Consider the following 144,179-nt stretch of genomic DNA (forward strand, 5'->3'; position numbering starts at 1 on the left):
CCATCCACAATACGAGTCCCAATAACATCCACAATACCATCCACAATACCATCCACAATACCTGCCCCAATACCAGCCACAATACGAGTCCCATTACCATCCATAATACCATCCACAATACCATCCACAATACCATCCACTATACCAGCCCCTATACCAGCCCCTATACCAGCCCCTATACCAGCCCCTATACCATCCACAATACGAGTCCCAATAACATCCACAATACCATCCACAATACCAGCCCCAATACCATCCACAATACCATCCCCAATACCATCCACAATACCATCCACAATACGAGTCCCAATACCATCCCCAATACCAGCCCCAATACCATCCCCAATACCATCCACAATACCTGCCCCAATACCATCCACAATACCAGCCACAATACGAGTTCCATTACCATCCATAATACCAGCCCCAATACCATCCACAATACCATCCACAGTATGAGTCCCAATATCATCCACAATACCAGCCCCAATACCAGCCCCAATACCATCCACAATACCATCCCCATTACCATATACAATACCAGCCCCAATATCATCCCCAATACCAGCCCCAATACCATCCCCAATACCAGCCCCAATACCAGCCCCAATACCATCCACAATACCAGCCCCAATACCATCCACAATACCAGCCCCAATACCAGCCACAATACGAGTCCCATTACCATCCATAATACCAACCCCAATACCATCCACAATACCATCCACAGTATGAGTCCCAATATCATCCACAATACCAGCCCCAATACCAGCCCCAATACCATCCACAATACCATCCACAATACCAGTCCCAGTTCCATCCACAATACCATCCACAATACCATCCACAATACCATCCCCAATACCATCCCCAATACCATCCACAATACCATCCACAATACCAGCCCAATACCGTCCGCAATACCATCCGCTATACAAGCCCCAATTCCAGCCCCAATTCCAGCCCCAATTCCAGCCCCAATTCCAGCCCCAATTCCATCCACAATACCATCCACAATACCATCCACAATACCATCCACAATACCAGCCCCAATACCAGCCCGAATACAAGCCTCAATACCATCCACAATGCCATCCACAATACCATCCCCAATACCATCCACAATGCCAGCCCCAATACCAGCCCAAATACCATCCATAATACCAGCCCCAATACCATCCACAATACCATCCTCATTACCAGCCCCAATACCATCCACAATACCATCCTTGTAGTGGCTTCCTTTCCTCTTTACCATAGCCACTGCCCAAGCCTGAAGCGGGGTTGTTTGGTACGCATACAGTCCACACTCAAGGTTTCCAAAAAGCCAAACATTCAATGTGATCCAGGGATATGGTGCAACAAAAATGTTTATTCTTCTTATATCTAACAGGAAAATGAATATCCAATCAACTTAAAACATAGGTTACTTGATATGGAAAATACACAATATGACCTGTCTGTATGTCTGTATGTCTGTATGGTCAAAAAACTATACCGCTCCCGCGTCTAGCAAGGACTCCTCCCCCCAAAGGCCCAACTTCCTGCTTTTATCCTAACACACTTACTGCAGTACAATGAATGGGCAAGAGGGGGGGGGGACAAAACTAAGTTACACTAACAACAAATGAATACATCTCAAACAGGTAAATATAAATCATAAAGGTACGTACCTAATATTTCATCATATACATTCATATTTACACAAATATACATGGAGCTCTGAATGTTCTGTCTTTTATACAAATATGTCCAAATAGGCTCTAACATACCGGCCCCTAATTGTTGACTGCACTGAATGGACAACAATTACTTAATATTCAAACGTAGAGCCAATACACAAAACATTCTATACCAGAGCACTATTACAGTTCATAGCTATATACAAATATACAAGGTGCCATATAGGAAAATAGTCCGTAGATCTCAGTCTGAGTTGAAGTGTTCAGGTGTTCAACTTCCAAAAATGTCAAGAGTATGACGTCCAAAAAATGTATGACTACGACATCAAAGAATGTAAGAGTACAACATCAACGAATCAGAGGTGCACGTGATTCAAAGATGGAGCACTGTGTATGTGTGTGTGTGTGTGTGTGTGTGTGTGTGTGTGTGTGTGTGTGTGTGTGTGTGTCTCACTACGCTGCCTCCAGGAGCAGACAGAGTTTATTGATAGGTCTCTGTAAGATATTGGTCTTGGTCTTAACCAAGACGCTCCGGACAAGACCTTTGGCCCCTGGCAAAGCCTCCACCACACGCCCCATTAGCCAAGAGTTCCTAGGGGCGGTGTCGTCGACGATGACCACAAGGTCACCAGGACTGAAGTTTCTCTTAGTTTTGTTCCACTTGTTCCGTTCCTGCATAAGTGGAAGATACTCCCTGATCCATCTCTTCCAGAAGAGGTCAGTAATATATTGTACTTGCTTCCATCTCCTTCGTGAGTATAGGTCGCTTCTCTGGAATAGTCCTGGTGGCAGGACTGGCTTTGCTTTCAGATGAAGCAGATGGTTCGGAGTCAGGGGTTCTAGATCATTAGGGTCATTTGTTACAGTTGTGATTGGTCTGTCGTTCATGATTGCCTCAACTTCACACAAGGCTGTCTGCAAAGCCTCATCATCCAGTACTTGCTCTTTAAGGACTGAATAGAGGATCTTTTTTACTAGTCTGATCAACCTCTCCCATACCCCGCCATGGTGGGCTCCAGAGGGAGGATTGAATGACCATGTCACTCCTTCCTTCAGTAATTCATTTTGAATCTTGTTGTGATCCAGCTCTTTCAGAGCTTCTCCGAGCTCTCTGTGTGTTCCAACAAAGTTGGTGCCATTGTCTGTTCTGATACTTGTGACTGGGCCCCTTCGACAGATGAACCTGCGCAGGGCATTGATGCAGGAATCAGTATCCAGATAACTAGCAACTTCTAGATGGACAGCTCGACTCACAAGGCAAGTAAAGATCACACCATACCGCTTCACATGAACGCGGCCTCGCTTCACCTCTATGGGGCCGAAGTAATCTATGCCCACATGGGTGAAAGGCGGCAAATCAGGTGACACCCGATCTTGTGGAAGGTCGGCCATCTTCTGTTCTCCAGCTCTAGCTTGCATCCGCCTGCAGAAGACACAGCTCTTAAGGATCTTCCTTGCTAAGGAGTTGGCACAGGGTATCCAATATCGCTGGCGAAGTCTAGAAAGCATGTGCCCTCTCCCAGAGTGGCCAACCTGCTCATGGATGTGGAGTAAGAACAGTCTGGAGATGTAGGAGTCTTTGGGTAGGATCATAGGATTCTTTAGTTCCGTAGGCATAGCAGCTTTGCTTAACCTTCCTCCCACTCTCAGAATGCCATTGTCAACAATTGGATCAAGCTTACAGATTGAGCCATTTCTCTTGGCACATTGTTTTCCTTTCACAACTAGTGCAATTTCTTGTTTATAGTGCTGTAGTTGCTCAAATCGAATGATGGCCTTTTCTGCTTCATCTAGGTCATCCACAGACAGACTTTCTTTTCCAAATGTCAGTTTGAACTTGTCAATTTGTTCCTTCAGTGAGTTTGTCAGACTCTGATCTGAACCTGGATCAGTTTGTGTGAGAACTTTCCTTTTCTGGCTTAACTGTATAAGAAGTCTCTTCAGTTTCAGCATCCAGGCAACTGCTTTCTTCAAGCTGTTCCATGTTGAATAGTACTCGATCAGTTTGCTGGTCGGACTCTTTTCTTCCACACATGTACTGTTTACGATGACGTCTTTTCTCACCTCTGGATCATCTGAAGGGATGGAGCCAAGCTCCTCGGGGACTTCTGGCCATTGTGTTTCTGTTTTCTCCAGGAATTCTGGTCCTTTGCGCCATCTCTTTGAGTTCAGGAAAATTTCAACATGTAATCCTCTTGAAGCATCATCGGCTGGGTTGTGTTTGGAGTTCAAATACCTCCACTGTTTTGCTTTCGATAGGTCACGGATCATAGCAACCCTATTAGCCACAAAGGTATGGAATCTCTTGGTATCGTTGCGGATGTATTTTAGCACAGACTGGCTGTCTGTCCAGAAAGTTGACTCCTCAAGTTCAATCTGGAGCTCCAACCTTAACATCCTGTCCACTCTCACTGCCAATGTTGCTGCAGCAAGTTCCAGCCTGGGGATCGTCATCTGCTTGAGTGGAGTGACCCTTGATTTCCCCAGTATGAATGCAATGTGGACCTTTTCCATACCGTTTGTGAACCTAAGGTAGCTTGCCGTGCCATAACCTTGCTCACTTGCGTCACCGAAGTGATGCAGCTGTGCGGTCTTGACTTGACCAAAGTTCTCAGGCATCATACACCTGTCTATCTGGAATCTAGAAAGCTGGTCTAGCTCTGAGAGCCATCTCTTCCATGAAATAGAGTGTTCTTCGGGGATGACTTCGTCCCATCCACACTTTAGCTTGCAGAGCACTTGAAGAATTTGCTTTGCCTTTAATACGAATGGTGCGAGGAAACCTAATGGATCATAAACAGAGCTGACAGTAGAGAGAATACCTCTTCTTGTAAGGGGTCTGTTCTTGACAATGACTCGGAAGGTAAACACATCTCTTTCAATGTTCCATCGGATTCCAAGTGCCCTTTCAACAGGCAGCTTTTCTCTGTCCAGGTCCAGTTCTTTTATCTGCTTGGCTTTGTGTTCATCAGGGATAGAAGTCAGCACAGCACGGCTGTTGCCGACCCACTTGGTCAATTTGAACCCACCCTGAGAGCACACATCCCTGAGGTTTTTTTGTGAGAGCTATGGCTTGTTCTTCTGTGGCCACTGACTTGAGGCAGTCATCAACGTAGAAGTTGGACTTCACTGTTTGAATCACCTCTTCATCGTACCTCTCACAGTTGTCTTCTGCAGTCTTTCGTAGTGCAAAATTTGCACAACTTGGAGAGGATATAGCACCGAAAAGATGTACTGTCATTCTGTACTCCTCCAATCTTTTGTTAGTGTCACCACCGGCCACCATAGGAATCGCAGGAAGTCCAAGTCATCTTCGTGGACACGTACTTGATGGAACATTCCTTCGATGTCTGCCATCATGGCAATGTGCTCTTGCCGAAATCTTAGCAAGACTCCTATAAGCGTGTTTGCCAGGTCAGGGCCTTGAAGGAGTTCACTGTTAAGAGATGTACCTTTATAGGATGATGAACAGTCAAACACCACTCGTATTGTTCCTTTGCGCTTATGGTGAACGCCATGGTGTGGTATGTACCATACCTTGCCTTTCTCTCTGAGAAGCCGTTCTTGTGGTACCTTCTCGGCATAACCTTTTGTTATCATCTCTTCCATGAAGCCTTTGTACTCTGCAGCGTAACCTTCATCCTTCTTAAACTTCCTTATGATATTTAGAGCCCGCTGCTTTGCCATGTCACGATTGTTCGGCAGGACTACCTGTTTGTTGCGAAAGGGCAACGGTAAGTAATAGTGATGGTCTTTGAGGGTTATGGAGCTTGATACTATCTCCATAAACTTACGATCCTCAGCTGACATCTCACTCTTCTCTTCATACTCTCTCTCAGGGAAGTCATGGTTGTATTGATTTACAAGAAGAACCCCCAGGTCGGCCATTGAGATACGATTGGCCATCACCGTAGGACATCCAGATTCTTCTGCCATGGTACAATTGTTAAGAGGACCGTTCATCACCCATCCAAAGATGGTTTTCACTGCATACGGTCCGTTGCCTTGGCTATTTATGATTTGCCAGGGTTCCATTGCCTTTGGAGCATTTACGCCAATGAGGAGTTCGACGTCGGCATCAATTTCCTTCAACTGAACCCCTTTCAGGTATGGCCACCTTTTGAGATCTTTCTGAGTGGGAATGTTCTCTCTTGTCACTGGGATCTTATTTTGGGTGTAGACCTTTGGTAATGCAAGAAATGTGTTGCCTTCCACGTTGCCAATCTCTAATCCAGATATCTCAAAGCTCTTGGTAGGACTCTCCTGCCCCATTGTGCGTAGCAGAATTTCAGTCTCACTGCATTTAGCATTCAGCTGCCTCATGAGTCTCTCCGTACAAAATGTTGCCGAGCTACCAGAATCGAGAAACGCATAGGTTAACACAGACTTGCTTCCATTTGCCACCTTTACTTGAACTGGCACAATTGCAAGTGCACAATCTGTACCGGCCCCGGTATCGTCACCAGCTTCCAGTGAGACAATAGCACTGCTGACAGTCTCCTCCCGCTTTACTGCTACACCACTCATATCTGCCTTTTGAGATCTAAATCTCTCTCTTCCTTCAATGTGCAGGATAGTGGGGTGCTTTCTTTGACAGCTCTGACAGGTCATCCTTCTTTTACATTCTTTGCTTAAGTGTCCTCTCATCAAACAGCCAAAACAAAGGCCTTTTGATCTCAGAAACTCAACCTTGGATTCGTGTGGCTGTGCCTTCACCTGTTGGCAGTCAACCAATAAATGCTCTCCAGCACAAAATACGCATGAGGTACTGGGAGCGTCAGAAGGATAGGTGCCTGGTCTCCTTACTTTTAATGTTTGTTCTTTTAGAGGTTTTTCAGAGTCACAATCTGCCACTACAGCTACTGCAGTGGCAAAGCTGCTTCCCCTACTCTTGGACTTGAACTGCTGTTTAAAGTCAGCTTCTGTTCTGGTTTTTAAAAACTTTTTGTTGAACAGGGGATCTTGAATATCTCCATACAACGGATCCTGCAGTATTTTGGCCTGTTTTTCCATGAACGTCACAAGGTCACTGAACTGGGCCCTCAGGTGTCTTCTCTCTAAAATATCACATGCCGTAGACCTCCATTTTTCCCTTAGTTTGTAGGGAAGTTTTGACATGATCAACTTTATGTTGGAGGGAAGATTAAGCTCTTCCATGTTCTGTAGGTCTTGCATAGCATTACAGCAACCTCTAAGATAGAGTGCATAGCCACCCAGTCCCTTTCCATCATCCGGTTTGATGTTTGTCCAGTTCCAAGCTTTTTCCATGTAAGCAGTGGTGACTTTGATTTCATTGCCAAAGTGTTCCTTTAACAACCTCTTAGCCTCTGCATAGCCTCTTCTGGCTTCCATATGCAGACAACTACGTACCAGATCCTTGGGCTGACCAGTGGTGTACTGTTCCAGGTAATAGAGCCTATCCTGGTGACTGCTCGTCTTATCTTCTATACCATGTTCAAATGCACGCATGAATGGCCTAAAGTTTAGAGGATCACCGTCAAACATAGGTATCTCCCTAACAGGGAGTGTGGCCTGTTTGTGCTGTAGTACAAGGAGGTCAGCAATTTCATTCTGCCTTTGCATGACAGTAGAGAGGTTATCATGGCTGGCATTATCGCTGATACCTGCAGTGTTGATTCTGTGTTGATTGCTAGACCTTGCTGTTGGCTGCTGAAGGGTGTGGTTCATGACTGTATTCTGAATAGGTTTTGATGGCTTTGTTGTCGGTTGTTGTAAAACCCTTTGTAGTGGGGTATTTGGAACTGCACCTAATGCAGCAAACTCAACAGGTGATGTTTCAGGTTCCACATAGACCTCAGGTACCTGGTTCTCAAAATAAGAGTTCATTCCATCTTCTTGGCTTAGTAAATGGGCTGCCACAGCATGGGATTGAGAAGTTGACTCAACACTCTCCAGGACCTTCAGTTTGGCATTATATGCTGCTATGTCCGTTTCCAGTGCCATTTTCTCCATCCTAACATTCAGTTGAGCTCTCTCCAGTTCCAGTGCATGCTTGTCCTGTAATGATGCTTGGCGAGCTAGTAGAGCTGCTCGTTCTGCCTCAGCTTTTAGGCGTGCAGACGACACTGAGGAAGCCGTCTTAGAATACTTTGTTTTACTTGATGTTTTTGACACATTGGAAATGCTGTCGTGTGGTTCAATGAGCGTTTGTGGCTCAACTTCAGCTTTTTTCCATATTTCCACCTCTTTCAGGAAATGTTCATAAGTTCTCATTCTTGGTTGATAATAGTTCATGCTCTCCTGTTCTTGTTCCTCCTCTGTGACCAGCTCTAGCACAGATTCATGAGCATTCTTAAAGTCATTGAGAACAGCATCAAATGCTTCAAGACTCTCATTCACAGTTTCAATGTTTCCTCCATCAACAAGAAGGACTTTTATTTCATTCATTTTGCGTGTACACGCTCCAAGTTTGCCTCTCCGGGCTGCATATAGTGAATTTAAATGATCCTCTGCCCTCTCTAGTGGAGTCTTATTTGGGATTTCATCCTCCATCATTCACTTTTAGTTCACTCAATTTACAATGACACAGTTGTTGGTTTGATTGTTAAACGTAATGCCCCTTTAGACCTCCTTTAATGCTTTAAAACACAGTCATCCATTTCAGCATATTGACCCATTTTGAATTGAACATGTGCAAGTTCGGCATTTTAGTTGCGTTTTAAACATTTCATCCCTTTATACGTTTTGTCCCTTTAATGAAGTTTGAACACGCAGTATCATTCGTTGCGTGGATGCATTGCATTTCCACGTTAGGCCAAATATTAGACATATGATTAGGTTACATTGTGCATAGGATCTCAGTGTTTCCCAAACTTAAACATCTTAATTGTTTTCACAGCGCTGTGTTTTGAATTCCATTCCCAAGTTTATCAAACATTCCAATTATAAGCACATTTGCGCTTCCATAATATGCATGATCAAACGATCGCATTGAACAGGGCAGCTCATTCATTCGCAGTGGTTACTCACGGCTGGCGAATTCTAGGAGTTCAAGTCCTTCCAAGCGAGCTGTCCTTATGGTACGAATGCAATTACAAATAGAATAATATCCAGTGTGTGTCCAAAACCGGAGATTTCCTTCCGATAGGATTGCTTCACGGAGTTTTTTGACTTGATTGTAGTGGCTTCCTTTCCTCTTTACCATAGCCACTGCCCAAGCCTGAAGAGGGGTTGTTTGGTACGCATTCAGTCCACACTCAAGGTTTCCAAAAAGCCAAACATTCAATGTGATCCAGGGATATGGTGCAACAAAAATGTTTATTCTTCTTATATCTAACAGGAAAATGAATATCCAATCAACTTAAAACATAGGTTACTTGATATGGAAAATACACAATATGACCTGTCTGTATGGTCAAAAAACTATACCGCTCCCGCGTCTAGCAAGGACTCCTCCCCCCAAAGGCCCAACTTCCTGCTTTTATCCTAACACACTTACTGCAGTACAATGAATGGGCAAGAGGGGGGGGGGACAAAACTAAGTTACACTAACAACAAATGAATACATCTCAAACAGGTAAATATAAATCATAAAGGTACGTACCTAATTTTTCATCATATACATTCATATTTACACAAATATACATGGAGCTCTGAATGTTCTGTCTTTTATACAAATATGTCCAAATAGGCTCTAACAATCCTCATTACCAGCCCCAATACCATCCACAATACCATCCACAATACCAGCCCCAATACCATCCACAATACCATCCACAATATAATCCACAACACAAGTCCCAATACCAGCCCCAATACCAGCCACAATACCATCCACAATACCATCCACAATACCATCCACAATACCATCCACAATAGCATCCACAATACCAGCCCCAATACCAGTCCCAATACCATCCACAATACCATCCACAATACAAGCCCCAATACCCTCCACAATACCAGTCCCAATACCAGTCCCAATACCATCCACAATACAAGCCCCAATACAAGCCCCAATACCAGTCCCAATACCAGTCCCAAACCAGTCGCAATACCATCCACATTACCAGCCCCAATACCATCCACAATACTATACACAATACCAGCCCCAATACCATCCACAATACCATCCACAATACCATCCACAATACCTTCCACAATACAAGCCCCAATACCAGTCCCAATACCAGTCCCAAACCAGTCCCAATACCATCCACATTACCAGCCCCAATACCATCCACAATACTATACACAACACCAGCCCCAATACCATCCACAATACCATCCACAATACAAGCCCCAATACCAGCCCCACTACCAGCCCCAATACCAGCCCCAATTCCATCCACAATACCAGCCCCAATACCATCCACAATACCATCCCCAATACCATCCACAATACCATCCACAATACCAGCCCCAATACCATCCCCAATACCATCCACAATACCAGCCCCAATACCATCCACAATACCATCCACAATACCATCCACAATACCAGCCCCAATACCATCCACAATACCATCCACAACACCATCCACAATACCAGCCCCAATACCAGCCCCAATACCAGCCCCTATACCAGCCCCAATACCATCCACAATACCATCCACAATACCATCCACAATACCTTCCACAATACAAGCCCCAATACCAGTCCCAATACCAGTCCCAAACCAGTCCCAATACCATCCACATTACCAGCCCCAATACCATCCACAATACTATACACAATACCAGCCCCAATACCATCCACAATACCATCCACAATACCATCCACAATACCATCCACAATACCATCCACAATACAAGCCCCAATACCAGCCCCAATACCAGCCCCAATACCAGCCCCAATACCAGCCCCAATACCATCCACAATACCATCCCCAATACCATCCACAATACCATCCACAATACCATCCACAATACCATCCACAATACCATCGACAATACCATCCACAATACAAGCCCCAATACCAGCCCCAATACCAGCCCCAATACCAGCCCCAATTCCATCCACAATTCCATCAAAAATACCAGCCCCAATACCATCCACAATACCATCCACAATACCAGCCACAATACCATCCCCAATACCATCCCCAATACCATCCCCAATACCATCCACAATACCATCCACAATACCAGCCCCAATACCATCCACAATACCATCCACAACACCATCCACAATACCAGCCCCAATACCAGCCCCAATACCATCCACAATACCATCCACAATACCATCCACAATACCATCCACAATACCAGTCCCAATACCAGTCCCAATACCATCCACAATACCATCCACAATACAAGCCCCAATACCCTCCACAATACCATCCACAATACCAGTCCCAATACCAGTCCCAATACCAGTCCCAATACAAGCCCCAATACAAGCCCCAATACCAGTCCCAATACCATCCACATTACCGTCCACAATATAATCCACAACACAAGTCCCAATACCAGCCCCAATACCAGCCACAATACCATCCACAATACCATCCACAATACCATCCACAATACCATCCCCAATACCATCCCCAATACCATCCCCAATACCAGTCCCAATACCAGTCCCAATACCATCCACAATACTATCCACAATACAAGCCCTAATACCCTCCACAATACCATCCACAATACCATCCACAATACCAGTCCCAATACCAGTCCCAATAACATCCACAATACAAGCCCCAATACCAGTCCCAATACCAGTCCCAATACCAGTCCCAAACCAGTCCCAATACCATCCACATTACCAGCCTCAATACCATCCACAATACTACACACAATACCAGCCCCAATACCATCCACAATACCATCCACAATACCATCCACAATACAAGCCCCAATACCAGCCCCAATACCAGCCCCAATTCCATCCACAATACCATCCACAATACCAGCCCCAATACCATCCACAATACCATCCCCAATACCATCCACAATACCATCCACAATACCAGCCCCAATACCATCCCCAATACCATCCACAATACCAGCCCCAATACCATCCACAATACCATCCACAATACCAGCCCCAATACCATCCACAATACCATCCACAATACCAGCCCCTATACCAGCCCCTATACCAGCCCCTATACCAGCCCCAATACCATCCACAATACCATCCACAATACGAGTCCCAATACCATCCACAATACCAGCCCCAATACCATCCACAATACGAGTCCCAATACCATCCCCAATACCATCCACAATACCATCCCCAATACCATCCCCAATACCATCCCCAATACCATCCCCAATACCATCCACAATACCTGCCACAATACCATCCCCAATACCATCCCCAATACCATCCCCAATACCATCCACAATACCTGCCACAATACGAGTCCCAATACCATCCCCAATACCAGCCCCAATACCATCCACAATACCATCCACAATACCATCCCCAATACCATCCACAATACCTGCCCCAATACCATCCACAATACCTGCCCCAATACCATCCACAATACCAGCCACAATACGAGTCCCATTACCATCCATAATACCAGCCCCAATACCATCCACAATACCATCCACAGTATGAGTCCCAATATCATCCACAATACCAGCCCCAATACCAGCCCCAATACCATCTACAATACCAGCCCCAATACCAGCTCCAATACCAGCCCCAGTACAATCCACAATACCAGCCCCAATACCAGCCCCAATACCAGCCCCAATACCATCCCCAATACCATCCCCAATACCATCCCCAATACCAGCCCCAATACCAGCCCCAATACCAGCCCCAATACCAGCCCCAATTCCAGCCCCAATTCCAGCCCCAATTCCAGCCCCAATTCCAGTCCCAATACCATCCACAATACCATCCACAATACCATTCCCAATACCAGCCCCAATACCAGCCCCATCACCATCCACAATACCAGCCCCAATGCCATCCACAATACCATCCACAATACCAGTCCAAATACCATCTACAATACCATCCACAATACCAGTCCCAATACCATCCACAATACCAGCCCCAATACCATTCACAATTCCAGTCCCAATACCATCCACAATACCAGCCCCAATACCATCCACAATACCAGTCCCAAATACCATCCACAATACCATCCACAATACCAGCCCCAATACAAGCCCCTATACCAGCCCCAATACCATCCACAATACCATCCACAATACGAGTCCCAATACTATCCACAATACCAGCCCCAATACCATCCACAATACCAGTCCCAATACCATCCACAATACCATCCACAATACCATCCACAATACCATCCACAATACCAGCCCCTATACCATCCACAATACCAGCCCCAATACCATCCACAATACCAGCCCCAATACCATTCACAATACCAGTCCCAATACCATCCACAATACCATCCACAATACCATCCGCAATACCATCCACAACGCCAGCCGCAATGCCAGCCTCAATGCCAGCCTCAATGCCAGCCTCAATGCCATCCCCAGTCCAACATAAGACCAGCAACTGATCCTGTTTCTATAGAAACCCAATTTAAACCTTAGGGTCATCCATCCTTGACTGTAACAGAGGTTGTGTGTGTGTGGGTGTGCGTGTGTGTGTATTGATGGCCAAGAAAGTATCTTTGATTTACCTTGAAGGTTCTGTGTTTTCGGCTGAGTAAGAGAAACACTGACTCCACTTAAATCAAACTAAGTTCTTCTCCAACTCATATCGATGCATTCTGGGTAAATATTTGTCATATTGATTTTCTCCCTGATCCTCCTCTGAAGGCAACAGACGTTTAGTATTCATAGGGGTATCTGATAACAGTGCTTAGTATGGTAATAATGCTATCGCAAAGTGTGTGTGTGTTATAATGTTGTCTCTACCTGAATTTTAAAGACTGGCTCGTTCAAATTACACAGACTTATTTGTGTCAATGACATTGTCATGGAAATTCGCACTAAGGACTCTCTAAACTCAATGTAAATTAATCAATCTTTATTATCACGGCCGGAGAGGTTCACAGACTCAATCGAAGCTTGATGAAAACTCTGAAAAGGGCGTTCCCTCTCAGTCCTTATATACTGCTACACAAACAAGTCATATGAGCATGATTTACATAATTCATAATTCATTATTCATGTTGGTTCCTGCATGTGACCAACAAGGATTCTTCTCTCAAAGCTGGGACCTTGAAACTGAGATCATCCTTTCGGTTTTCAGAACAATGTTCTGGGCATACTACCAACTGGTCTGGTCTGAGGAGGTCACAGTCATCTGCACGAACCAAGATAGAGTGAGAGAAGATGCTGTTTACAATTCAATGCTATCGCTTCAGACAACATTTTCCCTCACATTCCTTCCTTTTATCACTCTGTGATAATTATTGTAACATGTTAAGGTAATCATTAGATTATAGCTTAAGCAATCAAAGGAGGTTCTATACTTCTATTAAAGTAAGCGAAATCAACACATAAAACCATACACTTTATCCTTTCAAACCCTTAGTTCTGAGTTGTACAATCTAACTAGTAAGTCATACAGTTACACACATGCTTCATTACACAATTTCATTTATGGAAATACTATCATCATAATAATGCTAAAATCTACAGGCAAGCTTATACTTCTATCAACGGGAGTGAATCTATCCAAAAATACACACATACAGTATACACAAGGTATCTGTAGACCAAGAGGTAAATAAATCTCTCAAGGTTTAATCATTGTTTCCATAGCTCTTACCACAATCGGGTTGCATTGACCTGTTCTGTACTAACTGTCCCTGGGACATCAACTAGTCAAAATATCAAACCTGTTGTTTAACAAATCTGCTAGGGCCTTCAAAAAGTTGGTGCTGACTTATCATTTCAATATTCAGTACCAAAAACATTTACTTGGATCTACTTCAATTTTGGACAGGTTTCCACATAATGGAAAAAGACGATTGTTTTAGATGACATTACCTTCTTATTTAAATCACTGTAATATTTCAACTATAGAATTGAGAAATAATAATTGGAAATTGTAAAAAACTGTCTTATTCGATTATTGGTACCTCTCTCCCAAATTTTCCCACTGTGTTGCTTACAGCCTGAGTTCAGTGAGTACCACTCACTTTCACTGGCAGCTTATCTATTGGTCCATAGGAAGCTTATCTTAACCCAAACACCAGATGACAGCCTCTAATATAATATCAGTCCCAAGGCTCAATCCCTCTGTTTGTCATGTGACCTTGTATTGAAACCTTTATTTCTTCAAATTACTAAGATGTTGCATTATTAGAGTGCTATCTGAAAGCCACTGAAATTACCATTCACATACTGTCAACACTCATTCAATTTGCGGTCTAAGGGTCTAAGGCACTGCATCACAGTGCTAGAAGCGTCATTACAGACCTGGGTTCGATCCCAGGCTGTGTCGCAACCAGCTGAAACCAGGAGACCTGTGAGGCAGCGCACAATTGGCCCAGCATCATCCGGGTTAGGGGAGGGTTTGGCTGGCCGGGATGTCCTTGCACCATTGCGCTCTAGCAACTCCTTGTGGAGGGCCAGGTGCATGCACACTGACTTCAGTTGTACAGTGTTTCCTCCAATACATTGGTGCGGCTGGCTTCCGGGTTAAGTGAACAGTGTGTCAAGAAGCAGTGCGGCTTGACAGGGTCATGTTTCGGAGGATGCATGGCTCTCGACCTTCACCTTTCCTGAGTCCGTACTGGAGTTGCAGCGATGGGACAAGACTGTAACTACCAATTGGGGAGAAAAAATGGTAAGAAACATTTGACATCAACTGATAGATCATGAGTGCCATGAATCTTTCCATTTTACTGGCTTTGTTACTTTCACTAGTCTCCATACTGGTTTCCTTCAACTAGGACCCCTCTACTCTTCCCAAAAAGAAAAATACTCTCATTCACTACTGCTAGTACACACGGATCACACTCAAACAATGTTCTGCTTTTACCCCTATTGTAAGGTTTTAAAACAAACAAAACAAACATAATAACTTTCTCCTTATTGGAAGGCATTGTTTGCATTTTAGTCTACCCTAACAATGTTACTCTTTTTATTACCAATTTCTGTTGGATATTCACTTTCTGCTTTGCACTCATTAAATGTCTATTATTTTGAGATTCATGTGTATTGCGCGGAAATTATAAAATACATTGGCCAATTCAGAAGGGGCGAGAGAAACTTTGGAAGGACCTTCCTTTTTAACCCTTTCATGCGTGAGTTCCAAATATCTCTAACGTTCGCCCCAGTGTGAATTTGTTTATGCACGTGATGTTAGAACGTTCTCTCCATTCCAGAATATGATTGTTACGTAACAGTACATTTAATCCGCGCTGCCCTCAAACCAAAGTACGCAGCCTGTTTTTATTTATTGGCTGTTTTCAATTAGTCAATTTCTAATTATTTTCTAAGAACAGTTTGAATTGAGGTGTGCTCCACCTCATTCGTTCATATAAAAGTTGACATTTTTACTTTTGTGGACCCGGACACAATTCCCCAATTGTTTGTGCAGTTCAAGTCCGCAGACATTTGCTCATCTCCCATCCTGCACACACGTATTCACATTTTCCGTCTGTTACCTTCATCGCAGTCAAAGTTGTTTTTGTTACCAATAATAACTTTGTAAATGTGTGCGTTTCTATCAAAGTAAGTACCTTATTACATTATAATAGTTCAAATCAAATCTATTTGTCACATACACATGGTTAGCAGGTGTTAATGCAAGTATACGAAATGCTTGTGCTTCTAGTTCCAACCATGCAGTAATATCTAACAAGTAATCTACCAATTCCACAACTACCTTGTACACACAAGTGTAAAGGAATGAATACGAATATGTACATAAAAATATATTAATGAGTGATGGCCGAACAGCATAGGCAAGATGTAGTAGATGGTTTGGAGTACAGTAAATACATATGAGATTAGTATTGTAGGGTATGAAAACATATAAAGCAGCATTGTTTAAGGTGGCTAGTGATACATTACATCGGGATGGCAAGATGCAGTAGATGGTATAGAGTACAGTACTGTAACGCCCTGGCCATAGAGAGGGGTTTTTTGTTCTTTATTTTGGTTAGGCCAGGGTGTTACATTGGGTGGGCGTTCTATGTTCATTTTCTATGTTGTCTGTTTCATTGATTTTGGCCGTGTGGCTTCCAATCAGGCACAGCTGTTGTTGGTTGTTGCTGATTGGGAGTCACACATAAGTGCCTGTTTTTCCGTTGGGGTTTTGTGGGTAATTGTTTCTGTTACGTACTGCACCTGACAGGACTGTTTTGGCTGTCGGTTTTCTTGTCTTTTGTATCGTGTTCTTACATTAATTAAATAACTATGATGAACACTAACTCCGCTGCATATTGATCCACTTTCTGAGACGATGACTTCTCTGTTTCGTCTGACGACGAAGACAGCCGTTACAAGTATATACATATGAGATGAGTAATGTAGGTTATGAAAACATTATATAAAGTGGCATTGTTTAAAGTGGCTAGTGATACATCTAATTACATCAAGATGCAGTAGATGGTATGGCGTACAGTATATACATATGAGATGAATAATGTAGGTTATGTAAACATTATCTAATATAAATAATATAAAGTGGCAAGTGATAAATTGATTACATCAATTTTCCCATTATTAAAGTGGCTTGAGTTGAGTCAGTACATTGGCAGCAGCTCTCAAAGCCACTCAATGTTAGTGATGACTGTTTAACAGTCTGATGGCCTTGAGCTAGAAGCTGTTTTTCAGTCTCTCGGTTCCAGCTTTGATGCACCTGTACTGACCTCGCCTTCTGGATGTTAGCGGGGTGAACAGGCAGTGGCTCGGGTGGTTGCTGTCCTTGATGATCTTTTTGGCCTTCCTGTGACATCGGGTGGTGTAGGTGTCCTGGAGGGCAGGTAGTTTGCACCAGGTGATGCGTTGAGCAGACCTCACTACCCTCTGGAGAGCCTTCCGGTTATGGGTGGAGCAGCTGCCGTACCAGGCGGTGATACAGCCCGACAGGATGCTCTCGATTGTGCATCTGTAAAAGTTTGTGAGTGTTTTTGGTGACAAGCCAAATTTCTTCAGCCTCCTGAGGTTGAGGAGGCGCTGCTGCGCCTTCTTCACCACACTGTCTGTGTGGGTGGACCATTTCAGTTTGTCCGTGATGTGTACATCGAGGAACTTAAAACTCTCCACCCTCTCCACTACTGTCCCATCAATGTAGATAGGGGGCTGCTCTCTCTGCTGTTTCCTGAAGTCCACAATCATCTCTTTTGTTTTGTTGACATTGAGCGCAAGGTTATTTTCCTGACACCACACTCCGAGTGCCCTCACCTCCTCCCTGTAGGCCGTCTCGTCGTTATTGGTAATCAAGCCTACCACTGTAGTGTCGTCTGCAAACTTGATGATTGAGTTGGATGCGTGCATGGCCACGCAGTCGTGGGTGAACAGGGAGTACAGAAGAGGGCTGAGAACGTACCCTTGTGGGGACCCAGTGTTGAGGATCAGTGGGGTGGAGATGTTGTTACCTACCCTCACCACCTGGGGGCAGCCCGTCAGGAAGTCCAGGACCCAGTTGCACAGGGCGGGGTCGAGACCCAGGGTGTTGAGCTTAATGACGAGTTTGGAGGGTACTATGGTGTTAAATGCTGAGCTGTAATTGATGAACAGCATTCTTACATAGGTATTCCTCTTGTCCAGATGGGTTAGGGCAGTATGCAGTGTGATGGCATTTGCGTCGTCTGTGGACCTATTGGGTCGGTAAGCAAATTGGAGTGGGTCTAGGGTGTCAGGTAGGGTGGAGGTGATATGATCCTTGACTAGTCTCTCAAAGGACTTCATTTACATTTACATTTACGTCATTTAGCAGACGCTCTTATCCAGAGAGACTTTCAAATTGGTGCATTCACCTTATGATATCCAGTGGAACAACCACTTTACAATAGTACATCTATATCTTTTTTGGGGGTGGGGGGGGGGGGGGTAGAAGGAACACTTTATCCTATCCCAGGTATTCCTTAAAGAGGTGGGGTTTCAGGTGTCTCCGGAAGGTGGTGATTGACTCCGCTGTCCTGGCGTCGTGAGGGAGCTTGTTCCACCATTGGGGTGCCAGAGCAGCGAACAGTTTTGACTGGGCTGAGCGGGAACTGTGGATGAGGTGGATGAACGCAGTGCCCTTCTTTGGGTGCAGGGACTGATCAGAGCCTGAAGGTACGGAGGTGCCGTTCCCCTCACAGCTCCGTAGGCAAGCACCATGGTCTTGTAGCAGATGCGAGCTTCAACTGGAAGCCAGTGGAGTGTGCAGAGGAGTGGGGTGACATGCGAGAACTTGGGAAGGTTGAACACCAGACGGGCTGCGGCGTTCTGGATGAGTTGTAAGGGTTTAATGGCACAGGCAGGGAGCCCCACCAGCAGTGAGTTGCAGTAATCCAGACGGGAGATGACAAGTGCCTGGATTAGGACCTGCGCCGCTTCCTGTGTAAGGCAGGGTCGTACTCTGCGAATGTTGTAGAGCATGAACCTACAGGATCGGGTCACCGCCTTGATGTTAGCTGAGAACAACAGGGTGTTGTCCAGGGTCACGCCAAGGCTCTTAGCACTCTGGGAGGAGGACACAATGGAGTTGTCAACCATGATGGCGAGATCATGGAATGGGCAGTCCTTCCCCGGGAGGAAGAACAGCTCCGTCTTGCCGAGGTTCAACTTGAAGTGATGATCCGTCATCCACACTGATATGTCTGCCAGACATGCAGAGATGCGATTCGCCACCTGGTTATCAGAAGGGGGAAAGGAGAAGATTAATTGTGTGTCGTCTGCGTAGCAATGATAGGAGAGACCATGTGAGGATATGACAGAGCCAAGTGACTTGGTGTATAGCGAGAATAGGAGAGGGCCTAGAACTGAGCCCTGGGGGACACCAGTGGTGAGAGCACGTGGTGCGGAGACGGATTCTCGCCACGCCACCTGGTAGGACCGACCTGTCAGGTAGGACGCAATCCAGGTAGGACGCAATCCAACTTCTTGATGGCTCAGGGGAGAAAGAGAGAATGTCCACTTGGGAGAGATGAGGATTCCAGTGCCACCACCCCACTGACCAGATGCTCTCGGGGTATGCGAGAACACATGGTCAGACGAGGAGAGAGCAGTAGGAGTAGCAGTGTTTTCTGTGGTAATCCATGTTTCCGTCAGCGCCAAGAAGTTGAGGGACTGGAGTGTAGCATAGGCTGAGATGAACTCTGCCTTGTTGGCCACAGACCGGCAGTTCCAGAGGCTGCCGGAGACCTGGAACTCCACGTGGGTAGTGCGCGCTGGGACCACCAGGTTAGAGTGGCAGCGGCCACGCGGTGTGAAGCGTTTGTGTGGCCTGTGCAGAGAGGAGAGAACAGGGATAGGCAGACAGATGGTTGACAGGCTACAGGAGAGGCTACGCTAATGCAAAGGAGATTAGAATGAACACTCAATGACACTCAATGACACTCAAATATAACTTTCCAACTTCCACTTTAGAAATGATAATTTATGTAAACTACAGTGGTTCAATGTTACCAGGAATAGGCTCAAGCTTAGTTTATTCAGCTAGATAACTTGGTACAGTATTTTTTCAGCTTCTTCCAGTGCACCGTGTCCTATGACGCCGTAGCTAACTAGCATGCTAGCATCCAATAACACACGGTTAGCACCAATACTTGGTTACAACAAACTACCAATGGATCATTTGTGTCCGTGTCTGGTCCCTTTCATAACGCAGAAGTGATTAAACGTTGGCTAGCTAACACAAAGTCAGTCCTGCTAGCTACACAAGTGGACTACACATCTCGAATGTTCAGAAAGTTGAGCTTACGTTGCAACAATCTTGTTGACTAAAATGATACAGTACTGCTCGCTGGTAGAGTTGGCTAGCCAGCAATGGCTGCGTTGCTGACTTTGTTTCAAAATGTAGCTGGCTAGCTAACCTCGATAGCTACTCTGTACGACACCTTTATCTATGATACAAAGACAACTATGTAGCTAGCTAACATACACTAATCAAATTGTTCCGTTGTAATGTATTTAGTTTCTACTGTACTGCTGTAGCACTCACTTCCATGATGACGGAAGTGAGTGCTACAGGGTGGTAGTCATTTAGCTCAGTTACCTTAGCTTTCTTGGGAACAGGAACAAAGGTGGCCCTCTTGAAGCATGTGGGGACAGCAGACTGGGAAAAGGATTGATTGAATATGTCTGTAAACACACCAGCCAGCTGGTCTGCGCATGCTCTGAGGACGTGGCCGGGGATGCCGTCTGGGCCTGCAGCCTTGCGAGGGTTAACACGTTTAAATGTTTTACTCACGTTGGCTGCAGTGAAGGAGAGCCCGCAGGTTTTGGTAGCGGGCCGTGTTAGTGGCACTGTATTGTCCTCAAAGTGAGCAAAACACTTGTTTAGTCTTTCTGGGAGCAAGGCATCGTGATCCGCGACGGGGCTGATTTTTCTTTTGTAGTCCGTGATTGACTGTAGACCCTGCCACATACCTCTCGTGTCTGAGCCGTTGAATTGCGACTCCACTTTGTCTCTGTACTGACGCTGAGCTTGTTTGATTGCCTTGCGGAGGGAATAGCTGCACTGTTTATATTCGGTCATGTTTCCGGTCACTTTGCCCTGATTATAAGCAGTGGTTCGCACGTTCAGTTTTGCGCGAATGCTGCCATCAATCCACGGTTTCTGGTTGGGGAATGTTTTAATAGACGCTGTTGGTACGACATCACCAATGCACTCATAATGAACTCGCACACCGAGTCAGCTCCAGCCTATAATGGCACCAGCAGTCCAGTCTATGATGGGATTGTGTCGCTGGAGCCAAGAGAATCCCAATGTCATGGGAACCTGAGGAGACTTAATCAGCATAAATTAGATTGCCTCGCTTTGGTTCCGTGCTCAGACGGCAGGGTAGCGTCCATAAAACTCTCATCGGACCCAGAGTTGATGAGTACCCAGAGAGTTTTAAACTGGTTCCCTCACAGAAAAATAGCATGGAAAGGTGTGCGAGTAAGTGGAGAGGAAAAAAGAACTCGGGTAACGTCGGATTCACTCGGACATGCAGACTTCGGTGGTCTCCAGGAGGCGAGGTGGGAATCGAGGGTGAACGAGGGCAACAGGGCATAGATTCCCTCTCCCTCCTACATTCTCGAAGCCGCCCATCGATCCGGATGGTCAAGGCTATGAGGGGTTCAAGGTTCATGGGCAGCTCCCGGGCTGCAAGCTCATCTTTGACCACCTCTGACAATCCGTGAAAGAACATGTCGAACAATGCTTCCGGGTTCCAGGCACTCTCTGTCGCCAACGTGCAAAAATCCACCACATAGTCTGCCACACTACGGGAGTCTTGACGTAGCTGGAGCAGCTTACGAGCAGCCAACAGAGAATTAAACACCTTCCAAACTTCTGCCACAAACTCCTCTAGACTGAGACAGACAGCGGGCTGTTGTTCCCACACCACTGTAGCACAGGCGAGTGCCCTCCCGGACATCAGCGTTTTGATGTACGCTATCCTCGAGCGGTCGAAGGGGAACGAAGAATGCTGCAGCTCGAAAATGAGGGAGCACTGGGAGAGAAAAGCCTGGCAGGTTCCGGAATCTCCAGCCTAGTGATCCGGAGGAAGTAAGCAAGGTTCTCGGGACACTGGGGTAGGCTGGGAGATTACGGGTGTGACCCGCTGCCCAGTCGGGAATCTGCAGAATTGCTCCAGCAAAGTCTCGAACGCCTGGTCATGGCATTCTGCCAGGGTCTGAAAGAGCTGCAAAACCTGGACCCGTACAAATCAGCTGGGTTAGACAATCTGGACCCTCTCTTTCTAAAACTATCCACTGACATTGTTGCAACCCCCAGTCTGTTCAACCTCTCTTTCGTATCGTCTGAGATCCCTAAAGATTGGAAAGCTGCCGCGGTCTTCCCCGTCTTCAAAGGGGGTGACACCCTAGACCCAAACTGTTACAGACCTATTTCCATCCTGCCCTGTCTATGCAGTATTCGAAAGCCAAGTTAACTTCTCTAGGGCCAGTGGGACGATTTCATCCCACCTACGTAACAGCCAGTGAAATCCCGTGGCGCGTTATTCAAATACCTTAGAAATGCTATTACTTCAATTTCTCAAACATATGACTATTTTACACCATTTTAAAGACAAGACTCTCGTTAATCTAACCACACTGTCCGATTTCAAAAAGGCTTTACAACGAAAGCAAAACATTAGATTATGTCAGCAGAGTACCCAGCCAGAAATAATCAGACACCCATTTTTCAAGCTAGCATATAATGTCACAAAAACCCAGAAGACAGCTAAATGCAGCACTAACCTTTGATGATCTTCATCAGATGACAACCCTAGGACATTATGTTATACAATACATGCATGTTTTGTTCAATCAAGTTCATATTTATATCAAAAACCAGCTTTTTACATTAGCATGTGACGTTCAGAACTAGCATACTTCCCCCGCAAACTTCCGGTGAATTTACTAAAAATGTACTAAATTACTCACGATAAACGTTCACAAAAAGCATAACAATTTTTTAAAGAATTATAGATATGCACTCGATATGTCCGATTTTAAAATAGCTTTTCGGTGAAAGCACATTTTGCAATAATCTAAGTAGATAGCCCGGCATCACAGGGCTAGCTATTTAGACACCCAGCAAGTTTAGCCTTCACCAAACTCCGATTTACTATTAGAAAAGTTTGATTACCTTTGGTGTTCTTCGTCAGAATGCACTCCCAGGACTTCTACTTCAATAACAAATGTTGGTTTGGTCCCAAATAATCCATAGTTATATCCAAACAGCGGTGTTTTGTTCGTGCGATCAAGACACTATCTGAAAGGGTAAAGAAGGGTGACGAGCACGGCGCATTTCGTGAAAAAAAAAATCTAAATATTCCATTACCGTACTTCGAAGCATGTCAACCGCTGTTTAAAATCAATTTTTATGCCATTTTACTCGTAAAAAAGCGATAATATTCCGACCGGGAATCTGCGTTTAGGTAAAAAGACGAAAGAAAATAAAGCACGGGGTCGACTCGTGCACGCGCCTAAGCCCATTGTCCTCTGATCGGCCACTTGCCAAAAGCGATAATGTGTTTCAGCCTGGGGCTGCCTCGATATCATTCAGCTTTTTCCCGGGCTCTGAGAGCCTATGGGAGCCGTAGGAAGTGTCACGTTACAGCAAAGATCCTCAGTCTTCAATAAACAGAGACAAGAAGAACAAGATCTTGTCAGAAAGGGCACTTCCTGTAAGGAATCTTCTCAGGTTTTTGCCTGCCATATGAGTTCTGTTATACTCACAGACACCATTCAAACAGTTTTAGAAACTTTAGGGTGTTTTCTATCCAAAGCCAATAATTATATGCATATTCTAGTTACTGGGCAGGAGTAGTAACCAGATTAAATCGGGTACGTTTTTTATCCGGCCATGTCAATACTGCCCCCTACCCCCAACAGGTTAATAAACAGATCACTGACCATTTTGAATCCCACCGTACCTTCTCCGCTGTGCAATCCGGTTTCCGAGCCGGTCACGCTCAAGGTACTAAATGATATCATAACCGCCATCGATAAAAGACAGTACTGTGCAGCCGTCTTCATCGACCTGGCCAAGGCTTTCAACTCTGTCAATCACCGTATTCTTATCGGCAGACTCAATAGCCTTGGTTTTTCTAACGACTGCCTCGCCTGGTTCACCAACTACTTTGCAGACAGAGTTCAGTGTGTCAAATCGGAGGACATGTTGTCGGGACCTCTGGCAGTCTCTATGGGGGTACCACAGGATTCAATTCTCGGGCCGACTCTTTTCTCTGTATACATCAGTGATGTCGCTCTTGCTGCGGGCGATTCCCTGATCCACCTCTACGCAAACGACACCATTCTGTATACTTCTGGCCCTTCCTTGGACACTGTGCTAACTATCCTCCAAACGAGCTTCAATGCCATACAACACTCCTTCCGTGGCCCCCAACTGCTCTTAAACACTAGTAAAACCAAATGCATGCTTTTCAACCGGTCGCTGCCCGCACCCGCCCGCCCGACTAGCATCACCACCCTGGACGTTCCGACCTAGAATATGTGGACTACTACAAATACCTAGGTGTCTGGCTAGACTATAAACTCTCCTTCCAGACAAATATCAAACATCTCCAATCCAAAATCAAATCTAGAATCGGCTTTCTATTTTGAAACAAAGCCTCCTTCACTCACGCTGCCAAACTTACCCTAGTAAAACTGACTATCCTACCGATCCTCGACTTCGGCGATGTCATCTACAAAATAGCATCCAATACTCTACTCAGCAAATTGTATGCAGTCTATCACAGTGCCATCCGTTTTGTTACCAAATCACCTTATACCACCCACCACTGCGACCTGTATGCTCTAGTCGGCTGGCCCTCGCTACATATTCGTCGCCAGACCCACTGGCTCCAGGTCATCTATAAGACTATGCTTGGTAAAGCTCCACCTTATCTCAGTTCACTGGTCACGATAACAACACTCACCCGTCGCACACGTTCCAGCAGGTATATCTCACTGATCATCCCCAAAGCCAACACCTCATTTGGCCGCCTTTCATTCCAGTTCTCTGCTGCCAGTGATTGGAACGAATTGCAAAAATCGCTGAAGTTGGAGACTTTTATTTCCCTCACCAACTTTAAAACCTCTTACATCTAGACGTTCCGCTAGCGGAACACCTGCTCCAATATCCAATGATAGGCGTGGCGCGAAATACAAAGTCCTCGAAAATCCGAAAACTTAAATTTTTCAAACATATGACTATTTTACACCATTTTAAAGACAAGACTCTCCTTTATCTAACCACACTGTCCGATTTCAAAAAGGCTTTACAGCGAAAGCAAAACATTAGATTATGTCAGCAGAGTACCCAGCCAGAAATAATCAGACACCCATTTTTCAAGCTAGCATATATTGTCAAAAAAACAAAACCACAGCTAAATGCAGCACTAACCTTTGATGATCTTCATCAGATGACACTCCTAGGACATTATGTTATACAATACATGCATGTTTTGTTCAATCAAGTTCATATTTATATCAAAAAACAGCTTTTTACATTAGCATGTGACGTTCAGAACTAGCATTCCCACCTAACACTTCCGGTGAATTTACTAAATTACTCACGATAAACGTTCACAAAAAACATAACAATTATTTTAAGAATTATAGATACAGAACTCCTTTATGCAATCGCGGTGTCCGATTTTAAAATAGCTTTTCGGTGAAAGCACATTTTGCAATATTCTGAGTAGATAGCCCGGTCATCATGGCTAGCTATTTTGACACCCACCAAGTTTGGTACTCACCAAACTCAGATTTACTATAAGAAAAATTGGATTACCTTTGCTGTTCTTCGTCAGAATGCACTCCCAGGACTTCTACTTCAATAACAAATGTTGGTTTGGTTCCAAATAATCCATAGTTATATCCAAATAGCGGCATTTTGTTGTGCGTTCAAGACACTATCCGAAGGGTAAAGAAGGGTGACGCGCCCGGCGCGTTTTGTGACAAAAAAAATCTAAATATTCCATTACCGTACTTCGAAGCATGTCAAACGCTGTTTAAAATCAATTTTTATGCCATTTTTCTCGTAAAAAAGCGATAATATTCCGACCGGGAAACCCTGTTTTCGTTCAAAGACTGAAAATAAAAACATGGAGTCTTCTCGTGCACGCGCACCACAGTCTCATTGTTCTCAGATCGACCACTATCCAAATGCGCTACTGTTTTTCAGCCATGGCCTGCAAAGTCATCATTCAACGTTCTGGCGCCTTCTGAGAGCCTATGGGAGCGTTAGAAAATGTCACGTTACAGCAGAGATCCCCTGTTTTGGATAGAGATGATCAAGAAGGCCAAGAAATAGTCAGAAAGGGCGCTTCCTGTTTGGAATCTTCTCAGGTTTTTGCCTGCCAAATGAGTTCTGTTATACTCACAGACACCTTTCAAACAGTTTTAGAAACGTTGGAGTGTTTTCTATCCAAAGCTAATAATTATATGCATATTCTAGTTTCTGGGCAGGAGTAATAATCAGATTAAATCGGGTACGTTTTTTATCCGGCCGTGAATATACTGCCCACTATCCATAACAATTTAAACATCAGCTATCTGAGCAGCTAACCGATCGCTGCAGCTGTACATAGCCCATCTGTACATTGCCCACCCTATCTACCTACCTCATCCCCTTTCTGTTTTTATTTTATTTACTTTTCTGCTCTTTTTGCACACCAGTATGTCTACATGCACATCTTCATATGCTCATTTATCACTCCAGTGTTAATCTGCTAAATTGTAATTATTTGCTCCTATGGCCTATTTATTGCCTACCTCCTCATGCCTTTTGCACACACTGTATATAGACTCTTTTTTCTACTGTATCATTGACTTGTTTATTGTGTTATTGGCTTGTTTGTTTACTCCATGTGTAACTGTGTTGTTGTCTGTGTCAAACTGCTTTGCTTTATCTTGGCCAGGTCGCAGTTGTAAATGAGAACTTGTTCTCAACTTGCCTACCTGGTTAAATAAAGGTGAAATAAAAATAAATAAAAAATAAAAGTATGGAGTCCCTCCATAAGACATTGCAGTAACCCCTTGTGTCGTCCAATGGTGGCTCCTTGCATGGAGACGACATTGTGGAGCTGGTCTGTGTCTGCTGGGTTGGTCATGGCCAGTTCGTACTATCATGTTTTAGGAAGGACCCAGATGCAGACAGTGTTGAAGTAACAAAGTGTAATACTAGAACAGGGGCAGACAAAACGACAGGTCAAGTGCAGGCAGAGGTCAGTAATCCAAATCAGAGTCAAAAGGTACAGAACGGCAGGCAGTCTCAGGGTCAGGGCAGGCAGACGTCAATAATCCAGGGTGGTGTGACAAGGTACAGAACGGCAGGCAGTCTCAGGGTCAGGGCAGGCAGACGTCAATAATCCAGGGCGGTGTGACAAGGTACAGAATGGCAGGCATGCTCAGGGTCAGGGCAGGCAGAGGTCAATAATCCAGGGTGGTGTGACAAGGTACAGAACGGCAGGTCGGCTCAGGTTCAGGGCCTGCAGAATGGTCAAAACCGGGAAAACTAGAAAACAGGAACAATAGAAAAAGAGCAAAAATGCTGATAGGCTTGACGAACAAAAGAACTGGCAATGGACAAAATAAACTGGCAACAGACGAACAGAGAACACAGGTATAAATACACAGGGGATAATTAGGGGAGATGGGAGACACCTGGTGGGGGGTTGAGACAAGCACAAAGACAGGTGAAACAGATCAGGGTATGACAATTCCTCCTTTTTGACACATATCTTGTAATACCACAGGCATGGTTTCAAAGGGAATTGGTTGTTTTCTTGGTATTGTCATTACAGTAGCACAGTATGGGTAATAGAAAGTTGCTGTTGAAGCTGACCACTCCCCCATCAATTTCTTCCATCACTTTCTTCATCCAAATACCCACATATTTCTATTGTTTTCCAGGAGCTTTTGAAAAGCAACAATGGGGAACAGAGCCAGGGACTTCATACAGATTCATCTTTGTATGCGTCAGCAACACTCCAGCTGGTAGTCTTCTCCTCCTTATATCCCATTCATGGTGAGCTCTTCTTTCTCTTTTTGTTTTGACCATCTCTGTTGGTATTCAGGGTCCTCTTCGCATGATGGAACAGCAGCAGTAGAATGTAGGTGTTCAGACACTTCCCAGGTAGCATGCAACGGGGAAGAGACGGATTGCTCTCTCAGCTCTCCCTCAACATGTTGATCATTCAGGTGCCAAGAATAGTAACAGCTCATCAGGCAAGGGAAGATTCCATTTTCTCTCGATCCCAATCCTTCTTCAGAGGGATTTCCAGACGCTCCAACTGTGTGCATTGTTTTATTTGAGGGGTGGACAGACAGGGCCAAAAATGGAATTCTATGTTTGATAAGCTAAAATGTCGATAAGGGGGTATTGGGTTCAATTTGAATAGTTGATAGGTTTCTTTTGATTCTTCATCATTGTCTTCATTAGTTTCTTCTTCTGTTTCCCCCTCATCCTATGTTTGGTAGCCCCCTTGTCCACCTCCTCTTTCAAATCAGTTGTCCACCTGCACGCCAACAGGTGGGGACGGCCACTCTCTTTGGTCTTCTCCTGCTCCAGGACAGTATCTTGTGAAATGCCCTAACTTCCCACAGTTGTAGCAGCTCCAGTCTCTCCCTCGGTCAGCTCTAGAAGGGGCCCCTCGGCCTCTACCTCTTTCTCTGCCTAGTTTTGTCTTTGCTCGTTTGCTCTGGTTCTTGTCTTGGTTGGTTGCTTTCTGTCTTCAGCTCCAGCAGCTTCTGCAGCTCCTCCAACAGCTGCTAATCCCACAGCTCCTTCATATGGCACAGGCCCACCCCAAGTTGTTATGAGCGGGTGAGAGCCCACCATCTCCGTCTGCTGGTGGAGGATTTGGCAGTGGCGGATAGTAAGGGGACCCCATGAAAGGGTTCCCCTCGGAGAAAGGCCAGCCAGGCTTCTTCTTTTCTTTTTTCCTTCTTCCTCTTGAAGTTGGCCTCTCACAGACTCCATTTTTTTCTGTGCTCACTTTCTCATCAGTAAGGAAATCTCCATCTGTCCAGTCTTCTGTTTGGTTCAGTACCCCATTACCATGTTTTTTGCAACTGCACTACACAGCCCTTTTGGTTCCCAGCACGGATCCTCCATCCTACTCTTACTATATCCCTTTCCCATACTAAATCCCTTGTTGAAATCATTAGAAAAAACTTCCAGTTTAACACATCATCCCACACTCACACAACTCTCACACCGGGGCTAAACCCCTGTTCAGTTAATTAGTCAATCACACAATACTCACATCCACATTCACTTAGTGCTATTCCCAAACACATTCATTAATCTCCCTTATTACTCCTTATGCATCTTCAACGATTCTCTTGTCGTTACCTCCTATGCATACATGAGTATCTTCAACGGTTCCTCTATAGCAGGCCTGGGTAACTCCAGTCCTCGGGGCCTGATTGGTGTCACATTTCTTCCCCAGCCCCAACTAACTCACCTGACTCCAATAATCAACGAATCATGATCTTCAGTTAAAAATGCTATTAGTTTAAATCAGGTGTGTTTACTAGGGATGGGGGGGAAGTTGTGACACCAATCAGGCCCCCGAGGACTGGAATTAACCAGGCCTGCTCTATAGTTTCTATAGTCACCAAAGTCTCTATAGTATCTATTGTATCTATAGTGTCTCAGTCTCTATAGTCTCTAAACTCTATATAGTTGTAAATGCTTTAGTCTGTATAGACTCTATAGTCTTGCCGCTTCCTGAACATATAAAATAGCACCTCGTGCTATTACCAGTGGTTCTCAGACCACGTAAACACTTCTCATAAACACCTACAGACAATTGTCAGTGGGGCTTTTCCTGCCCACACTCTAGCCTTCTCCTAAAACTAGCTAAAGCCTTCTCTTAAGACTATTGTACCTTTATTCATTTTTATGTTTAGTTTTATTGGTTTTATTATATATACAGTGTGGGAAAAAAGTATTTAATCCCCTGCTGATTTTGTACGTTTGCCCACTTACAAAGAAATGATCAGTCTATAATTTTAATGGTAGGTTTATTTGAACAGTGAGAGACTGAATAACAACAAAAAAATCCAGAAAAAAACGCATGTCAAAAATGTTATAAAATGAAGGAAAAAAGTATTTGACCCCTCTGCAAAACATGACTTAGTACTTGGTGGCAAAACCCTTGTTGGCAATCACAGAGGTCAGATGTTTCTTGTAGTTGGCCACCAGGTTTGCACACATCTCAGGAGGGATTTTGTCCCACTCCTCTTTGCAGATCTTCTCCAAGCCATTAAGGTTTCGAGGCTGACGTTTGGCAAGTCGAACCTTCATCTCCCTCCACAGATTTTCTATGGGATTGGCTAGGCCACTCCAGGACCTTAATGTGCTTCTTCTTGAGCCACTCCTTTGTTGCCGTGGCCATGTGTTTTGGGTCATTGTCATGCTGGAATACCCATCCACGACCCATTTTCAATGCCCTGGCTGAGGAAAGGATGTTCTCACCCAAGATTTGATGGTACATGGCCCCGTCCATCATCCCTTTGATGCGGTGAAGTTGTCCTGTCCCCTTAGCAGAAAAACACCCCCAAAGCATAATGTTTCCACCTCCATGTTTGACGGTGGAGATGGTGTTCTTGGGGTCATAGACAGCATTCCTCCTCCTCCAAACACGGCGAGTTGAGTTGATGCCAAAGAGCTCCATTTTGGTCTCATCTGACCACAACACTTTCACCAGTTGTCCTCTGAATCATTCAGATGTTCATTGGCAAACTTCAGACGGGCATGTATATGTATTCTTGAGCAGGGGGACCTTGCGGGCGCTGCAGGATTTCAGTCCTTCACGGCGTAGTGTGTTACCAATTGTTTTCTTGGTCACTATGGTCCCAGCTGCCTTGAGATCATTGACAAGATCCTCCCGTGTAGTTCTGGGCTGATTCCTCACCGTTCTTATGATCATTGCAACCCCACGAGGGGAGATCTTGCATGGAGCCCCAGGCCGAGGGATATTGACAGTTCTTTTGTGTTTCTTCCATTTGCGAATAATCGCACCAAATGTTATCACCTTCTCACCAAGCTGCTTGGCGATGGTCTTGTCGCCCATTCCAGCCTTGTGTAGGTCTACAATCTTGTCCCTGACATCATTGGAGAGCTCTTTGGTCTTGGCCATGGTGGAGAGTTTGGAATCTGATTGATTGATTGCTTCTGTGGACAGGTGTCTTTTTTACAGGTAACAAGCTGCGGTTAGGAGCACTCCCTTTAAGAGTGTGCTCCTAATCTCAGCTCGTTACCTGTATAAAAGACACCTTGGAGCCAGAAATCTTTCTGATTGAGAGGGGGTCAAATACTTATTTCCCTCATTAAAATGCAAATCAATTTATAACATTTTTGACATGCGTTTTTCAGGATTTTTTGTTGTTATTCTGTCTCTCACTGTTCAAATAAACCTACCATTAAAATTATAGACTGATCCTTTTTTTATCAGTGGGCAAACGTACAAAATCAGCAGGGGATTTCAGTAAGTATCAGTATCAACTGATACTTACTGAAATCAGTCGAGTTGTCCTTCTAGGTTTTGTAGATGTTGTGTTTTCTCCCAGATGCATCCCACAGTGAAGGTCTTTTATGGGCGGATCCTCGTCCTTTTTTAGTGAGAAGGGAATTTCCCTTTACGTATATATATGTATATATACTGCTAAAAAAAATAAAGAACACATCCTAGATCTCAATGAAAGAAATAATCTTATTAAATACTTTTTTCTTTACATAGTTGAATGTGCTGACAACAAAATCACACAAAAATAATCAATGGAAATCCAATTTTTCAACCCATGGAGGTCTGGATTTGGAGTCACACTCAAAATTAAAGTGGAAAACCACACTACATGCTGATCCAACTTTGATGTAATGTCCTTAAAACAAGTCAAAATGAGGCTCAGTAGTGTGTGTGGCCTCCACGTGCCTGTATGAACTCCCTACAATGCCTGGGCATGCTCCTGATGAGGTGGCGGATGGTCTCCTGAGGGATCTCCTCCCAGACCTGGACTAAAGCATCTGCCAACTCCTCTTGCAGGAACTGCTGACACACTCCAGCCACATGAGGTCTAGCATTGTCTCGCATTAGGAGGAACCCAGGGCCAACCGCACCAGCATATGGTCTCACAAGGGGTCTGAGGATCTCATCTCGGTACCTAATGGCAGTCAGGCTACCTCTAGCGAGCACATGGAGGGCTGTGCGGCCCCCCAAAGAAATGCCACCCCACACCATGACTGACCCACCGCCAAACCGGTCATGCTGGAGGATGTTTCAGGCAGCAGAACGTTCTCCACGGCGTCTCCAGACTCTGTCATGTCTGTCACGTGCTCAGTGTGAACCTGCTTTCATCTGTGAAGAGCACAGGGCGCCAGTGGCGAATTTGCCAATCTTGGTGTTCTCTGGCAAATGCCAAACGTCCTGCATGGTGTTGGGCTGTAAGCACAACCCCCACCTGTGGACGTCGGGCCCTCATACCACCCTCATGGAGTCTGTTTCTGACCGTTTGAGCAGACACATGCACATTTGTGGCCTGCTGGAGGTAATTTTGCAGGGCTCTGGCAGTGCTTCTCCTGCTCCTCCTTGCACAAAGCCGGAGGTAGCGGTCCTGCTGCTGGGTTGTTGCCCTCCTACGGCCTCCTCCACTTCTCCTGATGTACTGGCCTGTCTCCAGGTAGCGCCTCCATGCTCTGGACACTACGCTGACAGACACAGCAAACCTTCTTGCCACAGCTCGCATTGATGTGGTATCCTGGATGAGCTGCACTACCTGAGCCACTTGTGTGGGTTGTAGACTCCGTCTCATGCTACCACTAGAGTGAAAGCTCCACCAGCATTCAAAAGTGACCAAAACATCAGCCAGGAAGCATAGGAACTGAGAAGTGGTCTGTGGTCCCCACCTGCAGAACCACTCCTATATTGGGGGTGTCTTGCTAATTGCCTATAATTTCCACCTGTTGTCTATTCCATTTGTACAACAGCATGTGAAATTTATTTTCTATCAGTGTTGCTTCCTAAGTGGACAGTTTGATTTCACAGAAGTATGATTGACTTGGAGTTACATTGTGTTGTTTAAGTGTTCCCTTTATTTTTTGGAGCAGTGTATATATATATATAGATAGATAGATAGATAGATAGATAGATAGATAGATAGATAGATAGATAGATAGATATTTTTTATACAAATTAATTTAAATTGACTTACTGAAATCAGTTGAGTTGTCCTTCTAGGTTTTGTAGATGTTGTGTTTTCTCCCAGATGCATCCCACAGTGAAGGTCTTTTATGGGCGGATCCTCATCCTTTTTTAGTGAGAAGGGAATTTCCCTTTACGTATTCCCATGCATGCACCACCGGTGTTCCCTCTCAGACCTTCACTGACGGATCACGTTGAGAAATCAAACATATAATTTGTGACGCCAGAATTCTCGTCGAAATTCACCACTAAGGACTCAAACTCAGAGTAAATGAATAAATCTTTGTTATGACTGCTGGAGAGGTTCACAAACTCAATCCAAGATTGATGAAAACTCTGACGAGGGCGTTCCCCCTCAGTCCTTATATACTGTTACACAAACAAGTCATATAAGCATGATTTACAATACCAGTCAAAAGTTTGGATTAACCTACTCATTCCAGTTTTTTTCCCCCCTATTTTCTACATTGTAGAATAATAGTCAAGACATCAAAACTATGAAATAGTAACAAAAAAAAGTGTTAAACAAATATAAACAAAATATATATTTTATTTGAGATTCTTCAAAGTAGCCACCCTTTGCCTTGATGACAGCTTTGCACACTCACTATTATTCTACAATGTAGAAAATAATCAAGATAAATAAAACCCCTTGAATGAGTAGGTGTGTCCAAACTTTTGACTGGTACTGTATATTATTCATGATTCATTATTAACGTTGGTTCCTGCATGTGACTGACAAGGCTTCTTCTCTCAAAGCTGGGACCTTGAAACTGAGATACTCATTTAGATTCCCAGAACAATGTTCTAGGTGTACTGCCAATAGGTCTGAGGAGGAGGTCACAGTCACCTGCAAGAACTGAGTGAGAGGAGATGCTGTGTACAATTCAATGCTATCTCTTCAGACAGCAACGTTTTCCCTCAAAACATCAATGAATTTCACACACACACACACACACACACACACACACACACACACACTCACACACACACACACACACACACACACACACACACACACACACACACACTCTCTCTTCTCCGCTAGCTGACCCCCTGCCCCCTGTCAGATAGTGCCAAACAAGAAATTGGGAAGTGTAAACTCATTATAAACGATGATGCTTCTGTCAAATAACGACAGATCTCCACTCTGTCTCATGTTATTACTGGGTCAGGACGAGTCGCATCAGTTCATTACTGTGAGAGCAATAGAGAGCACAGACATGACAGAATGTGGACACTCAGTAGAAATAGAGAAAATTATAGACAAATAAAAAAATCTAGAAGTAGAAATATATATATATATATATATATATAGAGAGAGTGTCACGGAATTCTAGGACCAGTGGAGATGCGGAATCAGGCGCAGGAGACAGAGGGCCGGAGCAACAGTGTTTTAATGCAACGGGAAAAAACAATAGCCGAAAGGCACAGGGCGCTCAATAAAGTCCGCCAGGGAAAACACATTCCCTAAATAAACACGAGGAAAAAGCACACGGGGCGCAGCCCGGCAATAAAGCTGACACAGGCCAGCGAAACAGGCCACACACACAACTGTCCTGAGTGGACAATAAACAATCCCGCACGAGAACCCAAACTGAAAATACACACTAAATAACCCCCCACTAATGAGAGACACGAAACAGGTGCGGGATAGACAGACAAAACCAAAAGACACAGAAACATAGATCGGTGGCAGCTAATAGGCCGGCGACGACGACCGCCGAGCGCCGCCCGACCGAGGAGGGGCGCCAACTTCGTTGGATACTGTGACAGAGCCGCACGCCGACGCCGGCCGCGGGGACGGCCCGGAGGGCGAGGCGCCGGCCGATCCGGACAGCGACGGTGGAATTCCTGCAGCATAGGTGGATCCAGAACGTCCACGGCCGGAACCCAGCACCTCTCCTCCGGACCGTACCCATCCCAGTCCACGAGGTACTGCAGGCCCCCTACCCGACGTCGGGAGTCCAGGAGGGCTCGGACTGTTTTCCCCCGGGCCCCCCCGATGTCCAGGGGGGGCAGGGGGACCTCCAGCACCTCATCGTCCTGCAGCGGACCAGCTACCACCGGCCTGAGGAGAGACACATGAAACGAGGGGTTAATGCGGTAATATGAACGGAGTTGTAACCTGTAACACACCTCGTTTATCCTCCTCAGGACTTTGAACGGCCCCACAAACCGCGGACCCAGCTTCTGGCAGGGCAGGCGGAGGGGCAGGTTCCGGGTCGAGAGCCAGACTCTGTCCCCCGGTTTAAACACGGGGTTTTCACTGCGGTGGCGATCAGCGCTCTCTTTGTGTCATTCACCAGCCCTCCTTAGACACTCCTGGACCGCATTCCAGGTCTCCTTAGAGTGCTTCACCCATGCCTCCACCGCAGGAGCCTCCGTCTGGCTCTGTTGCCATGGCACCAGGACCGGCTGATACCCCAATACAACCTGGAAGGGTGACAGGTTAGTAGAGGAGTGGCGCTGAGAGTTCTGGGGCATCTCGGCCCATGGTACGAACTGCGCCCACTTCCCTGGCCGGTCCCGGCAATACGACCGCAGGAACCTGCCCACATCCTGGTTAATGCGCTCTACCTGCCCATTACTCTCGGGGTGGAAACCCGAGGTCAGGCTGACCGAGACCCCCAGCCTCTCCATAAACGATCTCCACACCCTGGACGGGAACTGGAGACCCCGATCAGATACGATGTCCTCGGGCACCCCATAGTGCCGGAAGACATGGGTGAACAGGGCCTCCGCGGTCTGCACTGCCGTAGGAAGACCGGGCAAAGGGAGCAGATGGCAGGACTTAGAGAACCGGTCCACAACGACCAGGATCGCAGTGTTCCCCTGGGACGGCGGGAGATCCGTGAGGAAATCCACCGAGAGGTGAGACCAAGGCCGTTGTGGAATGGGGAGGGGCTGTAATTTCCCTCGAGGCAGGTGTCTAGGAGCCTTGCACTGGGCGCATACCGAACAGGAAGAGACATAACGCCAACCAAGGTGGGCCACCAGTACCTCCCCTTCAGGCCCCGCACTGTCCGTTCCACCCCAGGATGACCCGAGGAGGGTAGAGTGTGGGACCATCGGATCAGGCGATCGCGAACACCAAGCGGAACGTATTTCAGGCCCACGGGACACTGAGGTGGAGTGGGTTCTGACCGACCCGCCCGCTCGATGTCCGCATCCACCTCCCATACCACCGGTGCCACCAGACAGGAGGTGGGAAGTATGGGAGTAGGATCGATGGTCCGCTCTTCGGTGTCGTAGAGACGCGACAGTGCGTCAGCCTTCCGGTTCCGGGAACCTGGAATGTACGAGAGGGTAAAGTGAAACCTCGTAAAGAACGTGGGCCACCTTGCCTGACGGGGATTAAGCCTCCTCGCTGCCTGGATATACTCCAGGTTACGGTTGTCGGTCCAGATGAGAAAAGGGTGACGTGCCCCCTCAAGCCAATGTCTCCACACCGTCAAAGCCCTGACCACGGCTAACAGCTCCCGGTCCCCCACATCATAGTTGCACTCCGCCGGGCTCAGCTTCTTGGAAAAGAATGCACATGGGCGGAGCTTCGGAGGAACGCCCGAGCGCTGCGATAGCACAGCTCCTACCCCAGCCTCGGACGCGTCCACCTCCACTATGAATGGCAAATAGGGATCCGGATGCGCCAGGACAGGAGCGTTGGTAAACAGCACCTTCAGACGATGGAAGGCTCTGTCCACCTCTGCTGACCATCATAGCCGCACCGGACCCCCCTTCATCAGTGAGGTAATGGGAGGCCAAAAGCCCGGATAAACCTCCGATAATAATTAGCGAACCCCAAGAACCGCTGCACCTCCTTCACAGTGGTTGGGGTTGGCCAATTACGCACAGCCGTAACGCGGTCACATTCCACCACCACCCCCGAGGTGGAAATGCGGTATCCCAGAAAAGAGACGGCTCGTTTGGAGAACTCACATTTCTCAGCCTTGACGTATAGGTTATGCTCCAGCAGCCGCCCAAGCACTTTACGCACCAGGGACACAAGCTCGGCGCGTGTGGCGGAGTAGATCAGGCTGTCATCGATGTACACCACCACACCCTGCCCGAGCATGTCCCTAAGGACCTCGTCCACAATGGATTGTAAGACAGCGGGAGCGTTCTTTAACCCATACGGCATGACGAGGTACTCATAATGGCCCGATGTGGTACTAAATGCGGTTTTCCACTCGTCTCCATCTCGGATACGCATCAGGTTATACGCGCTCCTGAGATCTAATTTCGTGAAGAAGCGTGCCCCGTGAAATGACTCCACTGCCGTAGCAATGAGAGGTAGCAGGTAACTGAAACCCACTGTGATAGCATTTAGACCTCTATAGTCAATGCACGGGCGCAGACCTCCCTCCTTCTTCTTCACAAAAAAAAGCTTGAGGAGACGGGGGACTTGGATGGCCGAATGTATCCCTGTCTCAAGGACTCAGTGACATATGTCTCAATAGCCGCTGTCTCCTCCTGAGACAGAGGATACACGTGACTCCTAGGAAGGACCGCGTCGGCCTGGAGGTTTATCGCACAATCCCCTCGTCGATGGGGGGGTAATAGAGTCGCCTTCGTCTTACTGAAGGCGATAGCCAAATCGGCATACTCTGAGGGAATGTGCACGGTGGAGACTTGGTCTGGACTCTCCTCCATAGTCGCACCGATGGAAACTCCTATGCACCTACCTGAGCACTCCCTCGACCACCCCGTAAGAGCCCTCTGCCTCCATGAAATCTGAGGGTTGTGAGTGGCTAGCCAGGGGATTCCCAGTACCACCGGAAACGCCGGGGAGTCAATGAGGAACAGGCTGATACGTTCCTCATGACCCCCCCACGTCTGCATAAGCAATGGCACTGTGACCTCCCCTACTTGGCCTGACCCTAGCGGTCGACTGTCTAGGGCGTGCACGGGGAAGGGGTGGTCCAGCTGAACCAGGGGAATCCCTAACCTCTTAGCTAACCCATGGTCCATAAAACTCCCATCTGCACCTGAATCGACTAGTGCCCTATACTGGAAGTGAGGGGAAAAAATCAGGAAAACAAACGGAGGTGTACATGTGGTCGACAGGGGGCTCTGGGTGTGGCTGGTGCGGACTCACCTGGGGGGTCGAAGTAGTGCTCTGCCTGCTCTCCGAACTCCCGAGTGGACCTCTCCAGCACCGGTCCACAGTGTGTCCTCTGCGCCCACAGCGGGTGCAGGAGAGACTCCCCCCTCCGGTCCTCCTCGACGCAGCCCCCCCCTATCTCCATGGGCTGTGGAGCAGGAGGACTGGGAGGCGGAACGAACAGGCCCCGACTGGAACGTCCCCGGGCAGCCAGTAGGTTGTCCAATCTAATGGACAAATCCACCAGTTGGTCTAGGGTGGAGGTGTTGTCCCTACAAGCCAGCTCCCGGCGGACGTCCTCGCGAAGACTACACCTATAGTGGTCTATCAGGGCCCGCTCGTTCCACCCCGATCCAGCGGCAAGAGTCCGGAATTCCAGGGCGAAATCCTGAGCGCTCCTCGTCTCCTGTCTCAGATGAAATAGCCGCTCACCCGCCGCCCTGCCCACCGGGGATGATCGAAAACCGCCCGGAAGCTGCGGGTGAACTCAGGGTCGTCGCCCCGAGCCGAGTCTGGACCATCCCAGACCGCATTGGCTCATTCCAGGGCTCGACCCGTGAGACACGAGACGAGGACGCTCACCCTCTCTTCGTCGGAGGGGGGGGGGGGGGGGGGGCGGACGGTCGCCAGGTACAGTTCCAACTGGAGCAAGAACCCCTTGCACCCAGCGGCCGTCCCATCGAACTCCCTGGGAGGTGTGATCCGGATACCGCCGGCGCCCGCTTCAGTGGGTGTGGGTAGGGGCGCAGGGTGAGGGACCGAAGCTGGTCTGGCTGGGGAAGCACCTCTCTCCCAGCTCTCCAACCGGGCCAACACCTGGTCCATGGCCGAGCCTAGGCGGTGGAGGAGGCTGGCGTGTTGAGAGACCTGCTCAGCCATGGACGGCGCTTCTGCTCCTGCTGACTCCATGAAGGTGCGGGATTCTGTCACGGAATTCTAGGACCAGTGGAGATGCGGAATCAGGTGCAGGAGACAGAGGGCCGGAGCAACAGTGTTTTAATGCAACAGGAAAAAACACAATAGCCGAAAGGCACAGGGCGCTCAATAAAGTCCGCCAGGGAAAACACATTCCCAAAATAAACACGAGGAAAAAGCGCACGGGGCGCAGTCCGGCAATAAAGCTGACACAGGCCAGCGAAACAGGCCACACACACAACTGTCCTGAGTGGACAATAAACAATCCCGCACAAGAACCCAAACTGAATAACCCCCCACTAATGACAGACACGAAACAGGTGCGGGATAGACAGACAAAACCAAAAGACACAGAAACATAGATCGGTGGCAGCTAATAGGCCGGCGACGACGACCGCCGAGCGCCGCCCGACCGAGGAGGGGCGCCACCTTCGTTGGATACTGTGACAGAGAGAGAGAAAGGAGAGCTGGATAGAGAGAGATAGACGGAGAAAGAGAGAGAAAGAGAGGGGGAAAAAGAAAGAAAAACAGAGACAAAGAGATGGGAGAGAGAACGAGAGAGAGAGAAAAAAAGAGAGCCAGTGAGCGAGATGAAGAAAGATAAGGAAAAGAGAAAGGGGGAGAGAGACCTAAACAAGTCTTAATACACTCCTCGTTAGTGTAGCGGCAGGCGAGCTACAAGCTGAGGTCAACTATTCCCTCCACTTCCCTAAATAGATCTATTTTTTCTCTTCATCTCCTTTCCCTCCCATCTTCCAATTTTCCCTCTATGGCTTTTTAACTGTGTTGTTGTTACAGAGCCGCTCCTCTCTGGTAGAATTATGCTTTATAAATGTTTAATAGCGGGCCGTACATGAGTCTCTCTGCTTTAGCCTTTCATACTTTGTCTTATAAAACACACACCCACAGAAACACACACACACATACACACTCACTCTCTCTCTCTCTCTCTCTCTGCGTCCAACTGTAAGTCTTGTCAGGAGCTCTGGTGTCTGTGAATGGCAAAGTCCTGCATTCAGATTTAGGAGAGGCTGCAGGAAAGAGAGTAGATTGCTGTTTTAAATCATATGTTATGCTGCTACAGTTGATCATGTTGGTTGTCATAGTTCTATCTTAATAACAATGTTATTAATGGCATGATATCAAGTTGCTGTTGGGGAGAGAGTAGCGTGGGACGTAGACACTGTTCCAACCAGCTCTCACAGTCTCACCTCAGAATTAGACGTTCATCCATGTTTCACAAAAGTACAATTTAGAAGTTCTTGCAAACGTCAAATTTATAAGAGTTTAAGGTTACGGTTAGGCATTAACTCCTAATGATTAAGGTAAGGGTTAAGGTTTGGGATAGGCTTATAACAAAAATCTCAAAAACAACTGTTGCTGGATTCAAACTGGCATCCTTTGGAATCAGAGGCAGATGCTTACGCCCAAACTTGCTTGAAAGTAACAGCGCTCACTGTTGCCCCTAGTGACAGGTTTCCACGTCATCTCCCGACGTCCTCAGACATGGATGGACGTCGAATACTTACTTGTATCACGGTGACCTGGCTGCACTGTTCAGCTTTCTGTTCTTTCCCTTTCATTAAGTCCTGAATAGTACTTCTGGAGAAGGGACCACATTATTCAGGGTTTGATTAAGCGGTGAACAGAGAGAAGAGAGGACTGCTTTGTTGTCTTTCCACTTGTGTTGTTTATTCTAGAGGATTCTGAGGCCGAGGAGACATCAACCGGAGTTACAGCTTGTTGGTAGAACCATAGCTCACTGAATAATTGGATTGTGGTGTGTGTGTGTGAGTGTTTTAAAATACTTGAATTGAATGGTGCCTAGGGTGTATTTACCTGCTACTCCTCCCCTCCCCTCCCCCTCTCCTCTCCTCTCCGCCTCTCCTCTCCTCTAAAGCGTGTGTCTGATCTACCTCCACAATCAATACTCCTAACAAGGGTAAGTGAGCCACCCTGATGAATCGGTGTATGTGTTGTGTGTATTGTGTGTGTGTGCGTGTCATCCTGATGAATCAGTGTGTGTGTGATGTGTGTGTGCATGCATGTGTGTCTGTGTTTGTGTGTGTGGTCCTGATAAACCGGTGTGTGTGTGTTTTGTTAACGCCACTCGTTCAGGAGTAATGAGCAAGTTGCCCCTGGTGTAACCCCTGCAGAGTCAGTTAGGGAGATGGATGTGGCCCGTGTGTGTGTGAGCATGAGCGTGTGTGTGTGTGTGCATCATGTGATGAATGTGCCCAGACAGGGTCATCTAGTGGACTGTACCAGATGATCTATCTCTCTGGTCAGTATACATGGGAGGCAGTGGTAGTGGCTGGATGTCAGTGGTGTACTGTTGAACATTTACAAAACATCAGCTCTGGACTCAACAGGTATAGAGGCTAATGTCCCCAAAATAAACAGAGAGAGAGAGAGAGAGAGAGAGAGAGAGAATCAATTCTCCCTAAAATACACAGTCGACAGGCTACTTGAAACCTTCTCTGTTACTTGATGGTAATTGAGATGTGTCAGTTTGGCTGTAACCCTGTGAGCTTCAGCTCATTTTCGGTCCGGAAATGATAGAAATGCCATAACAGAAAAAATATGTTTCGATTTTCAGTTATGTATAGTTACTGAGAGTGTATACGTCTGCCTATAGTTACTTAGTGTGTATGTCTGCCTATAGTTACTTAGAGTGTGTACGTCTGCCTAAAGTTACTTAGTGTGTACGTCTGCCTATAGTTACTTAGTGTGTACGTCTGTCTATAGTTACTTAGTGTGTACGTCTGCCTATAGTTACTTAGTGTGTATACGTCTGCCTATAGTTACTTAGTGTGTACGTCTGCCTATAATTAATTAGTGTGTATACGTCTGCCTATAGTTACTTAGTGTGTACGTCTGCCTAAAGTTACTTAGTGTGGACGTCTGCCTATAGTTACTTAGTGTGTATACGTCTGCCTATAGTTACTTAGTGTGTACGTCTGCCTATAGTTACTTAGTGTGTATACGTCTGCCTATAGTTACTTAGTGTGTACGTCTACCTATAGTTACTTAGTGTGTATAAGTCTGCCTATAGTTACTTAGTGTCTATACGTCTGCCTATAGTTACTTAGTGTATACGTCTGCCTATAGTTACTTAGTGTGTACATCTGCCTATAGTTACTTAGTGTGTATACGTCTGCCTATAGTTAGTTAGTGTGTATACGTCTGCCTATAGTTACTTAGAGTGTATACGTCTGCCTATAGTTACTTAGAGTGTATACGTCTGCCTATAGTTACTTAGTGTGTACGTCTGCCTATAGTTACTTAGTGTGTATACGTCTGCCTATAGTTACTTAGTGTGTACATCTGCCTATAGTTACTTAGTGTGTACGTCTGCCTATTGTTACTTAGTGTGCACATCTGCCTATAGTTACTTAGAGTGTATACGTCTGCCTATAGTTACTTAGTGTGTATACGTCTGCCTATAGTTACTTAGTGTGTATACGTCTGCCTATAGTTACTTAGTGTGTACGTCTGCCTATAGTTACTTAGTGTGTATACGTCTGCCTATAGTTACTTAGTGTGTATACGTCTGCCTATAGTTAGTTAGTGTGTATACGTCTGCCTATAGTTACTTAGAGTGTATACGTCTGCCTATAGTTACTTAGAGTGTATACGTCTGCCTATAGTTACTTAGTGTGTACATCTGCCTATAGTTACTTAGTGTGTATACGTCTGCCTATAGTTACTTAGTGTGTATACGTCTGCCTATAGTTACTTAGTGTGTATACGTCTGCCTATAGTTACTTAGTGTGTATACGTCTGCCTATAGTTACTTAGTGTGTATGTCTGCCTATAGTTACTTAGAGTGTGTATGTCTGCCTATAGTTACTTAGAGTGTGAACGTCTGCCTATAGTTACTTAGTGTGTACGTCTGCCTATAGTTACTTAGTGTGTACGTCTGCCTATAGTTACTTAGAGTGTATACCTCTGCCTATAGTTACTTAGAGTGTACGTCTGCCTATAGTTACTTAGAGTGTGAACGTCGGCCTATAGTTACTTAGTGTGTACGTCTGCCTATAGTTACTTAGAGTGTGTACGTCTGCCTAAAGTTACTTAGTGTGTACGTCTGCCTATAGTTACTTAGTGTGTACGTCTGCCTATAGTTACTTAGTGTGTACGTCTGCCTATAGTTACTTAGTGTGTATACGTCTGCCTATAGTTACTGAGTGTGTACGTCTGCCTATAGTTACTTAGTGTGTATACGTCTGCCTATAGTTACTTAGTGTGTACGTCTGCCTAAAGTTACTTAGTGTGGACGTCTGCCTATAGTTACTTAGTGTGTATACGTTGCCTATAGTTACTTAGTGTGTACGTCTGCCTATAGTTACTTAGTGTGTACGTCTGCCTATAGTTACTTAGTGTGTATACGTCTGCCTATAGTTACTTAGTGTGTACATCTGCCTATAGTTACTTAGTGTGTACGTCTGCCTATTGTTACTTAGTGTGCACATCTGCCTATAGTTACTTAGAGTTTATACGTCTGCCTATAGTTACTTAGTGTGTATAAGTCTGCCTATAGTTACTTAGTGTGTATACGTCTGCCTATAGTTACTTAGTGTGTACGTCTGCCTATAGTTACTTAGTGTGTATACGTCTGCCTATAGTTACTTAGTGTGTATACGTCTGCCTATAGTTAGTTAGTGTGTATACGTCTGCCTATAGTTACTTAGAGTGTATACATCTGCCTATAGTTACTTAGAGTGTATACGTCTGCCTATAGTTACTTAGTGTGTACGTCTGCCTATAGTTACTTAGTGTGTATACGTCTGCCTATAGTTACTGAGTGTGTACGTCTGCCTATAGTTACTTAGTGTGTATACGTCTGCCTATAGTTACTTAGTGTGTACGTCTGCCTAAAGTTACTTAGTGTGGACGTCTGCCTATAGTTACTTAGTGTGTATACGTTGCCTATAGTTACTTAGTGTGTACGTCTGCCTATAGTTACTTAGTGTGTACGTCTGCCTATAGTTACTTAGTGTGTATACGTCTGCCTATAGTTACTTAGTTTGTACATCTGCCTATAGTTACTTAGTGTGTACGTCTGCCTATTGTTACTTAGTGTGCACATCTGCCTATAGTTACTTAGAGTGTATACGTCTGCCTATAGTTACTTAGTGTGTATACGTCTGCCTATAGTTACTTAGTGTGTATACGTCTGCCTATAGTTACTTAGTGTGTACGTCTGCCTATAGTTACTTAGTGTGTATAAGTCTGCCTATAGTTACTTAGTGTCTATACGTCTGCCTATAGTTACTTAGTGTATACGTCTGCCTATAGTTACTTAGTGTGTACGTCTGCCTATTGTTACTTAGTGTGTATACGTCTGCCTATAGTTAGTTAGTGTGTATACGTCTGCCTATAGTTACTTAGTGTGTATACGTCTGCCTATAGTTACTTAGTGTGTATACGTCTGCCTATAGTTACTTAGTGTGTACGTCTGCCTATAGTTACTTAGTGTGTATACGTCTGCCTATAGTTACTTAGTGTGTATACGTCTGCCTATAGTTAGTTAGTGTGTATACGTCTGCCTATAGTTACTTAGAGTGTATACGTCTGCCTATAGTTACTTAGAGTGTATACGTCTGCCTATAGTTACTTAGAGTGTATACGTCTGCCTATAGTTACTTAGTGTGTACGTAGTTACTTAGTGTGTATACGTCTGCCTATAGTTACTTAGTGTGTATACGTCTGCCTATAGTTACTTAGAGTGTATACGTCTGCCTATAGTTACTTAGTGTGTACGTCTGCCTATAGTTACTTAGTGTGTATACGTCTGCCTATAGTTACTTAGTGTGTATACGTCTGCCTATAGTTACTTAGTGTGTATACGTCTGCCTATAGTTACTTAGTGTGTATACGTCTGCCTATAGTTACTTAGTGTGTATGTCTGCCTATAGTTACTTAGAGTGTGTATGTCTGCCTATAGTTACTTAGAGTGTGAACGTCTGCCTATAGTTACTTAGTGTGTACGTCTGCCTATAGTTACTTAGTGTGTACGTCTGCCTATAGTTACTTAGAGTGTATACCTCTGCCTATAGTTACTTAGAGTGTACGTCTGCCTATAGTTACTTAGAGTGTGAACGTCGGCCTATAGTTACTTAGTGTGTACGTCTGCCTATAGTTACTTAGAGTGTGTACGTCTGCCTAAAGTTACTTAGTGTGTACGTCTGCCTATAGTTACTTAGTGTGTACGTCTGCCTATAGTTACTTAGTGTGTACGTCTGCCTATAGTTACTTAGTGTGTATACGTCTGCCTATAGTTACTGAGTGTGTACGTCTGCCTATAGTTACTTAGTGTGTATACGTCTGCCTATAGTTACTTAGTGTGTACGTCTGCCTAAAGTTACTTAGTGTGGACGTCTGCCTATAGTTACTTAGTGTGTATACGTTGCCTATAGTTACTTAGTGTGTACGTCTGCCTATAGTTACTTAGTGTGTACGTCTGCCTATAGTTACTTAGTGTGTATACGTCTGCCTATAGTTACTTAGTGTGTACATCTGCCTATAGTTACTTAGTGTGTACGTCTGCCTATTGTTACTTAGTGTGCACATCTGCCTATAGTTACTTAGAGTGTATACGTCTGCCTATAGTTACTTAGTGTGTATACGTCTGCCTATAGTTACTTAGTGTGTATACGTCTGCCTATAGTTACTTAGTGTGTACGTCTGCCTATAGTTACTTAGTGTGTATAAGTCTGCCTATAGTTACTTAGTGTCTATACGTCTGCCTATAGTTACTTAGTGTATACGTCTGCCTATAGTTACTTAGTGTGTAATTCTGCCTATAGTTACTTAGTGTGTATATGTCTGCCTATAGTTAGTTAGTGTGTATACGTCTGCCTATAGTTACTTAGAGTGTATACGTCTGCCTATAGTTACTTAGAGTGTATACGTCTGCCTATAGTTACTTAGTGTGTACGTCTGCCTATAGTTACTTAGTGTGTATACGTCTGCCTATAGTTACTTAGTGTGTACATCTGCCTATAGTTACTTAGTGTGTACGTCTGCCTATTGTTACTTAGTGTGCACATCTGCCTATAGTTACTTAGAGTGTATACGTCTGCCTATAGTTACTTAGTGTGTATACGTCTGCCTATAGTTACTTAGTGTGTATACGTCTGCCTATAGTTACTTAGAGTGTATACATCTGCCTATAGTTACTTAGAGTGTATACGTCTGCCTATAGTTACTTAGTGTGTACGTAGTTACTTAGTGTGTATACGTCTGCCTATAGTTACTTAGTGTGTATACGTCTGCCTATAGTTACTTAGTGTGTATACGTCTGCCTAAAGTTACTTAGTGTGTACGTCTGCCTATAGTTACTTAGTGTGTATACGTCTGCCTATAGTTACTTAGTGTGTACGTCTGCCTATAGTTACTTAGTGTGTATACGTCTGGCTATAGTTACTTAGTGTGTACGTCTGCCTATAGTTACTTAGTGTGTATACGTCTGCCTAAAGTTACTTAGTGTGTACGTCTGCCTATAGTTACTTAGTGTGTATACGTCTGCCTATAGTTAGTTAGTGTGTACGTCTGCCTATAGTTTCTTAGTGTGTATACGTCTGCCTATAGTTACTTAGTGTGTACGTCTGCCTATAGTTACTTAGTGTGTATACGTCTGCCTATAGTTACTGAGTGTGTACGTCTGCCTATAGTTACTTAGTGTGTATACGTCTGCCTATAGTTACTTAGTGTGTACGTCTGCCTAAAGTTACTTAGTGTGGACGTCTGCCTATAGTTACTTAGTGTGTATACGTTGCCTATAGTTACTTAGTGTGTACGTCTGCCTATAGTTACTTAGTGTGTACGTCTGCCTATAGTTACTTAGTGTGTATACGTCTGCCTATAGTTACTTAGTGTGTACATCTGCCTATAGTTACTTAGTGTGTACGTCTGCCTATTGTTACTTAGTGTGCACATCTGCCTATAGTTACTTAGAGTGTATACGTCTGCCTATAGTTACTTAGTGTGTATACGTCTGCCTATAGTTACTTAGTGTGTATACGTCTGCCTATAGTTACTTAGTGTGTACGTCTGCCTATAGTTACTTAGTGTGTATAAGTCTGCCTATAGTTACTTAGTGTCTATACGTCTGCCTATAGTTACTTAGTGTATACGTCTGCCTATAGTTACTTAGTGTGTACGTCTGCCTATAGTTACTTAGTGTGTATACGTCTGCCTATAGTTAGTTAGTGTGTATACGTCTGCCTATAGTTACTTAGAGTGTATACGTCTGCCTATAGTTACTTAGAGTGTATACGTCTGCCTATAGTTACTTAGTGTGTACGTCTGCCTATAGTTACTTAGTGTGTATACGTCTGCCTATAGTTACTTAGTGTGTACATCTGCCTATAGTTACTTAGTGTGTACGTCTGCCTATTGTTACTTAGTGTGCACATCTGCCTATAGTTACTTAGAGTGTATACGTCTGCCTATAGTTACTTAGTGTGTATACGTCTGCCTATAGTTACTTAGTGTGTATACGTCTGCCTATAGTTACTTAGTGTGTACGTCTGCCTATAGTTACTTAGTGTGTATACGTCTGCCTATAGTTACTTAGTGTGTATACGTCTGCCTATAGTTAGTTAGTGTGTATACGTCTGCCTATAGTTACTTAGAGTGTATACATCTGCCTATAGTTACTTAGAGTGTATACGTCTGCCTATAGTTACTTAGTGTGTACGTAGTTACTTAGTGTGTATACGTCTGCCTATAGTTACTTAGTGTGTATACGTCTGCCTATAGTTACTTAGTGTGTATACGTCTGCCTAAAGTTACTTAGTGTGTACGTCTGCCTATAGTTACTTAGTGTGTATACGTCTGCCTATAGTTACTTAGTGTGTACGTCTGCCTATAGTTACTTAGTGTGTATACGTCTGGCTATAGTTACTTAGTGTGTACGTCTGCCTATAGTTACTTAGTGTGTATACGTCTGCCTAAAGTTACTTAGTGTGTACGTCTGCCTATAGTTACTTAGTGTGTATACGTCTGCCTATAGTTAGTTAGTGTGTACGTCTGCCTATAGTTTCTTAGTGTGTATACGTCTGCCTATAGTTACTTAGTGTGTACGTCTGCATATAGTTACTTAGTGTGTATACGTCTGCCTATAGTTACTGAGTGTGTACGTCTGCCTATAGTTACTGAGTGTGTACGTCTGCCTATAGTTACTTAGTGTGTATACGTCTGCCTATAGTTACTTAGTGTGTACGTCTGCCTAAAGTTACTTAGTGTGGACGTCTGCCTATAGTTACTTAGTGTGTATACGTTGCCTATAGTTACTTAGTGTGTACGTCTGCCTATAGTTACTTAGTGTGTACGTCTGCCTATAGTTACTTAGTGTGTATACGTCTGCCTATAGTTACTTAGTTTGTACATCTGCCTATAGTTACTTAGTGTGTACGTCTGCCTATTGTTACTTAGTGTGCACATCTGCCTATAGTTACTTAGAGTGTATACGTCTGCCTATAGTTACTTAGTGTGTATACGTCTGCCTATAGTTACTTAGTGTGTATACGTCTGCCTATAGTTACTTAGTGTGTACGTCTGCCTATAGTTACTTAGTGTGTATAAGTCTGCCTATAGTTACTTAGTGTCTATACGTCTGCCTATAGTTACTTAGTGTATACGTCTGCCTATAGTTACTTAGTGTGTACGTCTGCCTATTGTTACTTAGTGTGTATACGTCTGCCTATAGTTAGTTAGTGTGTATACGTCTGCCTATAGTTACTTAGTGTGTATACGTCTGCCTATAGTTACTTAGTGTGTATACGTCTGCCTATAGTTACTTAGTGTGTACGTCTGCCTATAGTTACTTAGTGTGTATACGTCTGCCTATAGTTACTTAGTGTGTATACGTCTGCCTATAGTTAGTTAGTGTGTATACGTCTGCCTATAGTTACTTAGAGTGTATACGTCTGCCTATAGTTACTTAGAGTGTATACGTCTGCCTATAGTTACTTAGTGTGTACGTAGTTACTTAGTGTGTATACGTCTGCCTATAGTTACTTAGTGTGTATACGTCTGCCTATAGTTACTTAGTGTGCATACGTCTGCCTAAAGTTACTTAGTGTGTACGTCTGCCTATAGTTACTTAGTGTGTATACGTCTGCCTATAGTTACTTAGTGTGTAGGTCTGCCTATAGTTACTTAGTGTGTATACGTCTGGCTATAGTTACTTAGTGTGTACGTCTGCCTATAGTTACTTAGTGTGTATACGTCTGCCTAAAGTTACTTAGTGTGTACGTCTGCCTATAGTTACTTAGTGTGTATACGTCTGCCTATAGTTAGTTAGTGTGTACGTCTGCCTATAGTTTCTTAGTGTGTATACGTCTGCCTATAGTTACTTAGTGTGTACGTCTGCCTAAAGTTACTTAGTGTGTACGTCTGCGTATAGTTACTTAGTGCGTACACGTCTGCCTATAGTTACTTAGTGTGTACGTCAGCCTATAGTTACTTAGTGTGTAAGTCTGCCTATAGTTACTTAGTGTGTATACGTCTGCCTATAGTTACTTAGTGTGTATACGTCTGCCTATAGTTACTTTGTGTGTATACGTCTGCCTATAGTTACTTAGAGTGTATACGTCTGCCTATAGTTACTTAGTGTGTACGTCTGCCTATAGTTACTTAGTGTGTATACGTCTGCCTATAGTTACTTAGTGTGTACGTCTACCTATAGTTACTTAGTGTGTATAAGTCTGCCTATAGTTACTTAGTGTCTATACGTCTGCCTATAGTTACTTAGTGTATACGTCTGCCTATAGTTACTTAGTGTGTACATCTGCCTATAGTTACTTAGTGTGTATACGTCTGCCTATAGTTAGTTAGTGTGTATACGTCTGCCTATAGTTACTTAGAGTGTATACGTCTGCCTATAGTTACTTAGAGTGTATACGTCTGCCTATAGTTACTTAGTGTGTACGTCTGCCTATAGTTACTTAGTGTGTATACGTCTGCCTATAGTTACTTAGTGTGTACATCTGCCTATAGTTACTTAGTGTGTACGTCTGCCTATTGTTACTTAGTGTGCACATCTGCCTATAGTTACTTAGAGTGTATACGTCTGCCTATAGTTACTTAGTGTGTATACGTCTGCCTATAGTTACTTAGTGTGTATACGTCTGCCTATAGTTACTTAGTGTGTACGTCTGCCTATAGTTACTTAGTGTGTATACGTCTGCCTATAGTTACTTAGTGTGTATACGTCTGCCTATAGTTAGTTAGTGTGTATACGTCTGCCTATAGTTACTTAGAGTGTATACGTCTGCCTATAGTTACTTAGAGTGTATACGTCTGCCTATAGTTACTTAGTGTGTACATCTGCCTATAGTTACTTAGTGTGTATACGTCTGCCTATAGTTACTTAGTGTGTATACGTCTGCCTATAGTTACTTAGTGTGTATACGTCTGCCTATAGTTACTTAGTGTGTATACGTCTGCCTATAGTTACTTAGTGTGTATGTCTGCCTATAGTTACTTAGAGTGTGTATGTCTGCCTATAGTTACTTAGAGTGTGAACGTCTGCCTATAGTTACTTAGTGTGTACGTCTGCCTATAGTTACTTAGTGTGTACGTCTGCCTATAGTTACTTAGAGTGTATACCTCTGCCTATAGTTACTTAGAGTGTACGTCTGCCTATAGTTACTTAGAGTGTGAACGTCGGCCTATAGTTACTTAGTGTGTACGTCTGCCTATAGTTACTTAGAGTGTGTACGTCTGCCTAAAGTTACTTAGTGTGTACGTCTGCCTATAGTTACTTAGTGTGTACGTCTGCCTATAGTTACTTAGTGTGTACGTCTGCCTATAGTTACTTAGTGTGTATACGTCTGCCTATAGTTACTGAGTGTGTACGTCTGCCTATAGTTACTTAGTGTGTACGTCTGCCTATAGTTACTTAGTGTGTATACGTCTGCCTATAGTTACTTAGTGTGTACATCTGCCTATAGTTACTTAGTGTGTACGTCTGCCTATTGTTACTTAGTGTGCACATCTGCCTATAGTTACTTAGAGTGTATACGTCTGCCTATAGTTACTTAGTGTGTATACGTCTGCCTATAGTTACTTAGTGTGTATACGTCTGCCTATAGTTACTTAGTGTGTACGTCTGCCTATAGTTACTTAGTGTGTATAAGTCTGCCTATAGTTACTTAGTGTCTATACGTCTGCCTATAGTTACTTAGTGTATACGTCTGCCTATAGTTACTTAGTGTGTACGTCTGCCTATAGTTACTTAGTGTGTATACGTCTGCCTATAGTTAGTTAGTCTGTATACGTCTGCCTATAGTTACTTAGAGTGTATACGTCTGCCTATAGTTACTTAGAGTGTATACGTCTGCCTATAGTTACTTAGTGTGTACGTCTGCCTATAGTTACTTAGTGTGTATACGTCTGCCTATAGTTACTTAGTGTGTACATCTGCCTATAGTTACTTAGTGTGTACGTCTGCCTATTGTTACTTAGTGTGCACATCTGCCTATAGTTACTTAGAGTGTATACGTCTGCCTATAGTTACTTAGTGTGTATACGTCTGCCTATAGTTACTTAGTGTGTATACGTCTGCCTATAGTTACTTAGTGTGTACGTCTGCCTATAGTTACTTAGTGTGTATACGTCTGCCTATAGTTACTTAGTGTGTATACGTCTGCCTATAGTTAGTTAGTGTGTATACGTCTGCCTATAGTTACTTAGAGTGTATACATCTGCCTATAGTTACTTAGAGTGTATACGTCTGCCTATAGTTACTTAGTGTGTACGTAGTTACTTAGTGTGTATACGTCTGCCTATAGTTACTTAGTGTGTATACGTCTGCCTATAGTTACTTAGTGTGTATACGTCTGCCTAAAGTTACTTAGTGTGTACGTCTGCCTATAGTTACTTAGTGTGTATACGTCTGCCTATAGTTACTTAGTGTGTACGTCTGCCTATAGTTACTTAGTGTGTATACGTCTGGCTATAGTTACTTAGTGTGTACGTCTGCCTATAGTTACTTAGTGTGTATACGTCTGCCTAAAGTTACTTAGTGTGTACGTCTGCCTATAGTTACTTAGTGTGTATACGTCTGCCTATAGTTAGTTAGTGTGTACGTCTGCCTATAGTTTCTTAGTGTGTATACGTCTGCCTATAGTTACTTAGTGTGTACGTCTGCCTATAGTTACTTAGTGTGTATACGTCTGCCTATAGTTACTGAGTGTGTACGTCTGCCTATAGTTACTTAGTGTGTATACGTCTGCCTATAGTTACTTAGTGTGTACGTCTGCCTAAAGTTACTTAGTGTGGACGTCTGCCTATAGTTACTTAGTGTGTATACGTTGCCTATAGTTACTTAGTGTGTACGTCTGCCTATAGTTACTTAGTGTGTACGTCTGCCTATAGTTACTTAGTGTGTATACGTCTGCCTATAGTTACTTAGTGTGTATACGTCTGCCTATAGTTACTTAGTGTGTACGTCTGCCTATAGTTACTTAGTGTGTATAAGTCTGCCTATAGTTACTTAGTGTCTATACGTCTGCCTATAGTTACTTAGTGTATACGTCTGCCTATAGTTACTTAGTGTGTACGTCTGCCTATTGTTACTTAGTGTGTATACGTCTGCCTATAGTTAGTTAGTGTGTATACGTCTGCCTATAGTTACTTAGTGTGTATACGTCTGCCTATAGTTACTTAGTGTGTATACGTCTGCCTATAGTTACTTAGTGTGTACGTCTGCCTATAGTTACTTAGTGTGTATACGTCTGCCTATAGTTACTTAGTGTGTATACTTCTGCCTATAGTTAGTTAGTGTGTATACGTCTGCCTATAGTTACTTAGAGTGTATACGTCTGCCTATAGTTACTTAGAGTGTATACGTCTGCCTATAGTTACTTAGTGTGTACGTAGTTACTTAGTGTGTATACGTCTGCCTATAGTTACTTAGTGTGTATACGTCTGCCTATAGTTACTTAGTGTGTATACGTCTGCCTAAAGTTACTTAGTGTGTACGTCTGCCTATAGTTACTTAGAGTGTGAACGTCTGCCTATAGTTACTTAGTGTGTACGTCTGCCTATAGTTACTTAGTGTGTACGTCTGCCTATAGTTACTTAGAGTGTATACCTCTGCCTATAGTTACTTAGAGTGTACGTCTGCCTATAGTTACTTAGAGTGTGAACGTCGGCCTATAGTTACTTAGTGTGTACGTCTGCCTATAGTTACTTAGAGTGTGTACGTCTGCCTAAAGTTACTTAGTGTGTACGTCTGCCTATAGTTACTTAGTGTGTACGTCTGCCTATAGTTACTTAGTGTGTACGTCTGCCTATAGTTACTTAGTGTGTATACGTCTGCCTATAGTTACTGAGTGTGTACGTCTGCCTATAGTTACTTAGTGTGTATACGTCTGCCTATAGTTACTTAGTGTGTACGTCTGCCTAAAGTTACTTAGTGTGGACGTCTGCCTATAGTTACTTAGTGTGTATACGTTGCCTATAGTTACTTAGTGTGTACGTCTGCCTATAGTTACTTAGTGTGTACGTCTGCCTATAGTTACTTAGTGTGTATACGTCTGCCTATAGTTACTTAGTGTGTACATCTGCCTATAGTTACTTAGTGTGTACGTCTGCCTATTGTTACTTAGTGTGCACATCTGCCTATAGTTACTTAGAGTGTATACGTCTGCCTATAGTTACTTAGTGTGTATACGTCTGCCTATAGTTACTTAGTGTGTATACGTCTGCCTATAGTTACTTAGTGTGTACGTCTGCCTATAGTTACTTAGTGTGTATAAGTCTGCCTATAGTTACTTAGTGTCTATACGTCTGCCTATAGTTACTTAGTGTATACGTCTGCCTATAGTTACTTAGTGTGTACGTCTGCCTATAGTTACTTAGTGTGTATACGTCTGCCTATAGTTACTTAGTGTGTATACGTCTGCCTATAGTTACTGAGTGTGTACGTCTGCCTATAGTTACTTAGTGTGTATACGTCTGCCTATAGTTACTTAGTGTGTACGTCTGCCTAAAGTTACTTAGTGTGGACGTCTGCCTATAGTTACTTAGTGTGTATACGTTGCCTATAGTTACTTAGTGTGTACGTCTGCCTATAGTTACTTAGTGTGTACGTCTGCCTATAGTTACTTAGTGTGTATACGTCTGCCTATAGTTACTTAGTGTGTACATCTGCCTATAGTTACTTAGTGTGTACGTCTGCCTATTGTTACTTAGTGTGCACATCTGCCTATAGTTACTTAGAGTGTATACGTCTGCCTATAGTTACTTAGTGTGTATACGTCTGCCTATAGTTACTTAGTGTGTATACGTCTGCCTATAGTTACTTAGTGGGTACGTCTGCCTATAGTTACTTAGTGTGTATAAGTCTGCCTATAGTTACTTAGTGTCTATACGTCTGCCTATAGTTACTTAGTGTATACGTCTGCCTATAGTTACTTAGTGTGTACGTCTGCCTATAGTTACTTAGTGTGTATACGTCTGCCTATAGTTAGTTAGTGTGTATACGTCTGCCTATAGTTACTTAGAGTGTATACGTCTGCCTATAGTTACTTAGAGTGTATACGTCTGCCTATAGTTACTTAGTGTGTACGTCTGCCTATAGTTACTTAGTGTGTATACGTCTGCCTATAGTTACTTAGTGTGTACATCTGCCTATAGTTACTTAGTGTGTACGTCTGCCTATTGTTACTTAGTGTGCACATCTGCCTATAGTTACTTAGAGTGTATACGTCTGCCTATAGTTACTTAGTGTGTATACGTCTGCCTATAGTTACTTAGTGTGTATACGTCTGCCTATAGTTACTTAGTGTGTACGTCTGCCTATAGTTACTTAGTGTGTATACGTCTGCCTATAGTTACTTAGTGTGTATACGTCTGCCTATAGTTAGTTAGTGTGTATACGTCTGCCTATAGTTACTTAGAGTGTATACATCTGCCTATAGTTACTTAGAGTGTATACGTCTGCCTATAGTTACTTAGTGTGTACGTAGTTACTTAGTGTGTATACGTCTGCCTATAGTTACTTAGTGTGTATACGTCTGCCTATAGTTACTTAGTGTGTATACGTCTGCCTAAAGTTACTTAGTGTGTACGTCTGCCTATAGTTACTTAGTGTGTATACGTCTGCCTATAGTTACTTAGTGTGTACGTCTGCCTATAGTTACTTAGTGTGTATACGTCTGGCTATAGTTACTTAGTGTGTACGTCTGCCTATAGTTACTTAGTGTGTATACGTCTGCCTAAAGTTACTTAGTGTGTACGTCTGCCTATAGTTACTTAGTGTGTATACGTCTGCCTATAGTTAGTTAGTGTGTACGTCTGCCTATAGTTTCTTAGTGTGTATACGTCTGCCTATAGTTACTTAGTGTGTACGTCTGCCTATAGTTACTTAGTGTGTATACGTCTGCCTATAGTTACTGAGTGTGTACATCTGCCTATAGTTACTTAGTGTGTATACGTCTGCCTATAGTTACTTAGTGTGTACGTCTGCCTAAAGTTACTTAGTGTGGACGTCTGCCTATAGTTACTTAGTGTGTATACGTTGCCTATAGTTACTTAGTGTGTACGTCTGCCTATAGTTACTTAGTGTGTACGTCTGCCTATAGTTACTTAGTGTGTATACGTCTGCCTATAGTTACTTAGTGTGTATACGTCTGCCTATAGTTACTTAGTGTGTACGTCTGCCTATAGTTACTTAGTGTGTATAAGTCTGCCTATAGTTACTTAGTGTCTATACGTCTGCCTATAGTTACTTAGTGTATACGTCTGCCTATAGTTACTTAGTGTGTACGTCTGCCTATTGTTACTTAGTGTGTATACGTCTGCCTATAGTTAGTTAGTGTGTATACGTCTGCCTATAGTTACTTAGTGTGTATACGTCTGCCTATAGTTACTTAGTGTGTATACGTCTGCCTATAGTTACTTAGTGTGTACGTCTGCCTATAGTTACTTAGTGTGTATACGTCTGCCTATAGTTACTTAGTGTGTATACGTCTGCCTATAGTTAGTTAGTGTGTATACGTCTGCCTATAGTTACTTAGAGTGTATACGTCTGCCTATAGTTACTTAGAGTGTATACGTCTGCCTATAGTTACTTAGTGTGTACGTAGTTACTTAGTGTGTATACGTCTGCCTATAGTTACTTAGTGTGTATACGTCTGCCTATAGTTACTTAGTGTGTATACGTCTGCCTAAAGTTACTTAGTGTGTACGTCTGCCTATAGTTACTTAGTGTGTATACGTCTGCCTATAGTTACTTAGTGTGTACGTCTGCCTATAGTTACTTAGTGTGTATACGTCTGGCTATAGTTACTTAGTGTGTACGTCTGCCTATAGTTACTTAGTGTGTATACGTCTGCCTAAAGTTACTTAGTGTGTACGTCTGCCTATAGTTACTTAGTGTGTATACGTCTGCCTATAGTTAGTTAGTGTGTACGTCTGCCTATAGTTTCTTAGTGTGTATACGTCTGCCTATAGTTACTTAGTGTGTACGTCTGCCTAAAGTTACTTAGTGTGTACGTCTGCGTATAGTTACTTAGTGCGTACACGTCTGCCTATAGTTACTTAGTGTGTACGTCAGCCTATAGTTACTTAGTGTGTAAGTCTGCCTATAGTTACTTAGTGTGTATACGTCTGCCTATAGTTACTTAGTGTGTATACGTCTGCCTATAGTTACTTTGTGTGTATACGTCTGCCTATAGTTACTTAGAGTGTATACGTCTGCCTATAGTTACTTAGAGTGTATACGTCTGCCTATAGTTACTTAGTGTGTACGTCTGCCTATAGCTACTTAGTGTGTATATTTCTGCCTATAGTTACTTAGTGTGTACATCTGCCTATAGTTACTTAGTGTGTACGTCTGCCTATAGTTACTTAGTGTGTATACGTCTGCCTATAGTTAGTTAGTGTGTACGTCTGCCTATAGTTACTTAGTGTGTATACGTCTGCCTATAGTTACTTAGTGTGTACGTCTGCCTAAAGTTACTTAGTGTGTACGTCTGCCTATAGTTACTTAGTGCGTACACGTCTGCCTATAGTTACTTAGTGTGTACGTCTGCCTATAGTTACTTAGTGTGTATACGTCTGCCTATAGTTAGTTAGTGTGTACGTCTGCCTATAGTTTCTTAGTGTGTATACGTCTGCCTATAGTTACTTAGTGTGTACGTCTGCCTATAGTTACTTAGTGTGTATACGTCTGCCTATAGTTACTGAGTGTGTACGTCTGCCTATAGTTACTTAGTGTGTATACGTCTGCCTATAGTTACTTAGTGTGTACGTCTGCCTAAAGTTACTTAGTGTGGACGTCTGCCTATAGTTACTTAGTGTGTATAAGTCTGCCTATAGTTACTTAGTGTCTATACGTCTGCCTATAGTTACTTAGTGTATACGTCTGCCTATAGTTACTTAGTGTGTACGTCTGCCTATAGTTACTTAGTGTGTATACGTCTGCCTATAGTTAGTTAGTGTGTATACGTCTGCCTATAGTTACTTAGAGTGTATACGTCTGCCTATAGTTACTTAGAGTGTATACGTCTGCCTATAGTTACTTAGTGTGTACGTCTGCCTATAGTTACTTAGTGTGTATACGTCTGCCTATAGTTACTTAGTGTGTACATCTGCCTATAGTTACTTAGTGTGTACGTCTGCCTATTGTTACTTAGTGTGCACATCTGCCTATAGTTACTTAGAGTGTATACGTCTGCCTATAGTTACTTAGTGTGTATACGTCTGCCTATAGTTACTTAGTGTGTATACGTCTGCCTATAGTTACTTAGTGTGTACGTCTGCCTATAGTTACTTAGTGTGTATACGTCTGCCTATAGTTACTTAGTGTGTACGTCTGCCTATTGTTACTTAGTGTGCACATCTGCCTATAGTTACTTAGAGTGTATACGTCTGCCTATAGTTACTTAGTGTGTATACGTCTGCCTATAGTTACTTAGTGTGTATACGTCTGCCTATAGTTACTTAGTGTGTACGTCTGCCTATAGTTACTTAGTGTGTATAAGTCTGCCTATAGTTACTTAGTGTCTATACGTCTGCCTATAGTTACTTAGTGTATACGTCTGCCTATAGTTACTTAGTGTGTACGTCTGCCTATAGTTACTTAGTGTGTATACGTCTGCCTATAGTTAGTTAGTGTGTATACGTCTGCCTATAGTTACTTAGAGTGTATACGTCTGCCTATAGTTACTTAGAGTGTATACGTCTGCCTATAGTTACTTAGTGTTTACATCTGCCTATAGTTACTTAGTGTGTACGTCTGCCTATTGTTACTTAGTGTGCACATCTGCCTATAGTTACTTAGAGTGTATACGTCTGCCTAAAGTTACTTAGTGTGTACGTCTGCCTATAGTTACTTAGTGTGTATACGTCTGCCTAAAGTTACTTAGTGTGTACGTCTGCCTATAGTTACTTAGTGTGTATACGTCTGCCTATAGTTACTTAGTGTGTACGTCTGCCTATAGTTACTTAGTGTGTATACGTCTGGCTATAGTTACTTAGTGTGTACGTCTGCCTATAGTTACTTAGTGTGTATACGTCTGCCTAAAGTTACTTAGTGTGTACGTCTGCCTATAGTTACTTAGTGTGTATACGTCTGCCTATAGTTAGTTAGTGTGTACGTCTGCCTATAGTTTCTTAGTGTGTATACGTCTGCCTATAGTTACTTAGTGTGTACGTCTGCCTAAAGTTACTTAGTGTGTACGTCTGCGTATAGTTACTTAGTGCGTACACGTCTGCCTATAGTTACTTAGTGTGTACGTCAGCCTATAGTTACTTAGTGTGTAAGTCTGCCTATAGTTACTTAGTGTGTATATGTCTGCCTATAGTTACTTAGTGTGTATACGTCTGCCTATAGTTACTTTGTGTGTATACGTCTGCCTATAGTTACTTAGAGTGTATACGTCTGCCTATAGTTACTTAGAGTGTATACGTCTGCCTATAGTTACTTAGTGTGTACGTCTGCCTATAGCTACTTAGTGTGTATATTTCTGCCTATAGTTACTTAGTGTGTACATCTGCCTATAGTTACTTAGTGTGTACGTCTGCCTATAGTTACTTAGTGTGTATACGTCTGCCTATAGTTAGTTAGTGTGTACGTCTGCCTATAGTTACTTAGTGTGTATACGTCTGCCTATAGTTACTTAGTGTGTACGTCTGCCTAAAGTTACTTAGTGTGTACGTCTGCCTATAGTTACTTAGTGCGTACACGTCTGCCTATAGTTACTTAGTGTGTACGTCTGCCTATAGTTACTTAGTGTGTATACGTCTGCCTATAGTTAGTTAGTGTGTACGTCTGCCTATAGTTTCTTAGTGTGTATACGTCTGCCTATAGTTACTTAGTGTGTACGTCTGCCTATAGTTACTTAGTGTGTATACGTCTGCCTATAGTTACTGAGTGTGTACGTCTGCCTATAGTTACTTAGTGTGTATACGTCTGCCTATAGTTACTTAGTGTGTACGTCTGCCTAAAGTTACTTAGTGTGGACGTCTGCCTATAGTTACTTAGTGTGTATACGTTGCCTATAGTTACTTAGTGTGTACGTCTGCCTATAGTTACTTAGTGTGTACGTCTGCCTATAGTAACTTAGTGTGTATACGTCTGCCTATAGTTACTTAGTGTGTACATCTGCCTATAGTTACTTAGTGTGTACGTCTGCCTATTGTTACTTAGTGTGCACATCTGCCTATAGTTACTTAGAGTGTATACGTCTGCCTATAGTTACTTTGTGTGTATACGTCTGCCTATAGTTACTTAGTGTGTATACGTCTGCCTATAGTTACTTAGTGTGTACGTCTGCCTATAGTTACTTAGTGTGTATAAGTCTGCCTATAGTTACTTAGTGTCTATACGTCTGCCTATAGTTACTTAGTGTATACGTCTGCCTATAGTTACTTAGTGTGTACGTCTGCCTATAGTTACTTAGTGTGTATACGTCTGCCTATAGTTAGTTAGTGTGTATACGTCTGCCTATAGTTACTTAGAGTGTATACGTCTGCCTATAGTTACTTAGAGTGTATACGTCTGCCTATAGTTACTTAGTGTGTACGTCTGCCTATAGTTACTTAGTGTGTATACGTCTGCCTATAGTTACTTAGTGTGTACATCTGCCTATAGTTACTTAGTGTGTACGTCTGCCTATTGTTACTTAGTGTGCACATCTGCCTATAGTTACTTAGAGTGTATACGTCTGCCTATAGTTACTTAGTGTGTATACGTCTGCCTATAGTTACTTAGTGTGTATACGTCTGCCTATAGTTACTTAGTGTGTACGTCTGCCTATAGTTACTTAGTGTGTATACGTCTGCCTATAGTTACTTAGTGTGTATACGTCTGCCTATAGTTAGTTAGTGTGTATACGTCTGCCTATAGTTACTTAGAGTGTATACGTCTGCCTATAGTTACCTAGAGTGTATACGTCTGCCTATAGTTACTTAGTGTGTACGTAGTTACTTAGTGTGTATACGTCTGCCTATAGTTACTTAGTGTGTATACGTCTGCCTATAGTTACTTAGTGTGTATACGTCTGCCTAAAGTTACTTAGTGTGTACGTCTGCCTATAGTTACTTAGTGTGTATACGTCTGCCTATAGTTACTTAGTGTGTACGTCTGCCTATAGTTACTTAGTGTGTATACGTCTGGCTATAGTTACTTAGTGTGTACGTCTGCCTATAGTTACTTAGTGTGTATACGTCTGCCTTAAGTTACTTAGTGTGTACGTCTGCCTATAGTTACTTAGTGTGTATACGTCTGCCTATAGTTAGTTAGTGTGTACGTCTGCCTATAGTTTCTTAGTGTGTATACGTCTGCCTATAGTTACTTAGTGTGTACGTCTGCCTAAAGTTACTTAGTGTGTACGTCTGCGTATAGTTACTTAGTGAGTACACGTCTGCCTATAGTTACTTAGTGTGTACGTCAGCCTATAGTTACTTAGAGTGTGTAAGTCTGCCTATAGTTACTTAGTGTGTATACGTCTGCCTATAGTTACTTAGTGTGTATACGTCTGCCTATAGTTACTTTGTGTGTATACGTCTGCCTATAGTTACTTAGAGTGTATACGTCTGCCTATAGTTACTTAGAGTGTATACGTCTGCCTATAGTTACTTAGTGTGTACGTCTGCCTATAGCTACTTAGTGTGTATATTTCTGCCTATAGTTACTTAGTGTGTACATCTGCCTATAGTTACTTAGTGTGTACGTCTGCCTATAGTTACTTAGTGTGTATACTTCTGCCTATAGTTAGTTAGTGTGTACGTCTGCCTATAGTTACTTAGTGTGTATACGTCTGCCTATAGTTACTTAGTGTGTACGTCTGCCTAAAGTTACTTAGTGTGTACGTCTGCCTATAGTTACTTAGTGCGTACACGTCTGCCTATAGTTACTTAGTGTGTACGTCTGCCTATAGTTACTTAGTGTGTACGTCTGCATATAGTTACTTAGTGTGTATATGTCTGCCTATAGTTACTTAGTGTGTATACGTCTGCCTATAGTTACTTAGTGTGTATACGTCTGCCTATAGTTAGTTAGTGTGTATACGTCTGCCTATAGTTACTTAGCGTGTATACGTCTGCCTATAGTTACTTAGTGTGTATACGTCTGCCTATAGTTACTTAGTGTGTACATCTGCCTATAGTTACTTAGTGTGTACGTCTGCCTATTGTTACTTAGGGCCCTGCCTGCGGGTACATCTGCCTATAGTTACTTAGGGACGCTGCCTAGTACGGGACGTCTGCCTATAGTTACGGTGTACGCTGCCTGCAGGGTATACGTCTGCCTATAGTTACTTAGTGTGTATACGTCTGCCTATAGTTAGTTAGTGTGTATACGTCTGCCTATAGTTACTTAGTGTATACGTCTGCCTATAGTTACTTAGAGTGTATACGTCTGCCTATAGTTACTTAGTGTGTATACGTCTGCCTATAGTTACTTAGTGTGTATACGTCTGCCTATAGTTACTTAGTGTGTACGTCTGCCTATAGTTACTTAGTGTGTATACGTCTGCCTATAGTTACTTAGTGTGTATACGTCTGCCTATAGTTAGTTAGTGTGTATACGTCTGCCTATAGTTACTTAGAGTGTATACGTCTGCCTATAGTTACTTAGAGTGTATACGTCTGCCTATAGTTACTTAGTGTGTACCTCTGCCTATAGTTACTTAGTGTGTATACGTCTGCCTATAGTTACTTAGTGTGTATACGTCTGCCTATAGTTACTTAGTGTGTATACGTCTGCCTATAGTTACTTAGTGTGTACATCTGCCTATAGTTACTTAGTGTGTACGTCTGCCTATTGTTACTTAGTGTGCACATCTGCCTATAGTTACTTAGAGTGTATACGTCTGCCTATAGTTACTTAGTGTGTACGTCTGCCTATAGTTACTTAGTGTGTATACGTCTGCCTATAGTTACTTAGTGTGTACATCTGCCTATAGTTACTTAGTGTGTACGTCTGCCTATTGTTACTTAGTGTGCACATCTGCCTATAGTTACTTAGAGTGTATACGTCTGCCTAAAGTTACTTAGTGTGTACGTCTGCCTATAGTTACTTAGTGTGTATACGTCTGCCTAAAGTTACTTAGTGTGTACGTCTGCCTATAGTTACTTAGTGTGTATACGTCTGCCTATAGTTACTTAGTGTGTACGTCTGCCTATAGTTACTTAGTGTGTATACGTCTGGCTATAGTTACTTAGTGTGTACGTCTGCCTATAGTTACTTAGTGTGTATACGTCTGCCTAAAGTTACTTAGTGTGTACGTCTGCCTATAGTTACTTAGTGTGTATACGTCTGCCTATAGTTAGTTAGTGTGTACGTCTGCCTATAGTTTCTTAGTGTGTATACGTCTGCCTATAGTTACTTAGTGTGTACGTCTGCCTAAAGTTACTTAGTGTGTACGTCTGCCTATAGTTACTTAGTGCGTACACGTCTGCCTATAGTTACTTAGTGTGTACGTCTGCCTATAGTTACTTAGTGTGTACGTCTGCATATAGTTACTTAGTGTGTATATGTCTGCCTATAGTTACTTAGTGTGTATACGTCTGCCTATAGTTACTTAGTGTGTATACGTCTGCCTATAGTTAGTTAGTGTGTATACGTCTGCCTATAGTTACTTAGCGTGTATACGTCTGCCTATAGTTACTTAGTGTGTATACGTCTGCCTATAGTTACTTAGTGTGTACATCTGCCTATAGTTACTTAGTGTGTACGTCTGCCTATTGTTACTTAGTGTGCACATCTGCCTATAGTTACTTAGAGTGTATACATCTGCCTATAGTTACTTAGTGTGTATACGTCTGCCTATAGTTACTTAGTGTGTATACGTCTGCCTATAGTTACTTAGTGTGTACGTCTGCCTATAGTTACTTAGTGTGTATACGTCTGCCTATAGTTACTTAGTGTGTATACGTCTGCCTATAGTTAGTTAGTGTGTATACGTCTGCCTATAGTTACTTAGTGTATACGTCTGCCTATAGTTACTTAGAGTGTATACGTCTGCCTATAGTTACTTAGTGTGTATACGTCTGCCTATAGTTACTTAGTGTGTATACGTCTGCCTATAGTTACTTAGTGTGTACGTCTGCCTATAGTTACTTAGTGTGTATACGTCTGCCTATAGTTACTTAGTGTGTACGTCTGCCTATAGTTACTTAGTGTGTATACGTCTGGCTATAGTTACTTAGTGTGTACGTCTGCCTATAGTTACTTAGTGTGTATACGTCTGCCTAAAGTTACTTAGTGTGTACGTCTGCCTATAGTTACTTAGTGTGTATACGTCTGCCTATAGTTAGTTAGTGTGTACGTCTGCCTATAGTTTCTTAGTGTGTATACGTCTGCCTATAGTTACTTAGTGTGTACGTCTGCCTAAAGTTACTTAGTGTGTACGTCTGCCTATAGTTACTTAGTGCGTACACGTCTGCCTATAGTTACTTAGTGTGTACGTCTGCCTATAGTTACTTAGTGTGTACGTCTGCATATAGTTACTTAGTGTGTATATGTCTGCCTATAGTTACTTAGTGTGTATACGTCTGCCTATAGTTACTTAGTGTGTATACGTCTGCCTATAGTTAGTTAGTGTGTATACGTCTGCCTATAGTTACTTAGCGTGTATACGTCTGCCTATAGTTACTTAGTGTGTATACGTCTGCCTATAGTTACTTAGTGTGTACGTCTGCCTATAGTTACTTAGTGTGTATACGTCTGGCTATAGTTACTTAGTGTGTACGTCTGCCTATAGTTACTTAGTGTGTATACGTCTGCCTAAAGTTACTTAGTGTGTACGTCTGCCTATAGTTACTTAGTGTGTATACGTCTGCCTATAGTTAGTTAGTGTGTACGTCTGCCTATAGTTTCTTAGTGTGTATACGTCTGCCTATAGTTACTTAGTGTGTACGTCTGCCTAAAGTTACTTAGTGTGTACGTCTGCCTATAGTTACTTAGTGCGTACACGTCTGCCTATAGTTACTTAGTGTGTACGTCTGCCTATAGTTACTTAGTGTGTACGTCTGCATATAGTTACTTAGTGTGTATATGTCTGCCTATAGTTACTTAGTGTGTACATCTGCCTATAGTTACTTAGTGTGTATACGTCTGCCTATAGTTAGTTAGTGTGTACGTCTGCCTATAGTTTCTTAGTGTGTATACGTCTGCCTATAGTTACTTAGTGTGTACGTCTGCCTATAGTTACTTAGTGTGTATACGTCTGCCTATAGTTACTGAGTGTGTACGTCTGCCTATAGTTACTTAGTGTGTATACGTCTGCCTATAGTTACTTAGTGTGTACGTCTGCCTAAAGTTACTTAGTGTGGACGTCTGCCTATAGTTACTTAGTGTGTATACGTTGCCTATAGTTACTTAGTGTGTACGTCTGCCTATAGTTACTTAGTGTGTACGTCTGCCTATAGTAACTTAGTGTGTATACGTCTGCCTATAGTTACTTAGTGTGTACATCTGCCTATAGTTACTTAGTGTGTACGTCTGCCTATTGTTACTTAGTGTGCACATCTGCCTATAGTTACTTAGAGTGTATACGTCTGCCTATAGTTACTTTGTGTGTATACGTCTGCCTATAGTTACTTAGTGTGTATACGTCTGCCTATAGTTACTTAGTGTGTACGTCTGCCTATAGTTACTTAGTGTGTATAAGTCTGCCTATAGTTACTTAGTGTCTATACGTCTGCCTATAGTTACTTAGTGTATACGTCTGCCTATAGTTACTTAGTGTGTACGTCTGCCTATAGTTACTTAGTGTGTATACGTCTGCCTATAGTTAGTTAGTGTGTATACGTCTGCCTATAGTTACTTAGAGTGTATACGTCTGCCTATAGTTACTTAGAGTGTATACGTCTGCCTATAGTTACTTAGTGTGTACGTCTGCCTATAGTTACTTAGTGTGTATACGTCTGCCTATAGTTACTTAGTGTGTACATCTGCCTATAGTTACTTAGTGTGTACGTCTGCCTATTGTTACTTAGTGTGCACATCTGCCTATAGTTACTTAGAGTGTATACGTCTGCCTATAGTTACTTAGTGTGTATACGTCTGCCTATAGTTACTTAGTGTGTATACGTCTGCCTATAGTTACTTAGTGTGTACGTCTGCCTATAGTTACTTAGTGTGTATACGTCTGCCTATAGTTACTTAGTGTGTATACGTCTGCCTATAGTTAGTTAGTGTGTATACGTCTGCCTATAGTTACTTAGAGTGTATACGTCTGCCTATAGTTACCTAGAGTGTATACGTCTGCCTATAGTTACTTAGTGTGTACGTAGTTACTTAGTGTGTATACGTCTGCCTATAGTTACTTAGTGTGTATACGTCTGCCTATAGTTACTTAGTGTGTATACGTCTGCCTAAAGTTACTTAGTGTGTACGTCTGCCTATAGTTACTTAGTGTGTATACGTCTGCCTATAGTTACTTAGTGTGTACGTCTGCCTATAGTTACTTAGTGTGTACGTCAGCCTATAGTTACTTAGTGTGTAAGTCTGCCTATAGTTACTTAGTGTGTATACGTCTGCCTATAGTTACTTAGTGTGTATACGTCTGCCTATAGTTACTTTGTGTGTATACGTCTGCCTATAGTTACTTAGAGTGTATACGTCTGCCTATAGTTACTTAGAGTGTATACGTCTGCCTATAGTTACTTAGTGTGTACGTCTGCCTATAGCTACTTAGTGTGTATATTTCTGCCTATAGTTACTTAGTGTGTACATCTGCCTATAGTTACTTAGTGTGTACGTCTGCCTATAGTTACTTAGTGTGTATACGTCTGCCTATAGTTAGTTAGTGTGTACGTCTGCCTATAGTTACTTAGTGTGTATACGTCTGCCTATAGTTACTTAGTGTGTACGTCTGCCTAAAGTTACTTAGTGTGTACGTCTGCCTATAGTTACTTAGTGCGTACACGTCTGCCTATAGTTACTTAGTGTGTACGTCTGCCTATAGTTACTTAGTGTGTACGTCTGCATATAGTTACTTAGTGTGTATATGTCTGCCTATAGTTACTTAGTGTGTATACGTCTGCCTATAGTTACTTAGTGTGTATACGTCTGCCTATAGTTAGTTAGTGTGTATACGTCTGCCTATAGTTACTTAGCGTGTATACGTCTGCCTATAGTTACTTAGTGTGTATACGTCTGCCTATAGTTACTTAGTGTGTACATCTGCCTATAGTTACTTAGTGTGTACGTCTGCCTATTGTTACTTAGTGTGCACATCTGCCTATAGTTACTTAGAGTGTATACATCTGCCTATAGTTACTTAGTGTGTATACGTCTGCCTATAGTTACTTAGTGTGTATACGTCTGCCTATAGTTACTTAGTGTGTACGTCTGCCTATAGTTACTTAGTGTGTATACATCTGCCTATAGTTACTTAGTGTGTATACGTCTGCCTATAGTTAGTTAGTGTGTATACGTCTGCCTATAGTTACTTAGTGTATACGTCTGCCTATAGTTACTTAGAGTGTATACGTCTGCCTATAGTTACTTAGTGTGTATACGTCTGCCTATAGTTACTTAGTGTGTATACGTCTGCCTATAGTTACTTAGTGTGTACGTCTGCCTATAGTTACTTAGTGTGTATACGTCTGCCTATAGTTACTTAGTGTGTATACGTCTGCCTATAGTTAGTTAGTGTGTATACGTCTGCCTATAGTTACTTAGAGTGTATACGTCTGCCTATAGTTACTTAGAGTGTATACGTCTGCCTATAGTTACTTAGTGTGTACCTCTGCCTATAGTTACTTAGTGTGTATACGTCTGCCTATAGTTACTTAGTGTGTATACGTCTGCCTATAGTTACTTAGTGTGTATACATCTGCCTATAGTTACTTAGTGTGTATACCTCTGCCTATAGTTACTTAGTGTGTATACGTCTGCCTAAAGTTACTTAGTGTGTACGTCTGCCTATAGTTACTTAGTGTGTATACGTCTGCCTATAGTTACTTAGTGTGTACGTCTGCCTATAGTTACTTAGTGTGTATACGTCTGGCTATAGTTACTTAGTGTGTACGTCTGCCTATAGTTACTTAGTGTGTATACGTCTGCCTAAAGTTACTTAGTGTATACGTCTGCCTATAGTTACTTAGAGTGTATACGTCTGCCTATAGTTACTTAGTGTGTACGTCTGCCTATAGTTACTTAGTGTGTATACGTCTGCCTATAGTTACTTAATGTGTACATCTGCCTATAGTTACTTAGTGTGTACGTCTGCCTATTGTTACTTAGTGTGCACATCTGCCTATAGTTACTTAGAGTGTATACGTCTGCCTATAGTTACTTAGTGTGTATACGTCTGCCTATAGTTACTTAGTGTGTATACGTCTGCCTATAGTTACTTAGTGTGTACGTCTGCCTATAGTTACTTAGTGTGTATACGTCTGCCTATAGTTACTTAGTGTGTATACGTCTGCCTATAGTTAGTTAGTGTGTATACGTCTGCCTATAGTTACTTAGAGTGTATACGTCTGCCTATAGTTACCTAGAGTGTATACGTCTGCCTATAGTTACTTAGTGTGTACGTAGTTACTTAGTGTGTATACGTCTGCCTATAGTTACTTAGTGTGTATACGTCTGCCTATAGTTACTTAGTGTGTATACGTCTGCCTAAAGTTACTTAGTGTGTACGTCTGCCTATAGTTACTTAGTGTGTATACGTCTGCCTATAGTTACTTAGTGTGTACGTCTGCCTATAGTTACTTAGTGTGTATACGTCTGGCTATAGTTACTTAGTGTGTACGTCTGCCTATAGTTACTTAATGTGTATACGTCTGCCTTAAGTTACTTAGTGTGTACGTCTGCCTATAGTTACTTAGTGTGTATACGTCTGCCTATAGTTAGTTAGTGTGTACGTCTGCCTATAGTTTCTTAGTGTGTATACGTCTGCCTATAGTTACTTAGTGTGTACGTCTGCCTAAAGTTACTTAGTGTGTACGTCTGCGTATAGTTACTTAGTGAGTACACGTCTGCCTATAGTTACTTAGTGTGTACGTCAGCCTATAGTTACTTAGTGTGTAAGTCTGCCTATAGTTACTTAGTGTGTATACGTCTGCCTATAGTTACTTAGTGTGTATACGTCTGCCTATAGTTACTTTGTGTGTATACGTCTGCCTATAGTTACTTAGAGTGTATACGTCTGCCTATAGTTACTTAGAGTGTATACGTCTGCCTATAGTTACTTAGTGTGTACGTCTGCCTATAGCTACTTAGTGTATATATTTCTGCCTATAGTTACTTAGTGTGTACATCTGCCTATAGTTACTTAGTGTGTACGTCTGCCTATAGTTACTTAGTGTGTATACGTCTGCCTATAGTTAGTTAGTGTGTACGTCTGCCTATAGTTACTTAGTGTGTATACGTCTGCCTATAGTTACTTAGTGTGTACGTCTGCCTAAAGTTACTTAGTGTGTACGTCTGCCTATAGTTACTTAGTGCGTACACGTCTGCCTATAGTTACTTAGTGTGTACGTCTGCCTATAGTTACTTAGTGTGTACGTCTGCATATAGTTACTTAGTGTGTATATGTCTGCCTATAGTTACTTAGTGTGTATACGTCTGCCTATAGTTACTTAGTGTGTATACGTCTGCCTATAGTTAGTTAGTGTGTATACGTCTGCCTATAGTTACTTAGCGTGTATACGTCTGCCTATAGTTACTTAGTGTGTATACGTCTGCCTATAGTTACTTAGTGTGTACATCTGCCTATAGTTACTTAGTGTGTACGTCTGCCTATTGTTACTTAGTGTGCACATCTGCCTATAGTTACTTAGAGTGTATACATCTGCCTATAGTTACTTAGTGTGTATACGTCTGCCTATAGTTACTTAGTGTGTATACGTCTGCCTATAGTTACTTAGTGTGTACGTCTGCCTATAGTTACTTAGTGTGTATACGTCTGCCTATAGTTACTTAGTGTGTATACGTCTGCCTATAGTTAGTTAGTGTGTATACGTCTGCCTATAGTTACTTAGTGTATACGTCTGCCTATAGTTACTTAGAGTGTATACGTCTGCCTATAGTTACTTAGTGTGTATACGTCTGCCTATAGTTACTTAGTGTGTATACGTCTGCCTATAGTTACTTAGTGTGTACGTCTGCCTATAGTTACTTAGTGTGTATACGTCTGCCTATAGTTACTTAGTGTGTATACGTCTGCCTATAGTTAGTTAGTGTGTATACGTCTGCCTATAGTTACTTAGAGTGTATACGTCTGCCTATAGTTACTTAGAGTGTATACGTCTGCCTATAGTTACTTAGTGTGTACCTCTGCCTATAGTTACTTAGTGTGTATACGTCTGCCTATAGTTACTTAGTGTGTATACGTCTGCCTATAGTTACTTAGTGTGTATACGTCTGCCTATAGTTACTTAGTGTGTATACCTCTGCCTATAGTTACTTAGTGTGTATACGTCTGCCTAAAGTTACTTAGTGTGTACGTCTGCCTATAGTTACTTAGTGTGTATACGTCTGCCTATAGTTACTTAGTGTGTACGTCTGCCTATAGTTACTTAGTGTGTATACGTCTGGCTATAGTTACTTAGTGTGTACGTCTGCCTATAGTTACTTAGTGTGTATACGTCTGCCTAAAGTTACTTAGTGTGTACGTCTGCCTATAGCTACTTAGTGTGTATATGTCTGCCTATAGTTAGTTAGTGTGTACGTCTGCCTATAGTTACTTAGTGTGTATACGTCTGCCTATAGTTACTTAGTGTGTACGTCTGCCTAAAGTTACTTAGTGTGTACGTCTGCCTATAGTTACTTAGTGCGTACACGTCTGCCTATAGTTACTTAGTGTGTACGTCTGCCTATAGTTACTTAGTGTGTACGTCTGCCTATTGTTACTTAGTGTGTATACGTCTGCCTATAGTTACTTAGTGTGTATACTTCCTCCTATAGTTACTTAGTGTGTACGTCTGCCTAAAGTTACTTAGTGTGTATACGTCTGATTATAGTTACTTAGTGTGTATACGTCTGCCTATAGTTACTTAGAGTGTATACGTCTGCCTATAGTTACTAAGAGTGTGTACGTCTGCCTATAGTTACTTAGTGTGTACGTCTGCCTATAGTTACTTAGAGTGTATACGTCTGATTATAGTTACTTAGTGTGTATACGTCTGGCTATAGTTACTTAGTGTGTACGTCTGCCTATAGTTACTTAATGTGTATACGTCTGCCTTAAGTTACTTAGTGTGTACGTCTGCCTATAGTTACTTAGTGTGTATACGTCTGCCTATAGTTAGTTAGTGTGTACGTCTGCCTATAGTTTCTTAGTGTGTATACGTCTGCCTATAGTTACTTAGTGTGTACGTCTGCCTAAAGTTACTTAGTGTGTACGTCTGCGTATAGTTACTTAGTGAGTACACGTCTGCCTATAGTTACTTAGTGTGTACGTCAGCCTATAGTTACTTAGTGTGTAAGTCTGCCTATAGTTACTTAGTGTGTATACGTCTGCCTATAGTTACTTAGTGTGTATACGTCTGCCTATAGTTACTTTGTGTGTATACGTCTGCCTATAGTTACTTAGAGTGTATACGTCTGCCTATAGTTACTTAGAGTGTATACGTCTGCCTATAGTTACTTAGTGTGTACGTCTGCCTATAGCTACTTAGTGTATATATTTCTGCCTATAGTTACTTAGTGTGTACATCTGCCTATAGTTACTTAGTGTGTACGTCTGCCTATAGTTACTTAGTGTGTATACGTCTGCCTATAGTTAGTTAGTGTGTACGTCTGCCTATAGTTACTTAGTGTGTATACGTCTGCCTATAGTTACTTAGTGTGTACGTCTGCCTAAAGTTACTTAGTGTGTACGTCTGCCTATAGTTACTTAGTGCGTACACGTCTGCCTATAGTTACTTAGTGTGTACGTCTGCCTATAGTTACTTAGTGTGTACGTCTGCATATAGTTACTTAGTGTGTATATGTCTGCCTATAGTTACTTAGTGTGTATACGTCTGCCTATAGTTACTTAGTGTGTATACGTCTGCCTATAGTTAGTTAGTGTGTATACGTCTGCCTATAGTTACTTAGCGTGTATACGTCTGCCTATAGTTACTTAGTGTGTATACGTCTGCCTATAGTTACTTAGTGTGTACATCTGCCTATAGTTACTTAGTGTGTACGTCTGCCTATTGTTACTTAGTGTGCACATCTGCCTATAGTTACTTAGAGTGTATACATCTGCCTATAGTTACTTAGTGTGTATACGTCTGCCTATAGTTACTTAGTGTGTATACGTCTGCCTATAGTTACTTAGTGTGTACGTCTGCCTATAGTTACTTAGTGTGTATACGTCTGCCTATAGTTACTTAGTGTGTATACGTCTGCCTATAGTTAGTTAGTGTGTATACGTCTGCCTATAGTTACTTAGTGTATACGTCTGCCTATAGTTACTTAGAGTGTATACGTCTGCCTATAGTTACTTAGTGTGTATACGTCTGCCTATAGTTACTTAGTGTGTATACGTCTGCCTATAGTTACTTAGTGTGTACGTCTGCCTATAGTTACTTAGTGTGTATACGTCTGCCTATAGTTACTTAGTGTGTATACGTCTGCCTATAGTTAGTTAGTGTGTATACGTCTGCCTATAGTTACTTAGAGTGTATACGTCTGCCTATAGTTACTTAGAGTGTATACGTCTGCCTATAGTTACTTAGTGTGTACCTCTGCCTATAGTTACTTAGTGTGTATACGTCTGCCTATAGTTACTTAGTGTGTATACGTCTGCCTATAGTTACTTAGTGTGTATACGTCTGCCTATAGTTACTTAGTGTGTATACCTCTGCCTATAGTTACTTAGTGTGTATACGTCTGCCTAAAGTTACTTAGTGTGTACGTCTGCCTATAGTTACTTAGTGTGTATACGTCTGCCTATAGTTACTTAGTGTGTACGTCTGCCTATAGTTACTTAGTGTGCATACGTCTGGCTATAGTTACTTAGTGTGTACGTCTGCCTATAGTTACTTAGTGTGTATACGTCTGCCTAAAGTTACTTAGTGTGTACGTCTGCCTATAGCTACTTAGTGTGTATATGTCTGCCTATAGTTAGTTAGTGTGTACGTCTGCCTATAGTTACTTAGTGTGTATACGTCTGCCTATAGTTACTTAGTGTGTACGTCTGCCTAAAGTTACTTAGTGTGTACGTCTGCCTATAGTTACTTAGTGCGTACACGTCTGCCTATAGTTACTTAGTGTGTACGTCTGCCTATAGTTACTTAGTGTGTACGTCTGCCTATTGTTACTTAGTGTGTATACGTCTGCCTATAGTTACTTAGTGTGTATACTTCCTCCTATAGTTACTTAGTGTGTACGTCTGCCTAAAGTTACTTAGTGTGTATACGTCTGATTATAGTTACTTAGTGTGTATACGTCTGCCTATAGTTACTTAGAGTGTATACGTCTGCCTATAGTTACTAAGAGTGTGTACGTCTGCCTATAGTTACTTAGTGTGTACGTCTGCCTATAGTTACTTAGAGTGTATACGTCTGATTATAGTTACTTAGTGTGTATACGTCTGCCTATAGTTTCTTAGAGTGTATACGTCTGCCGATAGTTACTTAGTGTGTACCTCTGCATATAGTTACTTAGTGTGTATACGTCTGCCTATAGTTACTTAGTGTGTACGTCTGCCTAAAGTTACTTAGTGTGTACGTCTGCCTATAGTTACTTAGTGTGTACACGTCTGCCTATAGTTACTTAGTGTGTACGTCTGCCTATAGTTACTTAGTGTGTACGTCTGCCTATAGTTACTTAGAGTGTATACGTCTGCCTATAGTTACTTAGTGTGTACGTCTGCCTATAGCTACTTAGTGTGTATATTTCTGCCTATAGTTACTTAGTGTGTACATCTGCCTATAGTTACTTAGTGTGTACGTCTGCCTATAGTTACTTAGTGTGTATACGTCTGCCTATAGTTAGTTAGTGTGTACGTCTGCCTATAGTTACTTAGTGTGTATACGTCTGCCTATAGTTACTTAGTGTGTACGTCTGCCTAAAGTTACTTAGTGTGTACGTCTGCCTATAGTTACTTAGTGCGTACACGTCTGCCTATAGTTACTTAGTGTGTACGTCTGCCTATAGTTACTTAGTGTGTATACGTCTGCCTATAGTTAGTTAGTGTGTACGTCTGCCTATAGTTTCTTAGTGTGTATACGTCTGCCTATAGTTACTTAGTGTGTATACGTCTGCCTATAGTTACTTAGTGTGTATACGTCTGCCTAAAGTTACTTAGTGTGTACGTCTGCCTATAGTTACTTAGTGTGTATACGTCTGCCTATAGTTACTTAGTGTGTATACGTCTGCCTATAGTTACTTAGTGTGTACGTCTGCCTAAAGTTACTTAGTGTGTACGTCTGCCTATAGTTACTTAGTGCGTACACGTCTGCCTATAGTTACTTAGTGTGTACGTCTGCCTATAGTTACTTAGTGTGTATACGTCTGCCTATAGTTAGTTAGTGTGTACGTCTGCCTATAGTTTCTTAGTGTGTATACGTCTGCCTATAGTTACTTAGTGTGTATACGTCTGCCTATAGTTACTTAGTGTGTATACGTCTGAATAAAGTTACTTAGTGTGTACGTCTGCCTATAGTTACTTAGTGTGTATACGTCTGCCTATAGTTACTTAGTGTGTACGTCTGCCTATAGTTACTTAGTGTGTATACGTCTGGCTATAGTTACTTAGTGTGTACGTCTGCCTATAGTTACTTAGTGTGTATACGTCTGCCTTAAGTTACTTAGTGTGTACGTCTGCCTATAGTTACTTAGTGTGTATACGTCTGCCTATAGTTAGTTAGTGTGTACGTCTGCCTATAGTTTCTTAGTGTGTATACGTCTGCCTATAGTTACTTAGTGTGTACGTCTGCCTAAAGTTACTTAGTGTGTACGTCTGCGTATAGTTACTTAGTGAGTACACGTCTGCCTATAGTTACTTAGTGTGTACGTCAGCCTATAGTTACTTAGTGTGTAAGTCTGCCTATAGTTACTTAGTGTGTATACGTCTGCCTATAGTTACTTAGTGTGTATACGTCTGCCTATAGTTACTTTGTGTGTATACGTCTGCCTATAGTTACTTAGAGTGTATACGTCTGCCTATAGTTACTTAGAGTGTATACGTCTGCCTATAGTTACTTAGTGTGTACGTCTGCCTATAGCTACTTAGTGTGTATATTTCTGCCTATAGTTACTTAGTGTGTACATCTGCCTATAGTTACTTAGTGTGTACGTCTGCCTATAGTTACTTAGTGTGTATACGTCTGCCTATAGTTAGTTAGTGTGTACGTCTGCCTATAGTTACTTAGTGTGTATACGTCTGCCTATAGTTACTTAGTGTGTACGTCTGCCTAAAGTTACTTAGTGTGTACGTCTGCCTATAGTTACTTAGTGCGTACACGTCTGCCTATAGTTACTTAGTGTGTACGTCTGCCTATAGTTACTTAGTGTGTACGTCTGCATATAGTTACTTAGTGTGTATATGTCTGCCTATAGTTACTTAGTGTGTATACGTCTGCCTATAGTTACTTAGTGTGTATACGTCTGCCTATAGTTAGTTAGTGTGTATACGTCTGCCTATAGTTACTTAGCGTGTATACGTCTGCCTATAGTTACTTAGTGTGTATACGTCTGCCTATAGTTACTTAGTGTGTACATCTGCCTATAGTTACTTAGTGTGTACGTCTGCCTATTGTTACTTAGTGTGCACATCTGCCTATAGTTACTTAGAGTGTATACATCTGCCTATAGTTACTTAGTGTGTATACGTCTGCCTATAGTTACTTAGTGTGTATACGTCTGCCTATAGTTACTTAGTGTGTACGTCTGCCTATAGTTACTTAGTGTGTATACGTCTGCCTATAGTTACTTAGTGTGTATACGTCTGCCTATAGTTAGTTAGTGTGTATACGTCTGCCTATAGTTACTTAGTGTATACGTCTGCCTATAGTTACTTAGAGTGTATACGTCTGCCTATAGTTACTTAGTGTGTATACGTCTGCCTATAGTTACTTAGTGTGTATACGTCTGCCTATAGTTACTTAGTGTGTACGTCTGCCTATAGTTACTTAGTGTGTATACGTCTGCCTATAGTTACTTAGTGTGTATACGTCTGCCTATAGTTAGTTAGTGTGTATACGTCTGCCTATAGTTACTTAGAGTGTATACGTCTGCCTATAGTTACTTAGAGTGTATACGTCTGCCTATAGTTACTTAGTGTGTACCTCTGCCTATAGTTACTTAGTGTGTATACGTCTGCCTATAGTTACTTAGTGTGTATACGTCTGCCTATAGTTACTTAGTGTGTATACGTCTGCCTATAGTTACTTAGTGTGTATACCTCTGCCTATAGTTACTTAGTGTGTATACGTCTGCCTAAAGTTACTTAGTGTGTACGTCTGCCTATAGTTACTTAGTGTGTATACGTCTGCCTATAGTTACTTAGTGTGTACGTCTGCCTATAGTTACTTAGTGTGTATACGTCTGGCTATAGTTACTTAGTGTGTACGTCTGCCTATAGTTACTTAGTGTGTATACGTCTGCCTAAAGTTACTTAGTGTATACGTCTGCCTATAGTTACTTAGAGTGTATACGTCTGCCTATAGTTACTTAGTGTGTACGTCTGCCTATAGTTACTTAGTGTGTATACGTCTGCCTATAGTTACTTAGTGTGTACATCTGCCTATAGTTACTTAGTGTGTACGTCTGCCTATTGTTACTTAGTGTGCACATCTGCCTATAGTTACTTAGAGTGTATACGTCTGCCTATAGTTACTTAGTGTGTATACGTCTGCCTATAGTTACTTAGTGTGTATACGTCTGCCTATAGTTACTTAGTGTGTACGTCTGCCTATAGTTACTTAGTGTGTATACGTCTGCCTATAGTTACTTAGTGTGTATACGTCTGCCTATAGTTAGTTAGTGTGTATACGTCTGCCTATAGTTACTTAGAGTGTATACGTCTGCCTATAGTTACCTAGAGTGTATACGTCTGCCTATAGTTACTTAGTGTGTACGTAGTTACTTAGTGTGTATACGTCTGCCTATAGTTACTTAGTGTGTATACGTCTGCCTATAGTTACTTAGTGTGTATACGTCTGCCTAAAGTTACTTAGTGTGTACGTCTGCCTATAGTTACTTAGTGTGTATACGTCTGCCTATAGTTACTTAGTGTGTACGTCTGCCTATAGTTACTTAGTGTGTATACGTCTGGCTATAGTTACTTAGTGTGTACGTCTGCCTATAGTTACTTAGTGTGTATACGTCTGCCTTAAGTTACTTAGTGTGTACGTCTGCCTATAGTTACTTAGTGTGTATACGTCTGCCTATAGTTAGTTAGTGTGTACGTCTGCCTATAGTTTCTTAGTGTGTATACGTCTGCCTATAGTTACTTAGTGTGTACGTCTGCCTAAAGTTACTTAGTGTGTACGTCTGCGTATAGTTACTTAGTGAGTACACGTCTGCCTATAGTTACTTAGTGTGTACGTCAGCCTATAGTTACTTAGTGTGTAAGTCTGCCTATAGTTACTTAGTGTGTATACGTCTGCCTATAGTTACTTAGTGTGTATACGTCTGCCTATAGTTACTTTGTGTGTATACGTCTGCCTATAGTTACTTAGAGTGTATACGTCTGCCTATAGTTACTTAGAGTGTATACGTCTGCCTATAGTTACTTAGTGTGTACGTCTGCCTATAGCTACTTAGTGTATATATTTCTGCCTATAGTTACTTAGTGTGTACATCTGCCTATAGTTACTTAGTGTGTACGTCTGCCTATAGTTACTTAGTGTGTATACGTCTGCCTATAGTTAGTTAGTGTGTACGTCTGCCTATAGTTACTTAGTGTGTATACGTCTGCCTATAGTTACTTAGTGTGTACGTCTGCCTAAAGTTACTTAGTGTGTACGTCTGCCTATAGTTACTTAGTGCGTACACGTCTGCCTATAGTTACTTAGTGTGTACGTCTGCCTATAGTTACTTAGTGTGTACGTCTGCATATAGTTACTTAGTGTGTATATGTCTGCCTATAGTTACTTAGTGTGTATACGTCTGCCTATAGTTACTTAGTGTGTATACGTCTGCCTATAGTTAGTTAGTGTGTATACGTCTGCCTATAGTTACTTAGCGTGTATACGTCTGCCTATAGTTACTTAGTGTGTATACGTCTGCCTATAGTTACTTAGTGTGTACATCTGCCTATAGTTACTTAGTGTGTACGTCTGCCTATTGTTACTTAGTGTGCACATCTGCCTATAGTTACTTAGAGTGTATACATCTGCCTATAGTTACTTAGTGTGTATACGTCTGCCTATAGTTACTTAGTGTGTATACGTCTGCCTATAGTTACTTAGTGTGTACGTCTGCCTATAGTTACTTAGTGTGTATACGTCTGCCTATAGTTACTTAGTGTGTATACGTCTGCCTATAGTTAGTTAGTGTGTATACGTCTGCCTATAGTTACTTAGTGTATACGTCTGCCTATAGTTACTTAGAGTGTATACGTCTGCCTATAGTTACTTAGTGTGTATACGTCTGCCTATAGTTACTTAGTGTGTATACGTCTGCCTATAGTTACTTAGTGTGTACGTCTGCCTATAGTTACTTAGTGTGTATACGTCTGCCTATAGTTACTTAGTGTGTATACGTCTGCCTATAGTTAGTTAGTGTGTATACGTCTGCCTATAGTTACTTAGAGTGTATACGTCTGCCTATAGTTACTTAGAGTGTATACGTCTGCCTATAGTTACTTAGTGTGTACCTCTGCCTATAGTTACTTAGTGTGTATACGTCTGCCTATAGTTACTTAGTGTGTATACGTCTGCCTATAGTTACTTAGTGTGTATACGTCTGCCTATAGTTACTTAGTGTGTATACCTCTGCCTATAGTTACTTAGTGTGTATACGTCTGCCTAAAGTTACTTAGTGTGTACGTCTGCCTATAGTTACTTAGTGTGTATACGTCTGCCTATAGTTACTTAGTGTGTACGTCTGCCTATAGTTACTTAGTGTGTATACGTCTGGCTATAGTTACTTAGTGTGTACGTCTGCCTATAGTTACTTAGTGTGTATACGTCTGCCTAAAGTTACTTAGTGTGTACGTCTGCCTATAGCTACTTAGTGTGTATATGTCTGCCTATAGTTAGTTAGTGTGTACGTCTGCCTATAGTTACTTAGTGTGTATACGTCTGCCTATAGTTACTTAGTGTGTACGTCTGCCTAAAGTTACTTAGTGTGTACGTCTGCCTATAGTTACTTAGTGCGTACACGTCTGCCTATAGTTACTTAGTGTGTACGTCTGCCTATAGTTACTTAGTGTGTACGTCTGCCTATTGTTACTTAGTGTGTATACGTCTGCCTATAGTTACTTAGTGTGTATACTTCCTCCTATAGTTACTTAGTGTGTACGTCTGCCTAAAGTTACTTAGTGTGTATACGTCTGATTATAGTTACTTAGTGTGTATACGTCTGCCTATAGTTACTTAGAGTGTATACGTCTGCCTATAGTTACTAAGAGTGTGTACGTCTGCCTATAGTTACTTAGTGTGTACGTCTGCCTATAGTTACTTAGAGTGTATACGTCTGATTATAGTTACTTAGTGTGTATACGTCTGCCTATAGTTTCTTAGAGTGTATACGTCTGCCGATAGTTACTTAGTGTGTACCTCTGCATATAGTTACTTAGTGTGTATACGTCTGCCTATAGTTACTTAGTGTGTACGTCTGCCTAAAGTTACTTAGTGTGTACGTCTGCCTATAGTTACTTAGTGTGTACACGTCTGCCTATAGTTACTTAGTGTGTACGTCTGCCTATAGTTACTTAGTGTGTACGTCTGCCTATAGTTACTTAGAGTGTATACGTCTGCCTATAGTTACTTAGTGTGTACGTCTGCCTATAGCTACTTAGTGTGTATATTTCTGCCTATAGTTACTTAGTGTGTACATCTGCCTATAGTTACTTAGTGTGTACGTCTGCCTATAGTTACTTAGTGTGTATACGTCTGCCTATAGTTAGTTAGTGTGTACGTCTGCCTATAGTTACTTAGTGTGTATACGTCTGCCTATAGTTACTTAGTGTGTACGTCTGCCTAAAGTTACTTAGTGTGTACGTCTGCCTATAGTTACTTAGTGCGTACACGTCTGCCTATAGTTACTTAGTGTGTACGTCTGCCTATAGTTACTTAGTGTGTATACGTCTGCCTATAGTTAGTTAGTGTGTACGTCTGCCTATAGTTTCTTAGTGTGTATACGTCTGCCTATAGTTACTTAGTGTGTACGTCTGCCTATAGTTACTTAGTGTGTATACGTCTGCCTATAGTTACTGAGTGTGTACGTCTGCCTATAGTTACTTAGTGTGTATACGTCTGCCTATAGTTACTTAGTGTGTACGTCTGCCTAAAGTTACTTAGTGTGGACGTCTGCCTATAGTTACTTAGTGTGTATACGTTGCCTATAGTTACTTAGTGTGTACGTCTGCCTATAGTTACTTAGTGTGTACGTCTGCCTATAGTAACTTAGTGTGTATACGTCTGCCTATAGTTACTTAGTGTGTACATCTGCCTATAGTTACTTAGTGTGTACGTCTGCCTATTGTTACTTAGTGTGCACATCTGCCTATAGTTACTTAGAGTGTATACGTCTGCCTATAGTTACTTTGTGTGTATACGTCTGCCTATAGTTACTTAGTGTGTATACGTCTGCCTATAGTTACTTAGTGTGTACGTCTGCCTATAGTTACTTAGTGTGTATAAGTCTGCCTATAGTTACTTAGTGTCTATACGTCTGCCTATAGTTACTTAGTGTATACGTCTGCCTATAGTTACTTAGTGTGTACGTCTGCCTATAGTTACTTAGTGTGTATACGTCTGCCTATAGTTAGTTAGTGTGTATACGTCTGCCTATAGTTACTTAGAGTGTATACGTCTGCCTATAGTTACTTAGAGTGTATACGTCTGCCTATAGTTACTTAGTGTGTACGTCTGCCTATAGTTACTTAGTGTGTATACGTCTGCCTATAGTTACTTAGTGTGTACATCTGCCTATAGTTACTTAGTGTGTACGTCTGCCTATTGTTACTTAGTGTGCACATCTGCCTATAGTTACTTAGAGTGTATACGTCTGCCTATAGTTACTTAGTGTGTATACGTCTGCCTATAGTTACTTAGTGTGTATACGTCTGCCTATAGTTACTTAGTGTGTACGTCTGCCTATAGTTACTTAGTGTGTATACGTCTGCCTATAGTTACTTAGTGTGTATACGTCTGACTATAGTTAGTTAGTGTGTATACGTCTGCCTATAGTTACTTAGAGTGTATACGTCTGCCTATAGTTACCTAGAGTGTATACGTCTGCCTATAGTTACTTAGTGTGTACGTAGTTACTTAGTGTGTATACGTCTGCCTATAGTTACTTAGTGTGTATACGTCTGCCTATAGTTACTTAGTGTGTATACGTCTGCCTAAAGTTACTTAGTGTGTATGTCTGCCTATAGTTACTTAGTGTGTATACGTCTGCCTATAGTTACTTAGTGTGTACGTCTGCCTATAGTTACTTAGTGTGTATACGTCTGGCTATAGTTACTTAGTGTGTACGTCTGCCTATAGTTACTTAGTGTGTATACGTCTGCCTTAAGTTACTTAGTGTGTACGTCTGCCTATAGTTACTTAGTGTGTATACGTCTGCCTATAGTTAGTTAGTGTGTACGTCTGCCTATAGTTTCTTAGTGTGTATACGTCTGCCTATAGTTACTTAGTGTGTACGTCTGCCTAAAGTTACTTAGTGTGTACGTCTGCGTATAGTTACTTAGTGAGTACACGTCTGCCTATAGTTACTTAGTGTGTACGTCAGCCTATAGTTACTTAGTGTGTAAGTCTGCCTATAGTTACTTAGTGTGTATACGTCTGCCTATAGTTACTTAGTGTGTATACGTCTGCCTATAGTTACTTTGTGTGTATACGTCTGCCTATAGTTACTTAGAGTGTATACGTCTGCCTATAGTTACTTAGAGTGTATACGTCTGCCTATAGTTACTTAGTGTGTACGTCTGCCTATAGCTACTTAGTGTGTATATTTCTGCCTATAGTTACTTAGTGTGTACATCTGCCTATAGTTACTTAGTGTGTACGTCTGCCTATAGTTACTTAGTGTGTATACGTCTGCCTATAGTTAGTTAGTGTGTACGTCTGCCTATAGTTACTTAGTGTGTATACGTCTGCCTATAGTTACTTAGTGTGTACGTCTGCCTAAAGTTACTTAGTGTGTACGTCTGCCTATAGTTACTTAGTGCGTACACGTCTGCCTATAGTTACTTAGTGTGTACGTCTGCCTATAGTTACTTAGTGTGTACGTCTGCATATAGTTACTTAGTGTGTATATGTCTGCCTATAGTTACTTAGTGTGTATACGTCTGCCTATAGTTACTTAGTGTGTATACGTCTGCCTATAGTTAGTTAGTGTGTATACGTCTGCCTATAGTTACTTAGCGTGTATACGTCTGCCTATAGTTACTTAGTGTGTATACGTCTGCCTATAGTTACTTAGTGTGTACATCTGCCTATAGTTACTTAGTGTGTACGTCTGCCTATTGTTACTTAGTGTGCACATCTGCCTATTGTTACTTAGAGTGTATACATCTGCCTATAGTTACTTAGTGTGTATACGTCTGCCTATAGTTACTTAGTGTGTATACGTCTGCCTATAGTTACTTAGTGTGTACGTCTGCCTATAGTTACTTAGTGTGTATACGTCTGCCTATAGTTACTTAGTGTGTATACGTCTGCCTATAGTTAGTTAGTGTGTATACGTCTGCCTTTAGTTACTTAGTGTATACGTCTGCCTATAGTTACTTAGAGTGTATACGTCTGCCTATAGTTACTTAGTGTGTATACGTCTGCCTATAGTTACTTAGTGTGTATACGTCTGCCTATAGTTACTTAGTGTGTACGTCTGCCTATAGTTACTTAGTGTGTATACGTCTGCCTATAGTTACTTAGTGTGTATACGTCTGCCTATAGTTAGTTAGTGTGTATACGTCTGCCTATAGTTACTTAGAGTGTATACGTCTGCCTATAGTTACTTAGAGTGTATACGTCTGCCTATAGTTACTTAGTGTGTACCTCTGCCTATAGTTACTTAGTGTGTATACGTCTGCCTATAGTTACTTAGTGTGTATACGTCTGCCTATAGTTACTTAGTGTGTATACGTCTGCCTATAGTTACTTAGTGCGTACACGTCTGCCTATAGTTACTTAGTGTGTACGTCTGCCTATAGTTACTTAGTGTGTACGTCTGCCTATTGTTACTTAGTGTGTATACGTCTGCCTATAGTTACTTAGTGTGTATACTTCCTCCTATAGTTACTTAGTGTGTACGTCTGCCTAAAGTTACTTAGTGTGTATACGTCTGATTATAGTTACTTAGTGTGTATACGTCTGCCTATAGTTACTTAGAGTGTATACGTCTGCCTATAGTTACTAAGAGTGTGTACGTCTGCCTATAGTTACTTAGTGTGTACGTCTGCCTATAGTTACTTAGAGTGTATACGTCTGCTTATAGTTACTTAGTGTGTATACGTCTGCCTATAGTTTCTTAGAGTGTATACGTCTGCCGATAGTTACTTAGTGTGTACCTCTGCATATAGTTACTTAGTGTGTATACGTCTGCCTATAGTTACTTAGTGTGTACGTCTGCCTAAAGTTACTTAGTGTGTACGTCTGCCTATAGTTACTTAGTGTGTACACGTCTGCCTATAGTTACTTAGTGTGTACGTCTGCCTATAGTTACTTAGTGTGTACGTCTGCCTATAGTTACTTAGAGTGTATACGTCTGCCTATAGTTACTTAGTGTGTACGTCTGCCTATAGCTACTTAGTGTGTATATTTCTGCCTATAGTTACTTAGTGTGTACATCTGCCTATAGTTACTTAGTGTGTACGTCTGCCTATAGTTACTTAGTGTGTATACGTCTGCCTATAGTTAGTTAGTGTGTACGTCTGCCTATAGTTACTTAGTGTGTATACGTCTGCCTATAGTTACTTAGTGTGTACGTCTGCCTAAAGTTACTTAGTGTGTACGTCTGCCTATAGTTACTTAGTGCGTACACGTCTGCCTATAGTTACTTAGTGTGTACGTCTGCCTATAGTTACTTAGTGTGTACGTCTGCCTATAGTTACTTAGAGTGTATACGTCTGCCTATAGTTACTTAGTGTGTACGTCTGCCTATAGCTACTTAGTGTGTATATTTCTGCCTATAGTTACTTAGTGTGTACATCTGCCTATAGTTACTTAGTGTGTACGTCTGCCTATAGTTACTTAGTGTGTATACGTCTGCCTATAGTTAGTTAGTGTGTACGTCTGCCTATAGTTACTTAGTGTGTATACGTCTGCCTATAGTTACTTAGTGTGTACGTCTGCCTAAAGTTACTTAGTGTGTACGTCTGCCTATAGTTACTTAGTGCGTACACGTCTGCCTATAGTTACTTAGTGTGTACGTCTGCCTATAGTTACTTAGTGTGTATACGTCTGCCTATAGTTAGTTAGTGTGTACGTCTGCCTATAGTTTCTTAGTGTGTATACGTCTGCCTATAGTTACTTAGTGTGTACGTCTGCCTATAGTTACTTAGTGTGTATACGTCTGCCTATAGTTACTGAGTGTGTACGTCTGCCTATAGTTACTTAGTGTGTATACGTCTGCCTATAGTTACTTAGTGTGTACGTCTGCCTAAAGTTACTTAGTGTGGACGTCTGCCTATAGTTACTTAGTGTGTATACGTTGCCTATAGTTACTTAGTGTGTACGTCTGCCTATAGTTACTTAGTGTGTACGTCTGCCTATAGTAACTTAGTGTGTATACGTCTGCCTATAGTTACTTAGTGTGTACATCTGCCTATAGTTACTTAGTGTGTACGTCTGACTATTGTTACTTAGTGTGCACATCTGCCTATAGTTACTTAGAGTGTATACGTCTGCCTATAGTTACTTTGTGTGTATACGTCTGCCTATAGTTACTTAGTGTGTATACGTCTGCCTATAGTTACTTAGTGTGTACGTCTGCCTATAGTTACTTAGTGTGTATAAGTCTGCCTATAGTTACTTAGTGTCTATACGTCTGCCTATAGTTACTTAGTGTATACGTCTGCCTATAGTTACTTAGTGTGTACGTCTGCCTATAGTTACTTAGTGTGTATACGTCTGCCTATAGTTAGTTAGTGTGTATACGTCTGCCTATAGTTACTTAGAGTGTATACGTCTGCCTATAGTTACTTAGAGTGTATACGTCTGCCTATAGTTACTTAGTGTGTACGTCTGCCTATAGTTACTTAGTGTGTATACGTCTGCCTATAGTTACTTAGTGTGTACATCTGCCTATAGTTACTTAGTGTGTACGTCTGCCTATTGTTACTTAGTGTGCACATCTGCCTATAGTTACTTAGAGTGTATACGTCTGCCTATAGTTACTTAGTGTGTATACGTCTGCCTATAGTTACTTAGTGTGTATACGTCTGCCTATAGTTACTTAGTGTGTACGTCTGCCTATAGTTACTTAGTGTGTATACGTCTGCCTATAGTTACTTAGTGTGTATACGTCTGACTATAGTTAGTTAGTGTGTATACGTCTGCCTATAGTTACTTAGAGTGTATACGTCTGCCTATAGTTACCTAGAGTGTATACGTCTGCCTATAGTTACTTAGTGTGTACGTAGTTACTTAGTGTGTATACGTCTGCCTATAGTTACTTAGTGTGTATACGTCTGCCTATAGTTACTTAGTGTGTATACGTCTGCCTAAAGTTACTTAGTGTGTATGTCTGCCTATAGTTACTTAGTGTGTATACGTCTGCCTATAGTTACTTAGTGTGTACGTCTGCCTATAGTTACTTAGTGTGTATACGTCTGGCTATAGTTACTTAGTGTGTACGTCTGCCTATAGTTACTTAGTGTGTATACGTCTGCCTTAAGTTACTTAGTGTGTACGTCTGCCTATAGTTACTTAGTGTGTATACGTCTGCCTATAGTTAGTTAGTGTGTACGTCTGCCTATAGTTTCTTAGTGTGTATACGTCTGCCTATAGTTACTTAGTGTGTACGTCTGCCTAAAGTTACTTAGTGTGTACGTCTGCGTATAGTTACTTAGTGAGTACACGTCTGCCTATAGTTACTTAGTGTGTACGTCAGCCTATAGTTACTTAGTGTGTAAGTCTGCCTATAGTTACTTAGTGTGTATACGTCTGCCTATAGTTACTTAGTGTGTATACGTCTGCCTATAGTTACTTTGTGTGTATACGTCTGCCTATAGTTACTTAGAGTGTATACGTCTGCCTATAGTTACTTAGAGTGTATACGTCTGCCTATAGTTACTTAGTGTGTACGTCTGCCTATAGCTACTTAGTGTGTATATTTCTGCCTATAGTTACTTAGTGTGTACATCTGCCTATAGTTACTTAGTGTGTACGTCTGCCTATAGTTACTTAGTGTGTATACGTCTGCCTATAGTTAGTTAGTGTGTACGTCTGCCTATAGTTACTTAGTGTGTATACGTCTGCCTATAGTTACTTAGTGTGTACGTCTGCCTAAAGTTACTTAGTGTGTACGTCTGCCTATAGTTACTTAGTGCGTACACGTCTGCCTATAGTTACTTAGTGTGTACGTCTGCCTATAGTTACTTAGTGTGTACGTCTGCATATAGTTACTTAGTGTGTATATGTCTGCCTATAGTTACTTAGTGTGTATACGTCTGCCTATAGTTACTTAGTGTGTATACGTCTGCCTATAGTTAGTTAGTGTGTATACGTCTGCCTATAGTTACTTAGCGTGTATACGTCTGCCTATAGTTACTTAGTGTGTATACGTCTGCCTATAGTTACTTAGTGTGTACATCTGCCTATAGTTACTTAGTGTGTACGTCTGCCTATTGTTACTTAGTGTGCACATCTGCCTATTGTTACTTAGAGTGTATACATCTGCCTATAGTTACTTAGTGTGTATACGTCTGCCTATAGTTACTTAGTGTGTATACGTCTGCCTATAGTTACTTAGTGTGTACGTCTGCCTATAGTTACTTAGTGTGTATACGTCTGCCTATAGTTACTTAGTGTGTATACGTCTGCCTATAGTTAGTTAGTGTGTATACGTCTGCCTTTAGTTACTTAGTGTATACGTCTGCCTATAGTTACTTAGAGTGTATACGTCTGCCTATAGTTACTTAGTGTGTATACGTCTGCCTATAGTTACTTAGTGTGTATACGTCTGCCTATAGTTACTTAGTGTGTACGTCTGCCTATAGTTACTTAGTGTGTATACGTCTGCCTATAGTTACTTAGTGTGTATACGTCTGCCTATAGTTAGTTAGTGTGTATACGTCTGCCTATAGTTACTTAGAGTGTATACGTCTGCCTATAGTTACTTAGAGTGTATACGTCTGCCTATAGTTACTTAGTGTGTACCTCTGCCTATAGTTACTTAGTGTGTATACGTCTGCCTATAGTTACTTAGTGTGTATACGTCTGCCTATAGTTACTTAGTGTGTATACGTCTGCCTATAGTTACTTAGTGCGTACACGTCTGCCTATAGTTACTTAGTGTGTACGTCTGCCTATAGTTACTTAGTGTGTACGTCTGCCTATTGTTACTTAGTGTGTATACGTCTGCCTATAGTTACTTAGTGTGTATACTTCCTCCTATAGTTACTTAGTGTGTACGTCTGCCTAAAGTTACTTAGTGTGTATACGTCTGATTATAGTTACTTAGTGTGTATACGTCTGCCTATAGTTACTTAGAGTGTATACGTCTGCCTATAGTTACTAAGAGTGTGTACGTCTGCCTATAGTTACTTAGTGTGTACGTCTGCCTATAGTTACTTAGAGTGTATACGTCTGCTTATAGTTACTTAGTGTGTATACGTCTGCCTATAGTTTCTTAGAGTGTATACGTCTGCCGATAGTTACTTAGTGTGTACCTCTGCATATAGTTACTTAGTGTGTATACGTCTGCCTATAGTTACTTAGTGTGTACGTCTGCCTAAAGTTACTTAGTGTGTACGTCTGCCTATAGTTACTTAGTGTGTACACGTCTGCCTATAGTTACTTAGTGTGTACGTCTGCCTATAGTTACTTAGTGTGTACGTCTGCCTATAGTTACTTAGAGTGTATACGTCTGCCTATAGTTACTTAGTGTGTACGTCTGCCTATAGCTACTTAGTGTGTATATTTCTGCCTATAGTTACTTAGTGTGTACATCTGCCTATAGTTACTTAGTGTGTACGTCTGCCTATAGTTACTTAGTGTGTATACGTCTGCCTATAGTTAGTTAGTGTGTACGTCTGCCTATAGTTACTTAGTGTGTATACGTCTGCCTATAGTTACTTAGTGTGTACGTCTGCCTAAAGTTACTTAGTGTGTACGTCTGCCTATAGTTACTTAGTGCGTACACGTCTGCCTATAGTTACTTAGTGTGTACGTCTGCCTATAGTTACTTAGTGTGTATACGTCTGCCTATAGTTAGTTAGTGTGTACGTCTGCCTATAGTTTCTTAGTGTGTATACGTCTGCCTATAGTTACTTAGTGTGTACGTCTGCCTATAGTTACTTAGTGTGTATACGTCTGCCTATAGTTACTGAGTGTGTACGTCTGCCTATAGTTACTTAGTGTGTATACGTCTGCCTATAGTTACTTAGTGTGTACGTCTGCCTAAAGTTACTTAGTGTGGACGTCTGCCTATAGTTACTTAGTGTGTATACGTTGCCTATAGTTACTTAGTGTGTACGTCTGCCTATAGTTACTTAGTGTGTACGTCTGCCTATAGTAACTTAGTGTGTATACGTCTGCCTATAGTTACTTAGTGTGTACATCTGCCTATAGTTACTTAGTGTGTACGTCTGCCTATTGTTACTTAGTGTGCACATCTGCCTATAGTTACTTAGAGTGTATACGTCTGCCTATAGTTACTTTGTGTGTATACGTCTGCCTATAGTTACTTAGTGTGTATACGTCTGCCTATAGTTACTTAGTGTGTACGTCTGCCTATAGTTACTTAGTGTGTATAAGTCTGCCTATAGTTACTTAGTGTCTATACGTCTGCCTATAGTTACTTAGTGTATACGTCTGCCTATAGTTACTTAGTGTGTACGTCTGCCTATAGTTACTTAGTGTGTATACGTCTGCCTATAGTTAGTTAGTGTGTATACGTCTGCCTATAGTTACTTAGAGTGTATACGTCTGCCTATAGTTACTTAGAGTGTATACGTCTGCCTATAGTTACTTAGTGTGTACGTCTGCCTATAGTTACTTAGTGTGTATACGTCTGCCTATAGTTACTTAGTGTGTACATCTGCCTATAGTTACTTAGTGTGTACGTCTGCCTATTGTTACTTAGTGTGCACATCTGCCTATAGTTACTTAGAGTGTATACGTCTGCCTATAGTTACTTAGTGTGTATACGTCTGCCTATAGTTACTTAGTGTGTATACGTCTGCCTATAGTTACTTAGTGTGTACGTCTGCCTATAGTTACTTAGTGTGTATACGTCTGCCTATAGTTACTTAGTGTGTATACGTCTGCCTATAGTTAGTTAGTGTGTATACGTCTGCCTATAGTTACTTAGAGTGTATACGTCTGCCTATAGTTACCTAGAGTGTATACGTCTGCCTATAGTTACTTAGTGTGTACGTAGTTACTTAGTGTGTATACGTCTGCCTATAGTTACTTAGTGTGTATACGTCTGCCTATAGTTACTTAGTGTGTATACGTCTGCCTAAAGTTACTTAGTGTGTATGTCTGCCTATAGTTACTTAGTGTGTATACGTCTGCCTATAGTTACTTAGTGTGTACGTCTGCCTATAGTTACTTAGTGTGTATACGTCTGGCTATAGTTACTTAGTGTGTACGTCTGCCTATAGTTACTTAGTGTGTATACGTCTGCCTTAAGTTACTTAGTGTGTACGTCTGCCTATAGTTACTTAGTGTGTATACGTCTGCCTATAGTTAGTTAGTGTGTACGTCTGCCTATAGTTTCTTAGTGTGTATACGTCTGCCTATAGTTACTTAGTGTGTACGTCTGCCTAAAGTTACTTAGTGTGTACGTCTGCGTATAGTTACTTAGTGAGTACACGTCTGCCTATAGTTACTTAGTGTGTACGTCAGCCTATAGTTACTTAGTGTGTAAGTCTGCCTATAGTTACTTAGTGTGTATACGTCTGCCTATAGTTACTTAGTGTGTATACGTCTGCCTATAGTTACTTTGTGTGTATACGTCTGCCTATAGTTACTTAGAGTGTATACGTCTGCCTATAGTTACTTAGAGTGTATACGTCTGCCTATAGTTACTTAGTGTGTACGTCTGCCTATAGCTACTTAGTGTGTATATTTCTGCCTATAGTTACTTAGTGTGTACATCTGCCTATAGTTACTTAGTGTGTACGTCTGCCTATAGTTACTTAGTGTGTATACGTCTGCCTATAGTTAGTTAGTGTGTACGTCTGCCTATAGTTACTTAGTGTGTATACGTCTGCCTATAGTTACTTAGTGTGTACGTCTGCCTAAAGTTACTTAGTGTGTACGTCTGCCTATAGTTACTTAGTGCGTACACGTCTGCCTATAGTTACTTAGTGTGTACGTCTGCCTATAGTTACTTAGTGTGTACGTCTGCATATAGTTACTTAGTGTGTATATGTCTGCCTATAGTTACTTAGTGTGTATACGTCTGCCTATAGTTACTTAGTGTGTATACGTCTGCCTATAGTTAGTTAGTGTGTATACGTCTGCCTATAGTTACTTAGCGTGTATACGTCTGCCTATAGTTACTTAGTGTGTATACGTCTGCCTATAGTTACTTAGTGTGTACATCTGCCTATAGTTACTTAGTGTGTACGTCTGCCTATTGTTACTTAGTGTGCACATCTGCCTATAGTTACTTAGAGTGTATACATCTGCCTATAGTTACTTAGTGTGTATACGTCTGCCTATAGTTACTTAGTGTGTATACGTCTGCCTATAGTTACTTAGTGTGTACGTCTGCCTATAGTTACTTAGTGTGTATACGTCTGCCTATAGTTACTTAGTGTGTATACGTCTGCCTATAGTTAGTTAGTGTGTATACGTCTGCCTTTAGTTACTTAGTGTATACGTCTGCCTATAGTTACTTAGAGTGTATACGTCTGCCTATAGTTACTTAGTGTGTATACGTCTGCCTATAGTTACTTAGTGTGTATACGTCTGCCTATAGTTACTTAGTGTGTACGTCTGCCTATAGTTACTTAGTGTGTATACGTCTGCCTATAGTTACTTAGTGTGTATACGTCTGCCTATAGTTAGTTAGTGTGTATACGTCTGCCTATAGTTACTTAGAGTGTATACGTCTGCCTATAGTTACTTAGAGTGTATACGTCTGCCTATAGTTACTTAGTGTGTACCTCTGCCTATAGTTACTTAGTGTGTATACGTCTGCCTATAGTTACTTAGTGTGTATACGTCTGCCTATAGTTACTTAGTGTGTATACGTCTGCCTATAGTTACTTAGTGTGTATACGTCTGCCTATAGTTACTTAGTGTGTATACGTCTGCCTAAAGTTACTTAGTGTGTACGTCTGCCTGTAGTTACTTAGTGTGTATACGTCTGCCTATAGTTACTTAGTGTGTACGTCTGCCTATAGTTACTTAGTGTGTATACGTCTGGCTATAGTTACTTAGTGTGTACGTCTGCCTATAGTTACTTAGTGTGTATACGTCTGCCTAAAGTTACTTAGTGTGTACGTCTGCCTGTAGCTACTTAGTGTGTATATGTCTGCCTATAGTTAGTTAGTGTGTACGTCTGCCTATAGTTACTTAGTGTGTATACGTCTGCCTATAGTTACTTAGTGTGTACGTCTGCCTAAAGTTACTTAGTGTGTACGTCTGCCTATAGTTACTTAGTGCGTACACGTCTGCCTATAGTTACTTAGTGTGTACGTCTGCCTATAGTTACTTAGTGTGTACGTCTGCCTATTGTTACTTACTGTGTATACGTCTGCCTATAGTTACTTAGTGTGTATACTTCCTCCTATAGTTACTTAGTGTGTACGTCTGCCTAAAGTTACTTAGTGTGTATACGTCTGATTATAGTTACTTAGTGTGTATACGTCTGCCTATAGTTACTTAGAGTGTATACGTCTGCCTATAGTTACTAAGAGTGTGTACGTCTGCCTATAGTTACTTAGTGTGTACGTCTGCCTATAGTTACTTAGAGTGTATACATCTGATTATAGTTACTTAGTGTGTATACGTCTGCCTATAGTTTCTTAGAGTGTATACGTCTGCCGATAGTTACTTAGTGTGTACCTCTGCATATAGTTACTTAGTGTGTATACGTCTGCCTATAGTTACTTAGTGTGTACGTCTGCCTAAAGTTACTTAGTGTGTACGTCTGCCTATAGTTACTTAGTGTGTACACGTCTGCCTATAGTTACTTAGTGTGTACGTCTGCCTATAGTTACTTAGTGTGTACGTCTGCCTATATTTACTTAGAGTGTATACGTCTGCCTATAGTTACTTAGTGTGTACGTCTGCCTATAGCTACTTAGTGTGTATATTTCTGCCTATAGTTACTTAGTGTGTACATCTGCCTATAGTTACTTAGTGTGTACGTCTGCCTATAGTTACTTAGTGTGTATACGTCTGCCTATAGTTAGTTAGTGTGTACGTCTGCCTATAGTTACTTAGTGTGTATACGTCTGCCTATAGTTACTTAGTGTGTACGTCTGCCTAAAGTTACTTAGTGTGTACGTCTGCCTATAGTTACTTAGTGCGTACACGTCTGCCTATAGTTACTTAGTGTGTACGTCTGCCTATAGTTACTTAGTGTGTATACGTCTGCCTATAGTTAGTTAGTGTGTACGTCTGCCTATAGTTTCTTAGTGTGTATACGTCTGCCTATAGTTACTTAGTGTGTACGTCTGCCTATAGTTACTTAGTGTGTATACGTCTGCCTATAGTTACTTAGTGTGTATACGTCTGCCTATAGTTAGTTAGTGTGTATACGTCTGCCTATAGTTACTTAGAGTGTATACGTCTGCCTATAGTTACTTAGTGTGTATACGTCTGCCTATAGTTACTTAGTGTGTACGTCTGCCTATAGTTACTTAGTGTGTATACGTCTGCCTATAGTTACTTAGTGTGTATACGTCTGCCTATAGTTAGTTAGTGTGTATACGTCTGCCTTTAGTTACTTAGTGTATACGTCTGCCTATAGTTACTTAGAGTGTATACGTCTGCCTATAGTTACTTAGTGTGTATACGTCTGCCTATAGTTACTTAGTGTGTATACGTCTGCCTATAGTTACTTAGTGTGTACGTCTGCCTATAGTTACTTAGTGTGTATACGTCTGCCTATAGTTACTTAGTGTGTATACGTCTGCCTATAGTTAGTTAGTGTGTATACGTCTGCCTATAGTTACTTAGAGTGTATACGTCTGCCTATAGTTACTTAGAGTGTATACGTCTGCCTATAGTTACTTAGTGTGTACCTCTGCCTATAGTTACTTAGTGTGTATACGTCTGCCTATAGTTACTTAGTGTGTATACGTCTGCCTATAGTTACTTAGTGTGTATACGTCTGCCTATAGTTACTTAGTGTGTATACGTCTGCCTATAGTTACTTAGTGTGTATACGTCTGCCTAAAGTTACTTAGTGTGTACGTCTGCCTATAGTTACTTAGTGTGTATACGTCTGCCTATAGTTACTTAGTGTGTACGTCTGCCTATAGTTACTTAGTGTGTATACGTCTGGCTATAGTTACTTAGTGTGTACGTCTGCCTATAGTTACTTAGTGTGTATACGTCTGCCTAAAGTTACTTAGTGTGTACGTCTGCCTGTAGCTACTTAGTGTGTATATGTCTGCCTATAGTTAGTTAGTGTGTACGTCTGCCTATAGTTACTTAGTGTGTATACGTCTGCCTATAGTTACTTAGTGTGTACGTCTGCCTAAAGTTACTTAGTGTGTACGTCTGCCTATAGTTACTTAGTGCGTACACGTCTGCCTATAGTTACTTAGTGTGTACGTCTGCCTATAGTTACTTAGTGTGTACGTCTGCCTATTGTTACTTACTGTGTATACGTCTGCCTATAGTTACTTAGTGTGTATACTTCCTCCTATAGTTACTTAGTGTGTACGTCTGCCTAAAGTTACTTAGTGTGTATACGTCTGATTATAGTTACTTAGTGTGTATACGTCTGCCTATAGTTACTTAGAGTGTATACGTCTGCCTATAGTTACTAAGAGTGTGTACGTCTGCCTATAGTTACTTAGTGTGTACGTCTGCCTATAGTTACTTAGAGTGTATACATCTGATTATAGTTACTTAGTGTGTATACGTCTGCCTATAGTTTCTTAGAGTGTATACGTCTGCCGATAGTTACTTAGTGTGTACCTCTGCATATAGTTACTTAGTGTGTATACGTCTGCCTATAGTTACTTAGTGTGTACGTCTGCCTAAAGTTACTTAGTGTGTACGTCTGCCTATAGTTACTTAGTGTGTACACGTCTGCCTATAGTTACTTAGTGTGTACGTCTGCCTATAGTTACTTAGTGTGTACGTCTGCCTATATTTACTTAGAGTGTATACGTCTGCCTATAGTTACTTAGTGTGTACGTCTGCCTATAGCTACTTAGTGTGTATATTTCTGCCTATAGTTACTTAGTGTGTACATCTGCCTATAGTTACTTAGTGTGTACGTCTGCCTATAGTTACTTAGTGTGTATACGTCTGCCTATAGTTAGTTAGTGTGTACGTCTGCCTATAGTTACTTAGTGTGTATACGTCTGCCTATAGTTACTTAGTGTGTACGTCTGCCTATAGTTACTTAGTGTGTATACGTCTGCCTATAGTTACTTAGTGTGTATACGTCTGCCTATAGTTAGTTAGTGTGTATACGTCTGCCTATAGTTACTTAGAGTGTATACGTCTGCCTATAGTTACTTAGAGTGTATACGTCTGCCTATAGTTACTTAGTGTGTACCTCTGCCTATAGTTACTTAGTGTGTATACGTCTGCCTATAGTTACTTAGTGTGTATACGTCTGCCTATAGTTACTTAGTGTGTATACGTCTGCCTATAGTTACTTAGTGTGTATACGTCTGCCTATAGTTACTTAGTGTGTATACGTCTGCCTAAAGTTACTTAGTGTGTACGTCTGCCTATAGTTACTTAGTGTGTATACGTCTGCCTATAGTTACTTAGTGTGTACGTCTGCCTATAGTTACTTAGTGTGTATACGTCTGGCTATAGTTACTTAGTGTGTACGTCTGCCTATAGTTACTTAGTGTGTATACGTCTGCCTAAAGTTACTTAGTGTGTACGTCTGCCTGTAGCTACTTAGTGTGTATATGTCTGCCTATAGTTAGTTAGTGTGTACGTCTGCCTATAGTTACTTAGTGTGTATACGTCTGCCTATAGTTACTTAGTGTGTACGTCTGCCTAAAGTTACTTAGTGTGTACGTCTGCCTATAGTTACTTAGTGCGTACACGTCTGCCTATAGTTACTTAGTGTGTACGTCTGCCTATAGTTACTTAGTGTGTACGTCTGCCTATTGTTACTTACTGTGTATACGTCTGCCTATAGTTACTTAGTGTGTATACTTCCTCCTATAGTTACTTAGTGTGTACGTCTGCCTAAAGTTACTTAGTGTGTATACGTCTGATTATAGTTACTTAGTGTGTATACGTCTGCCTATAGTTACTTAGAGTGTATACGTCTGCCTATAGTTACTAAGAGTGTGTACGTCTGCCTATAGTTACTTAGTGTGTACGTCTGCCTATAGTTACTTAGAGTGTATACATCTGATTATAGTTACTTAGTGTGTATACGTCTGCCTATAGTTTCTTAGAGTGTATACGTCTGCCGATAGTTACTTAGTGTGTACCTCTGCATATAGTTACTTAGTGTGTATACGTCTGCCTATAGTTACTTAGTGTGTACGTCTGCCTAAAGTTACTTAGTGTGTACGTCTGCCTATAGTTACTTAGTGTGTACACGTCTGCCTATAGTTACTTAGTGTGTACGTCTGCCTATAGTTACTTAGTGTGTACGTCTGCCTATATTTACTTAGAGTGTATACGTCTGCCTATAGTTACTTAGTGTGTACGTCTGCCTATAGCTACTTAGTGTGTATATTTCTGCCTATAGTTACTTAGTGTGTACATCTGCCTATAGTTACTTAGTGTGTACGTCTGCCTATAGTTACTTAGTGTGTATACGTCTGCCTATAGTTAGTTAGTGTGTACGTCTGCCTATAGTTACTTAGTGTGTATACGTCTGCCTATAGTTACTTAGTGTGTACGTCTGCCTAAAGTTACTTAGTGTGTACGTCTGCCTATAGTTACTTAGTGCGTACACGTCTGCCTATAGTTACTTAGTGTGTACGTCTGCCTATAGTTACTTAGTGTGTATACGTCTGCCTATAGTTAGTTAGTGTGTACGTCTGCCTATAGTTTCTTAGTGTGTATACGTCTGCCTATAGTTACTTAGTGTGTACGTCTGCCTATAGTTACTTAGTGTGTATACGTCTGCCTATAGTTACTGAGTGTGTACGTCTGCCTATAGTTACTTAGTGTGTATACGTCTGCCTATAGTTACTTAGTGTGTACGTCTGCCTAAAGTTACTTAGTGTGGACGTCTGCCTATAGTTACTTAGTGTGTATACGTTGCCTATAGTTACTTAGTGTGTACGTCTGCCTATAGTTACTTAGTGTGTACGTCTGCCTATAGTAACTTAGTGTGTATACGTCTGCCTATAGTTACTTAGTGTGTACATCTGCCTATAGTTACTTAGTGTGTACGTCTGCCTATTGTTACTTAGTGTGCACATCTGCCTATAGTTACTTAGAGTGTATACGTCTGCCTATAGTTACTTTGTGTGTATACGTCTGCCTATAGTTACTTAGTGTGTATATGTCTGCCTATAGTTACTTAGTGTGTACGTCTGCCTATAGTTACTTAGTGTGTATAAGTCTGCCTATAGTTACTTAGTGTCTATACGTCTGCCTATAGTTACTTAGTGTATACGTCTGCCTATAGTTACTTAGTGTGTACGTCTGCCTATAGTTACTTAGTGTGTATACGTCTGCCTATAGTTAGTTAGTGTGTATACGTCTGCCTATAGTTACTTAGAGTGTATACGTCTGCCTATAGTTACTTAGAGTGTATACGTCTGCCTATAGTTACTTAGTGTGTACGTCTGCCTATAGTTACTTAGTGTGTATACGTCTGCCTATAGTTACTTAGTGTGTACATCTGCCTATAGTTACTTAGTGTGTACGTCTGCCTATTGTTACTTAGTGTGCACATCTGCCTATAGTTACTTAGAGTGTATACGTCTGCCTATAGTTACTTAGTGTGTATACGTCTGCCTATAGTTACTTAGTGTGTATACGTCTGCCTATAGTTACTTAGTGTGTACGTCTGCCTATAGTTACTTATTGTGTATACGTCTGCCTATAGTTACTTAGTGTGTATACGTCTGCCTATAGTTAGTTAGTGTGTATACGTCTGCCTATAGTTACTTAGAGTGTATACGTCTGCCTATAGTTACCTAGAGTGTATACGTCTGCCTATAGTTACTTAGTGTGTACGTAGTTACTTAGTGTGTATACGTCTGCCTATAGTTACTTAGTGTGTATACGTCTGCCTATAGTTACTTAGTGTGTATACGTCTGCCTAAAGTTACTTAGTGTGTACGTCTGCCTATAGTTACTTAGTGTGTATACGTCTGCCTTAAGTTACTTAGTGTGTACGTCTGCCTATAGTTACTTAGTGTGTATACGTCTGCCTATAGTTAGTTAGTGTGTACGTCTGCCTATAGTTTCTTAGTGTGTATACGTCTGCCTATAGTTACTTAGTGTGTACGTCTGCCTAAAGTTACTTAGTGTGTACGTCTGCGTATAGTTACTTAGTGCGTACACGTCTGCCTATAGTTACTTAGTGTGTACGTCAGCCTATAGTTACTTAGTGTGTAAGTCTGCCTATAGTTACTTAGTGTGTATACGTCCGCCTATAGTTACTTAGTGTGTATACGTCTGCCTATAGTTACTTTGTGTGTATACGTCTGCCTATAGTTACTTAGAGTGTATACGTCTGCCTATAGTTACTTAGTGCGTACACGTCTGCCTATAGTTACTTAGTGTGTACGTCTGCCTATAGTTACTTAGTGTGTATACGTCTGCCTATAGTTAGTTAGTGTGTACGTCTGCCTATAGTTTCTTAGTGTGTATACGTCTGCCTATAGTTACTTAGTGTGTACGTCTGCCTATAGTTACTTAGTGTGTATACGTCTGCCTATAGTTACTGAGTGTGTACGTCTGCCTATAGTTACTTAGTGTGTATACGTCTGCCTATAGTTACTTAGTGTGTACGTCTGCCTAAAGTTACTTAGTGTGGACGTCTGCCTATAGTTACTTAGTGTGTATACGTTGCCTATAGTTACTTAGTGTGTACGTCTGCCTATAGTTACTTAGTGTGTACGTCTGCCTATAGTAACTTAGTGTGTATACGTCTGCCTATAGTTACTTAGTGTGTACATCTGCCTATAGTTACTTAGTGTGTACGTCTGCCTATTGTTACTTAGTGTGCACATCTGCCTATAGTTACTTAGAGTGTATACGTCTGCCTATAGTTACTTTGTGTGTATACGTCTGCCTATAGTTACTTAGTGTGTATACGTCTGCCTATAGTTACTTAGTGTGTACGTCTGCCTATAGTTACTTAGTGTGTATAAGTCTGCCTATAGTTACTTAGTGTCTATACGTCTGCCTATAGTTACTTAGTGTATACGTCTGCCTATAGTTACTTAGTGTGTACGTCTGCCTATAGTTACTTAGTGTGTATACGTCTGCCTATAGTTAGTTAGTGTGTATACGTCTGCCTATAGTTACTTAGAGTGTATACGTCTGCCTATAGTTACTTAGTGTGTACGTCTGCCTATAGTTACTTAGTGTGTATACGTCTGCCTATAGTTACTTAGTGTGTACATCTGCCTATAGTTACTTAGTGTGTACGTCTGCCTATTGTTACTTAGTGTGCACATCTGCCTATAGTTACTTAGAGTGTATACGTCTGCCTATAGTTACTTAGTGTGTATACGTCTGCCTATAGTTACTTAGTGTGTATACGTCTGCCTATAGTTACTTAGTGTGTACGTCTGCCTATAGTTACTTAGTGTGTATACGTCTGCCTATAGTTACTTAGTGTGTATACGTCTGCCTATAGTTAGTTAGTGTGTATACGTCTGCCTATAGTTACTTAGAGTGTATACGTCTGCCTATAGTTACCTAGAGTGTATACGTCTGCCTATAGTTACTTAGTGTGTACGTAGTTACTTAGTGTGTATACGTCTGCCTATAGTTACTTAGTGTGTATACGTCTGCCTATAGTTACTTAGTGTGTATACGTCTGCCTAAAGTTACTTAGTGTGTACGTCTGCCTATAGTTACTTAGTGTGTATACGTCTGCCTTAAGTTACTTAGTGTGTACGTCTGCCTATAGTTACTTAGTGTGTATACGTCTGCCTATAGTTAGTTAGTGTGTACGTCTGCCTATAGTTTCTTAGTGTGTATACGTCTGCCTATAGTTACTTAGTGTGTACGTCTGCCTAAAGTTACTTAGTGTGTACGTCTGCGTATAGTTACTTAGTGCGTACACGTCTGCCTATAGTTACTTAGTGTGTACGTCAGCCTATAGTTACTTAGTGTGTAAGTCTGCCTATAGTTACTTAGTGTGTATACGTCCGCCTATAGTTACTTAGTGTGTATACGTCTGCCTATAGTTACTTTGTGTGTATACGTCTGCCTATAGTTACTTAGAGTGTATACGTCTGCCTATAGTTACTTAGAGTGTATACGTCTGCCTATAGTTACTTAGTGTGTACGTCTGCCTATAGCTACTTAGTGTGTATATTTCTGCCTATAGTTACTTAGTGTGTACATCTGCCTATAGTTACTTAGTGTGTACGTCTGCCTATAGTTACTTAGTGTGTATACGTCTGCCTATAGTTACTTAGTGTGTACGTCTGCCTATAGTTACTTAGTGTGTATACGTCTGCCTATAGTTACTGAGTGTGTACGTCTGCCTATAGTTACTTAGTGTGTATACGTCTGCCTATAGTTACTTAGTGTGTACGTCTGCCTAAAGTTACTTAGTGTGGACGTCTGCCTATAGTTACTTAGTGTGTATACGTTGCCTATAGTTACTTAGTGTGTACGTCTGCCTATAGTTACTTAGTGTGTACGTCTGCCTATAGTAACTTAGTGTGTATACGTCTGCCTATAGTTACTTAGTGTGTACGTCTGCCTATTGTTACTTAGTGTGCACATCTGCCTATAGTTACTTAGAGTGTATACGTCTGCCTATAGTTACTTTGTGTGTATACGTCTGCCTATAGTTACTTAGTGTGTATACGTCTGCCTATAGTTACTTAGTGTGTACGTCTGCCTATAGTTACTTAGTGTGTATAAGTCTGCCTATAGTTACTTAGTGTCTATACGTCTGCCTATAGTTACTTAGTGTATACGTCTGCCTATAGTTACTTAGTGTGTACGTCTGCCTATAGTTACTTAGTGTGTATACGTCTGCCTATAGTTAGTTAGTGTGTATACGTCTGCCTATAGTTACTTAGAGTGTATACGTCTGCCTATAGTTACTTAGAGTGTATACGTCTGCCTATAGTTACTTAGTGTGTACGTCTGCCTATAGTTACTTAGTGTGTATACGTCTGCCTATAGTTACTTAGTGTGTACATCTGCCTATAGTTACTTAGTGTGTACGTCTGCCTATTGTTACTTAGTGTGCACATCTGCCTATAGTTACTTAGAGTGTATACGTCTGCCTATAGTTACTTAGTGTGTATACGTCTGCCTATAGTTACTTAGTGTGTATACGTCTGCCTATAGTTACTTAGTGTGTACGTCTGCCTATAGTTACTTAGTGTGTATACGTCTGCCTATAGTTACTTAGTGTGTATACGTCTGCCTATAGTTAGTTAGTGTGTATACGTCTGCCTATAGTTACTTAGAGTGTATACGTCTGCCTATAGTTACCTAGAGTGTATACGTCTGCCTATAGTTACTTAGTGTGTACGTAGTTACTTAGTGTGTATACGTCTGCCTATAGTTACTTAGTGTGTATACGTCTGCCTATAGTTACTTAGTGTGTATACGTCTGCCTAAAGTTACTTAGTGTGTACGTCTGCCTATAGTTACTTAGTGTGTATACGTCTGCCTTAAGTTACTTAGTGTGTACGTCTGCCTATAGTTACTTAGTGTGTATACGTCTGCCTATAGTTAGTTAGTGTGTACGTCTGCCTATAGTTTCTTAGTGTGTATACGTCTGCCTATAGTTACTTAGTGTGTACGTCTGCCTAAAGTTACTTAGTGTGTACGTCTGCGTATAGTTACTTAGTGAGTACACGTCTGCCTATAGTTACTTAGTGTGTACGTCAGCCTATAGTTACTTAGTGTGTAAGTCTGCCTATAGTTACTTAGTGTGTATACGTCCGCCTATAGTTACTTAGTGTGTATACGTCTGCCTATAGTTACTTTGTGTGTATACGTCTGCCTATAGTTACTTAGAGTGTATACGTCTGCCTATAGTTACTTAGAGTGTATACGTCTGCCTATAGTTACTTAGTGTGTACGTCTGCCTATAGCTACTTAGTGTGTATATTTCTGCCTATAGTTACTTAGTGTGTACATCTGCCTATAGTTACTTAGTGTGTACGTCTGCCTATAGTTACTTAGTGTGTATACGTCTGCCTATAGTTAGTTAGTGTGTACGTCTGCCTATAGTTACTTAGTGTGTATACGTCTGCCTATAGTTACTTAGTGTGTACGTCTGCCTAAAGTTACTTAGTGTGTACGTCTGCCTATAGTTACTTAGTGCGTACACGTCTGCCTATAGTTACTTAGTGTGTACGTCTGCCTATAGTTACTTAGTGTGTACGTCTGCATATAGTTACTTAGTGTGTATATGTCTGCCTATAGTTACTTAGTGTGTATACGTCTGCCTATAGTTACTTAGTGTGTATACGTCTGCCTATAGTTAGTTAGTGTGTATACGTCTGCCTATAGTTACTTAGCGTGTATACGTCTGCCTATAGTTACTTAGTGTGTATACGTCTGCCTATAGTTACTTAGTGTGTACATCTGCCTATAGTTACTTAGTGTGTACGTCTGCGTATTGTTACTTAGTGTGCACATCTGCCTATAGTTACTTAGAGTGTATACATCTGCCTATAGTTACTTAGTGTGTATACGTCTGCCTATAGTTACTTAGTGTGTATACGTCTGCCTATAGTTACTTAGTGTGTACGTCTGCCTATAGTTACTTAGTGTGTATACGTCTGCCTATAGTTACTTAGTGTGTATACGTCTGCCTATAGTTAGTTAGTGTGTATACGTCTGCCTATAGTTACTTAGTGTATACGTCTGCCTATAGTTACTTAGAGTGTATACGTCTGCCTATAGTTACTTAGTGTCTATACGTCTGCCTATAGTTACTTAGTGTGTATACGTCTGCCTATAGTTACTTAGTGTGTACGTCTGCCTATAGTTACTTAGTGTGTATACGTCTGCCTATAGTTACTTAGTGTGTATACGTCTGCCTATAGTTAGTTAGTGTGTATACGTCTGCCTATAGTTACTTAGAGTGTATACGTCTGCCTATAGTTACTTAGTGTGTATACGTCTGCCTATAGTTACTTAGTGTGTACGTCTGCCTATAGTTACTTAGTGTGTATACGTCTGCCTATAGTTACTTAGTGTGTACGTCTGCCTATAGTTACTTAGTGTGTATACGTCTGCCTAAAGTTACTTAGTGTGTACGTCTGCCTATAGCTACTTAGTGTGTATATGTCTGCCTATAGTTAGTTAGTGTGTACGTCTGCCTATAGTTACTTAGTGTGTATACGTCTGCCTATAGTTACTTAGTGTGTACGTCTGCCTAAAGTTACTTAGTGTGTACGTCTGCCTATAGTTACTTAGTGCGTACACGTCTGCCTATAGTTACTTAGTGTGTACGTCTGCCTATAGTTACTTAGTGTGTACGTCTGCATATAGTTACTTAGTGTGTATATGTCTGCCTATAGTTACTTAGTGTGTATACGTCTGCCTATAGTTACTTAGTGTGTATACGTCTGCCTATAGTTAGTTAGTGTGTATACGTCTGCCTATAGTTACTTAGCGTGTATACGTCTGCCTATAGTTACTTAGTGTGTATACGTCTGCCTATAGTTACTTAGTGTGTACATCTGCCTATAGTTACTTAGTGTGTACGTCTGCGTATTGTTACTTAGTGTGCACATCTGCCTATAGTTACTTAGAGTGTATACATCTGCCTATAGTTACTTAGTGTGTATACGTCTGCCTATAGTTACTTAGTGTGTATACGTCTGCCTATAGTTACTTAGTGTGTACGTCTGCCTATAGTTACTTAGTGTGTATACGTCTGCCTATAGTTACTTAGTGTGTATACGTCTGCCTATAGTTAGTTAGTGTGTATACGTCTGCCTATAGTTACTTAGTGTATACGTCTGCCTATAGTTACTTAGAGTGTATACGTCTGCCTATAGTTACTTAGTGTGTATACGTCTGCCTATAGTTACTTAGTGTGTATACGTCTGCCTATAGTTACTTAGTGTGTACGTCTGCCTATAGTTACTTAGTGTGTATACGTCTGCCTATAGTTACTTAGTGTGTATACGTCTGCCTATAGTTAGTTAGTGTGTATACGTCTGCCTATAGTTACTTAGAGTGTATACGTCTGCCTATAGTTACTTAGAGTGTATACGTCTGCCTATAGTTACTTAGTGTGTACCTCTGCCTATAGTTACTTAGTGTGTATACGTCTGCCTATAGTTACTTAGTGTGTATACGTCTGCCTATAGTTACTTAGTGTGTATACGTCTGCCTATAGTTACTTAGTGTGTATACGTCTGCCTATAGTTACTTAGTGTGTATACGTCTGCCTAAAGTTACTTAGTGTGTACGTCTGCCTATAGTTACTTAGTTTGTATACGTCTGCCTATAGTTACTTAGTGTGTACGTCTGCCTATAGTTACTTAGTGTGTATACGTCTGGCTATAGTTACTTAGTGTGTACGTCTGCCTATAGTTACTTAGTGCGTACGTCTGCCTATAGTTCCTTAGTGTGTATACGTCTGCCTATAGTTACTTAGTGTGTACGTCTGCCTAAAGTTACTTAGTGTGTACGTCTGCCTATAGTTACTTAGTGCGTACACGTCTGCCTATAGTTACTTAGTGTGTACGTCTGCCTATAGTTACTTAGTGTGTACGTCTGCCTATTGTTACTTAGTGTGTATACGTCTGCCTATAGTTACTTAGTGTGTATACTTCCTCCTATAGTTACTTAGTGTGTACGTCTGCCTAAAGTTACTTAGTGTGTATACGTCTGATTATAGTTACTTAGTGTGTATACGTCTGCCTATAGTTACTTAGAGTGTATACGTCTGCCTATAGTTACTAAGAGTGTGTACGTCTGCCTATAGTTACTTAGTGTGTACGTCTGCCTATAGTTACTTAGAGTGTATACGTCTGATTATAGTTACTTAGTGTGTATACGTCTGCCTATAGTTTCTTAGAGTGTATACGTCTGCCGATAGTTACTTAGTGTGTACCTCTGCATATAGTTACTTAGTGTGTATACGTCTGCCTATAGTTACTTAGTGTGTACGTCTGCCTAAAGTTACTTAGTGTGTACGTCTGCCTATAGTTACTTAGTGTGTACACGTCTGCCTATAGTTACTTAGTGTGTACGTCTGCCTATAGTTTCTTAGTGTGTACGTCTGCCTATAGTTACTTAGTGTGTATACGTCTGCCTATAGTTACTTAGTATGTATACGTCTGCCTATAGTTACTTAGTGTGTACGTCTGCCTAAAGTTACTTAGTGTGTATACGTCTGATTATAGTTACTTAGTGTGTATACGTCTGCCTATAGTTACTTAGTGTGTACGTCTGCCTATAGTTAATTAGTGTGTATACGTCTGCCTATAGTTACTTAGTGTGTACGTCTGCCTAAAGTTACTTAGTGTGTATACGTCTGATTATAGTTACTTAGTGTGTATACGTCTGCCTATAGTTACTTAGAGTGTATACGTCTGCCTATAGTTACTTAGTGTGTACGTCTGCCTATAGTTACTTAGAGTGTATACGTCTGATTATAGTTACTTAGTGTGTATACGTCTGCCTATAGTTACTTAGAGTGTATATGTCTGCCTATAGTTACTTAGAGTGTATACGTCTGCCTATAGTTACTTAGAGTGTATACGTCTGCCTATAGTTACTTAGTGTGTATACGTCTGCCTATAGTTACTTAGTGTGTATACGTCTGCCTATAGTTAGTTAGTGTGTATACGTCTGCCTATAGTTACTTAGAGTGTATACGTCTGCCTATAGTTACTTAGTGTGTATACGTCTGCCTATAGTTACTTAGTGTGTACATCTGCCTATAGTTACTTAGTGTGTACGTCTGCCTATTGTTACTTAGTGTGCACATCTGCCTATAGTTACTTAGAGTGTATACGTCTGCCTATAGTTACTTAGTGTGTATACGTCTGCCTATAGTTACTTAGTGTGTATACGTCTGCCTAGTTACTTAGTGTGTACGTCTGCCTATAGTTACTTAGTGTGTATACGTCTGCCTATAGTTACTTAGTGTGTATACGTCTGCCTATAGTTAGTTAGTGTGTATACGTCTGCCTATAGTTACTTAGTGTATACGTCTGCCTATAGTTACTTAGAGTGTATACGTCTGCCTATAGTTACTTAGTGTGTATACGTCTGCCTATAGTTACTTAGTGTGTATACGTCTGCCTATAGTTACTTAGTGTGTACGTCTGCCTATAGTTACTTAGTGTGTATACGTCTGCCTATAGTTACTTAGTGTGTATACGTCTGCCTATAGTTAGTTAGTGTGTATACGTCTGCCTATAGTTACTGAGAGTGTATACGTCTGCCTATAGTTACTTAGTGTGTATGTCTGCCTATAGTTACTTAGAGTGTGTACGTCTGCCTAAAGTTACTTAGTGTGTACGTCTGCCTATAGTTACTTAGTGTGTACGTCTGCCTATAGTTACTTAGTGTGTACGTCTGCCTATAGTTACTTAGTGTGTATACGTCTGCCTATAGTTACTTAGTGTGTACGTCTGCCTATAATTAATTAGTGTGTATACGTCTGCCTATAGTTACTTAGTGTGTACGTCTGCCTAAAGTTACTTAGTGTGGACGTCTGCCTATAGTTACTTAGTGTGTATACGTCTGCCTATAGTTACTTAGTGTGTACGTCTGCCTATAGTTACTTAGTGTGTATACGTCTGCCTATAGTTACTTAGTGTGTACGTCTACCTATAGTTACTTAGTGTGTATAAGTCTGCCTATAGTTACTTAGTGTCTATACGTCTGCCTATAGTTACTTAGTGTATACGTCTGCCTATAGTTACTTAGTGTGTACATCTGCCTATAGTTACTTAGTGTGTATACGTCTGCCTATAGTTAGTTAGTGTGTATACGTCTGCCTATAGTTACTTAGAGTGTATACGTCTGCCTATAGTTACTTAGAGTGTATACGTCTGCCTATAGTTACTTAGTGTGTACGTCTGCCTATAGTTACTTAGTGTGTATACGTCTGCCTATAGTTACTTAGTGTGTACATCTGCCTATAGTTACTTAGTGTGTACGTCTGCCTATTGTTACTTAGTGTGCACATCTGCCTATAGTTACTTAGAGTGTATACGTCTGCCTATAGTTACTTAGTGTGTATACGTCTGCCTATAGTTACTTAGTGTGTACGTCTGCCTATAGTTACTTAGTGTGTATACGTCTGCCTATAGTTACTTAGTGTGTATACGTCTGCCTATAGTTAGTTAGTGTGTATACGTCTGCCTATAGTTACTTAGAGTGTATACGTCTGCCTATAGTTACTTAGAGTGTATACGTCTGCCTATAGTTACTTAGTGTGTACATCTGCCTATAGTTACTTAGTGTGTATACGTCTGCCTATAGTTACTTAGTGTGTATACGTCTGCCTATAGTTACTTAGTGTGTATACGTCTGCCTATAGTTACTTAGTGTGTATACATCTGCCTATAGTTACTTAGTGTGTATGTCTGCCTATAGTTACTTAGAGTGTGAACGTCTGCCTATAGTTACTTAGTGTGTACGTCTGCCTATAGTTACTTAGTGTGTACGTCTGCCTATAGTTACTTAGAGTGTATACCTCTGCCTATAGTTACTTAGAGTGTACGTCTGCCTATAGTTACTTAGAGTGTGAACGTCGGCCTATAGTTACTTAGTGTGTACGTCTGCCTATAGTTACTTAGAGTGTGTACGTCTGCCTAAAGTTACTTAGTGTGTACGTCTGCCTATAGTTACTTAGTGTGTACGTCTGCCTATAGTTACTTAGTGTGTACGTCTGCCTATAGTTACTTAGTGTGTATACGTCTGCCTATAGTTACTGAGTGTGTACGTCTGCCTATAGTTACTTAGTGTGTATACGTCTGCCTATAGTTACTTAGTGTGTACGTCTGCCTAAAGTTACTTAGTGTGGACGTCTGCCTATAGTTACTTAGTGTGTATACGTTGCCTATAGTTACTTAGTGTGTACGTCTGCCTATAGTTACTTAGTGTGTACGTCTGCCTATAGTTACTTAGTGTGTATATGTCTGCCTATAGTTACTTAGTGTGTACGTCTACCTATAGTTACTTAGTGTGTATAAGTCTGCCTATAGTTACTTAGTGTCTATACGTCTGCCTATAGTTACTTAGTGTATACGTCTGCCTATAGTTACTTAGTGTGTACGTCTGCCTATAGTTACTTAGTGTGTATACGTCTGCCTATAGTTAGTTAGTGTGTATACGTCTGCCTATAGTTACTTAGAGTGTATACGTCTGCCTATAGTTACTTAGAGTGTATACGTCTGCCTATAGTTACTTAGTGTGTACGTCTGCCTATAGTTACTTAGTGTGTATACGTCTGCCTATAGTTACTTAGTGTGTACGTCTGCCTATAGTTACTTAGTGTGTACGTCTGCCTATAGTTACTTAGTGTGTATACGTCTGCCTATAGTTACTTAGTGTGTACGTCTGCCTATAATTAATTAGTGTGTATACGTCTGCCTATAGTTACTTAGTGTGTACGTCTGCCTAAAGTTACTTAGTGTGGACGTCTGCCTATAGTTACTTAGTGTGTATACGTCTGCCTATAGTTACTTAGTGTGTACGTCTGCCTATAGTTACTTAGTGTGTATACGTCTGCCTATAGTTACTTAGTGTGTACGTCTACCTATAGTTACTTAGTGTGTATAAGTCTGCCTATAGTTACTTAGTGTCTATACGTCTGCCTATAGTTACTTAGTGTATACGTCTGCCTATAGTTACTTAGTGTGTACATCTGCCTATAGTTACTTAGTGTGTATACGTCTGCCTATAGTTAGTTAGTGTGTATACGTCTGCCTATAGTTACTTAGAGTGTATACGTCTGCCTATAGTTACTTAGAGTGTATACGTCTGCCTATAGTTACTTAGTGTGTACGTCTGCCTATAGTTACTTAGTGTGTATACGTCTGCCTATAGTTACTTAGTGTGTACATCTGCCTATAGTTACTTAGTGTGTACGTCTGCCTATTGTTACTTAGTGTGCACATCTGCCTATAGTTACTTAGAGTGTATACGTCTGCCTATAGTTACTTAGTGTGTATACGTCTGCCTATAGTTACTTAGTGTGTACGTCTGCCTATAGTTACTTAGTGTGTATACGTCTGCCTGTAGTTACTTAGTGTGTATACGTCTGCCTATAGTTAGTGTGTATACGTCTGCCTATAGTTACTTAGAGTGTATACGTCTGCCTATAGTTACTTAGAGTGTATACGTCTGCCTATAGTTACTTAGTGTGTACATCTGCCTATAGTTACTTAGTGTGTATACGTCTGCCTATAGTTACTTAGTGTGTATACGTCTGCCTATAGTTACTTAGTGTGTATACGTCTGCCTATAGTTACTTAGTGTGTATACGTCTGCCTATAGTTACTTAGTGTGTATGTCTGCCAATAGTTACTTAGAGTGTGTATGTCTGCCTATAGTTACTTAGAGTGTGAACGTCTGCCTATAGTTACTTAGTGTGTACGTCTGCCTATAGTTACTTAGTGTGTACGTCTGCCTATAGTTACTTAGAGTGTATACCTCTGCCTATAGTTACTTAGAGTGTACGTCTGCCTATAGTTACTTAGAGTGTGAACGTCGGCCTATAGTTACTTAGTGTGTACGTCTGCCTATAGTTACTTAGAGTGTGTACGTCTGCCTAAAGTTACTTAGTGTGTACGTCTGCCTATAGTTACTTAGTGTGTACGTCTGCCTATAGTTACTTAGTGTGTACGTCTGCCTATAGTTAGTTAGTGTGTATACGTCTGCCTATAGTTACTGAGTGTGTACGTCTGCCTATAGTTACTTAGTGTGTATACGTCTGCCTATAGTTACTTAGTGTGTACGTCTGCCTAAAGTTACTTAGTGTGGACGTCTGCCTATAGTTACTTAGTGTGTATAAGTTGCCTATAGTTACTTAGTGTGTACGTCTGCCTATAGTTACTTAGTGTGTACGTCTGCCTATAGTTACTTAGTGTGTATACGTCTGCCTATAGTTACTTAGTGTGTACGTCTACCTATAGTTACTTAGTGTGTATAAGTCTGCCTATAGTTACTTAGTGTCTATACGTCTGCCTATAGTTACTTAGTGTATACGTCTGCCTATAGTTACTTAGTGTGTACGTCTGCCTATAGTTACTTAGTGTGTATACGTCTGCCTATAGTTAGTTAGTGTGTATACGTCTGCCTATAGTTACTTAGAGTGTATACGTCTGCCTATAGTTACTTAGAGTGTATACGTCTGCCTATAGTTACTTAGTGTGTACGTCTGCCTATAGTTACTTAGTGTGTATACGTCTGCCTATAGTTACTTAGTGTGTACATCTGCCTATAGTTACTTAGTGTGTACGTCTGCCTATTGTTACTTAGTGTGCACATCTGCCTATAGTTACTTAGAGTGTATACGTCTGCCTATAGTTACTTAGTGTGTATACGTCTGCCTATAGTTACTTAGTGTGTATACGTCTGCCTATAGTTACTTAGTGTGTACGTCTGCCTATAGTTACTTAGTGTGTATACGTCTGCCTATAGTTACTTAGTGTGTATACGTCTGCCTATAGTTAGTTAGTGTGTATACGTCTGCCTATAGTTACTTAGAGTGTATACGTCTGCCTATAGTTACTTAGAGTGTATACGTCTGCCTATAGTTACTTAGTGTGTACGTAGTTACTTAGTGTGTATACGTCTGCCTATAGTTACTTATTGTGTATACGTCTGCCTATAGTTACTTAGTGTGTATACGTCTGCCTAAAGTTACTTAGTGTGTACGTCTGCCTATAGTTACTTAGTGTGTATACGTCTGCCTATAGTTACTTAGTGTGTACGTCTGCCTATAGTTACTTAGTGTGTATACGTCTGGCTATAGTTACTTAGTGTGTACGTCTGCCTATAGTTACTTAGTGTGTATACGTCTGCCTAAAGTTACTTAGTGTGTACGTCTGCCTATAGTTACTTAGTGTGTATACGTCTGCCTATAGTTAGTTAGTGTGTACGTCTGCCTATAGTTTCTTAGTGTGTATACGTCTGCCTATAGTTACTTAGTGTGTATACGTCTGCCTATAGTTACTTAGTGTGTATACGTCTGCCTATAGTTACTTAGTGTGTATACGTCTGCCTATAGTTACTTAGTGTGTATACGTCTGCCTATAGTTACTTAGTGTGTATACGTCTGCCTATAGTTACTTAGTGTGTATACGTCTGCCTATAGTTACTTTGTGTGTATACGTCTGCCTATAGTTACTTAGAGTGTATACGTCTGCCTATAGTTACTTAGAGTGTATACGTCTGCCTATAGTTACTTAGTGTGTACGTCTGCCTATAGCTACTTAGTGTGTATATTTCTGCCTATAGTTACTTAGTGTGTACATCTGCCTATAGTTACTTAGTGTGTACGTCTGCCTATAGTTACTTAGTGTGTATACGTCTGCCTATAGTTAGTTAGTGTGTACGTCTGCCTATAGTTACTTAGTGTGTATACGTCTGCCTATAGTTACTTAGTGTGTACGTCTGCCTAAAGTTACTTAGTGTGTACGTCTGCCTATAGTTACTTAGTGCGTACACGTCTGCCTATAGTTACTTAGTGTGTACGTCTGCCTATAGTTACTTAGTGTGTACGTCTGCATATAGTTACTTAGTGTGTATATGTCTGCCTATAGTTACTTAGTGTGTATACTTCTGCCTATAGTGACTTAGTGTGTATAAGTCTGCCTATAGTTAGTTAGTGTGTATACGTCTGCCTATAGTTACTTAGAGTGTATACGTCTGCCTATAGTTACTTAGTGTGTATACGTCTGCCTATAGTTACTTAGTGTGTACATCTGCCTATAGTTACTTAGTGTGTACGTCTGCCTATTGTTACTTAGTGTGCACATCTGCCTATAGTTACTTAGAGTGTATACGTCTGCCTATAGTTACTTAGTGTGTATAATTCTGCCTATAGTTACTTAGAGTGTATACGTCTGCCTATAGTTACTTAGTGTGTATACGTCTGCCTATAGTTAGTTAGTGTGTATACGTCTGCCTATAGTTACTTAGTGTATACGTCTGCCTATAGTTACTTAGAGTGTATACATCTGCCTATAGTTACTTAGTGTGTATACGTCTGCCTATAGTTACTTAGTGTGTATACGTCTGCCTATAGTTACTTAGTGTGTACGTCTGCCTATAGTTACTTAGTGTGTATACGTCTGCCTATAGTTACTTAGTGTGTATACGTCTGCCTATAGTTAGTTAGTGTGTATACGTCTGCCTATAGTTACTTAGAGTGTATACGTCTGCCTATAGTTACTTAGAGTGTATACGTCTGCCTATAGTTACTTAGTGTGTACCTCTGCCTTTAGTTACTTAGTGTGTATACGTCTGCCTATAGTTACTTAGTGTGTATACGTCTGCCTATAGTTACTTAGTGTGTATACGTCTGCCTATAGTTACTTAGTGTGTATACGTCTGCCTATAGTTACTTAGTGTGTATACGTCTGCCTATAGTTACTTAGTGTGTATACGTCTGCCTAAAGTTACTTAGTGTGTACGTCTGCCTATAGTTACTTAGTGTGTATACGTCTGCCTATAGTTACTTAGTGTGTACGTCTGCCTATAGTTACTTAGTGTGTATACGTCTGGCTATAGTTACTTAGTGTGTACGTCTGCCTATAGTTACTTAGTGTGTATACGTCTGCCTAAAGTTACTTAGTGTGTACGTCTGCCTATAGCTACTTAGTGTGTATATGTCTGCCTATAGTTAGTTAGTGTGTACGTCTGCCTATAGTTACTTAGTGTGTATACGTCTGCCTATAGTTACTTAGTGTGTACGTCTGCCTAAAGTTACTTAGTGTGTACGTCTGCCTATAGTTACTTAGTGCGTACACGTCTGCCTATAGTTACTTAGTGTGTACGTCTGCCTATAGTTACTTAGTGTGTACGTCTGCCTATTGTTACTTAGTGTGTATACGTCTGCCTATAGTTACTTAGTGTGTATACGTCTGCCTATAGTTACTTAGTGTGTACGTCTGCCTAAAGTTACTTAGTGTGTATACGTCTGATTATAGTTACTTAGTGTGTATACGTCTGCCTATAGTTACTTAGAGTGTATACGTCTGCCTATAGTTACTAAGAGTGTATACGTCTGCCTATAGTTACTTAGTGTGTACGTCTGCCTAAAGTTACTTAGTGTGTACGTCTGCCTATAGTTACTTAGTGTGTACACGTCTGCCTATAGTTACTTAGTGTGTACGTCTGCCTATAGTTACTTAGTGTGTACGTCTGCCTATAGTTACTTAGTGTGTATACGTCTGCCTATAGTTACTTAGTGTGTATACGTCTGCCTATAGTTACTTAGTGTGTACGTCTGCCTAAAGTTACTTAGTGTGTATACGTCTGATTATAGTTACTTAGTGTGTATACGTCTGCCTATAGTTACTTAGAGTGTATACGTCTGCCTATAGTTACTAAGAGTGTATACGTCTGCCTATAGTTACTTAGTGTGTACGTCTGCCTAAAGTTACTTAGTGTGTATACGTCTGATTATAGTTACTTAGTGTGTATACGTCTGCCTATAGTTACTTAGTGTGTACGTCTGCCTATAGTTACTTAGTGTGTACGTCTGCCTAAAGTTACTTAGTGTGTATACGTCTGATTATAGTTACTTAGTGTGTATACGTCTGCCTATAGTTACTTAGAGTGTATACGTCTGCCTATAGTTACTTAGTGTGTACGTCTGCCTGTAGTTACTTAGAGTGTATACGTCTGATTATAGTTACTTAGTGTGTATACGTCTGCCTATAGTTACTTAGAGTGTATACGTCTGCCTATAGTTACTTAGAGTGTATACGTCTGCCTATAGTTACTTAGAGTGTATACGTCTGCCTATAGTTACTTAGTGTGTATACGTCTGCCTATAGTTAGTTAGTGTGTACGTCTGCCTATAGTTACTTAGTGTGTGTACGTCTGCCTAAAGTTACTTAGTGTGTATACGTCTGATTATAGTTACTTAGTGTGTATACGTCTGCCTATAGTTACTTAGAGTGTATACGTCTGCCTATAGTTACTAAGAGTGTATACGTCTGCCTATAGTTACTTAGTGTGTACGTCTGCCTAAAGTTACTTAGTGTGTACGTCTGCCTATAGTTACTTAGTGTGTACACGTCTGCCTATAGTTACTTAGTGTGTATACGTCTGCCTAGTTACTTAGTGTGTACGTCTGCCTATAGTTACTTAGTGTGTATACGTCTGCCTATAGTTACTTAGTGTGTATACGTCTGCCTATAGTTAGTTAGTGTGTATACGTCTGCCTATAGTTACTTAGTGTATACGTCTGCCTATAGTTACTTAGAGTGTATACGTCTGCCTATAGTTACTTAGTGTGTATACGTCTGCCTATAGTTACTTAGTGTGTACGTCTGCCTATAGTTACTTAGTGTGTATACGTCTGGCTATAGTTACTTAGTGTGTACGTCTGCCTATAGTTACTTAGTGTGTATACGTCTGCCTATAGTTACTTAGTGTGTATACGTCTGCCTATAGTTAGTTAGTGTGTATACGTCTGCCTATAGTTACTTAGAGTGTATACGTCTGCCTATAGTTACTTAGAGTGTATACGTCTGCCTATAGTTACTTAGTGTGTACGTAGTTACTTAGTGTGTATACGTCTGCCTATAGTTACTTAGTGTGTATACGTCTGCCTATAGTTACTTAGTGTGTATACGTCTGCCTAATGTTACTTAGTGTGTACGTCTGCCTATAGTTACTTAGTGTGTATACGTCTGCCTATAGTTACTTAGTGTGTACGTCTGCCTATAGTTACTTAGTGTGTATACGTCTGGCTATAGTTACTTAGTGTGTACGTCTGCCTATAGTTACTTAGTGTGTATACGTCTGCCTAAAGTTACTTAGTGTGTACGTCTGCCTATAGTTACTTAGTGTGTATACGTCTGCCTATAGTTAGTTAGTGTGTACGTCTGCCTATAGTTTCTTAGTGTGTATACGTCTGCCTATAGTTACTTAGTGTGTACGTCTGCCTAAAGTTACTTAGTGTGTACGTCTGCGTATAGTTACTTAGTGCGTACACGTCTGCCTATAGTTACTTAGTGTGTACGTCAGCCTATAGTTACTTAGTGTGTATACGTCTGCCTATAGTTACTTAGTGTGTATACGTCTGCCTATAGTTACTTAGTGTGTATACGTCTGCCTATAGTTACTTTGTGTGTATACGGCTGCCTATAGTTACTTAGAGTGTATACGTCTGCCTATAGTTACTTAGAGTGTATACGTCTGCCTATAGTTACTTAGTGTGTACGTCTGCCTATAGCTACTTAGTGTGTATATTTCTGCCTATAGTTACTTAGTGTGTACATCTGCCTATAGTTACTTAGTGTGTACGTCTGCCTATAGTTACTTAGTGTGTATACGTCATCCTATAGTTAGTTAGTGTGTACGTCTGCCTATAGTTACTTAGTGTGTATACGTCTGCCTATAGTTACTTAGTGTGTACGTCTGCCTAAAGTTACTTAGTGTGTACGTCTGCCTATAGTTACTTAGTGCGTACACGTCTGCCTATAGTTACTTAGTGTGTACGTCTGCCTATAGTTACTTAGTGTGTACGTCTGCATATAGTTACTTAGTGTGTATATGTCTGCCTATAGTTACTTAGTGTGTATACGTCTGCCTATAGTTACTTAGTGTGTATACGTCTGCCTATAGTTAGTTAGTGTGTATACGTCTGCCTATAGTTACTTAGAGTGTATACGTCTGCCTATAGTTACTTAGTGTGTATACGTCTGACTATAGTTACTTAGTGTGTACATCTGCCTATAGTTACTTAGTGTGTACGTCTGCCTATTGTTACTTAGTGTGCACATCTGCCTATAGTTACTTAGAGTGTATACGTCTGCCTATAGTTACTTAGTGTGTATACGTCTGCCTATAGTTACTTAGTGTGTATACGTCTGCCTATAGTTACTTAGAGTGTATACGTCTGCCTATAGTTACTTAGTGTGTATACGTCTGCCTATAGTTAGTTAGTGTGTATACGTCTGCCTATAGTTACTTAGTGTATACGTCTGCCTATAGTTACTTAGAGTGTATACATCTGCCTATAGTTACTTAGTGTGTATACGTCTGCCTATAGTTACTTAGTGTGTATACGTCTGCCTATAGTTACTTAGTGTGTACGTCTGCCTATAGTTACTTAGTGTGTATACGTCTGCCTATAGTTACTTAGTGTGTATACGTCTGCCTATAGTTAGTTAGTGTGTATACGTCTGCCTATAGTTACTTAGAGTGTATACGTCTGCCTATAGTTACTTAGAGTGTATACGTCTGCCTATAGTTACTTAGTGTGTACCTCTGCCTTTAGTTAGTTAGTGTGTATACGTCTGCCTATAGTTACTTAGTGTGTATACGTCTGCCTAAAGTTACTTAGTGTGTACGTCTGCCTATAGTTACTTAGTGTGTATACGTCTGCCTATAGTTACTTAGTGTGTACGTCTGCCTATAGTTACTTAGTGTGTATACGTCTGGCTATAGTTACTTAGTGTGTACGTCTGCCTATAGTTACTTAGTGTGTATACGTCTGCCTAAAGTTACTTAGTGTGTACGTCTGCCTATAGCTACTTAGTGTGTATATGTCTGCCTATAGTTAGTTAGTGTGTACGTCTGCCTATAGTTACTTAGTGTGTATACGTCTGCCTATAGTTACTTAGTGTGTACGTCTGCCTAAAGTTACTTAGTGTGTACGTCTGCCTATAGTTACTTAGTGCGTACACGTCTGCCTATAGTTACTTAGTGTGTACGTCTGCCTATAGTTACTTAGTGTGTACGTCTGCCTATTGTTACTTAGTGTGTATACGTCTGCCTATAGTTACTTAGTGTGTATACGTCTGCCTATAGTTACTTAGTGTGTACGTCTGCCTAAAGTTACTTAGTGTGTATACGTCTGATTATAGTTACTTAGTGTGTGTACGTCTGCCTAAAGTTACTTAGTGTGTATACGTCTGATTATAGTTACTTAGTGTGTATACGTCTGCCTATAGTTACTTAGAGTGTATACGTCTGCCTATAGTTACTAAGAGTGTATACGTCTGCCTATAGTTACTTAGTGTGTACGTCTGCCTAAAGTTACTTAGTGTGTACGTCTGCCTATAGTTACTTAGTGTGTACACGTCTGCCTATAGTTACTTAGTGTGTACGTCTGCCTATAGTTACTTAGTGTGTACGTCTGCCTATAGTTACTTAGTGTGTATACGTCTGCCTATAGTTACTTAGTGTGTATACGTCTGCCTATAGTTACTTAGTGTGTACGTCTGCCTAAAGTTACTTAGTGTGTATACGTCTGATTATAGTTACTTAGTGTGTATACGTCTGCCTATAGTTACTTAGTGTGTACGTCTGCCTATAGTTAATTAGTGTGTATACGTCTGCCTATAGTTACTTAGAGTGTACGTCTGCCTAAAGTTACTTAGTGTGTATACGTCTGATTATAGTTACTTAGTGTGTATACGTCTGCCTATAGTTACTTAGAGTGTATACGTCTGCCTATAGTTACTTAGTGTGTACGTCTGCCTGTAGTTACTTAGAGTGTATACGTCTGATTATAGTTACTTAGTGTGTATACGTCTGCCTATAGTTACTTAGAGTGTATATGTCTGCCTATAGTTACTTAGAGTGTATACGTCTGCCTATAGTTACTTAGAGTGTATACGTCTGCCTATAGTTACTTAGTGTGTATACGTCTGCCTATAGTTAGTTAGTGTGTACGTCTGCCTATAGTTACTTAGTGTGTATACGTCTGCCTATAGTTACTTAGTGTGTACGTCTGCCTAAAGTTACTTAGTGTGTACGTCTGCCTATAGTTACTTAGTGCGTACACGTCTGCCTATAGTTACTTAGTGTGTACGTCTGCCTATAGTTACTTAGTGTGTACGTCTGCATATAGTTACTTAGTGTGTATATGTCTGCCTATAGTTACTTAGAGTGTATACGTCTGCCTATAGTTACTTAGTGTGTATACGTCTGCCTATAGTTAGTTAGTGTGTATACGTCTGCCTATAGTTACTTAGAGTGTATACGTCTGCCTATAGTTACTTAGTGTGTATACGTCTGCCTATAGTTACTTAGTGTGTACATCTGCCTATATTTACTTAGTGTGTACGTCTGCCTATTGTTACTTAGTGTGCACATCTGCCTATAGTTACTTAGAGTGTATACGTCTGCCTATAGTTACTTAGTGTGTATACGTCTGCCTATAGTTACTTAGTGTGTATACGTCTGCCTATAGTTACTTAGAGTGTATACGTCTGCCTATAGTTACTTAGTGTGTATACGTCTGCCTATAGTTAGTTAGTGTGTATACGTCTGCCTATAGTTACTTAGTGTATACGTCTGCCTATAGTTACTTAGAGTGTATACATCTGCCTATAGTTACTTAGTGTGTATACGTCTGCCTATAGTTACTTAGTGTGTATACGTCTGCCTATAGTTACTTAGTGTGTACGTCTGCCTATAGTTACTTAGTGTGTATACGTCTGCCTATAGTTACTTAGTGTGTATACGTCTGCCTATAGTTAGTTAGTGTGTATACGTCTGCCTATAGTTACTTAGAGTGTATACGTCTGCCTATAGTTACTTAGAGTGTATACGTCTGCCTATAGTTACTTAGTGTGTACCTCTGCCTTTAGTTACTTAGTGTGTATACGTCTGCCTATAGTTACTTAGTGTGTATACGTCTGCCTATAGTTACTTAGTGTGTATACGTCTGCCTATAGTTACTTAGTGTGTATACGTCTGCCTATAGTTACTTAGTGTGTATACGTCTGCCTATAGTTACTTAGTGTGTATACGTCTGCCTAAAGTTACTTAGTGTGTACGTCTGCCTAAAGTTACTTAGTGTGTATACGTCTGATTATAGTTACTTAGTGTGTATACGTCTGCCTATAGTTACTTAGTGTGTACGTCTGCCTATAGTTAATTAGTGTGTATACGTCTGCCTATAGTTACTTAGAGTGTACGTCTGCCTAAAGTTACTTAGTGTGTATACGTCTGATTATAGTTACTTAGTGTGTATACGTCTGCCTATAGTTACTTAGAGTGTATACGTCTGCCTATAGTTACTTAGTGTGTACGTCTGCCTGTAGTTACTTAGAGTGTATACGTCTGATTATAGTTACTTAGTGTGTATACGTCTGCCTATAGTTACTTAGAGTGTATATGTCTGCCTATAGTTACTTAGAGTGTATACGTCTGCCTATAGTTACTTAGAGTGTATACGTCTGCCTATAGTTACTTAGTGTGTATACGTCTGCCTATAGTTAGTTAGTGTGTACGTCTGCCTATAGTTACTTAGTGTGTATACGTCTGCCTATAGTTACTTAGTGTGTACGTCTGCCTATAGTTACTTAGTGCGTACACGTCTGCCTATAGTTACTTAGTGTGTACGTCTGCCTATAGTTACTTAGTGTGTATACGTCTGCCTATAGTTAGTTAGTGTGTACGTCTGCCTATAGTTACTTAGTGTGTATACGTCTGCCTATAGTTACTTAGTGTGTACGTCTGCCTAAAGTTACTTAGTGTGTACGTCTGCCTATAGTTACTTAGTGCGTACACGTCTGCCTATAGTTACTTAGTGTGTACGTCTGCCTATAGTTACTTAGTGTGTACGTCTGCATATAGTTACTTAGTGTGTATATGTCTGCCTATAGTTACTTAGTGTGTATACGTCTGCCTATAGTTACTTAGTGTGTATACGTCTGCCTATAGTTAGTTAGTGTGTATACGTCTGCCTATAGTTACTTAGAGTGTATACGTCTGCCTATAGTTACTTAGTGTGTATACGTCTGCCTATAGTTACTTAGTGTGTACGTCTGCCTATAGTTACTTAGTGTGTACGTCTGCCTATTGTTACTTAGTGTGCACATCTGCCTATAGTTACTTAGAGTGTATACGTCTGCCTATAGTTACTTAGTGTGTATACGTCTGCCTATAGTTACTTAGTGTGTATACGTCTGCCTATAGTTACTTAGAGTGTATACGTCTGCCTATAGTTACTTAGTGTGTATACGTCTGCCTATAGTTAGTTAGTGTGTATACGTCTGCCTATAGTTACTTAGTGTATACGTCTGCCTATAGTTACTTAGAGTGTATACATCTGCCTATAGTTACTTAGTGTGTATACGTCTGCCTATAGTTACTTAGTGTGTATACGTCTGCCTATAGTTACTTAGTGTGTACGTCTGCCTATAGTTACTTAGTGTGTATACGTCTGCCTATAGTTACTTAGTGTGTATACGTCTGCCTATAGTTAGTTAGTGTGTATACGTCTGCCTATAGTTACTTAGAGTGTATACGTCTGCCTATAGTTACTTAGAGTGTATACGTCTGCCTATAGTTACTTAGTGTGTACCTCTGCCTTTAGTTACTTAGTGTGTATACGTCTGCCTATAGTTACTTAGTGTGTATACGTCTGCCTATAGTTACTTAGTGTGTATACGTCTGCCTATAGTTACTTAGTGTGTATACGTCTGCCTATAGTTACTTAGTGTGTATACGTCTGCCTATAGTTACTTAGTGTGTATACGTCTGCCTAAAGTTACTTAGTGTGTACGTCTGCCTATAGTTACTTAGTGTGTATACGTCTGCCTATAGTTACTTAGTGTGTACGTCTGCCTATAGTTACTTAGTGTGTATACGTCTGGCTATAGTTACTTAGTGTGTACGTCTGCCTATAGTTACTTAGTGTGTATACGTCTGCCTAAAGTTACTTAGTGTGTACGTCTGCCTATAGCTACTTAGTGTGTATATGTCTGCCTATAGTTAGTTAGTGTGTACGTCTGCCTATAGTTACTTAGTGTGTATACGTCTGCCTATAGTTACTTAGTGTGTACGTCTGCCTAAAGTTACTTAGTGTGTACGTCTGCCTATAGTTACTTAGTGCGTACACGTCTGCCTATAGTTACTTAGTGTGTACGTCTGCCTATAGTTACTTAGTGTGTACGTCTGCCTATTGTTACTTAGTGTGTATACGTCTGCCTATAGTTACTTAGTGTGTATACGTCTGCCTATAGTTACTTAGTGTGTACGTCTGCCTAAAGTTACTTAGTGTGTATACGTCTGATTATAGTTACTTAGTGTGTATACGTCTGCCTATAGTTACTTAGAGTGTATACGTCTGCCTATAGTTACTAAGAGTGTATACGTCTGCCTATAGTTACTTAGTGTGTACGTCTGCCTAAAGTTACTTAGTGTGTACGTCTGCCTATAGTTACTTAGTGTGTACACGTCTGCCTATAGTTACGTAGTGTGTACGTCTGCCTATAGTTACTTAGTGTGTACGTCTGCCTATAGTTACTTAGTGTGTATACGTCTGCCTATAGTTACTTAGTGTGTATACGTCTGCCTATAGTTACTTAGTGTGTACGTCTGCCTAAAGTTACTTAGTGTGTATACGTCTGATTATAGTTACTTAGTGTGTATACGTCTGCCTATAGTTACTTAGTGTGTACGTCTGCCTATAGTTAATTAGTGTGTATACGTCTGCCTATAGTTACTTAGTGTGTACGTCTGCCTAAAGTTACTTAGTGTGTATACGTCTGATTATAGTTACTTAGTGTGTATACGTCTGCCTATAGTTACTTAGAGTGTATACGTCTGCCTATAGTTACTTAGTGTGTACGTCTGCCTGTAGTTACTTAGAGTGTATACGTCTGATTATAGTTACTTAGTGTGTATACGTCTGCCTATAGTTACTTAGAGTGTATATGTCTGCCTATAGTTACTTAGAGTGTATACGTCTGCCTATAGTTACTTAGAGTGTATACGTCTGCCTATAGTTACTTAGTGTGTATACGTCTGCCTATAGTTAGTTAGTGTGTACGTCTGCCTATAGTTACTTAGTGTGTATACGTCTGCCTATAGTTACTTAGTGTGTACGTCTGCCTATAGTTACTTAGTGCATACACGTCTGCCTATAGTTACTTAGTGTGTACGTCTGCCTATAGTTACTTAGTGTGTACGTCTGCCTATTGTTACTTAGTGTATATACGTCTGCCTATAGTTACTTAGTGTGTATACGTCTGCCTATAGTTACTTAGTGTGTATACGTCTGCCTATAGTTACTTAGTGTGTACGTCTGCCTAAAGTTACTTAGTGTGTATACGTCTGCCTATAGTTACTTAGTGTGTATACGTCTGCCTAAAGTTACTTAGTGTGTACGTCTGCCTATAGTTACTTAGTGTGTATACGTCTGCCTATAGTTACTTAGTGTGTACGTCTGCCTATAGTTACTTAGTGTGTATACGTCTGGCTATAGTTACTTAGTGTGTACGTCTGCCTATAGTTACTTAGTGTGTATACGTCTGCCTAAAGTTACTTAGTGTGTACGTCTGCCTATAGCTACTTAGTGTGTATATGTCTGCCTATAGTTAGTTAGTGTGTACGTCTGCCTATAGTTACTTAGTGTGTATACGTCTGCCTATAGTTACTTAGTGTGTACGTCTGCCTAAAGTTACTTAGTGTGTACGTCTGCCTATAGTTACTTAGTGCGTACACGTCTGCCTATAGTTACTTAGTGTGTACGTCTGCCTATAGTTACTTAGTGTGTACGTCTGCCTATTGTTACTTAGTGTGTATACGTCTGCCTATAGTTACTTAGTGTGTATACGTCTGCCTATAGTTACTTAGTGTGTACGTCTGCCTAAAGTTACTTAGTGTGTATACGTCTGATTATAGTTACTTAGTGTGTATACGTCTGCCTATAGTTACTTAGAGTGTATACGTCTGCCTATAGTTACTAAGAGTGTATACGTCTGCCTATAGTTACTTAGTGTGTACGTCTGCCTAAAGTTACTTAGTGTGTACGTCTGCCTATAGTTACTTAGTGTGTACACGTCTGCCTATAGTTACGTAGTGTGTACGTCTGCCTATAGTTACTTAGTGTGTACGTCTGCCTATAGTTACTTAGTGTGTATACGTCTGCCTATAGTTACTTAGTGTGTATACGTCTGATTATAGTTACTTAGTGTGTATACGTCTGCCTATAGTTACTTAGTGTGTACGTCTGCCTATAGTTAATTAGTGTGTATACGTCTGCCTATAGTTACTTAGTGTGTACGTCTGCCTAAAGTTACTTAGTGTGTATACGTCTGATTATAGTTACTTAGTGTGTATACGTCTGCCTATAGTTACTTAGAGTGTATACGTCTGCCTATAGTTACTTAGTGTGTACGTCTGCCTGTAGTTACTTAGAGTGTATACGTCTGATTATAGTTACTTAGTGTGTATACGTCTGCCTATAGTTACTTAGAGTGTATATGTCTGCCTATAGTTACTTAGAGTGTATACGTCTGCCTATAGTTACTTAGAGTGTATACGTCTGCCTATAGTTACTTAGTGTGTATACGTCTGCCTATAGTTAGTTAGTGTGTACGTCTGCCTATAGTTACTTAGTGTGTATACGTCTGCCTATAGTTACTTAGTGTGTACGTCTGCCTATAGTTACTTAGTGCATACACGTCTGCCTATAGTTACTTAGTGTGTACGTCTGCCTATAGTTACTTAGTGTGTACGTCTGCCTATTGTTACTTAGTGTATATACGTCTGCCTATAGTTACTTAGTGTGTATACGTCTGCCTATAGTTACTTAGTGTGTATACGTCTGCCTATAGTTACTTAGTGTGTACGTCTGCCTAAAGTTACTTAGTGTGTATACGTCTGATTATAGTTACTTAGTGTGTATACGTCTGCCTATAGTTACTTAGAGTGTATACGTCTGCCTATAGTTACTAAGAGTGTATACGTCTGCCTATAGTTACTTAGTGTGTACGTCTGCCTAAAGTTACTTAGTGTGTACGTCTGCCTATAGTTACTTAGTGTGTACACGTCTGCCTATAGTTACTTAGTGTGTACGTCTGCCTATAGTTACTTAGTGTGTACGTCTGCCTATAGTTACTTAGTGTGTATACGTCTGCCTATAGTTACTTAGTGTGTATACGTCTGCCTATAGTTACTTAGTGTGTACGTCTGCCTAAAGTTACTTAGTGTGTATACGTCTGATTATAGTTACTTAGTGTGTATACGTCTGCCTATAGTTACTTAGTGTGTACGTCTGCCTATAGTTAATTAGTGTGTATACGTCTGCGTATAGTTACTTAGTGTGTACGTCTGCCTAAAGTTACTTAGTGTGTATACGTCTGATTATAGTTACTTAGTGTGTATACGTCTGCCTATAGTTACTTAGAGTGTATATGTCTGCCTATAGTTACTTAGAGTGTATACGTCTGCCTATAGTTACTTAGAGTGTATACGTCTGCCTATAGTTACTTAGTGTGTATACGTCTGCCTATAGTTAGTTAGTGTGTACGTCTGCCTATAGTTACTTAGTGTGTATACGTCTGCCTATAGTTACTTAGTGTGTACGTCTGCCTATAGTTACTTAGTGCGTACACGTCTGCCTATAGTTACTTAGTGTGTACGTCTGCCTATAGTTACTTAGTGTGTACGTCTGCCTATTGTTACTTAGTGTATATACGTCTGCCTATAGTTACTTAGTGTGTATACGTCTGCCTATAGTTACTTAGTGTGTACGTCTGCCTAAAGTTACTTAGTGTGTATACGTCTGATTATAGTTACTTAGTGTGTATACGTCTGCCTATAGTTACTTAGAGTGTATACGTCTGCCTATAGTTACTAAGAGTGTATACGTCTGCCTATAGTTACTTAGTGTGTACGTCTGCCTAAAGTTACTTAGTGTGTACGTCTGCCTATAGTTACTTAGTGTGTACACGTCTGCCTATAGTTACTTAGTGTGTATACGTCTGCCTAGTTACTTAGTGTGTACGTCTGCCTATAGTTACTTAGTGTGTATACGTCTGCCTATAGTTACTTAGTGTGTATACGTCTGCCTATAGTTAGTTAGTGTGTATACGTCTGCCTATAGTTACTTAGTGTATACGTCTGCCTATAGTTACTTAGAGTGTATACGTCTGCCTATAGTTACTTAGTGTGTATACGTCTGCCTATAGTTACTTAGTGTGTACGTCTGCCTATAGTTACTTAGTGTGTATACGTCTGGCTATAGTTACTTAGTTTGTACGTCTGCCTATAGTTACTTAGTGTGTATACGTCTGCCTATAGTTACTTAGTGTGTATACGTCTGCCTATAGTTACTTAGTGTGTATACGTCTGCCTATAGTTACTTAGTGTGTATACGTCTGCCTAAAGTTACTTAGTGTGTACGTCTGCCTATAGTTACTTAGTGTGTGTACGTCTGCCTATAGTTACTTAGTGTGTACGTCTGCCTATAGTTACTTAGTGTGTATACGTCTGGCTATAGTTACTTAGTGTGTACGTCTGCCTATAGTTACTTAGTGTGTATACGTCTGCCTAAAGTTACTTAGTGTGCACGTCTGCCTATAGCTACTTAGTGTGTATATGTCTGCCTATAGTTAGTTAGTGTGTACGTCTGCCTATAGTTACTTAGTGTGTATACGTCTGCCTATAGTTACTTAGTGTGTACGTCTGCCTAAAGTTACTTAGTGTGTACGTCTGCCTATAGTTACTTAGTGCGTACACGTCTGCCTATAGTTACTTAGTGTGTACGTCTGCCTATAGTTACTTAGTGTGTACGTCTGCCTATTGTTACTTAGTGTGTATACGTCTGCCTATAGTTACTTAGTGTGTATACGTCTGCCTATAGTTACTTAGTGTGTACGTCTGCCTAAAGTTACTTAGTGTGTATACGTCTGATTATAGTTACTTAGTGTGTATACGTCTGCCTATAGTTACTTAGAGTGTATACGTCTGCCTATAGTTACTAAGAGTGTATACGTCTGCCTATAGTTACTTAGTGTGTACGTCTGCCTAAAGTTACTTAGTGTGTACGTCTGCCTATAGTTACTTAGTGTGTACACGTCTGCCTATAGTTACTTAGTGTGTACGTCTGCCTATAGTTACTTAGTGTGTACGTCTGCCTATAGTTACTTAGTGTGTACACGTCTGCCTATAGTTACTTAGTGTGTACGTCTGCCTATAGTTACTTAGTGTGTATACGTCTGGCTATAGTTACTTAGTGTGTACGTCTGCCTATAGTTACTTAGTGTGTATACGTCTGCCTAAAGTTACTTAGTGTGCACGTCTGCCTATAGCTACTTAGTGTGTATATGTCTGCCTATAGTTAGTTAGTGTGTACGTCTGCCTATAGTTACTTAGTGTGTATACGTCTGCCTATAGTTACTTAGTGTGTACGTCTGCCTAAAGTTACTTAGTGTGTACGTCTGCCTATAGTTACTTAGTGCGTACACGTCTGCCTATAGTTACTTAGTGTGTACGTCTGCCTATAGTTACTTAGTGTGTACGTCTGCCTATTGTTACTTAGTGTGTATACGTCTGCCTATAGTTACTTAGTGTGTATACGTCTGCCTATAGTTACTTAGTGTGTACGTCTGCCTAAAGTTACTTAGTGTGTATACGTCTGATTATAGTTACTTAGTGTGTACGTCTGCCTATAGTTACTTAGTGTGTACGTCTGCCTATAGTTACTTAGTGTGTATACGTCTGCCTATAGTTACTTAGTGTGTATACGTCTGCCTATAGTTACTTAGTGTGTACGTCTGCCTAAAGTTACTTAGTGTGTATACGTCTGATTATAGTTACTTAGTGTGTATACGTCTGCCTATAGTTACTTAGTGTGTACGTCTGCCTATAGTTAATTAGTGTGTATACGTCTGCCTATAGTTACTTAGTGTGTACGTCTGCCTAAAGTTACTTAGTGTGTATACGTCTGATTATAGTTACTTAGTGTGTATAGGTCTGCCTATAGTTACTTAGAGTGTATACGTCTGCCTATAGTTACTTAGTGTGTACGTCTGCCTGTAGTTACTTAGAGTGTATACGTCTGATTATAGTTACTTAGTGTGTATACGTCTGCCTATAGTTACTTAGAGTGTATATGTCTGCCTATAGTTACTTAGAGTGTATACGTCTGCCTATAGTTACTTAGAGTGTATACGTCTGCCTATAGTTACTTAGTGTGTATACGTCTGCCTATAGTTAGTTAGTGTGTACGTCTGCCTATAGTTACTTAGTGTGTATACGTCTGCCCATAGTTACTTAGTGTGTACGTCTGCCTAAAGTTACTTAGTGTGTACGTCTGCCTATAGTTACTTAGTGCGTACACGTCTGCCTATAGTTACTTAGTGTGTACGTCTGCCTATAGTTACTTAGTGTGTACGTCTGCATATAGTTACTTAGTGTGTATACGTCTGCCTATAGTTACTTAGTGTGTATACGTCTGCCTATAGTTACTTAGTGTGTATACGTCTGCCTATATTTAGTTAGTGTGTATACGTCTGCCTATAGTTACTTAGAGTGTATACGTCTGCCTATAGTTACTTAGTGTGTATACGTCTGCCTATAGTTACTTAGTGTGTACATCTGCCTATAGTTACTTAGTGTGTACGTCTGCCTATTGTTACTTAGTGTGCACATCTGCCTATAGTTACTTAGAGTGTATACGTCTGCCTATAGTTACTTAGTGTGTATACGTCTGCCTATAGTTACTTAGAGTGTATACGTCTGCCTATAGTTACTTAGTGTGTATACGTCTGCCTATAGTTACTTAGAGTGTATATGTCTGCCTATAGTTACTTAGAGTGTATACGTCTGCCTATAGTTACTTAGAGTGTATACGTCTGCCTATAGTTACTTAGTGTGTATACGTCTGCCTATAGTTAGTTAGTGTGTACGTCTGCCTATAGTTACTTAGTGTGTATACGTCTGCCTATAGTTACTTAGTGTGTACGTCTGCCTATAGTTACTTAGTGTGTACGTCTGCCTATTGTTACTTAGTGTATATACGTCTGCCTATAGTTACTTAGTGTGTATACGTCTGCCTATAGTTACTTAGTGTGTACGTCTGCCTAAAGTTACTTAGTGTGTATACGTCTGATTATAGTTACTTAGTGTGTAGACGTCTGCCTATAGTTACTTAGAGTGTATACGTCTGCCTATAGTTACTAAGAGTGTATACGTCTGCCTATAGTTACTTAGTGTGTACGTCTGCCTAAAGTTACTTAGTGTGTACGTCTGCCTATAGTTACTTAGTGTGTACACGTCTGCCTATAGTTACTTAGTGTGTATACGTCTGCCTAGTTACTTAGTGTGTACGTCTGCCTATAGTTACTTAGTGTGTATACGTCTGCCTATAGTTACTTAGTGTGTATACGTCTGCCTATAGTTAGTTAGTGTGTATACGTCTGCCTATAGTTACTTAGTGTATACGTCTGCCTATAGTTACTTAGAGTGTATACGTCTGCCTATAGTTACTTAGTGTGTATACGTCTGCCTATAGTTACTTAGTGTGTACGTCTGCCTATAGTTACTTAGTGTGTATACGTCTGGCTATAGTTACTTAGTGTGTACGTCTGCCTATAGTTACTTAGTGTGTATACGTCTGCCTATAGTTACTTAGTGTGTATACGTCTGCCTATAGTTACTTAGTGTGTACGTCTGCCTATAGTTAATTAGTGTGTATACGTCTGCCTATAGTTACTTAGTGTGTACGTCTGCCTAAAGTTACTTAGTGTGTATACGTCTGATTATAGTTACTTAGTGTGTATAGGTCTGCCTATAGTTACTTAGAGTGTATACGTCTGCCTATAGTTACTTAGTGTGTACGTCTGCCTGTAGTTACTTAGAGTGTATACGTCTGATTATAGTTACTTAGTGTGTATACGTCTGCCTATAGTTACTTAGAGTGTATATGTCTGCCTATAGTTACTTAGAGTGTATACGTCTGCCTATAGTTACTTAGAGTGTATACGTCTGCCTATAGTTACTTAGTGTGTATACGTCTGCCTATAGTTAGTTAGTGTGTACGTCTGCCTATAGTTACTTAGTGTGTATACGTCTGCCCATAGTTACTTAGTGTGTACGTCTGCCTAAAGTTACTTAGTGTGTACGTCTGCCTATAGTTACTTAGTGCGTACACGTCTGCCTATAGTTACTTAGTGTGTACGTCTGCCTATAGTTACTTAGTGTGTACGTCTGCATATAGTTACTTAGTGTGTATACGTCTGCCTATAGTTACTTAGTGTGTATACGTCTGCCTATAGTTACTTAGTGTGTATACGTCTGCCTATATTTAGTTAGTGTGTATACGTCTGCCTATAGTTACTTAGAGTGTATACGTCTGCCTATAGTTACTTAGTGTGTATACGTCTGCCTATAGTTACTTAGTGTGTACATCTGCCTATAGTTACTTAGTGTGTACGTCTGCCTATTGTTACTTAGTGTGCACATCTGCCTATAGTTACTTAGAGTGTATACGTCTGCCTATAGTTACTTAGTGTGTATACGTCTGCTTATAGTTACTTAGAGTGTATACGTCTGCCTATAGTTACTTAGTGTGTATACGTCTGCCTATAGTTACTTAGAGTGTATATGTCTGCCTATAGTTACTTAGAGTGTATACGTCTGCCTATAGTTACTTAGAGTGTATACGTCTGCCTATAGTTACTTAGTGTGTATACGTCTGCCTATAGTTAGTTAGTGTGTACGTCTGCCTATAGTTACTTAGTGTGTATACGTCTGCCTATAGTTACTTAGTGTGTACGTCTGCCTATAGTTACTTAGTGCGTACACGTCTGCCTATAGTTACTTAGTGTGTACGTCTGCCTATAGTTACTTAGTGTGTACGTCTGCCTATTGTTACTTAGTGTATATACGTCTGCCTATAGTTACTTAGTGTGTATACGTCTGCCTATAGTTACTTAGTGTGTACGTCTGCCTATAGTTACTTAGTGTGTATACGTCTGCCTATAGTTACTTAGTGTGTACGTCTGCCTATAGTTACTTAGTGCGTACACGTCTGCCTATAGTTACTTAGTGTGTACGTCTGCCTATAGTTACTTAGTGTGTACGTCTGCCTATTGTTACTTAGTGTATATACGTCTGCCTATAGTTACTTAGTGTGTATACGTCTGCCTATAGTTACTTAGTGTGTACGTCTGCCTAAAGTTACTTAGTGTGTATACGTCTGATTATAGTTACTTAGTGTGTATACGTCTGCCTATAGTTACTTAGAGTGTATACGTCTGCCTATAGTTACTAAGAGTGTATACGTCTGCCTATAGTTACTTAGTGTGTACGTCTGCCTAAAGTTACTTAGTGTGTACGTCTGCCAATAGTTACTTAGTGTGTACACGTCTGCCTATAGTTACTTAGTGTGTATACGTCTGCCTAGTTACTTAGTGTGTACGTCTGCCTTTAGTTACTTAGTGTGTATACGTCTGCCTATAGTTACTTAGTGTGTATACGTCTGCCTATAGTTAGTTAGTGTGTATACGTCTGCCTATAGTTACTTAGTGTATACGTCTGCCTATAGTTACTTAGTGTGTACGTCTGCCTAAAGTTACTTAGTGTGTATACGTCTGCCTATAGTTACTTAGTGTGTACGTCTGCCTAAAGTTACTTAGTGTGTATACGTCTGATTATAGTTACTTAGTGTGTATACGTCTGCCTATAGTTACTTAGTGTGTACGTCTGCCTATAGTTAATTAGTGTGTATACGTCTGCGTATAGTTACTTAGTGTGTACGTCTGCCTAAAGTTACTTAGTGTGTATACGTCTGATTATAGTTACTTAGTGTGTATACGTCTGCCTATAGTTACTTAGAGTGTATATGTCTGCCTATAGTTACTTAGAGTGTATACGTCTGCCTATAGTTACTTAGAGTGTATACGTCTGCCTATAGTTACTTAGTGTGTATACGTCTGCCTATAGTTAGTTAGTGTGTACGTCTGCCTATAGTTACTTAGTGTGTATACGTCTGCCTATAGTTACTTAGTGTGTACGTCTGCCTATAGTTACTTAGTGCGTACACGTCTGCCTATAGTTACTTAGTGTGTACGTCTGCCTATAGTTACTTAGTGTGTACGTCTGCCTATTGTTACTTAGTGTATATACGTCTGCCTATAGTTACTTAGTGTGTATACGTCTGCCTATAGTTACTTAGTGTGTACGTCTGCCTAAAGTTACTTAGTGTGTATACGTCTGATTATAGTTACTTAGTGTGTATACGTCTGCCTATAGTTACTTAGAGTGTATACGTCTGCCTATAGTTACTAAGAGTGTATACGTCTGCCTATAGTTACTTAGTGTGTACGTCTGCCTAAAGTTACTTAGTGTGTACGTCTGCCTATAGTTACTTAGTGTGTACACGTCTGCCTATAGTTACTTAGTGTGTATACGTCTGCCTAGTTACTTAGTGTGTACGTCTGCCTATAGTTACTTAGTGTGTATACGTCTGCCTATAGTTACTTAGTGTGTATACGTCTGCCTATAGTTAGTTAGTGTGTATACGTCTGCCTATAGTTACTTAGTGTATACGTCTGCCTATAGTTACTTAGAGTGTATACGTCTGCCTATAGTTACTTAGTGTGTATACGTCTGCCTATAGTTACTTAGTGTGTACGTCTGCCTATAGTTACTTAGTGTGTATACGTCTGGCTATAGTTACTTAGTTTGTACGTCTGCCTATAGTTACTTAGTGTGTATACGTCTGCCTATAGTTACTTAGTGTGTATACGTCTGCCTATAGTTACTTAGTGTGTATACGTCTGCCTATAGTTACTTAGTGTGTATACGTCTGCCTAAAGTTACTTAGTGTGTACGTCTGCCTATAGTTACTTAGTGTGTGTACGTCTGCCTATAGTTACTTAGTGTGTACGTCTGCCTATAGTTACTTAGTGTGTATACGTCTGGCTATAGTTACTTAGTGTGTACGTCTGCCTATAGTTACTTAGTGTGTATACGTCTGCCTAAAGTTACTTAGTGTGCACGTCTGCCTATAGCTACTTAGTGTGTATATGTCTGCCTATAGTTAGTTAGTGTGTACGTCTGCCTATAGTTACTTAGTGTGTATACGTCTGCCTATAGTTACTTAGTGTGTACGTCTGCCTAAAGTTACTTAGTGTGTACGTCTGCCTATAGTTACTTAGTGTGTACACGTCTGCCTATCTTAGTGTGTACGTCTGCCTATAGTTACTTAGTGTGTACACGTCTGCCTATAGTTACTTAGTGTGTACGTCTGCCTATAGTTACTTAGTGTGTATACGTCTGGCTATAGTTACTTAGTGTGTACGTCTGCCTATAGTTACTTAGTGTGTATACGTCTGCCTAAAGTTACTTAGTGTGCACGTCTGCCTATAGCTACTTAGTGTGTATATGTCTGCCTATAGTTAGTTAGTGTGTACGTCTGCCTATAGTTACTTAGTGTGTATACGTCTGCCTATAGTTACTTAGTGTGTACGTCTGCCTAAAGTTACTTAGTGTGTACGTCTGCCTATAGTTACTTAGTGCGTACACGTCTGCCTATAGTTACTTAGTGTGTACGTCTGCCTATAGTTACTTAGTGTGTACGTCTGCCTATTGTTACTTAGTGTGTATACGTCTGCCTATAGTTACTTAGTGTGTATACGTCTGCCTATAGTTACTTAGTGTGTACGTCTGCCTAAAGTTACTTAGTGTGTATACGTCTGATTATAGTTACTTAGTGTGTACGTCTGCCTATAGTTACTTAGTGTGTACGTCTGCCTATAGTTACTTAGTGTGTATACGTCTGCCTATAGTTACTTAGTGTGTATACGTCTGCCTATAGTTACTTAGTGTGTACGTCTGCCTAAAGTTACTTAGTGTGTATACGTCTGATTATAGTTACTTAGTGTGTATACGTCTGCCTATAGTTACTTAGTGTGTACGTCTGCCTATAGTTAATTAGTGTGTATACGTCTGCCTATAGTTACTTAGTGTGTACGTCTGCCTAAAGTTACTTAGTGTGTATACGTCTGATTATAGTTACTTAGTGTGTATAGGTCTGCCTATAGTTACTTAGAGTGTATACGTCTGCCTATAGTTACTTAGTGTGTACGTCTGCCTGTAGTTACTTAGAGTGTATACGTCTGATTATAGTTACTTAGTGTGTATACGTCTGCCTATAGTTACTTAGAGTGTATATGTCTGCCTATAGTTACTTAGAGTGTATACGTCTGCCTATAGTTACTTAGAGTGTATACGTCTGCCTATAGTTACTTAGTGTGTATACGTCTGCCTATAGTTAGTTAGTGTGTACGTCTGCCTATAGTTACTTAGTGTGTATACGTCTGCCCATAGTTACTTAGTGTGTACGTCTGCCTAAAGTTACTTAGTGTGTACGTCTGCCTATAGTTACTTAGTGCGTACACGTCTGCCTATAGTTACTTAGTGTGTACGTCTGCCTATAGTTACTTAGTGTGTACGTCTGCATATAGTTACTTAGTGTGTATACGTCTGCCTATAGTTACTTAGTGTGTATACGTCTGCCTATAGTTACTTAGTGTGTATACGTCTGCCTATATTTAGTTAGTGTGTATACGTCTGCCTATAGTTACTTAGAGTGTATACGTCTGCCTATAGTTACTTAGTGTGTATACGTCTGCCTATAGTTACTTAGTGTGTACATCTGCCTATAGTTACTTAGTGTGTACGTCTGCCTATTGTTACTTAGTGTGCACATCTGCCTATAGTTACTTAGAGTGTATACGTCTGCCTATAGTTACTTAGTGTGTATACGTCTGCCTATAGTTACTTAGAGTGTATACGTCTGCCTATAGTTACTTAGTGTGTATACGTCTGCCTATAGTTACTTAGAGTGTATATGTCTGCCTATAGTTACTTAGAGTGTATACGTCTGCCTATAGTTACTTAGAGTGTATACGTCTGCCTATAGTTACTTAGTGTGTATACGTCTGCCTATAGTTAGTTAGTGTGTACGTCTGCCTATAGTTACTTAGTGTGTATACGTCTGCCTATAGTTACTTAGTGTGTACGTCTGCCTATAGTTACTTAGTGTGTACGTCTGCCTATTGTTACTTAGTGTATATACGTCTGCCTATAGTTACTTAGTGTGTATACGTCTGCCTATAGTTACTTAGTGTGTACGTCTGCCTAAAGTTACTTAGTGTGTATACGTCTGATTATAGTTACTTAGTGTGTAGACGTCTGCCTATAGTTACTTAGAGTGTATACGTCTGCCTATAGTTACTAAGAGTGTATACGTCTGCCTATAGTTACTTAGTGTGTACGTCTGCCTAAAGTTACTTAGTGTGTACGTCTGCCTATAGTTACTTAGTGTGTACACGTCTGCCTATAGTTACTTAGTGTGTATACGTCTGCCTAGTTACTTAGTGTGTACGTCTGCCTATAGTTACTTAGTGTGTATACGTCTGCCTATAGTTACTTAGTGTGTATACGTCTGCCTATAGTTAGTTAGTGTGTATACGTCTGCCTATAGTTACTTAGTGTATACGTCTGCCTATAGTTACTTAGAGTGTATACGTCTGCCTATAGTTACTTAGTGTGTATACGTCTGCCTATAGTTACTTAGTGTGTACGTCTGCCTATAGTTACTTAGTGTGTATACGTCTGGCTATAGTTACTTAGTGTGTACGTCTGCCTATAGTTACTTAGTGTGTATACGTCTGCCTATAGTTACTTAGTGTGTATACGTCTGCCTATAGTTACTTAGTGTGTACGTCTGCCTATAGTTAATTAGTGTGTATACGTCTGCCTATAGTTACTTAGTGTGTACGTCTGCCTAAAGTTACTTAGTGTGTATACGTCTGATTATAGTTACTTAGTGTGTATAGGTCTGCCTATAGTTACTTAGAGTGTATACGTCTGCCTATAGTTACTTAGTGTGTACGTCTGCCTGTAGTTACTTAGAGTGTATACGTCTGATTATAGTTACTTAGTGTGTATACGTCTGCCTATAGTTACTTAGAGTGTATATGTCTGCCTATAGTTACTTAGAGTGTATACGTCTGCCTATAGTTACTTAGAGTGTATACGTCTGCCTATAGTTACTTAGTGTGTATACGTCTGCCTATAGTTAGTTAGTGTGTACGTCTGCCTATAGTTACTTAGTGTGTATACGTCTGCCCATAGTTACTTAGTGTGTACGTCTGCCTAAAGTTACTTAGTGTGTACGTCTGCCTATAGTTACTTAGTGCGTACACGTCTGCCTATAGTTACTTAGTGTGTACGTCTGCCTATAGTTACTTAGTGTGTACGTCTGCATATAGTTACTTAGTGTGTATACGTCTGCCTATAGTTACTTAGTGTGTATACGTCTGCCTATAGTTACTTAGTGTGTATACGTCTGCCTATATTTAGTTAGTGTGTATACGTCTGCCTATAGTTACTTAGAGTGTATACGTCTGCCTATAGTTACTTAGTGTGTATACGTCTGCCTATAGTTACTTAGTGTGTACATCTGCCTATAGTTACTTAGTGTGTACGTCTGCCTATTGTTACTTAGTGTGCACATCTGCCTATAGTTACTTAGAGTGTATACGTCTGCCTATAGTTACTTAGTGTGTATACGTCTGCTTATAGTTACTTAGAGTGTATACGTCTGCCTATAGTTACTTAGTGTGTATACGTCTGCCTATAGTTACTTAGAGTGTATATGTCTGCCTATAGTTACTTAGAGTGTATACGTCTGCCTATAGTTACTTAGAGTGTATACGTCTGCCTATAGTTACTTAGTGTGTATACGTCTGCCTATAGTTAGTTAGTGTGTACGTCTGCCTATAGTTACTTAGTGTGTATACGTCTGCCTATAGTTACTTAGTGTGTACGTCTGCCTATAGTTACTTAGTGCGTACACGTCTGCCTATAGTTACTTAGTGTGTACGTCTGCCTATAGTTACTTAGTGTGTACGTCTGCCTATTGTTACTTAGTGTATATACGTCTGCCTATAGTTACTTAGTGTGTATACGTCTGCCTATAGTTACTTAGTGTGTACGTCTGCCTAAAGTTACTTAGTGTGTATACGTCTGATTATAGTTACTTAGTGTGTATACGTCTGCCTATAGTTACTTAGAGTGTATACGTCTGCCTATAGTTACTAAGAGTGTATACGTCTGCCTATAGTTACTTAGTGTGTACGTCTGCCTAAAGTTACTTAGTGTGTACGTCTGCCAATAGTTACTTAGTGTGTACACGTCTGCCTATAGTTACTTAGTGTGTATACGTCTGCCTAGTTACTTAGTGTGTACGTCTGCCTTTAGTTACTTAGTGTGTATACGTCTGCCTATAGTTACTTAGTGTGTATACGTCTGCCTATAGTTAGTTAGTGTGTATACGTCTGCCTATAGTTACTTAGTGTATACGTCTGCCTATAGTTACTTAGAGTGTATACGTCTGCCTATAGTTACTTAGTGTGTATACGTCTGCCTATAGTTACTTAGTGTGTACGTCTGCCTATAGTTACTTAGTGTGTATACGTCTGGCTATAGTTACTTAGTGTGTACGTCTGCCTATAGTTACTTAGTGTGTATACGTCTGCCTATAGTTACTTAGTGTGTATACGTCTGCCTATAGTTAGTTAGTGTGTATACGTCTGCCTATAGTTACTTAGAGTGTATACGTCTGCCTATAGTTACTTAGAGTGTATACGTCTGCCTATAGTTACTTAGTGTGTACGTAGTTACTTAGTGTGTATACGTCTGCCTATAGTTACTTAGTGTGTATACGTCTGCCTATAGTTACTTAGTGTGTATACGTCTGCCTAAAGTTACTTAGTGTGTACGTCTGCCTATAGTTACTTAGTGTGTATACGTCTGCCTATAGTTACTTAGTGTGTACGTCTGCCTATAGTTACTTAGTGTGTATACGTCTGGCTATAGTTACTTAGTGTGTACGTCTGCCTATAGTTACTTAGTGTGTATACGTCTGCCTAAAGTTACTTAGTGTGTACGTCTGCCTATAGTTACTTAGTGTGTATACGTCTGCCTATAGTTAGTTAGTGTGTACGTCTGCCTATAGTTTCTTAGTGTGTATACGTCTGCCTATAGTTACTTAGTGTGTACGTCTGCCTAAAGTTACTTAGTGTGTACGTCTGCGTATAGTTACTTAGTGCGTACACGTCTGCCTATAGTTACTTAGTGTGTACGTCAGCCTATAGTTACTTAGTGTGTATACGTCTGCCTATAGTTACTTAGTGTGTATACGTCTGCCTATAGTTACTTAGTGTGTATACGTCTGCCTATAGTTACTTTGTGTGTATACGTCTGCCTATAGTTACTTAGAGTGTATACGTCTGCCTATAGTTACTTAGTGTGTACGTCTGCCTATAGCTACTTAGTGTGTATATTTCTGCCTATAGTTACTTAGTGTGTACATCTGCCTATAGTTACTTAGTGTGTACGTCTGCCTATAGTTACTTAGTGTGTATACGTCTGCCTATAGTTAGTTAGTGTGTACGTCTGCCTATAGTTACTTAGTGTATATGTCTGCCTATAGTTACTTAGTGTGTACGTCTGCCTAAAGTTACTTAGTGTGTACGTCTGCCTATAGTTACTTAGTGCGTACACGTCTGCCTATAGTTACTTAGTGTGTACGTCAGCCTATAGTTACTTAGTGTGTATACGTCTGCCTATAGTTACTTAGTGTGTATACGTCTGCCTATAGTTACTTAGTGTGTATACGTCTGCCTAAAGTTACTTAGTGTGTACGTCTGCCTATAGTTACTTAGTGTGTATACGTCTGCCTATAGTTAGTTAGTGTGTACGTCTGCCTATAGTTTCTTAGTGTGTATACGTCTGCCTATAGTTACTTAGTGTGTACGTCTGCCTAAAGTTACTTAGTGTGTACGTCTGCGTATAGTTACTTAGTGCGTACACGTCTGCCTATAGTTACTTAGTGTGTACGTCAGCCTATAGTTACTTAGTGTGTATACGTCTGCCTATAGTTACTTAGTGTGTATACGTCTGCCTATAGTTACTTAGTGTGTATACGTCTGCCTATAGTTACTTTGTGTGTATACGTCTGCCTATAGTTACTTAGAGTGTATACGTCTGCCTATAGTTACTTAGTGTGTACGTCTGCCTATAGCTACTTAGTGTGTATATTTCTGCCTATAGTTACTTAGTGTGTACATCTGCCTATAGTTACTTAGTGTGTACGTCTGCCTATAGTTACTTAGTGTGTATACGTCTGCCTATAGTTAGTTAGTGTGTACGTCTGCCTATAGTTACTTAGTGTATATGTCTGCCTATAGTTACTTAGTGTGTACGTCTGCCTAAAGTTACTTAGTGTGTACGTCTGCCTATAGTTACTTAGTGCGTACACGTCTGCCTATAGTTACTTAGTGTGTACGTCTGCCTATAGTTACTTAGTGTGTACGTCTGCATATAGTTACTTAGTGTGTATATGTCTGCCTATAGTTACTTAGTGTGTATACGTCTGCCTATAGTTACTTAGTGTGTATACGTCTGCCTATAGTTAGTTAGTGTGTATACGTCTGCCTATAGTTACTTAGAGTGTATACGTCTGCCTATAGTTACTTAGTGTGTATACGTCTGCCTATAGTTACTTAGTGTGTACATCTGCCTATAGTTACTTAGTGTGTAGGTCTGCCTATTGTTACTTAGTGTGGACATCTGCCTATAGTTACTTAGAGTGTATACGTCTGCCTATAGTTACTTAGTGTGTATACGTCTGCCTATAGTTACTTAGTGTGTATACGTCTGCCTATAGTTACTTAGAGTGTATACGTCTGCCTATAGTTACTTAGTGTGTATACGTCTGCCTATAGTTAGTTAGTGTGTATACGTCTGCCTATAGTTACTTAGTGTATACGTCTGCCTATAGTTACTTAGAGTGTATACATCTGCCTATAGTTACTTAGTGTGTATACGTCTGCCTATAGTTACTTAGTGTGTATACGTCTGCCTATAGTTACTTAGTGTGTACGTCTGCCTATAGTTACTTAGTGTGTATACGTCTGCCTATAGTTACTTAGTGTGTATACGTCTGCCTATAGTTAGTTAGTGTGTATACGTCTGCCTATAGTTTCTTAGAGTGTATACGTCTGCCTATAGTTACTTAGAGTGTATACGTCTGCCTATAGTTACTTAGTGTGTACCTCTGCCTTTAGTTACTTAGTGTGTATACGTCTGCCTATAGTTACTTAGTGTGTATACGTCTGCCTATAGTTACTTAGTGTGTATACGTCTGCCTATAGTTACTTAGTGTGTATACGTCTGCCTATAGTTACTTAGTGTGTATACGTCTGCCTATAGTTACTTAGTGTGTATACGTCTGCCTAAAGTTACTTAGTGTGTACGTCTGCCTATAGTTAGTGTGTATACGTCTGCCTATAGTTACTTAGTGTGTACGTCTGCCTATAGTTACTTAGTGTGTATACGTCTGGCTATAGTTACTTAGTGTGTACGTCTGCCTATAGTTACTTAGTGTGTATACGTCTGCCTAAAGTTACTTAGTGTGTACGTCTGCCTATAGCTACTTAGTGTGTATATGTCTGCCTATAGTTAGTTAGTGTGTACGTCTGCCTATAGTTACTTAGTGTGTATACGTCTGCCTATAGTTACTTAGTGTGTACGTCTGCCTAAAGTTACTTAGTGTGTACGTCTGCCTATAGTTACTTAGTGCGTACACGTCTGCCTATAGTTACTTAGTGTGTACGTCTGCCTATAGTTACTTAGTGTGTACGTCTGCCTATTGTTACTTAGTGTGTATACGTCTGCCTATAGTTAGTTAGTGTGTATACGTCTGCCTATAGTTTCTTAGAGTGTATACGTCTGCCTATAGTTACTTAGAGTGTATACGTCTGCCTATAGTTACTTAGTGTGTACCTCTGCCTTTAGTTACTTAGTGTGTATACGTCTGCCTATAGTTACTTAGTGTGTATACGTCTGCCTATAGTTACTTAGTGTGTATACGTCTGCCTATAGTTACTTAGTGTGTATACGTCTGCCTATAGTTACTTAGTGTGTATACGTCTGCCTATAGGTACTTAGTGTGTATACGTCTGCCTAAAGTTACTTAGTGTGTACGTCTGCCTATAGTTAGTGTGTATACGTCTGCCTATAGTTACTTAGTGTGTACGTCTGCCTATAGTTACTTAGTGTGTATACGTCTGGCTATAGTTACTTAGTGTGTACGTCTGCCTATAGTTACTTAGTGTGTATACGTCTGCCTAAAGTTACTTAGTGTGTACGTCTGCCTATAGCTACTTAGTGTGTATATGTCTGCCTATAGTTAGTTAGTGTGTACGTCTGCCTATAGTTACTTAGTGTGTATACGTCTGCCTATAGTTACTTAGTGTGTACGTCTGCCTAAAGTTACTTAGTGTGTACGTCTGCCTATAGTTACTTAGTGCGTACACGTCTGCCTATAGTTACTTAGTGTGTACGTCTGCCTATAGTTACTTAGTGTGTACGTCTGCCTATTGTTACTTAGTGTGTATACGTCTGCCTATAGTTACTTAGTGTGTATACGTCTGCCTATAGTTACTTAGTGTGTACGTCTGCCTAAAGTTACTTAGTGTTTATACGTCTGATTATAGTTACTTAGTGTGTATACGTCTGCCTATAGTTACTTAGAGTGTATACGTCTGCCTATAGTTACTAAGAGTGTATACGTCTGCCTATAGTTACTTAGTGTGTACGTCTGCCTAAAGTTACTTAGTGTGTACGTCTGCCTATAGTTACTTAGTGTGTACACGTCTGCCTATAGTTACTTAGTGTGTACGTCTGCCTATAGTTACTTAGTGTGTACGTCTGCCTATAGTTACTTAGTGTGTATACGTCTGCCTATAGTTACTTAGTGTGTATACGTCTGCCTATAGTTACTTAGTGTGTACGTCTGCCTAAAGTTACTTAGTGTGTATACGTCTGATTATAGTTACTTAGTGTGTATACGTCTGCCTATAGTTACTTAGTGTGTACGTCTGCCTATAGTTAATTAGTGTGTATACGTCTGCCTATAGTTACTTAGTGTGTACGTCTGCCTGTAGTTACTTAGAGTGTATACGTCTGATTATAGTTACTTAGTGTGTATACGTCTGCCTATAGTTACTTAGAGTGTATATGTCTGCCTATAGTTACTTAGAGTGTATACGTCTGCCTATAGTTACTTAGAGTGTATACGTCTGCCTATAGTTACTTAGTGTGTATACGTCTGCCTATAGTTAGTTAGTGTGTACGTCTGCCTATAATTACTTAGTGTGTATACGTCTGCCTATAGTTACTTAGTGTGTACGTCTGCCTATAGTTACTTAGTGCGTACACGTCTGCCTATAGTTACTTAGTGTGTACGTCTGCCTATAGTTACTTAGTGTGTACGTCTGCCTATTGTTACTTAGTGTATATACGTCTGCCTATAGTTACTTAGTGTGTATACGTCTGCCTATAGTTACTTAGTGTGTATACGTCTGCCTATAGTTACTTAGTGTGTACGTCTGCCTAAAGTTACTTAGTGTGTATACGTCTGATTATAGTTACTTAGTGTGTATACGTCTGCCTATAGTTACTTAGAGTTTATACCTCTGCCTATAGTTACTAAGAGTGTATACGTCTGCCTATAGTTACTTAGTGTGTACGTCTGCCTAAAGTTACTTAGTGTGTACGTCTGCCTATAGTTACTTAGTGTGTACACGTCTGCCTATAGTTACTTAGTGTGTACGTCTGCCTATAGTTACTTAGTGTGTACGTCTGCCTATAGTTACTTAGTGTGTATACGTCTGCCTATAGTTACTTAGTGTGTATACGTCTGCCTATAGTTACTTAGTGTGTACGTCTGCCTAAAGTTACTTAGTGTGTATACGTCTGATTATAGTTACTTAGTGTGTATACGTCTGCCTATAGTTACTTAGTGTGTACGTCTGCCTATAGTTAATTAGTGTGTATACGTCTGCCTATAGTTACTTAGTGTGTACGTCTGCCTAAAGTTACTTAGTGTGTATACGTCTGATTATAGTCACTTAGTGTGTATACGTCTGCCTATAGTTACTTAGAGTGTATACGTCTGCCTATAGTTACTTAGTGTGTACGTCTGCCTGTAGTTACTTAGAGTGTATACGTCTGATTATAGTTACTTAGTGTGTATACGTCTGCCTATAGTTACTTAGAGTGTATATGTCTGCCTATAGTTACTTAGAGTGTATACGTCTGCCTATAGTTACTTAGAGTGTATACGTCTGCCTATAGTTACTTAGTGTGTATACGTCTGCCTATAGTTAGTTAGTGTGTACGTCTGCCTATAGTTACTTAGTGTGTATACGTCTGCCTATAGTTACTTAGTGTGTACGTCTGCCTATAGTTACTTAGTGCGTACACGTCTGCCTATAGTTACTTAGTGTGTACGTCTGCCTATAGTTACTTAGTGTGTACGTCTGCCTATTGTTACTTAGTGTATATACGTCTGCCTATAGTTACTTAGTGTGTATACGTCTGCCTATAGTTACTTAGTGTGTACGTCTGCCTAAAGTTACTTAGTGTGTATACGTCTGATTATAGTTACTTAGTGTGTATACGTCTGCCCATAGTTACTTAGAGTGTATACGTCTGCCTATAGTTACTAAGAGTGTATACGTCTGCCTATAGTTACTTAGTGTGTACGTCTGCCTAAAGTTACTTAGTGTGTACGTCTGCCTATAGTTACTTAGTGTGTACACGTCTGCCTATAGTTACTTAGTGTGTATACGTCTGCCTAGTTACTTAGTGTGTACGTCTGCCTATAGTTACTTAGTGTGTATACGTCTGCCTATAGTTACTTAGTGTGTATACGTCTGCCTATAGTTAGTTAGTGTGTATACGTCTGCCTATAGTTACTTAGTGTATACGTCTGCCTATAGTTACTTAGAGTGTATACGTCTGCCTATAGTTACTTAGTGTGTATACGTCTGCCTATAGTTACTTAGTGTGTACGTCTGCCTATAGTTACTTAGTGTGTATACGTCTGGCTATAGTTACTTAGTGTGTACGTCTGCCTATAGTTACTTAGTGTGTATACGTCTGCCTATAGTTACTTAGTGTGTATACGTCTGCCTATAGTTACTTAGTGTGTATACGTCTGCCTATAGTTACTTAGTGTGTATACGTCTGCCTATAGTTACTTAGTGTGTATACGTCTGGCTATAGTTACTTAGTGTGTACGTCTGCCTATAGTTACTTAGTGTGTATACGTCTGCCTAAAGTTACTTAGTGTGTACGTCTGCCTATAGCTACTTAGTGTGTATATGTCTGCCTATAGTTAGTTAGTGTGTACGTCTGCCTATAGTTACTTAGTGTGTATACGTCTGCCTATAGTTACTTAGTGTGTACGTCTGCCTAAAGTTACTTAGTGTGTACGTCTGCCTATAGTTACTTAGTGCGTACACGTCTGCCTATAGTTACTTAGTGTGTACGTCTGCCTATAGTTACTTAGTGTGTACGTCTGCCTATTGTTACTTAGTGTGTATACGTCTGCCTATAGTTACTTAGTGTGTATACGTCTGCCTATAGTTACTTAGTGTGTATACGTCTGCCTATAGTTACTTAGTGTGTATACGTCTGCCTATAGTTACTTAGTGTGTACGTCTGCCTAAAGTTACTTAGTGTGTATACGTCTGATTATAGTTACTTAGTGTGTATACGTCTGCCTATAGTTACTTAGAGTTTATACCTCTGCCTATAGTTACTAAGAGTGTATACGTCTGCCTATAGTTACTTAGTGTGTACGTCTGCCTAAAGTTACTTAGTGTGTACGTCTGCCTATAGTTACTTAGTGTGTACACGTCTGCCTATAGTTACTTAGTGTGTACGTCTGCCTATAGTTACTTAGTGTGTACGTCTGCCTATAGTTACTTAGTGTGTATACGTCTGCCTATAGTTACTTAGTGTGTATACGTCTGCCTATAGTTACTTAGTGTGTACGTCTGCCTAAAGTTACTTAGTGTGTATACGTCTGATTATAGTTACTTATTGTGTATACGTCTGATTATAGTTACTTAGTGTGTACACGTCTGCCTATAGTTACTTAGTGTGTATACGTCTGCCTAGTTACTTAGTGTGTACGTCTGCCTATAGTTACTTAGTGTGTATACGTCTGCCTATAGTTAGTTAGTGTGTATACGTCTGCCTATAGTTACTTAGTGTGTACGTCTGCCTATAGTTACTAAGAGTGTATACGTCTGCCTATAGTTACTTAGTGTGTACGTCTGCCTAAAGTTACTTAGTGTGTACGTCTGCCTATAGTTACTTAGTGTGTACACGTCTGCCTATAGTTACTTAGTGTGTATACGTCTGCCTAGTTACTTAGTGTGTACGTCTGCCTATAGTTACTTAGTGTGTACACGTCTGCCTATTGTTACTTAGTGTGTATACGTCTGCCTATAGTTACTTAGTGTGTATACGTCTGCCTATAGTTACTTAGTGTGTACGTCTGCCTAAAGTTACTTAGTGTGTATACGTCTGATTATAGTTACTTAGTGTGTATACGTCTGCCTATAGTTACTTAGAGTGTATACGTCTGCCTATAGTTACTAAGAGTGTATACGTCTGCCTATAGTTACTTAGTGTGTACGTCTGCCTAAAGTTACTTAGTGTGTACGTCTGCCTATAGTTACTTAGTGTGTACACGTCTGCCTATAGTTACTTAGTGTGTACGTCTGCCTATAGTTACTTAGTGTGTACGTCTGCCTATAGTTACTTAGTGTGTATACGTCTGCCTATAGTTACTTAGTGTGTATACGTCTGCCTATAGTTACTTAGTGTGTACGTCTGCCTAAAGTTACT

Source organism: Salmo salar, chromosome 09 (genome assembly GCF_965601325.2).
Source record: "Salmo salar chromosome 09, fSalSal1, whole genome shotgun sequence".
NCBI lineage: Eukaryota > Metazoa > Chordata > Actinopteri > Salmoniformes > Salmonidae > Salmo > Salmo salar.